Below are 144,179 nucleotides of genomic sequence, written 5' to 3'. Positions count from 1 at the left end.
GTAAGACAATCTGGAAAAGGAACAGATGTTTGTAGCTGAAGCTTTCCTGTGTCCCACCCAGTCTGCAGCTGCTCAGACCCAAGTAAACACACAGAGGCTTATATTAATTAAAACTGCTTGGCCATTAGCTCAGGCCTACCAATGACTAGCTCTTACATTTAAACTCAGCCCATTTCTGTTAATCTATATGTTGCCATGTGTTCCATGGCTTTACCTGTGTATCATTACATGGTGCTCCCTGGATGGCGAGATGGCATCTCCTGATTCAGCCTTCCTGTTCGAAAATTCACCTTGTCTGTTTACCCCGCCTATACTTCCTGCCTGGCTACTGGCCAATCAGCTTTTTATTTATCAATCAATCATAGCAACACATATTCACAGCATACAGAACATTCCACAGCAGGTGTTCATAGGAAGATGACAATTAGCTTTGCAAATGTTGAATTTTACATTCTATCAATATTTAGAACATTTAAGAACCAGCTGTATATTCTAAAGTTCAGTGGGGAGGTTGGAGCTGGGTTAGGCACTTTGGTGTAATGAAACTGACTAGTATATTCTAACAACTGAAGTGAGTTTTCCTAAGGAGGATTTTATGTAAGTGAGGAAAAGAGTCCAGACCAAAGCCTGAAAAACACTGAACGGTAAAAACAACTGTATTTCAGCGAAGGTGTTTCCATTATTCCCTTTCCAAACTGGGTCCCTTTTCTGATAAATATCTCCTGAGGAACTCAGACCTGAGCCCTGGACTCAAAATTCAACTTTTTGCCCTCATTCTGTGCTCATTGAAAACTACCATTAAGTCTTTTTGCAACAGATTTCTTACCTCTGCCCCCTGCTTTCTATTTCCCCTATCTTATCCCCCTGAGAAGAGCCTTCTAGACATGGAGGACTCTTATCTGGGCCATTGGACCAATAGTTCATCAGTTTTGTTTTTGTCTCTGTTTAAGCAAGCATTCTGCATGGCCCTTCTCTAAAAATCACTTCCATGATGCACAAAAAATAATAGTTTTAAAAACTATATGCAAATAATCTTTTATAAACTTTAACATTTTAACTATAATAGTTGCTACTGTATGAAATAGGTATTGTGAGGTATTTTAGTAATAAAATAAACCATAGGGCATAATATTTAAGCAACTTATCAAATACATATAAACAACAAATAATATATTTGAATTTGATTTACTGAGTCTTGCTCTGTTGGCTCTAACTCTCTGTTATACTTTGTTGCCTCCTCTGAAAATGCAAAATTTGCAAAGACCATGAAATCCTGTATGACTCTACTTTTTTCCCAGTCTTTTACATCTGTCTCACTCATTCTTAATTACTTGTTTAGTCCTTTCTAAGCAGAAAGTTTGGATTCCATAAAAACACTTACCCTTTTTTTTGTACTCACAACTTTTAAGCGTACTTAATTAAATTATGTATTACAGCTAAAGCTCAGAAACCACCATGAAAGCACGTGCTCTAACTCTTGCTAAGAAATTCCTCCTCTGGGAAGAGCAAGCATGTTGCAATGTGTCTTAATGTCTCAGCACCCAGTAGGCCCTGTGTACCAGTCTATGAATATTTTTTGAGACAGGATTTTACTGTTCTTGTGAGTGTGTGATCCCCCTGCCTCTAATTGTATGTGTATATCACCACACCTAATTTAGTCTGTGGATTTTGGAGACCACATTGAGAGCAAGGTTAAAAAGGCATTTAATCAAGAAGAGGTCAGTAAAGAGAAACTTGTACAAGTTTCTCTTTCCAGACTTGCCAGGCTGATTCATCTTGCTCAGGGCTTTCAGAAAGAGGCAATTTTCTAATGGTTATGTCATTCACTGATCAAAGACATGCATCCATTTCTCCATTGCCACAGAACAAAGTCCCGAGGCCAGCACAGACTCAAATTCTCAGCATGGCATTTAAAACCCTCAGTGATTTATCACAAACCACCACTCCAAAGACATTCATCACTTATCTCTTCTATGCTCCAGGAATATTAATCTAAACAGAGTTTTAACTTTGAGAATCCATTAATAAACCTTACAGATAATTTCCCGAAGCAAAGACCAATCATATTTAAATCTTCTGCTTCCATCTTCCTTCAAATAGTAAGAGGTATTAAGGGTGTAGGGAAAGGAAGAGAAGGGAAGAAACACAGTTTATTCTCTAGGGCCCTGTATCAGATTGCACTTTCCAAATTGCAATGTTTCTGATTGGCCTACTTCCACCATTATTTAAAAAAAAAGTTTATGTTTGTGTGTTTTTACATACTACATGATGCATATATAGAAGCCAGATGACAAGTTTTAAGAGTTGTTCTCTTCTTGCATCACGTGGGTCCCCGCATTGAATTCTGATCATCAGGCTTGACGCAGGTACCTTTACCTGCTAAGCCATCTCAACAATCCCTACTTTTACCATTCTTGGTGAGGTATTCTTACTCACCGTGAATCTGGGACCTATAAACACTTTCAGACAATGAATATGACAGAATTACTAGTACTGTCTGATTTACAAAGGTAGGTCACAGGACAAGAAGAAGCTACATTTCACTTGTCCCTTGGCCTTTGGCTTTTGAACTCTGCCCATGCGTTGTGATGAAGCCAAACTAGATTTTTTGCAAGAGGGCCTCATGGAGAAGCAGGAGTGAGAGGGAACTGGGTCTCCAGCTGTTATCCAGGGTTGAACTGTGAGACATGAGGTGGTACGTCCAGCCGTCAACTTCAAAACCTAGAAAGAGTAGGGCTAAGATAAGACAACCCCATTACCTTGTTCCAAATCCTGACTGCCAGTTTCCAAGCAAAATAAACCGTCTTACTCTTCTAGTTTTGGGGTGATTTGTTACAGTCACAGTAAGAATAAATTCTTTGAGCAAAGAAGCAGATAACCAGCATTTTAGTCAGAAATTTGAGCGAGAAGTGACTGAGAAGCTCCTCCGTTTGGGGATTATTTTACTCAGCATTTCTCACTGAAGTCTGAAGTGCTTCCTGGTGCCTACAGGTCTCCATTGACAGACTCTCACCTCAGTTTCCCCTTGTGCTTGCTCACTGTCTCTGTGCATAGGTTTGTCAGGTGGTTCCTTTGGGCACCATTATGTCCCCGGCGAACACTTGAAATGTTATCAATTACAATCCTCAGTTGTTTGGGTAATTCAAAGAAGTAAAATTATTTTGTAAGTGCTCTCTAGAAAAATCACATTGGGGGCTCTGAGTTGGATTAGCAGGGGAAAGGTGTTGCCACTAAGTCTGAAACTTGAGTTCCATTTCTGGGCCCCACACAGTGGAAGGAGAAAAGCAACTCTCACAAGTTGCCCTTCAACCACCATACCTGTAGGTTGGCACGTATGCATGTGCACATACACACACACACACACACACACACACACACACACACACACACACACACACACACAAATAAGTGTAATGTTTTTTTCTTGAGGCAGACCTTCTCCTGTCTGATTCCCCAGACCCAACCTCTCATATCTAGAGCTGCAATGGAACCCCAGCTGCAGGCTTCCTTCCCCCACTTACTACATCTCTTGGGGATCCCACAGACCATCCTTTCCTAACTGCCCCTCCCACTATATTCCAGACTGCAGCTCCAATAACCCTGATAACCTAAGGGCCACTCCTCCCAGGGCAACAAGTAGGGTGAAGGCAGACCCATATCTCTCCTATTGCTCCTGAGAGTCAAGCCTCCCAGTTTCATCCCCAACTCTGTAACTGCAAACCTGCTGTGGTCTCCCTTTCCTCTCAGATCCCTTCCCCAAAGGATTACAAAGACCTTCTCCTCCTACCTTCCTTCCCCCAACTCATGCCAATTACCCAGTCTCTAACTCCAGCAGACATTCTCTGTGAACACATCAGCTGAACAGGCCAGGGAAACAAGCAGTGAACAGACATCATACTCTCTGAAAATTCAGAGAGGAAACAGAAATCAAGGAACAGAACACCCCACCTAACAATGACAAATCCAGAAATCAGCACCTAGGCCGTTAATCATCTCAAACCCAGATGCTGAGATGCCAGCATAAAAATACAATCAACATCAGCCTGGGCAGTATGTCTCCATTAGAACCCAGCTATGCTACCACAGCAGGCCCTGAATATTCCAACATAGCTGAAGCACAAGGAAAGACCTTAAAACAACCTTTGTGAATATGATAGAGATCCTTAAAAAGGAAATTAATAAATCCCTTAAGGAAAACACACACACACACACACACACACACACACACACACACACACACACACACACGGACAAAAAAAAAGCAATGGAAGGACATAAATAAAACTGTTCAAGACCTGAAACTGAAAATACAATCAATAAAGAAAACCCAAACTGAGAGGAACACTGGATATGAAAAATTTAGGCATTCAAACTGGAATGACAGAGACAAGCTTCCCCAACAAAACATAAGAGATGGAAGAGAGAATATCAGGTGTTGAAGATACAACAGAAGAAATGGATATATCAGTCAAAGAAAACATTAAATCTAAAAAACTCATGACAAAACAAAAAGTATCCAGAAAGTCTAGGACATTATGAAACAACCAAAACTAAGAATAATAGGTATAGAGGAAGGAGAAGAAACTCATCTCAAAGGCCCAGAAAAGATTTTCAACAAAATCATAGACAAAAGCTTTCCTAACCTAAAGGACATACATACCTATAAAGGTACAAGAAGTATATATAATACCAATTAGATTGGACCCTCTACTTCTCACCTCATGGAACTTTTTCCAAAACTGATCATCTACTCATACAAAAAACAAGGATCAACAGACACACGAATATTGAAATAACTCCCAGAATGCTATCAGACCACCTCACATTAAAGCTTTTTATCAATAACAACAGAAACAACAAAAGTTTACAAATTCATGGAAACTGAATAACTCTCTACTGAATGAAAAAAATGGGTAGAGACAGAAAGAAAGACCTTACAGGCTTTCTAGAATTCAATGAAATGAATACATAAGATGCCCAAATTTATGGGGCACAATGGAAGCGGTGCTAAGAGGAAAGCTCAGAGCATTAAGTGCCTACATAAGAATACTGGAGAGATCTCACACTAGCAGCTTAACAGCACACCTGAAAGCTTTAGAACAAAAAGAAGTAATCACACCCAAGAGGAGGAGACAGCAAGAAATAATCAAACTCAGGGCTGAAATCACCAAAATAGAAAAAATAGATTTGGTTCTCTGAGAAAATCAACAAGATAGACAAACTCTTATCCAAACTAACTAAAAGACAGAAAGAATATCCAAATTAACAAAATCAGAAATGAAAATGGGGACATAACAACAGACACCGAGGAAATTGAAGAATCATTAGGTCATACTTTAAAAACCTGTACTCTACCAAATTGGAAAATCTAAAACAAATGGCTAATTTTCTAAATAACTGCTTACCAAAGATAAATCAAGATCAGATAAACAATTTAAATAGATCTATAACCCTGAAGGAAATAGAAGCAGTCATTAAAAGTCTCTCAACAATAACAACAACAACAAAAACAAAACAAAACAAAAACCCAGGGACAGATGGTTTTACTGTGGAATTCTACCAGACATTCAAAAAAGAGTTAACTCCAATACTTCTTAAATTATTTCATAAAATAGAAATAGAAGGAACATTCTGTGAGGCCACAGTTACCCTAATGGCAAAACCACATAAAGACACAACAAAGAAAGAGAATTACAGAGCCCTTATGAACATAAACAAAAAATACTCAATTAAATACTTAACAAACCAAATCCAAGAATACATCAAAAAGATCATTCATCCCTGATCTACAGGGATGGTTCAGTATACAAATACCAGTAAATGTAATCCACCATAAAATAAACTGAAAGAAAAAAAAAACCCACATGATCATCTCATTAGATGCTGAAAAATCCTTTGACAAAAATCCAGCACCCTTTCGTGATAAAAGTCCTGGAGATATTCAGGATATAAGTGACATCCTTAAACATAATAAAGGCAATTTGCAGCAAGCCTATAGCTAACATCAAATTAAATGGAGAAAAATTCAAAGCAATTCCATTAAAATCATGAACAAGTCAAAGTTGTCCATTCTCTCCATAAGTATCCAATACAGTATTTGAAGTTTTAGCTAGAGCAATAGGACAACTGAAAGAGATTAAGGGGATATAAATTGTAAAGGAAGAAGTCAAAGTAATTTTATTTGCAGATGATATGATAGTATACATAAGTGTCCCTAAAAATTCAACCAGGAAACTCCTACAGCTGATAAACAATTTCAACAAAGTGGCTGTATACGAGAATAACTTAAAAAATCAGTGGCCCTCCTATGTACAAATGGACTGTGAAAGAAATCACGCAAAAAAAAGTCTTTCACAAAAGCCTCGAATAATATAAAAATATCTTGGGGTAACTCTAACCAAGCAATGGAAAGACTTGTGTGATAAAAACTTCAAGTCTCTGAAGAAAGAAATTGAAGAGGATATCAGAAAATGAAAAGATCCCTCATGCTCATAGATTTGTATGATTAACAAAGTAAATATGGCATCCTACCAAAAGCAATCTGTATTCAATGCAATCCTTATCAAAATTCCAACACAATCCTTTAAAGACCCTGAAAGGACATTTCTCAACTTCATATGGAAACACAAAAAACCTAGGATAGCTAAAACAATCCTGACAAATAAAAGAACTTTTGGGGATATCACTAACCCTCATTTCACATTGTACTACAGAGCTATAGGAATAAAAACCACATGGTATTGGCATAAGAACAGACATGTTGATCAGTGGAATTGAACTGAAGACCCAGCCATACATCTAAACACATATGAAATTTGATTTTTGATAAAAAGCCAGAAATGCACACTGGAAAAATAGTCATCTTCAACAAATGGTGCTGCTCAAACTGGATGTCTCCAACGAGAAGAATTCACATAGATACATATTTATCACCCTGCACAAAACTCAAGTCCAAATGGATCAAAGACCTCAACATAAAATCAGACACACTGAACCTGTTAGAAGATAAAATGGAGAATAGCTTTGAACACATTGGCGCAGGAAAAGACTTTATGAACAGAATATTGATTGCTCAGGCACTAAGATCAACAATTAAGAAATGGGACTTCATGAAACTGAAAAGCTTCTGTAAGGCAAAGGACACTAGGACACTGTAAATTAGATAAAGTAGCAGCCTACAGGGTGGGAAAATAAATTTATCTCCACATCCAATAGAGGACTAATATCCAAAGTATATAATGAACTCAGGAAACTAAATATCAAAAAACCAAATAAGCCAATTAAATACTAGGGAACAGAGCTAAACAGAGAATTTTCTTTTTTTCTTAATTAGTTAATAAATAAAATAATTAAGTGATTGCCAAAGCTATGTGTATGCTCAGCATCCTTTTTTATTTTAATTATTTATTAATTAAATTTTTCACTTATTTTACATTTTCATTTATTGATCTCCCTCCTCTCCTCCTGTTCCCTTCCCCTGCCTCCCATCTGCTTCCCTCCCCATCCATTCCTCCTCCATCTCTGTTCAGAAAGAGGAAGGCCTTCCATGGGTGTCAACAAAGCATGGCACATCAAGTTGAGACAGGACCAAGTTCCTCCCCCTGCATCAAGGCTGGACAAGGCAACCCAGCATGGGGAACAGGTTCTCAAAAGTCAGCTCAAGCACCAGGGACAGGTCCTGATCCCACTGTTAGGAGCCCCACAAACAGACCAAGCTACACAACTGTCACACTCACACAGAGGGTCTATGTCTGTCTCATGCAGGGTCCCTACCTGTTGGTCCAGCATCCATGACTTCCACCAGCTCAAGTCAGCTCTCTCTAAACAGAGAATTTCCAATAGAGGAGTCCTACATAATTGAGAAACACTTAAAGAAATATTCAACATCCTTGGCCATCAACAACTTTGAGATTACATTTTATACCTGTCAGAAGAGCTAAGGTCAATAACATAAGTGACAACCAATGCTCATGAGGATGTAGAGCAAGAGGAACAGTCCTCCATTGCTCAAACATGTATAGCTGCTATGGAGATCAATATGGAACTAGAAAAAAATCATCCTGAGTGAGGTAACCCAGACTTAGAAAGTCACATATGGTATGTAATATCCACTTATAAGTGGATATTAGCCATTAAGTAAATGATGACCAAGTTACAGTCTGTAGACTCAGAAAGGCTAGGGAGAAGATACAGGGATCTTTCTGGGAGGGGGAAATAGAATATATTTCACAGTTGGACTGGGTGTGGGTGGGGATGGGAACAGGGCAATCAGGTGACAGGAGATGGGGTGGATCTAGAGATGCGGGGAGAAACAGCTGAAATTGGGAGGGATTTTGGGGAGTCATGTGGAAACTTAGTGCTTACTTCCTGGAATCTGTGAAGTTGATCTTAATAAAGACTCTTAGTAATGGGGGATACAGATGTCTCAACTGGCATCTCTTGTAGCCAGGCAAGACTTCCATTGGCAGGACTAGGTTACATTCATTTGAGTTGTTGGCCAAGAGTGTCCCATGGAAATCCCCAAACAACCCAGGTTGTATTGTATGCTAAGACAAAAGTTTGCTCTCTGCAAACTGACAGACAACACCCACACAACTCATTGAACATGAAAAAGTTGAGTTGGTTCCTGTATGGAGCCCTCACCCCTATATTCAAGCCCCTTTGGTGTGGGAAGGTACTTTGCAGAGTACCAAAAGAGAAACATGGATACCAACCCAGTCACAAAACCTTTGACCTACAATCTGTCCTACCTACAAAATGTACTAGGGCAATGGTGACACAGAACCTGTGTAAATAGCCAATCAATGTCTGATTTGACCTAAGACCCACTCCATGAGAAGGAACCAATTCCCAATACTGCTTGGGTAACCAAGAAGCAGAAACTAGGTAACCCAGAGACCTAGGGTAAAACTAAACACGACTGATCTTTAAAAAAATCAATAAAATTATTCCTAATGAAATTCTGCTATACTCATACCAGAGCCTTGTCCAGTCACCATCAGAGAGGCTTCCTCAGGAAGCAGACAGGAACAGATGCAGAGGTCCACAGCCAGACATTATGTTTAGAGGGAATCTAAATTGGAAGTCTCCATCAAATCTTTCTCTTCTGAGCTCAGGGACTTCCAAGAAAGAGGAGGTTTAGAGATTGTAAGACCCAGAGAGGATGGAGGACACAAGGACACCAAGGTCCTGTGAATCAACTAAGCAAGGTGCATATGAGCTCATAGAGACTGAAGCAGCAAGCACAGGACCTACATGTGTCTATACAAGGCCCTTTACATATACAATATAGCTATTAGCTTAGTATTTGTATGGGCTCCTGACTATGAAAATGAGTGGCTCTCTGACTCTAGAGCCAACTCTTGGGGCTCTTTTCCTCCTCTTGGGTTGCTGTGTTCAACTTTGATATCATAGACTTTGCTCTATCTCATTATATTTTATGTTATCAAGTTTGGTTGTCATCTCTTAGAAGCCTGTTCTTTTCTAATGAGAGACAGAAAGGGAGTGGATTTGGAGGGGAAGGGAGGTAGTGAAGAACTGAAAGAATCGAGGGAAGGGAAACTATAGTCAGGATATACTGCATGAGAAAAGAATGTAATTTCAATAAAAGAAAAAATTAAACAAATTATTATTTTTTTTCACTTTAAAAATTTTTTTTTTTAATTTATTTTGCAATACAATTCAGTTCTACATATCAGCCACGGATTCCCTTGTTCTCCCCCCTCCCGCCCCCCTCACCTTCCCCCCAACCCCCCTCCCCCATTCCCATCTCCTCCAGGGCAAAGCCTTCCCCACAGACTGAGGTCAACCTGGTAGACTCAGTCCAGGTAGGTCTAGTCCCCTCCTCCCAGGCCGAGCCAAACAATCCTGCATAGGCCCCAGGTTTCAAACAGCCAACTCATGCAATGAGCACAAGATCTGGTCCCACTGCCTGGATGCCTCCCAAACAGATCAAGCCAATCAACTGTCTCACCCATTCAGAGGGCCTGATCCAGTTGGTGACCCCTCAGCCATTGATTCATAGTTCATGTGTTTCCATTCATTTGGCTATTTGTCCCTGTGCTTTATCCAACCTTGGTCTCAACAATTCTCGCTCATATAAACCCTCCTCATTCTCGCTAATTGGACTCCCAGAGATCCACCCAGGGCCTAGTCATGGATCTCTGCATCCAGATCCCTCAGTAGTTGGATGAGGTTTCTAGCACAACAATTAGGGTGTTTGGCCATCCCATCACCAGAGTAGGTCAGTTCGGGCAGTCTCTCGACCATTTGCAGCAGTCTGTTGTGTGAGTATCTTTGTGGATTTCTGTGGGCCTCTCTAGCACTTTGCTTCTTCCTATTCTCATGTGGTCTTCATTTACCATGGTCTCCTATTCCTTGTTCTCCCTCTCTGTTGTTGATCCAGCTGGGATCTCCCGCTCCCCCAAGCTCTCTTTCCCTCAACCCTCGCCTTTCATTACCCCCACTCATGTCCAGGCTGTTCATGTAGATCTCATTCCATTTCTCTGTCATTGGGTGATCCCTGTGTCTTTCTTGGGGTCCTGTTTTCCAGGTAGCCTCCCTGGTGATGTGAGTAGCAGACAAGTCATCCTTGTTTCATGTCTAGTATAAACAAATTATTTTTAATGTCTACTTATTGGCATCTGACAAGTCAATAAAGGGAAAGTTTTCAATCTCAACAATATAATTAAATATTATGAAAACCCCACCCCACAAATTTTTTTCTTGAAAAAAGAAAATCACTTTCTGCTTTAGAAGCTTTCTCAGAGCAGTCTGTGCTCAAGAGCAATGTTTACACAGCGTCCATGAAAGGGAAGCAAAGTGACCACAGGGTTCTGTGAGTTGTAAATGGGCCTACACCCTTCATTTCCCTCATTCCTTTCTCATTACCAGTCCTAGAATGTTCCCTTCTGCTTTGTATGTCCATGCTGGCGCCTCTGTCTAGAAATCCCCAACACCACCGGTGGGGCCTAGTTTACCATAGCAGCTCCTTCAAGTAGCCTGGTCTTGTCCAGCCTTCTCATTCCATGGAACTTTGTTCATAGTTTTTAGACCTTCTTGTGATTATTTGAGCGTAGATAATGCCCTTACCTGGATAACAAGCTCCTTGATGATCTTTATTTCCTTTCAGGATTTATCTTGATGCTTTTCAAGTGATAGATCCTTGGAGCAAGTTGAGTTAAATTTCTAGTGAAAATAAATGATGAAAGAGAAGGTGTAGTACTGTAATTTTTATATAGCATACTATATAGAATATGATTTACGATTTTTGAATATCAATATGAGTCTAGGGTTGCCTGCATATGTATATATCTACATATGATATAAGTTGATGTGCCATTTCTTTCAATATGCCTAGAAACTATTTTTTTCTCTTTATATGGCCTTTATTTTGTGTGCAAATTCAGAAAAGTATCTAAGGACCTACATATTTCCAAAGAACTTTAGTGGGAAAAGCTTTGGCATTTACTTAGTGTTTAATCTGGGTAATTGGTGGAAGCTCAGAGTAATTACTTAGTTCAGTTTAAAAATTAACAAATCCCCCAATAGCAGCAAGGGTCTGGACTGATGTCCAGGGTTCCTGTTACCACAGGGGGTCATGGGAACCATTCTTGTTGAAATTCAAGGGCATGCTGAGCCAGCCCCATCCCTCACTGGCCCCGGGATAGCTGGTCCTGCTCCTAGCTAGACATTGAAGCAGGAGAGCTGGCCCCAACAGCATGGGCCTAGGAGAGCTGGCTCTGCCCCTCCCCTGAGGGAGTGGTCCCAGTGGCCCAGACCAACCAGCTTAGCTACCATCCAGATCCACATCCTGGGCCTTGGGCTGACCCACCCTAACAGCTGCCCCATCTGTGACTAGCTGGAGTGGGCAAAGGGACTGGTCCTGCAGAACAGTGACTGCAGGATCTCCACGACTCAGGGCAACAACAGGATATCTGGGAGGAGTTTCAGTGAGGGCCCAGTGCTGATGGTGTACCAGAAACCAGAGGCCTTGGACCAGATCAATGCATCATTGCAATGAACATTTTCTGGGTGGGGCTGATTGGACAAACAAGGTATTTATTGCGTGACATACCACAGCTCCTGAAGCTACTCGGATGAATGAAGAGGTCTTGGGAAGATGGAGGATTGAGGTGGGTTTTTTGTTTATTTTGTTTTTAATTAATTTGGGAGGGCATACTGCAGGAGTAAGGGGAGGATATGGAGGGATTGGGAGGTGAGCAGGATTGGGGTGCATGATGTGAAATTTCCAAAGAAACATGTAAAAAAAGAATTAGCAATCTTTCTAACATCTGAGGGTGAACATTTGAACATCATAAGTGATAGAAAATATAAGAAAAATAAATTTTAATACTTTTCACTCTTACCCTAAAATTTTTTTTAAAAAGCACTAGCATTTTGCTATTCCAAAGTATTTACTCCATATATTGAAGAGTTTTGACTTTGGGAGTTAAATAAACTATATAAAATAATTGTTTAGAACATGTGTGCATAAATGAATTATTCCTTACTAACAGTATAATATACATCATTCATTCAAAGATATTAATATCAATCCTTTCATTATGCAAAATTTCCCAGCTATAGCATTCCAATTAACATAATCATCTATTTTCGTAGGAACAGGGGTCTGTGCTAATTTTACACTAGTTCTTAAAATGAATAATTGAGATATTGGATGCAATGTGTCAAAAAGCCGCATCTTGCTTGGTGTCTGAGGTAACAAGTCCTGAGCTATGAGTAAATCAAGAAAACTATACGTAATTCTTCACAAATATACTAAGAATCAGCCCATCAATAACAGCATCACTGCACATCCACATTTAAGGATGAAAAATTTCATCACATGAAGCACAGTCTGAAAATATCAATGTCTTAATAATTCTTCCTTCTTACATGGACTAGAACCTTCCTGTGGGAAGGGCACAGGTCTTTTGCATATTTGCTTTGATTAGCCACATTTAAGAGCAGCTGTCATTATCCACACTTGACCAAGTATCAAAAGGGAGAAATAACTCAGCCAAGGTCACAATGCCAGAGAAAGATCTAAATCACTGCTAGACATTCTGCTGTAATTTGTATACTCCAAACCATATATTTCTATATCTGGACCCTTCCAGGCTATTGTGGAGTCTCAACAGTACTGTCACCAACCTTTGCTTTCCACCCAACAACACACGTAGTGAGTGAGAAAGGGTGGGGAGCAAACGATAAGGCACCCCACAGGAGTTTGGTGGCCCTACTTCAGAAAATAGTATAAATAGAAATCTGTCACACACTGTGTATCCAACTATTCTGAGTGATAATTTGATCATAAATACTCAATATTATGGCTTAAGGATTTGAGTCACTTGCCACTCATGATTGTGGAATCTGACACCAAGTGTCCTGTGGTAATACAGACCTCTCTTGAAAACTCGGAGGGCAGATATTGTTATTGACGCAATTCTGGGAAGCCCTCAAATACTTGGGTATAGGGAATTGAAGGTAAAATCAAAGTGCTGGAGTTGTCAGACAATTGGCATGAGCCTAATTTTGATGTGTGACTGGTACATGCAGCTAGGTAAAGAGTGGCAGACAATGAAGAGGAAAGAAAGTAATAATCTTTATAGATCATATAGTTAAGGTTGGTACTAGCTCTGGATTGAAAAATAAGAGGCATAGCTACCCATATTTCTCTGCCCTATGACACTAAAAGTAAAAATCATTTGCCATCTTGGACTACATGGGCTTCAGGAACCTTTCTACGTATATGATTGCTATTACCAAATTGGACAAAACACTTCTAAAAATTATTTAAAAATTCAGTGTATCCCCTAAATTCTGGTTACTTGCCTTTCTTGAATACATAGAAATGTGGTTAATTTTAAGTAAAGCACCATGAGGCCATATCAACAGCACCAAGAAAGAGAGCAAAATGTCCTCTGTTTATATATGTACACAGCAAAGTTTGCAGAGAACGTGACCTGACTGAATCAATGTGTTTCCGAAGGAGAAAAGTATATTAGATTCCTGAAGAAAACAGACTGAGGAAACTTTGGCCATAAATCAGCAATTACTGGTAGTTATTCAATATCATAGGTTTGATAAAGTGCCAGAGCTTACTAATGGTATGAGAACATTAAGACTTTGGTCACAAAGTCACAGCAAGTCCTTATGCAGATTTACTTCGAAGCTGTCTGGACTTGGAGCTGCTGTTCTGAATAACAAGTGTAATGTTTTTCCTTATACCCTTATTTCCAAGGCTTTGGGCTGCTCTCACACTTGCTGAAAACAAAAGCAGGCCAGAATGGACAGCAGGTGCAGAGGTGACCTTACTGCATCAGAGCTCTGACATGTAGAAGTCAAAGTGTCAAACTCCAGTATTCACAACATGAGTCAAAATTTTATCCCCTAAATTCTGCTGATGTTGGCTACTGGATTTCCGATTACTTGTGAGATTGGGCCAGTTGAAGTCTTCTGAGATTAAAAGAATACCTTCTCATGCCATCACCTCATGACTCTTATCTTACATCAGGTTTCATAATAAATGAACATAGAACATGGATTGACTTTTTCCAGTTCTTGAGACATCTAAAACAGTCTAAAGGGATGAAAATAAATGTTTAACATGAGCTGATTGATTTGCCTCAGTCCAGTCTCCAGCTGAAGTTCAAATATTGCTTTGGAATATTAGTGCCTGTTCATGGCAAGTCTTTACCATTTAGGCATAATATTCTATAAGTCAAATGACCTTAAGTTCTCTACTCAAGATGTAGTTGGGGGTTTTCTTGCATCCATGTCATCTGGGAGCTTGTTATAAATTCACAATGCAGAACCTGCCACACCCAAAATCAAATTATTCCTTTTAACATGATCTCTGAAAGATTCACAAACACATGAAGCTTGGGTAGTACTGGCCACTATTCATAAAAGAATACCTGGTCATATTCTTATCCATAGTTAAAGGCACAAAATATTGAAATAGACTATACTAATAATTTATATTTGAGATTCACCCCTCATTTGAAGTGAGCATAATTTCTTAAATTTTATTTTACTTTAATTAAAATAACTACATCATTTCTCCTCTTCATCTACTCCCTCCAACCCCTCTCATATTCCCCTACCACCTTGAGTTTATGTTCTCTTTTTTTATATTGTTATTGTTAATAAATATATGAATACAACCATGTCAAAATTCTATCTCTAAAATTCTGTGGATGTTGGCTACTAGATGTCTTGATTACTATAATATTGGGCCAGCTGAAGTCTTCTGAGATTCAAATGATACCTACTCCATCACCCCATGCTTTTATCTTATATCACCTTTCATGTTTTATATATGTATATGTCTTGAGGGTTGACCACTTACTATTGGATACCAAGGAGCTTATCCTTGGGGAAGACTAACTGTCCCTTTCTTAGCAGTCATTAATTGCATATACTCTTCATCTGGGGTTGGGCCTCTGTGAGATTTTCCCCATCTATGTTGCCATGTTAACTGGTGTTGTCATTGTTCAGGTCTTGGTCTGGTCTTAGATGGCCACATTTTGAAATTTCATGGATGTGTTGTCCCTATCACCTTTAGAAGACATAATCTTGAAGCAGACTTCCTAGTTCTGTAGCTCATAATCTTTCTGCCACCTCTTCTATGATATTCCCTGAACCTTAAGAATGAGGATCATGTTGTAAATGTATTATTTGTGGAAGGGCACCCCACAGTGATATAATCTCTTCATTTTGAATAGTTGTGGCTTTCTGTAATGATCCTTCTCTGCTGCAAAAAAGAAGTCTCTATTATGAGAAGTGAGAGCTACATTCTTCTATAGGTACAAGGATAAATATTTAGAATGCAGTTAGGAATTATATTGGTTGAAAAAATTGGCAGTTGTATGTTCTCTTCTAAGATCCAAGATCTCATTAGCTGTGAGTGGTTGGCTAAATACAGTATCAGACATGATTTCCCTCCTGCCAAGTGGACCTTATGTCCAATTAGATAGTTGTTGGTTACAAACAAGATACAAATGCCACTATTTCACCTTTAGGGATATCTTCTCATGCTGGACATTGTTGTAGTTCATAGGCAGCACATCTGGTTAGGATTACTGATTGATTTCCTCAGCAGCAGCTTGCATAGCACATTCCAGTTCTATGTAAAGTAGTCCTTGGGAAGGAGGATTTGGGGTAGTATCCAGTTTGACTCCTTCAAGTCCTATCTCTGAAGTGCATGGTATCTTTAATTATAGGAACTTAACCTCAACTTCTTAGACATAACCAAGAGCAATAGAAATAGCCTATATTATTTTGGTAGTCTCTTGGCTGGCTCTAACAGTTTGAAAGGAGGTTACTCATGCCTGGTACTGGTAGTTTTGTTAGCTAGTCTATGACTCTTTAGAGGAGAAATATTACCCCAAATGGTGTAACTTCACTTAAATTATTTAAATTCTCTCCCTCTTCTCTCTCTCTACACACACACACACACACACACACACACACACACACACACACACGCATACACATGCATACACACACGCGTGCACACACACACACATTCACATACTTTTTTTCCTTTCATTCATTTTTCTGTTGAGGAAGGTCTAGGTGGTTTCTAATCACCACCGTGATTAGAGCACCGTGGACATGGTTGGGCAAATGTCTCTGGTTTAGGATGAAGTATTCTTTGGGTATATGACCAAGAATAGTATAGCTGAATCTTGAAGTAGATCAATTACTATATTTCAAAGGAACCACTACACTGATTTCCATACTGAGCGTACCAGTTTGCACTTCCACCAGCAATGAATGAGTGTTCCCCTTACTCCACATCCTCACCAACATGAACTGTCATTTCTTTAATTGATCTTCTAACAGGTGTAAGATGAAATCTCAAAGTACTTTTGGTTTGCAATTCCCTAATGACTGAGGATGTTGAATAGTTTGCTTCTCAGCCATTTGAAATCAGGAATGGTGAGACCTCCTGCAGTTCTTTTATTGTTCAGGATTGTTTCAGCTATCCTGGGTTTTTTGTGTTTCCATATGACGTTGAGAATTGGCCTTTCAAGGTCTATAAAGAATTGTGTTGGAATTTTGTTGGAGATTGCATTGAATCTGTAGATTGCTTTTGGTAGGATGGCCATTTTTGCTGTGTTAATCTCACCAATCCATCACTATGGGAGATCTTTCCATCTTCTCATTTCTTCAATTTCTTTTTTCAAAGACAATGATTTTATATGAGTCTTTCACTTACTTGGTAAGAGTTACCCCCAAGCTATTTTATATCATTTGAGGCTATTGTAAAAGGTGCTGTTTCTCTGATTTCTTTCTCAGTCCCTTGTAGTGGTATTGTGTTCCCCAAAATATTGTACACACTAATAAACTAATCTGGGGTCACAGAACAGAACAGCCACAATATTAAACATAGAGGATAGGCAGTGGTAGCACATGCCTTTAATCCTAGCATTCTAGAGACAGAGATCTACCTGGATCTCTGTGTGTTCAAGGATACAACCAAGCATGGTGACTCACACCTTCAATCCCAAAAAGTGAGCCTTTAATCCCAGGGAGTGATGGCAGAAAGCAGAAAGGTATATAAGGTGCGAAGACCAGAAACTAGAAGCTTTTGGTTGGTTAAGCTTTCAGGCTTTGGAGCAGCAGTTCAGCTGAGATTCATTCTGGATGAGGACTCAGAGGTTTCCAGTCTGAGGAAACAGGATCAGCTGAGGAATTGGCAAGTTGAGGTGGCTGTGGCTTGTTCTGCTTCTCTGATCTTCCAGCGTTCACCCCAATAACTGGCCTCAGGTTTGATTTTATTAATAAAACCCTTTAAGATTCCTGCTACAGTCCCTTTGTCATTTGTATATGGGAGGGAGGGGGCTACTGATATTTATGAGTTAATTTTGTATCCAACTATTTTGTTGAAAGTATTTATCAGCTGTAGGAGTTTAATGGTGGTATTTTAAGGATCACTTATATATAATATCACATCATCTTCAAATAAAGATACTTTGACTTCTTCCTTTCCAATTTGTATCCCCTTGGTCACATTGAGAGAAAGGAGAGGCAAAGTAGATGCCAGACTCCACTGAAGGAACAACATGCCAGTAGACTGGTAAGCCACGGCTATGTGGCAACTTATAGATTAATAGAAATGGGTTAATTTAAGATATAAGAGCTAGCTAGAAAGAAGCTTGAGCCATAGGCCATGGCCATGCAATTTGTAATTGATATAAGCCTCTGTGTGTTTACTTGGGTCTGACTGGTTGCAGAACCAGGCAGGACACAGGAGTTTTATAAATGGCTCTTAGACCTTGGTGCCAGGCAAGACCAGGAAAACTTCTAGCTACAATTGCTCTACCTGAGACTTCAAGTACTGTAGTGAATAGCTATTGAGAGAGTGGACAGCCTTGTCATATTCCTGATTCTAGGGGAATTTCTTTGAGTTTCTCTCCATTTAAGTTGATATTGGCTATAGGCATGTTGTAAACTGCTTTTATTATGCTGAGTCATGTCCCTTGTGTCCCTAATATCTCTAGGACTTTTAACATGAAGGGGTTTTGAATTTTGTCAAAGGTTTTTCCTGCATCTAATGAGATGATCATGTCAATTTGTTTAAATGGTGGATTACTTTTATTAATTTACATATGTTGAACCATAACCCTCCTTGTATCTATGGTGAAATCTACTTGATCATAGTAGATGATCTTTTTGATAATATTTCTTGATTCATTTTGCAAGTATTTTATTGAGAAATTTTGCAACTATGTTCATAGGGTAAATTGGTCTGTAATTCTCTTTCTTTGTTTGGTCTTTATGAGATTTGAGTATGGGAGTAACTTTTACCTTATAAAACATATTGGGCAATGTTCCTTCTGCTTCTGTTTTGTAGAATAGTTTGAGGAGTATTGACATTAATTCTTCTTTGAAATTCTGGTAGACTTCTGCAGTAAAACCATGAGGCCCTGTGTGTTTTTTGATTGGGACATTTTTTAATGACTACTTCCATGTCTCTGGGGGCTATAGCTCTCTTTAATTTGTTTATCTGATCTTGGCCTAACCTTGGTAAGTGGTATGTATTAAGAAAATTGTCCATTTCTTTTAGATATTTCAATTTGATGCAGTACAGGTTTTTCAAGTATATCCTTGTGATTCTCTGGATTTCCTTGTCTGTTGCTATGTCCCTTTTTAATTTCTAATTTTATTAATTTGTGTATTCTCTCTCAGCCAGGAGTTAGTTTGGAAAAGGGTTTTGTAGCTGAAGTTTTCCTGTGTCCTGCCTGGCCAGCAGTCAAGACAAACCTCTCTCACCCACCAGTCCTGTAGCTGCTAGGACCTAAGTAAACACACAGAGGCTAATATTAATTATAACTACATGGCCATGGTTCAAGCCTTTTGCTAGCTAGCTCTTATATCTTAAATTAGTCTATAATTATTAATCTATATATTGTTATATGTTCCATGACTTTACCTGTGTCCCATTACATGTTGCTCCTTGGGCCATTCGCTGGCGTCTCTCCCCACCTTCTTCCTGGCTCTCTCTTTGAATTTCCCACTGCCTCTAAGCTGCCTTGCCATAGGCCAAACAACTTTATTAATCAACCAATCAGAGCAACATATATTTGCAGCATACAGAAAGACATTCCCCCATCAGGGTTTGTCAATCTTATTGATTTTCTCAAAATGCCAAGTATTGTTGCACAGATTCTTTATATTGTTTTTGTTAGTTTACTTGTTTGTTTGCTATTTTATTGATTTCAGCTCTGAGATTGATTATTTTTTGCCCTCATCCACTCCTTTTGGGTGTGATTTCTTCTTTTTGTTCTAGAGATTTCAGGTGTTCTGTTAAGTTACCTAGTATGAGATATTTCCAAGTTTTTTATGTAGGCTCTTAGTGCTGTGAAGTTGCTTCTTAGAACTACCTTTATTATGTCCCATCAGTTTGGGTATTTTGTGTATTAATTTTCATTGAATGAATTATAGAAGCTGTTTAATTTCTTTCTTGATTTCGGTCTTGACCCACTTTTCATTCAGTAGAGAGTTGTTTATTTTCTATGAGTTTGTAGTTTCTTTTGTTGTTGATATCCAGCTTTAGTCTGTGATGGTCAGGTAGGATGCAGGGAGTTATTTCAATTTTCTTGTATCTGTTAATACTTACTTTGTGTCTTTAGTATGTGAGGTCAATTTTGGAGGAAGTTCCATGAGGTGCTGAGAATAAAGTATATGTTTTCATGTTCGGGTGAAATGTTCAGTGAATATCTGTTAGGCCATTTTGGTTTATAATGTCAGTTAGTTCCATTATTTTTCTGTTTGATTTTTGTATTGATGACCTGTTCATTGATGAGAGTGGTATATTGAAGTCTCCCACTATCAGCGTGTGAGAGTCAATGTATGATTTGAAACAGAAACCCTGCGGTAGTGTTTCTTTTACAAACTTGGGTTCCCTTTTGTTTGGGGGCATAGATTTTAAGAACTGAAATGTCCTCTTGGTGGACTTTTTCCTTTGATGAGTATGTAGTGTCCTTCCCTATCTCCTCTAATTAGTTTTGATTTGAAGTCTGTTATGTCAGAAATTAAAATATCTACACCAACTTGCTTCTTAAGTACATTTGCTTGGAATATCTTTCCCATCCCTTTACCCAGAGGTTATATTCATCCTTGATGTTAAGGTGTGATTTTTGGATGCAGCAGAAGGATGGATCCTATTTTCACATCCATTCTACTAGTCTGTGCCATTTTATTGGAGAATTGAAACTAATGATGTTGAGAGATATCAAGGAGCAGTGTTTGTTGGTTCTTATTATTTTGTTGTTGTTGTTGTGGTGGTGGTGGTGGTGGTGGTGGTGGTGGTGGTGTGTGTATGTTTTCCATATTTGGATTTGCTGGTCTGGGATTTGTTATTCCCTACATTTTCTTGGGAGTGTTTAAGCTCTTTAGGTTGGACTTTACCTTCTAGTGCCTTTGGATTTATAGCTAGATATTTGGCTTTAATCATATAATGTCTTATTTTCTCTATTTATGGTGATTGAAGGTTTTGCTGGGTATAGTAGTCTTGGCTGGCATCTGTGGTCTGTTAGAGGTTGCAACACATCTTTTGGCTTTCAGAGTCTGCACTGAGAAGTCAGGTGTTATTTCTACTAGGTCTGGATTTATATGTTACTTTGTCTTTTTCCCTTGCAGCTTTTATTATTATTTTTGTTCTTGTACATTTAATGTTTTGGTTATTATGTGCCAAGGGAACTTTCTTTTATGTTCTAATCTACTTTGTTCTGTATGCTTCTTATTTCTTGGTAGGCATTCTTTTTTTTTTTTTTTTTTTTGCTTAGGGAAATTTTCTTCTGTGATTTTGTTGAAAATATTTTCTGTGTCTTTGTGTTTCTTCTTCTTCCTTTTTCTGATTATTCTTAGATTTGGTCTTTTCATAGTGTTCCAGATTTCCTGGATATCTTAGATTTAACATTTTCTTTGACCAAGTTATCCATTTCTTCTTTTATGTTTTGTTGGTAAGAATTGCCTCTAAGGTTCCTGTTCAAATTCTTAAATTTTTCATTTCCAGATTTCCTTAAATTTGGCTTTTTAAAAAAAAATGATTCTGTTTCTACTTTCATTTCTTTCCACTGTTTGTTTGTATTTTCATAGATTTTTTTAAAGGGATTTATTCATTTCCTTTTTGAGCACCTCTATTGTATTCATAAAAGCTATTTTAAGATATTTTTCCTGGGCTTCAGCTATCTTGGAGTATTCAGGGCCTGTTGTATCAGGGTTACTGGACTCAAGTGGAGACATATTGTTCTGGCTGTAGACATCTGGGTTTGGAAAGACTGTAATTCTAGGGGCTGATATCTAAATTTGTCTTTGTTGGGTGGTTGTTTTTTACCTTGGTTTCTATTGCCTTCTCTGGTTCTTAGGAGAATATGGTGGCTGTGTATTTCCTGGTAGGAAATTATTCTAGGATCCTGATAGGTGTGGCCACTGTTTCTGAGTATTGGTAGCTGATGCTTAGGAATGGGGATGAGATGGGGGAGGGGCTGATAGGGTCCACAAGAGGAAAGAAAACAGGCTGTTCCACCAGAATCTGCTTAGTCCTTTGGGAATGGCAGCAGAAGGGGGTGGGGAGGCTATACCACTTATTCTTCTACAGAGCTGGGGAATGACACTTAAGGGTTGGACTTGGAGGAGAGCAGAAAGAGGCAGTTAGCCTACCTCCTTCCCCAATCAGTGTTCCCTGTGGATTCCTAGGGAGTGCCTGCCTGAGAAGGGGTACAGAATAATGCACTTAGAAGGGGAGGGAGTTAGCAGGGGAAAGCCTGTGTGACCCTCTGGAGATGGGGGCAGAGGGAAAGGGATGCTATAGTAGGTGGTCTTCTTCAGTCATTGGATAAGACTGGCAGATTGGACTTGGAGGATCTGAGGAATATGTGATGATTTGCAGTCAGCCTACCTCATTCCCTGTGTATCACATTTTCTTTACTCATTCATCACTTGAAGGACATGTTGGCTGTTGGTATTTCCTAGCTATTGTGAATAGAGAGGCAATGAGCATTGCTTGGCAACTATCTATGGAATAGAATTTCAAGAATTTCAAGTCCTTTGAGCATATACACTGGCCCATATGATGGATTTATTTTTAGTTTATCATTATCATTATTATCTTAGATTTATTTATTTTATTTTATATGTATAAATGTTTTTTCTGCGTGTGTGTGTGTACACCACATTCATCCCTTGCACCTGAGGAGGCCATAAAAGGGCATCATCTCCTTGGAATTGGAGTTATGGATGGTTGTGAGACACTATGCAGGTGCTGGGAATGGAACCCAAGTCCTCTGCAAGAGCAACAGGTGCTCAAAACTGCTGGAATATCTCTCCAGTCTTATGTTTAGGTTTTCTCTACACCGATTTCCAGAGTGGCTGCACCAGTTTGCAATTCCACCAACAGTGAATGAGGATTTCTCACTCTCCAGTGTTTGTTGTCTGTCATTTTGTTGAGCTTAGTCACTCTGATGGGGTAAGAGGAAACCCCAAGGTGTTTTATTTCCATTTCTCTAATTGCTAAGGGTGGTGAACATTCTTTGATGTATATCTGAGCCATTTATTTATTTTCTCTTTCTTTCTTTCTATATTTTTTTTAAACTCTCTGTTCAGACCTATGGCCCATTTTTAATTTGGATTGTTTGTTTTGTTGATTTTAAGTTCTCTGTTCATTCTAGATATTATTCCTCTGTTAGATGTACAGCTGGCAAAGATGCTCGATCATTCTGGGGATGTCCTCTTCACTTGAGTGATTATTTCCTTAGCTGGACAGAAGCTTTTCTGTTTATTTTTAGATTCCATTTTTCAATTCTTGGGCAATTGGAGTCCTTTTCAGAAAACCCTTTCCTATGCTTCTATCATGTAGGATACTTACTGACTGTGTGTTCTAGAAGTTCCAGTGTTTCAGGTTTCTTGCTTATGTGTTTGATCCATTTGTAGTTAATGTTTATGCAGAGTGATAGATACAGCTCAAATTTTATTCTTTTTTTTTCCAAGATATGGTTGCTTTGTGCAGTTTTGGGTGCCTGCCCTGGATCTCGCTCTGTAGACCAGGCTGGCCTTGAACTCACAGAGATTCGGCTGGCTCTGCTTCCCCAGTGCTGAGATTAAAGGCATGTGCCACCACCACCCTGCCAAATTTTATTCTTCTACATCTGAACATGCAGTTTTTCCAGCACCATTTGCTAAAGATGTTCTTTTCTCTGATGTATGTTCTTGACATCTTTGTCAAATATCAAACATCTGTATTTAAAAGCACTCACGTTAGGTGGGTTGAGGGGGCAGTATCTTATGTACAATATTTTCTGCAAATAGGGATAATTTGACTTTTTTCTTTTCCTGTTTATATCCCTTTAATTTCCTTCTCTTGCCTTATTGCTTCAGTTAGCGCTTCCCGCACTATATTGAAAGGAGTGAGGAAGGTGGATAAGACCTGTTTTGCTCCTGATTTTAATAGGATTGCTTTGAGTTTTTCTCCATTTAAGATGATGCCGGCTGTGGGTTTGTATGTATCACCTTGACTATGTTGAGGTGTGTTCCCTACTCTCTCTTTATTATGTAGCTATGCTGGATTTTTCTGTTATCTATTGAGATGAATTAAGCTCATTATATGATTTATTACGTTTATTGACTTACATGTTGAATCATCACTGCATCTCCTGAGGAAAGCCAGCTCTTGATTGTTGCGGGTGATCATTTGGATGTATGACTGTACTCAGTTTGCAGGTATTTTATTGAGGACTTTTGCATCTATTCTCATCAGAGCTATTGGCCTGTGGGTTTTTGTTATTGTGTCATAACTTGGCTTGAATGTAAGTTTTTATTAGTGAATGAGTAGACTATTGATATTGTGATTTCCCCCAAACAACTCTGTTTGATTGTGAAATGTTCCCATAGCCTTGAGCACTGTCTCTGGTTGGTGGTGTTGTTTGGGAAGGCTGTGGAACCTTTGAAGTGGGTCACCAGGAGTGGACCTTGAACTTAGAGCTGCACCCTGCTTTCTGATTGTATGTGTGATGTAATCAAGGACCTCCTACTCCAGCCTACATATCTTCTCCAACATGATTTACTGTGTATTACCTCAAAGGGTGGCCAATACCAAACTGTTTTCTTTTTATCGGTTAAATTACTATTGCTGCAATAGAACACCCTGACAAAAAGCAACTTTGGGAAGAGCTTCTTTTGGCTTGTGATTCCAGAGAGATGGCATCTGTCCTGGTGGGAAGTCCACAGGCAAGGAAAGATGGCAGCAGGAGCAGGAAATGGGTTGAGGACATTTTTGTCTACACAGGAAATAAATAAAGGGAACAGGAAGTGAGGGGAGGTGGGAACCGTTCAAAGCCCTCCCATAATGTGGTCTTCCTGGGCCGAGGCTCTGCTGGCTGATGGTCTCATAGTCATCTCCAGTAACTCTGCCAACTGGTGATCAAGTGGTCAAGTCCAGGAGACTCTGGGGGACATTTCACATTTAAAACACGATAGTCCTTTAAGTTACTGGTCACATTTTGAGTCACAGCAACAAGAGAAGTAACTAGTAAAATTCCCATCATCAAGACCCGACTTCAAAGAAAGTAGCTCGAAGCTCTACCCTTAAATGTTTGTTGGTCTTCCAGGAAGGTACTTTACAGTGGCTGCTTTGAGGTTTTCTTTCATCTGCACCAAAAGCTATAGAAAAATAGTCATCATTAGGGAGAGAGGGTACATACATATGAAATTAGCTCACAATCTCTCCTCTTATGCAGTAGCCCAACACTGTACGAATGGCAATGTGCTTAGTACATAGTAAATAGAGTGCTGGGTTCCCTAGCAGACTGATCCCAACTGGTCGTCATTAATTTTTATCTGGCCCATCTCCAAGCTGTCTGTGCTGTCCTGGCTGCTACAAGCTTGGGGGGTTGGGGTGGGCAGGAGGCCACGAGCAGGCGGAAGGAGGAATGCAGCCTACATGTAGCAGATCCTGGCCCCTTGCCCTTTTTTGCTCAGTGGCCTCTGTGAGTCATTTAATTTGGAGGAAAAAAAGAAACCCTCCTACTCTAGAGCAACCAAGTCTTTTAGCATTAAGACTGAAATAATAAGCAAGGAAAGAAATAGTAAGAGAATACTGGGTTTTAAGGAAGCTTATTCTTGGTGATATTTTGGTGTTTATTAGAGAAGCAAGGATTCTGATAATTTTCTGCCCATTTTTAGCCAGAAGGGAAAATAAAAGCTTATTTAAATTATTAAAAATAGTTTTTGACATCTTTTAATGATTTTGAAATGGAGATTTTTTTTTTCCCCAAAAAAGGTACCAAAGCACTTAACAAAGAAACTCCATGCTGGACATGGTAGCACAGGCTGTTAAGTCCCGGCACCTGTGAAGTTGGGGTGTGAGGATAAAGCTGGACATGGTGGCGTAGACTGTAAGTCGCGGCACCTGTGAAGCTGAAGCGTGAGGAATTTTTGAAATAATGTTTTTTATTTGTTCTTGAAGGAATCTGTAGATGTATGCAATGTATTTTGATTTTATCCACCCTACTCCCTGCACTTCTCCCCTCTAACTCCTCCACAACTTCCTCCTCTCAAGGTCATGCCTCCTTTTTTAATCTGCTGAGTCCGTTCAGTGCTGCCCCCACATGTGCTCAGGAGTGGGGCCGTCCACTGGAGTGTGGTCAACCTACCAAGAGCTACACCCCTCAGAAGGAGTGCCTCTCCCTCCTCCAGCAGCCATCAAATGCAGTAGCCCCCAGCTAGGGGGTGGGCCTCCTGTGCTCCTCTGCTTCAACACTGGATGTTGACCATTTTGATCTTAGGCAACTCTTATGCATATAACCACAGTTGCTGTAAGTTCCTGGGTGCCTGGGTGCAATGGCCCTGTAATGCCCACAAGACACTGAGTTGCAGCAGTCCCCCTGATCTCTGACCCTTGCTTTCTGCCACGTCTTCACAACAGTCCCTTTGGGGCATAGGGTTATGTAGATGTCCATTTATGTCTGAGCACTCCATTAGATGACACAGCTAACTAATGCAGCTACAACTCTTTCAAAAGTGCCAGCACATAAAGAAAAGAGAATGTTGGAGTGAGGACTGTAGTCTGGATATCTGAGTTTCTGGCTTGAGTTTCCTGGCTTTGGGTTCCACCCATCCTAGCACTATAGAAGTGAAGTCACTAGAGTTTTTACTTAAATGTATAGGTTGTATCTTAGTTAGGGTTTCTCTTGCTGTGAAGAGACACCATGAGCATGGCAACTCTTATAATGGAAAACATTTAATTGGGGCTGGCTTATAGTTTCAGAGGCTTAGTCTATTATCATCATGGCAGGGCATGATGGCATGCAGGCAGACATGGTGCTGGAGAAGGAGCTGAGGATTCTACTACTTGATCCACAGGCAGCAGGAAGTGAATTGAACTAGGCGTAGCTTGCACATAGGAGATCTCAAAGCCTGTCCCCACAGTGACACACTTCCACCAACAAGGCCACACCTCCTAATAGTGCTACTATCTGTGAGCTTATGGGGATCAATTACATTCAAACTACTACAGGTTGTGTTACCACAGGGTAGGGATATTAATAATTGTTCAGAGGTACAAATAAATAGGTAAATATTGAAAGTTTATCACTTATTCTCTTTGAGTTCAAGACCAGACAGCCAAACAGCAAGACCTTGTCTAACAGAAAGAAAAGAAACTCTGCTCAGCACTTGTACCACAAACATTGATATTTAAAACTGTACTTAATATAGGTTTCCTAGATATTTTATCATTTTGTGTATGAATGTTTTGCTTGGATGGATATATGTGCACCACATACATTCTTGGTGACCATGGAGGTCAGAAGAAGGTGTCAGATCCACTGGAACTAAAGTTATAGATGGTTGTGAGCTGTCATGTGGGTGCTGAACTCAGATCCTCTGTAAGAGCAATAAGTGCTCTTAGGCACTGAGCCATCTCCAGCCCCTAAAGAAACACTTTTGAAGGAGATTCTTGTGAGATTATCATTTTCTTCTAACAAAGTATTCTTGAGAGACATCAAAGTCAAGCATTTATGATAAAGACTATACTGTCAAAAGGTACTGGGCTCAGGGGAAACTAATTCCAGAAATCCACTGGTGTCTGCTTAATGGGTAAAAGGACTTTATTAGGAAAGAAAATTCACTAAAACAGAATAGGAGAATCTTCTGGATGGTCCTGGATGGCTGAGGTACATCCCACGCTGTTGTGCCTCCTGAGTCAGTCCCCACCATCCAAGCCCACGTGGGAGAGCAGAGAGTGGCTTATGTGCATCTCAGGTCTTCAGGGTCGCCCTGAGGTCACGCCCCAGGGGCAAGTACTTCAAGGTTGTAGGTAGAACAGTTACCTGCTGTATCTCGAGGGATTGTACCTCAAGGTCATAGGTAAAACAGATATCCACTACAGGAAACTTTATAATAAAAGCTCACCCACTATTGTAAAGATAATTTTTAAGTTACACATAACCCATTTTGAATCATTTGTGTTAAGAACATAAATTGTATTATTTATTTTAAGAATATGAAGACATATTTATGATTCGATAACAAAAACAGGATATATGTCTCATACGTCAAGGGAGATGGGCAACCCAGAAAATCATGGTCTTTAGATTTTTTATTTAAATGTATAGGTTGTGTTAACACGGGAAAGGGATACTCATCGTTGTGCAGAGTACAAATAGATAAATATTGAAAGTTTATCAGCATAATCTGCTCTCTTCAAATCTTCTACTGATAGTCTGGGTAGAGAACTTGTCAGTCATGTGTGAGAACTTGGATTTGAGCCTCAGTGATGAAAAGGATCTTCCAATGAGGTACATAACAGTGGTGAGAAACAAGACCTTGATCTGGGTTGGCGTCTAAGCTGAAAGTGTGCACGGACCACCGATCATGGCTGCTTTAAAGGAGCGGAAAGTCTTTGTCTTTCTACCAAGTACCTTGTCATTCTGAATAAATGACATACCGAAAGCAGACACAACTCTTTGCAAAGTGGCACCACGTAAAGAAAAGAGAAAGTTGGAGGGAGCAACAGAGCCTGGGGACGCGAGAATCTGCCGTGAGTCTCCTGGCTTTGGGTTTTACCCCTCCTGGAACCACAGAAGTGAAGTTACCTTGGGAAAAAAAAAAAAGATCTAGGAAGTCTCATCTCCCATCTCCACGCTACTTCTCTCATATTATTCCCCAGTACTGACAACTGTTATAAATGCTAAGTTTTTAAACAAATGGAGGAAGTTTCATGAAAAGAAAGGCAGAAATGAAAACTCTACAATCAGAGTAGGTTTTTATTTCTTTAATGTATTTTAACACATTTCTTTTAGGCCTCTGCCAATTTGGCTTACAGCTTTATGAGGTTGTTTTAACCCATATTAGTGATTTGAGTTTAAGTTCACATATTAAATATATTTGAAATTGTTCACTGGAAGGTGCAAGGAGGCTGCATTTAGGTCCCAGCCTTATGGGCACCTGCTGTGACTCTAAATCTGGGTAAATCACTGAGTCAATTTAGGCTTTTCTCGTGCCTGATAACAATTTAAAAAGTTAAACTAGAATGATCTCGAAGGCTCTACGGTGACATTTTGCATTGGAGAGTCTCAATTACTGATCTTCAACATGTTTTAATAAATATTAATAATATTCATCCATTTGCATTCTACTTTATCACTCACAAGGTGCTTTCACGTATATGATCTCTTTTAAATTTCTCTAGTGTCTGTGAATTAGGCACATTTCACAGAAGTGCCAACAAGCTCGGGGAAGTTATAACTTATCTAGGATCACAGGTTCCCGAACATGACAATGCTGGACAGACAGGTCTTCCTGCTCCCGAGCACATTTCATTTTTCTCCCTATTGCACACAGTAACTTCAAGGTTATGGTAATATGGAAACATGATTAGTTGTTATTGAATTGTAAAGTAATTCATTATCGTTTTCAGAGAGCCCTTTTGATTTAGAGGTGGAGAACCAGGTATCATTGATAGCTCCAGCTCTGACACTATGATGTGGGCAGTTCTTCTAATTTCAGAGTCTGCTTCCAGGCCTGTAAAAAGGGGATTTGGACTATAGGAGCTTGGGACTTTTTCTTAATGGCTTTCTTCTTGTTTAAAATTTTCATATTAATTACTATGACGATTTTTAGATAACATCATGAAATATTAAAATGAAAAAGTTTTATCAGCAGTATGATGTTGAAAGCATAGATTAAAAGATTACTCCCAGTGGCTATGATTCATGCGCTTTGGCCATTAACATATTGAAAATCATAAACTACCATTACTGCCTGAATTCGACTTTTCAGCAGATTAGTTCACTTGAGATTTCACAGAGCCAAACTTGGAGGTAGTTCTGGCCTATAATCCAAACTACTCAGGAGTGTGAGGGTGAGGCAGGAAGGGTGCAAATTCAAGTCCTGACTAGGGTACAGAGTGAGTTCAAGGGTAGTTTGGGAAACTTAGGGAAACCTTGTCTCAAAATAAAAAGTGAAAAGAAGACTTGGTATCTTAGTTTTAAGAGGACTTGTCTAACATGTATGATGACATGGGTTCAATGGCTCAATCTCAGCAACACAGGCACACAGGCACATGCAGGCACACACAGACACACACAGGCACACACACACAGGCACACACAGGCACATGCAGGCACACACAGACAGACATACATAGGCACACACACAGGCACATGCAGGCACACACAGACACACACAGGCACACACACAGGCACATACAGGCACATACAGGCACATGCAGGCACACACAGACATACACAGGCACACACACAGGCACACACAGACATACAGGCACACACACAGGCACACACACAGGCACACACATGGGCACACACAGGCATGCACAGGCACACACATGGGCACATGCAGGCACACACAGGTATATATAGGCACATGCAGGCACATTCGGGCACTCACAGACACACACAGGGGCACACAGACACACGAGAGAGAGAGAGAGAGAGAGAGAGAGAGAGAGAGAGAGAGAGAGAGAGAGAGAGAGAGAGAGAGGCGGGGTGGTGGGGAGAGAGAGAGGAAAATGCTTGGAGTTGCATTTTCTAAGAAATCTTGGTAAGAGAGAAAGAACAACTACATGAAACTAAGGACAGAAAACTAAGAGGAGCTCATTGTGGGGACATTTTCATTTCGAATGATGTCTTTGCCTTCTCAATATAGGATTTTATGGTCATGCACCCTCATGATCCCCAAAGGTATCTAACTGATAGACATTTCATTTTAAGATGAAGAAAAGCCGCTTGAGAATAGTGGTGGGTAGGATGGTACTTCAAGAGGTCAGGACAAAGAGGAGTTTTGAACCTGCTGCTTCTGTGCCCGCCTCCCCCCTGCAGTAGAACATTGTAACTTTTGAGACTAACATAGATGGATCATAACCAACTTGCTGAGCTAGTGACTTTATGCACAATTAAGCCTTGTTGGGACTTTATTTTTAATAGTGCCGTTACAGCGTGGGATGCTTTTCAGCTCTGAAAAGCATTCCATTTAATAACTAGGCATCAGTTCACCCACTAAATCAGGCCACCACTAACTGATAGGCATCACTCTTTTCCTTTGGTCTCCCTTGTGCCCCTGCCCAGAAAACAAAGGATGTCCCTTGGGAAGGGAGATTTTCCTGAGCAAGGCTAATTCCACTTAGTTGCAGAGATGAAACTTTGCTCTGCGTGTTTCTTCTCCTTAAATACGAATCTGTGTACTTTGCAAGCAGTATTTTAAGGGACATTGAAAACAAAACTTTGGAGTCCCTGGTTTCAATCCCTATCACCCTGACCCCTACACATAGTCCAAAAGAAAGTACCCAATAGCATCAACTACATCTTTGAAACAGTAGAAAGTGAAGAAATTAAGATGTATGTAGAAGGACATGCCCCAGAATACATAAACACAAATGCTAAAAGCAGCAGTTTGTAATAATAAAAAGTAAAATCCCTCGATGTCTATGAAGGTAAACAGTGGTTTATTTACATAAGAGTAAATCAAGAAAATACCACTACACTCAACAACATGGACTGTTCTCACTAACCTGATGCTGAAAGAAATCAGATCAAACATAGCGGATAATGTGGATGATTCCATCTATCTCAAGGTCAAAAGTTGGCAACATTAATCTCTTGTGTTAGAAGTCAGGATAAGGCTGGAGAGATGGCTCAGCAATTAAGGGCACTTGCTGCTCTTGCCAAGGACCCAGGGTCAGTTTTTAGCACACACGGTGGCTAACCACCGTCTATAACTCCAGTTCTAGAATCTGATGACCTCTAACGACTTCCATTGGCACCAGGAATGCATGTGATGCACACACATTCATTCAGGCAAAACTCTCTTTTTTAAAAAAGTCAGGAGAACCTGGTAGTGGTGGTGCATGCATTTAATCCCAGCACTCAGGAGATAGGGGCAGGTGGATCTTGGTGCATTCAAGGCCAGTCTGGTCTTCAGAGTGAGTTCCAGGACAGCCAGAGCTGTTACACAGAGAAATCTTGTCTCCAATAAAACAAAACAAAACAAAACAAAATAAAACAAAACAAAGTGCAATTTGGAGGAGGGGTAATGAGAAGTCTCAGAAGGACATAGGGGGGGCTTCTTGCTAGTAATTATCTGGTTTTGATCTGAGTGCTAATTAAATGAATGTGTTCCCATTTTTATCCATCTATACAGTCACTTTTGGTGTCACTTTCTGATAAGTCTTTGCACCCTGAAGGCTTCTGTGCTGACACAGCAAACCAAATCAGACAGAATTGGGAAAAGCCCAGGTTTAATGGGTGGTTCTGGGGCCGGGAGGAAAGACCGGAAGAACCATGTGTCTGTTTTCTGGGATGCAGCTTATATACCCTGTGGGAGGGGTCTGGAGCCTCTCTAGGGGAGGAGCTGTGTTTGGTGGGCTTTGAAAAGGCAGGTTTAGGGAAAGAGATATGGGAGGTGAGTTGAGGTGGATCTTCCACTAGATTCCTTCCACACACTTTCTTTTTCATTTTCTCTTTCCTTTCTCTGTTTCCCTTCTTTGAAGACAGGGTCTCACTCACTTATCCCAGGAAGGCAATGAATTTGCTTTGTAGTTGAGACTTAGCTTGAACTCAGGATCCTTCTACCTCTGCCTCCCAAGTGCTGGGATTACAGGCACACAGCCACTACATCCTGCCTTTGTGCCCTTTTCTAGATGTATCTGTCTTAGTTAGGGCTTCTATTGCCATGAAGAGACACCATGATCATGGCAACTCTTATAAAGGAAAACATTTAATTGGGGTGGCTCACTTACAGTTTCAGAGGTTCAGTCCATTATCATCATGGTGTGGTGCATGGCAGCATGCAGGCAGACATGGTACTATAGAAGTAGCTGAGATTCCTACAACTTGCAGGCAACTGGAAATGGTCTCTGACACTGGGAGTAACTTAAACATAGGAGGCATCAAAACCCATCCCCACAGGGACACACTTCCACCAACAAGGCCACACCTACTCCAATAAAGCCACACCTCCTAACAGTGTTACTTCTTTTGGGGGCCGTTTTCTTTCAAACCACCATAGCATTTTATCTTTCAATTAGAAATCATACTTCACTTTAGAATGAGAAACTTCAGGAGTTTAAATAGGGTTTGAGTTATTTATAGGCATTAATTGAGATCTTATCAGGATGTACAAAAGGAGCAGGCTTTTATTTTTAGTTTTACTTTTTAATACATGAACGTAATTTTAATCCAAGTTTTATTTTAGAATAAATTCAGATTTACAAAAGCCTTGTGGTGAGTAGATTGAGAGGTACAGAAAAGTTGACTGTTTGGTCCCATCTTAATGCTAACAAGATGAAAAGCCCTTCCTGCTGGCCTGGAACTCACTGAGATCACTCTGACTCCCAATAGTTGGGACTAAAGGCATATTCCACGACTCCTGACTCCAGTACTCTCTTCTTAGGAAGCAGTTCACCAAGTACTAAATGCCACAGGTAAGTGTGGAAGATGGAAATTTAGTTTGAATTCCTTGATAAAAATCTCACTTTTGTATCGTTTACACTGTATGCTATAAATGGTTTCACTTCATGTCCTGGTTTGAATGAGATACCTCCTGTATTCCGGAGCATTTGGATACCTGGTTCCTAGTTGCTCTTTTTGGGGAGGTTTAGGAGGTATGGCTTTGCTAGAGGAAGTAAGTCACTGGGACCTGGCCCTGAGAGTTCAGAGACTCACAACACTTCCAGTTTGTTCTTCCTACTTCATGTCCGCAGTTGGAGATATGAGTTCTCCTCAGTTGTTCATGCCACCGTGCCTGATGCCTGCTCCAATGTTCCCTGCCTGTAATTGTGTTGGATTCTTAACTCTCTGGAACCCCAAGCCCCGAATAACCCTTCCTTTCATGAATTGCTTTGGTCATGATGCTTTGTCACGGGAATAGACAAGTAAGTAATACACTATGTACATAAAATTAACAAGCATCCTTTCTATTTTGCTTCCTCAAGAGAAATTTGGAAAGGATGAGAATGTTATTGAAAGTTTCCCACTAATGGGGCTCGGGAGATGGCTCTTTCAGAGAACCTGTTCGGTTCCGAGCACCCACATCTGGCAGCAGCTCACAACTGCGTGTCATTTCAGTTCAGGGTACTTGTGCTCTTCTGGCCTCCATTGGTACTTGAGTGCCCAAGGACACACATACACGCACGCACACGCTAATAAAAGTCAAAATAAATCTTTTAAACATACACGCACGCACATGCTAATAAAAAAATTAAAATAAATCTTTTAAAAAGTTTTTCAGTAATGGAAACCTTGTGGAAAGACAAATACAACGCCAACTAATTGAAAAGCTCATCTGAAAAGAAATGAAACGACTAAGGAAGACCCTTAACCGCATCTTCATCAGAGGTAGCAGTCATTGGCTTGTGGATGTTAGGGTGACTGTGAGCCTGCATGGAAGATTTGTTTCTGGGGCCGAAGAGTTTGTAAATCAATTGGTGGATTGTGCCTCCAGAGCACTTAAAGCACTCATTCCACTGCTCCTGTGCAGAAGTGCCCTTTGCATAATACCAGAGTTGAGTCATCAACTCCGAAGAAGCCCCAGAAGAACTACACTATACATGGAGGGCTGTCCTTGGAGGGACGAGTACTGTGAAGGTTCTTCAACTACCGCTAGCCCCGGAGCAAACAGGCCCTTTATAGACCACCACCTTGACTTTGCTAAGCAGCTCAGGCCGCCAGAGCCTTTCAGTAGCTGCCACCCGGGACCTAGCAGAAGGCCCCGCCCTTCACCAGGCCCCGCCCCTCCGCAAAGCTCGGCCCCGCCCCGTCCCGCGGCCTCGGTCTTCCTTCCGGGTCGCGCTGGGCCGGGCTCGCGGCGGCAGCAGCAGCGCGGGATCCTGGGAGCGGCCTCCGGCTGCCCACGCCGCCAGCTTGGGGCGAAGCCCTGCGCGCGCCCGTCCCGGACCCTGCAGGGTACGGCCCTTTCTTCCTTCCTCCCTCCTCAAGGGCTTGACGTCTCCGCGGCCGTGGGCGGGGCCGGGCGCGCGCCACCCCGGGGGCGCGCGAGGCGGAGGCCCTGGGCCCACGCACGTCCGCGGTGCTGCACGGCTGCGCTGGCTGGGACGGGACGGGAGTGCTGCCGCCTCTTCCCGCGGCTCTCCTGGGCCTGGCGCGCGCACCGCGAGCTGCGGACTCGGGCCTGCGGGGGCCGTGCTGCCCTGACTTTCCCTCCCTCGCAGGATGGTTTCTGTGCCCATGCCGCGAGATGCCAGGCTGCAGCCTTCTTGCCACCGTCAGGGGTGGGCCCAGCCACTTGCCACTGCATTTGGTCGTGGGGCTGGTTCTGCATTTCCCTGGGTTTTCCAAGTGCCTTTAGCCTCAGAGCTTTGGGGAAGCCGTTTTACCTGTAATCTGCAGAGGATTAGGAAGTTAGGTGGGTGAAGCCTGGGGTCACGTGCTCGTTGCAGGCTGTGGCTCACTAGTCTGCTCTGTTGGGAGCCACCTGCTCCCTCTGCTTCCCGCGACACTCCCAGGTCTAAGATCGGAAGACAGGCACATTGCTTATATTGCATGCTCTTTTCCTACACGACATTGAGTAGAGGGCCCGCCCCTCAAAGCCCCTTATCCTGGAGTAAGTTGGGTGGGAGCGCAGTCTCACTAGTGGCGTTGAGAGCCACTAGTTAGTATTAGTCTTATTATGCATTGAATTGCATTATTTCCACACCTGAGCATCAATTTTTGAAACTTCTGACCCACGTTTTGGCTCTTTTGAACCCCTGTTCTATCTTTGATTTGAAAGTCGGAGAGTTGAGCGCATAAGATGGTTAATTCTTGTACTTACACCCTGATGCTGGTTGTGTTCCTCGCTCACTGCTATCTTACAGTGTTGTTTATAGCTGATGTTTTGCTTCCGAATTCGGTCCTTGAACAGAAGCGTCCCTGTCTTTCTTTAGCTTGCCAGTCTCATTGCCCAGTCCTCTCAATTTTGATGGAGTTAATATTTGCCATCTTCACGGATCTAACTTTGGAGTCTTCTTTGGTCTTTCACCATATGAATTGTGTATAAAGTCCCTCACCCCCATGGTTCGAAGTCTTACTCAGTTTTGGTGTGAGATAAAAAAATGCTGTACCTTTTTGGTTATTACTAGCCAATGACTTCATCGTCATTTGTTGAATTCTGTTTTTTTGTTTTGTTTTTTCTTCCTGACCAGTCCTTACATATGGTAACACTTGTTCCTGTGTATTCATGAGACTTTCTGAACTGTTAGCAGTGACCTACTTCCTGTGGTCATGCCATGCTGCTCGATTTACTCCAGCTTTAAAATGTGTTCTAAAGTCTAGTGATCTGAACCTTGCCTGGCATGTTGTGACCGTTACTGAATACTTTTATAGTGAACTTAGTTGGGAGCAAGTTGGATTCCTTTCTTTTGTGTGTGTTTGTTTGTTGAGATGGAGCTCACCATGTAGCCTTGGCTGGCTCTCCTATACAGGTCTAGTTGCTTCTGGCTCCTGAGTGCAGGGGTGAAAGGTGTGCAGCACCACACCCAGTTAAATTCCTTTGTGCCTTGCTCCTTCCCCTAAAATGCCTTGCCAGTACTTGAAGACTTTTTTTTTAAGTTTGCCTTCCCCTTGGTCAGTTGAATTAAGGGCCATTATTAAATAAACCCTCCATTGCTGACTCAATTCACCCTGTAGAGTTGCTTCCCACAGTTGTACACAAAAGCTGATTCACAATCTGCACGTCTGTTGACTTGGGCATCTATCTTTGTGAGTACTAATATACAACGTTCTGTGCCTGCTTTCAGCTCTGCAAGCTCAATGCTCCTCTCACATGTCCCCTTGAGTGCCATCATTCCAATAGGGTATCCCAAATGGAATCAATTTCCTGTGCTGCTGTAGTAGATATATAAATAAGAAACACTGCTTAGTATATTTTTCTTTCCAGACATAAAAATACGTGTATAAGTGTGTTTCATATAGTTTGTGGTGTAGCGTTCTTCAGTTTCTAGTTAGTAATAATCATTGATGAGGGAGACTTTATATAGATATGTAAGACATCTTACCTTTTTTTTTGTTTTTGTTTGTTTGTTTGTTTTGTTTTTTTTCAAGACAGGGTTTCTCTGTGTAGTTTTGGAGCCTGTCCTGGACCTCACTCTGTAGACCAGGCTGGCCTTGAACTCACAGAGATTCGCCTGCCTTTGCCTCCCGAGTGCTGGTATTCTTACCTTTTAAAAGTCCTTTTGTTTCATTATTGTAGGAGCAACCTAACATTTTCAATCTTCTTTCGATATTTAGAATCCTACAGGTTTATTTCTGTTACAAGTGAAATTACAGGATCGTTTCCATGTGTGAGTAGCCCTTCCTTGTTTCCTGTTTCTCCTTACTTGGTTTCACAGTTAGTCTTAGTTTGAAAACATTAAGTGGAAAATTCCAAGGGTAAACAGTTTGAAATCATGCACTATTCTGAGTAGTGCGATGAAATTGTATGCCTTCCTGATCTGTGAACCATATCTTTATCTAGTCCATCTGCACACCATGTGCCTGTTCTGTATTCAGTGACACACCTGACTATCAGATCAGCTGTGTTCAAGTAACCCTTTTTTATTTCATGTTGCTCAGCTTGGCTCAAGAGTATTAATGTTCAAAATTCAAGTATGTCAAAGAGAAGCTAGCCAGTAAGTGCTCCTTAGATGATTATGTATGTATAGGAAGTATTGTATGTATTGGATTCTCTGCTACCCACCTGGACCACAATGGAATCTTAAAGCATCTCCTAGAGGTTGAGGGACATTATTGTATATATTTGCATATTTTTTTTTCTTGGTGCAAATGATTAAATTGCTGGGTGAAAGGCTATTTGTAGCTTTTAAAATTGCAGAGATTTTGCCATGGTGCTCTTTAAACAGATTGTTGATAAGGAGACTAGGGAGGTGGGTCTGTGGTTAAGAGTGTGTGTTGCTTTTGCAGGAGAGCTGGGATTTGGTTCCCAGCACCTACACCCACCTGCAACTCCAGTTCCAGGAGATAGGATGCCTTCTTCTACCTCAGCAGTCACCAGACACGTGCATGGTATACATGCATACATGCAGCCAAAATACTCATGCACATAAATAAGATCTATAAATCTAAAAAAATCAATTTTAAAAAAGATTACTAAGACCAAATGTCTACAGTTTATAATGCTGCCTTTGTCATATCATGGCTGAGAAGGGTTACAAGTTTGTGGTTATGTCCTACTTGGAAGTCAGACGTCTGTGGATGATTTTGGAAGGCGTGGGGCTCCTGGATCAGCGACAAAGCACTGTCCACAGGGTGATGTGACAAGGGCTGTATGACACTAGTACCTGTTGTCAACTGGGTTAAAAGGGAGGAATCCTGAGTCTTTCATAGTGAGCTGCAAGTAAACCGGCCTGAAGACGGAGACATGATGTTAATTTTCCTTGTAGTTAACAAACCTGTATACTGTTACTTCCTAGGGAGACTTCTTCATCTGTCAAGGCTGCTGGCTATAAAAACCAGTGCAGTTGTGTTTGAGACATGCAGAAACTTCTATACCTGATCAGTTACTGCTGAGATAATATCGTCACTTTTTGTATTTGCTAGTTTGGGGATGAAAAATGCTATCTTATTATTGTTCTAATATTGCATTTCTTTGCTTATTGATGAAGTTGAATATCTGTATTTGTTTACTGGTCATTTAAATTTTTGTAATGTACCATACTCTGTTTATTTTATGCTAAAGTGCTCCTCTTTTATTGACATGTTATGCCTCTTTATATATTGGACCATTAAGACTTGACAAACCATATATATTTTTCTCAGTCTTGTTTCCTTTAATTTTCATTTTTTTTATGTGTATGTGTGTTGCTCTGTGTATGCTACCTGTGTGTGAGTGCTTGCAGAAGCAAGAAGAGGATGTCATATTCTTCCTTTGAAACCAGAGTTACAGGCCGGTGAGAGCTGCCTTGTGTGGGTGCTGGGAACTGAACTCAGATCCTTTGGAAGAGCGCTAAGCATCTTAACCACTGAGCCATCTCATCAGTTCTTATTGCTCCCTTTAATTGTTTCTGAGTGAGAGCTCTTGCTATATAAATAAATATCTTGCTTGTATTTTTCTCAACTCATATTGTGCTTTAATATGATTTCTTGTCTATTTTCTTGGAATTATATATTTCTTGGAATACAAATTATGACTCAAAGTTAATTTAAAAGAGTTGTGTCATTTTAGTTAGTAGAAACCTATGATACTGAACTTGAATTTTTTTGCTAGGCAGGATATCTGTAAATATTCCTTTTTTAAAAAAAGTAATTTATTTATTGTTATTTTTGTATTTTGCCCATATGTATGTCTGTGTGAGGGTGCCAGATCCCTTGGAACTTGAGTTACAGACAGTTGTGAGCTGCCATGTCGGTGCTAGGAATTGAACCCAGGTCCCTGGAAGAGCATTTGGTGCTCTTAACTTCTGAGCCATCTCTCCAGCCCTTCCTTTCTTTCTTTTTGTTAATGAAGTAAATATGCTCTATTTTGCAATACAAAAATCGACAGCTAATATTCGGTTAAACTAAATTCATAGACTTAGTATGGTGTTAACAATTGGGGATGCTGGGTTTTTTGTTTATTTTTGTTTTTTTTTCAACCTCACATGCCTAGTTTTTACTATTTTAATTAAGTGTGTGTGTGTGTGTGTGTGTGTGTGTGTGTGTGTGTGTGTGTGTATGTATGTATGTTAAAAATTCAAGGTTCTTCTAAATCCTCAGTCTTTCCTACTTACTCTTTTTTTTTCCTTTTTTTTTTATTAAGAGATTTTTCTATTCATTTTACAATCCAACCACAGATTCCCCTGTCCTTCTTCCTCCCACCCCCCAGCCTTCCTCCCCAACCCACTCCTCATTCCCACCTCCTCCAAGCAAGGTCTCCCATGGGGGTCAGTGTAGGTGAGTTGAGGTAGGTCCAAGCCCCTCCCCCCTGCATCAAGGCTGCTCAAAGTGTCTCACCATAGGCACTAGGCTCCAAAAAGCCAGCTCATGTACTAGGGACAGGTCCCGATCCCACTGCCTGGGGGCCCCCTAAATAGTTCAAGCTTAACAACTATCTCACTTATCCAGAGGGCCTAGTCTAGTACCATGGGGACTCCTCGACTATTGGTCCATAGTTCATGTGTTTCCACTAGTTTGGCTAGTTGTCTCTGTACTTTTTCCAATCATAGTCTTGATATCTCTTGCTCATAGAACTACTTACTCTTTTTTATCCAGAAAAATGAAGAAAAAGGTCAAATGCAGATACTGTGTGTTAGTAAGATACTGTAAGATACTTTGTCTCATAGCCTGTGGCTACAAACACCTTCACTGTGCCAGACAGTGTGGCAGCCTGGAAGAGGCTTTCCACATCCATTCCTCAGAAAAGCATCACTCAACTCATCCTCCAGATCTGCTTTTTTTTTAATCTTGTTTTCTATTCATTTAACTAAACTAAACAAATGTGTGATGGTGAGATGTTTTAGAAGTTTAGATTTGCTTGTTAAAGAAGCCTAGAAAATCAGGGAATGATAGCAGATTCTGCAGAACTAACCGTTATTAATCCTTCATTTTAGCTGAGTGTGAGTCCAAGCTCATGCTTCACTTTCTCATGAGGCATGGCTTGTAGACAGCAGGGTTCTGAAGAGCCCACTGGAGTCCAGACTCTTTGTATCACCTCCTTACTGTTTTTAGGGATACCTTGGAAACTGGACGAGAGGCCCCCAACTCCTCTTAAGTTTCGCATCATGTAGATTTCCTGCCTTTTCCCCTTACTTCATTTGCCTGGATTTTCTAGAGGCTTCCAAACTGGTCAGGAGTTGTTTTTCTCCATCAGCCCATTTAAGAACTCCTCTTGTGTGTTCTATATTGGAGCTTTGTGATTGTCAGTTTTTTGTCACTGTAACAAAATACCTGAGATAATCAATTTAAGAAGAGGGAGGATTTATTCTGAATCAGGACTTTAGAGGTTCTAGTCATGGTCACTTGTCCCTGTTACTCTAGGCCGTGGTGGCATAGACCATCATGGCAGAGCATGTGGTAGAGACGGCCTGTTGATCTCATGGAAGCTGGGAAGCTTAGAAGGGTCTAGGTCCCCATGTTCTCTTCAGGACCTTGCCTCTGAGGACCACTTTTCAATTTACCTCACCTCTTAAAGGATTGAATATCTTCTATGGTACTTAGAGGCCAACAACTAAGCCTTCAACACATCAGCCTTGTTGTGGCAGGAGCAGGGGACACTGGGCCAAATCATAGCAGGCCCTGGTGGATTTTTTTTTAAGAAAATCTTTTTGTTTTTAAGACATTTAAAAAAATTCTATTTTAAATTATGTCCGTGTGTGTTTTCAGTATGTGGATTTGTGTACACAAGTGCAGTATTCTTGGGGGTCACAAGAGGGTGTTAGAGTCCCTGGAGCTGAAATTACAGGTCGTTGTGGGCCACCTGAGATGGGTGCTGGGAACTTAACTCCAGTCCAGTACAAGAGTGGTATGCACTCCTAATGGCTGGGCCGTGTCTCCCCCAATTCCCTGTACAAATAAACAAGCTAACAAACACTTAATAAAATGCTTAATTGGAGCATTTACTTAGAGGAAGAGAGGCACTGAAAGGTTTGAGAGGCCATCTTCATATCTTTTTACTGTGCTGTTTTTTCCATATGTTTTAAACATGGAGGATTGGAATGTAAATAATTGTGATGAAAGAAAAGAGAGGCTAACTCTTGAGCTTTGCTACTGAATAGCAAATCTAATTCCAGAGCAGCGTTAACCTTGCCTTTTACTCTTTCCCCTCTAGTCTTGCCTCTTGGGTTGTCTCTCATCTTAGGCTATTACTCCTAGGTTATTGCTCACTCTCTGTCTTTCTTTCTTTCTTTCTTTCTTTTTTTTTTTTTTTTTTGAGAACTTTTTTATTGTATTTTTTTCTAGTTCTCCATAACTATCTCAAGGCCTTGTCACAGATTTGGAGTGCTAAATCTATCTCATATTTGAGAAAATAGCTTTCTTTTTCTTTTTCTCCAATCATCTCTTTCATGAATCTTTCTTTAATTTCAATCAGAGTTCCTTTGTGGCCCGAGTCAAGTCTCTTTTATGTACTCAGGGGCTGCTTTTGTACTAACAGAAGTTACCGATTTTTTACATTCTCTTTGAACAGTAAAATTTCAATATGTATACTATGCCTTCTCAGATGGCTTCAGGGAAGTTCATGCATTTGATTCTTTCCTATTGTGTTTCAGTTTTTATTATCCATTTTCCTCCTTTTTCTTCATATCAAGATAGGGAAATTTTTTTCATATGAGCCTTGTCTTGAAGAATCACCAATTTTGTTTTTTTGTTTATTTTAAAGTTGTTTATTCTTCTTGTGGTAAATCTATGTAAAACAGGAAATGTTTATTGAACTCATATTGGCATATTCTAGATCAGACATGGTTAAAAGTAGGGTACATTCTCTGAATTTGAGGAACTTATAATCTGTTGGGAAAGAAACATCTTTGCAGATGAGAAACAGGGCTAAGAGAAGGTGAAGGAAACATGAATAGTACATACATTCTCAACCTGACCTTGCGTGAGAGGTGGGAGGCATGTCAGCCTCACCTCAGCTGAAGACTTGAAGATACCAGGCATGGATACGCAGTGCAGTTGTGGGCAGGATCATGGGTCTGCAGGAAGAAAGAGGGGCCTGTGGAAGAGAAGGGGATGGGTCTTCAGAAAGAGTAGGGGCCTGTAGAAAAAAGGATGGGGAAGACAGGAAGAAGAGTGGGGGCCAGAGGGTATTCCCATGGGTGCAGGGAAACATGTTGGGCAGATGCAGTGTTTCTTTCCCAACAGATTATAAGTTCCTCAAATTCAGAGAATGTACCCTACTTTTAACCATGCCTGATCTAGAATATGCCAATATGAGTTCAATAAACATTTCCTGTTTTACGTAGATTTACCACAAGAAGGGTCAGGGAAGACAGATGCCAAGGGAGTTGAACTTGGTGGTACCTGTCATATTCTAAACCCTTCCTTGAACATTTCCCCTTTCTGTACAGTTGAGAAGGCTGAAGAGCACCTGGGGGGAGACTGAAAAGAAGTTCCTAGAAAAGCAGAGAGGATATAAGGATGTGTGTTATTGTACATGTCTAGAGGGGACAATCTTACGTGTTGGAACTGATTCAGATACAACTAGTTGAGTGCTGTGTGAGCCACACTCAAGTATAATTACACTCTTGTGACCTTCCATCCGCATGTGGATTTCCAGGTTGAACCCCAAAGTTCTTTCCTTGAATAGCATTTCTTGACAAGTTTCAATCGGATTCAGAAATGATAGGCACCTTTCCTTCATTTGTCACTGCACTGTTCATGCTGCTGCTGTGGTACTGTGCTCGGGCTGCTCTCCGTCCCTTCTCCTGTCACTTACGGGCACATCTCTGGGTGGCGTTTTAAGTATTTTTGTGACCTGCCTGTGATTTTCTGCCTGCATCCTCTCTTTTCCCGGATCTTTTCACTTTCTTGTAAGTTGAGAATCCACTTTTGAGTTTTAAACTTGTTTTCCAGGTTCCTGCATTATTCTGGCGTGGATCATTGGGCCGCCACTGTTTGTTTATTTCTGTAAAGTCCCTTCTTTCTCTCTCCTGTGCCAGAGCATGACTGTCTGATCCAGCTTCTAGTGGCTCCTGCCATCCTGCTTCTCTCTGCTTCATCGACTTCATCTCACTTCAGGTCTCACTAGGAAACATGTGTCCTCCCTTGCCTATGTTATGAATTATTGCATGGCATTTTGGGGGGGGGCTGAGGGTATTCCCATGGGTGCAGGGAAACATGTTGGGCAGATGCAGTGGTGGGCTGGGCAGATGCAGCAGCAGCGATGGCAGCCAGTAATTCACAACCCAGATGCTGCATCCACGTGGAGAGTTTATTATAGTAGAGAGATAAAGAGAAAGATAGGAAAAAGAAAGATGAGAGAGAGAGAGAGAGAGAGAGAGAGAGAGAGAGAGAGAGCACCTTGTGGGAGAGAGAGAGGAAGGGGAGGAATTTTTCCTTAGAATGAGGCTTTTACGTCAGGATGCAGGATGGAGCCAAGGGGTGGGATTTCAAGGGACAGATCAGAATATTAACATTCCTCAATTTTGATTATTATAAAAAGAGGTGAGTTATGGGAGCAAGTGGGGGAACAGGGGCACTGAATTCTCGAGGCTACTTCAGGCTGACAAGGGGTGAAGTAGGGAGGGGGGAACCTGGAGTCACGCATGGCAGAAGATCTCAGGAATATTCCTTGAGGGAGCTGAGGAGGCAGGTTATAGCAGTGGTGTTCCAGGAGCTTGAGGGGAAATGGCATGCCAAATCAGGAGTATAGAAGCCATGGCATCTGCTGTTTCTCTGGAGGTCAGGCAGGAACAATGAATCTGCAAAATGTGCTCAAAAAATAGGTGGGGTCAGAAATGGGCTCTGGAGATTGTTAGTTTTCATCAGACCAGATTTCCTGATGCAGTAGCAAAACTTTTCCCAGGAGGCGTCTGTAAGACAGCTGGAATGGATTTACATCATGGCAAAAGGGCTAAAAATTCATTTAAGGACTCTTAAGAACTCTTTGTAGTCAGTGTTCTATCAGTTTATCAAAGCTGCATTTATCAGTATTAAAACTGTGAACCTCTGGAGTTATATCTGAAACTGGTCTATCCTGTACCATGAAGTCTGTGAATGAGGCATACATGTCTGTAATTGGAGTGAGTGTGTGTGTGTGTGTGTGTGTATAAAATCTTAGGATTGGGGCTCTTAAACTGATACCCTAGTCATCAAACATTGTCAGATCTGAGAAGGATAAAATTTAAGAATTAATTTTAATTTTAAAATTAAAAAAAATTCAGCTACCTAGGCAGCAATCTCAAGTCTCTCTGTGGGTGTTGGGGGAGACAGAAGCCCCAAAGGCAGCACTTGTTCAACTGCTAGGCCTACAAGATCTGACAGATTTTTTTCTGTGGAGTAGAAATTTGGGGAGACTGACCCACCTTGACTTTGCAGTATGGGGCACTCAGTCCTCCATTGTTCCACTTATTCACAGTCTGGACAGGATCTCAGCTTCTCACTGCATGGCCAGCCTTGCCATAAGCTTCTGGGTGGAAGTTCTTCTGTGGCCATCTATCTTCTTGGAGGAGTTATAGGATGCTGCCAGGAGCTGACATCTCTCTGTCATTAAAAGCTTTTATATTAAATGCCATATTCGCAGATCTCTACATATGTTTGAGGACTGGGGGAAAATCTGTTAGATGTATTTATAACTTTGAGAGCATATATATGACTTAAATCTGAATATACAGGTTTCCCAGTTAGTTACAGCGTAATGACATTAGCAAGGACAGGGAGGTTCACATTCTTAAGCCCAAATAGACCTTGCGTAAGGAGAGACATTCTTTAAGCTGTTGGCAATGACATCTGAATCTATTACCATTTTAAGTCCTGTATCTGTATTTTTGATCTTTGAGTGTAGCCAGATTATAATCCTGAATGATTTATATAGAAATAATTATTTCTTAAGCTGTCTCCTAAGAAGGCAAAGAAGAGTGACAGGGGAAAGACCCCAAGGCCAAATGAGAACAGAAGAAAGGGGCTTGTGAGTCAGGGTGCAGCCCAACTCTGAGAAAAGGACCCTCTGAGAAAAGGAAAAGGACCCTCTTGGTGGACTCTTTGCCAGGGTTTCCGTCACTAACCTAGCCCTCCAGCCTGTCCTGGGAACAGGGAGCACAGGATGATGTATTCTCCATAGCTACTTCAAGCTGAAATAGGGCGCAGTTGGTCAGGACTCCGGTTAGTTAAAGGTAAGGAGGGAACCCAGGCATGTGGTCATCTGACCTGGCTGTAGAGGCAGGGAACAATTGTGTTTGGCTGGGCTGGCCCACATCACGTAGAGAAGAATCTCTGCTGACATCCGTAGAGCAGGGAAAGTGCTGCAGGTTGTGGTCCACAACTGCTGCTCTGATGTTTCTGCCCTCCTGCTTAAATATAGACTAGAGCCAGGAGTTAAAATTTATGGATTTATTTGGAGCCTTTTGGCCCATGGTCTTAGTAATTGAGAAGAGCAGGAGTCGCACGACCAGGAGAGAGAGAAAAACAAAACAAAACAAAACAAAAAAACCATCCTTAGGAATAGACAAGTGAAGGAAAAAATAAAAGTTTTAGATAAATTAGTATTATCAATCAGTACTGAAATCCAAATCATGAAAAGCAGGTAATGAGTAGCCAAGAAAAATTTAAAATCCTGAGCTTGTGGCCCAAAGTGTATCAGAATTGTATTAATGTTAAAATCTGAAATTTAAAATCTTAATATAATGATACTGCCTGCATGTGGTTCCTCTGATGCCTTGGAGGGGAGCACATACGCCTCTAGGCCCCGTTCATACTAGAGGAATGAATGGCAGGCCTTGACTGGACTTCCTCCCCGCCCTGATGGCTGGTGCCTGAGAGAGGCCCCTGGGGAACACTAGGCCAAGGCCAGAGGACTTTTCCTTGGCCCTTAAAACAATGGTGAAACAATTCATGGTGAGAGGTGATTCCCTAACCTCCCTCTATACCATCAGCCTGAGTGACAGGTGCCCCGCCCATGTTGCCCTTAGTTAAGATGGCAATGAGGTCATATGACCTGCCTGTTTTGACCTTAGCCAAGATGGTGGCTAGCCCATGTGGTTGCCCTTATTTAAGATGGCACCACCTGATCATATGATCGCTCCTACCAGATATGGCACCTGACCCCATGTTCATGTGGGTTTTTTTTACCCCCCCCAAATAAACTGAGCAGATAAGGAACAGATAAATTGAAGCATTTAAAAGTCAGTCAGAAAGAAATACAGATGGCCATATCAGTTATACATTTCCATTTGCACATAGGGAATAGACTTTGTGAAAGAAATATAGAGAAGTAGCAGTGCAGCTAGGTGGGAGAGAGGCCCCCCTCCCCCGCCAGCTGTGGCATCGTGCCAGCAGCTGCAGGGGAACAAATCCAAGTCATGGGTCTGTGGCAGTGGTGGAGGCAGGGGGCCATAGGCGCATTTTTCCACAATGAGGTATAAGGCCCAGTGGACTGACCTCCGGCATCCTAGAGGGTCATCGAGGGCCAATGATACCAGCACAAGATAGCCAGTGGACCATCATCACAAAGGCTATGGGCCGTGGAATTGAGGGGGCACAGGTCGTCTCCACATGCTGTCACATAGGGATGGGGGCCAAAGGGCTATGAACCCAAGAGATACGTGGTACCAGCAAACGAAACAAGATGAATCCTCACTTGTAGGAAAATGGCCAGAAGGGAAGGGAGGAATCTGACTGATCCAGTAGGGTAAAGAGTCCCTGGTGGTGCTCCAGCCTGAAAAATGGTGGGTGGTACAGGATCCCAGAACTCCTCAGACTGCCAGCGGGCAGGAGAAAGCAGTGGGATTGCCTGGCGACTTTGGGTGCCAATGTTATGAATTATTGGGTGGGGGACCCAAGGATATATACATGTGGAGAGTATTATAATAAAGAGATGAAGAGAAAGATAGAAAAGAGAGAGAAGAAGAGAGAGAGAGGTCGGTGTACACCTCATGGGAGGAAAAGCAGGAGAGAGAAGGGGAGGAGTTTTTCCTTAGAATGAGGCTTTTATGTCAGGACACAGGGCAGCACCAGGGGCTGGGATTTCAGGGGGCAGATCGAATATTCACAGCCTATACCTCTTAATTTCTCTTTTTCCACTGTTAATGTTTTCTATGTAATTGTATTATTTAACTTGGTTAAGCACTTTTTTTTGGAAGATGTGATAGAAAATAAAGTTGCATTATATTAAAACCATGTTGTGTAACACAGGTTGTTTCCCAAGGGATATGAGAATCTCAAGATACAACTTAAAATGGCAGTTGCTTTGTGTTTCTTGATTGTACTTGTGGGACATTTGCTGTGTCCTGGGGAGTCTCTTGTAGAGGGTAAGCTCTAGGGAAACCAGGAATGTTAAGCACGAAGGCTTGTCTCTTCAACACAAGGCTGGGAGTAGATGTAGTTAATTGCCTGGTGATCTGTGCTGTCTGTAGAACCAGGCCACACCTGAATTCCCCAGACTATCATTTACCCCAGACCCTTCCTCCCTAGACCTTTATCTTTAGCTTTGTTTCTCAGTCAGTAGAACTCATCTTTAGGGGAGACATCACATGTACTTTACAGCCTGGTGACCTTTATGTATGACCAAGACCACACCAGATCATAGGCTCTTCAGCTATAGAACTCACCTTCATGGTAGAGGTTGCATCTACTTTGTGGAGAGTTTTGATGTAGTCATGCCGTAAGCTTTATTGTGCACATGGGATTGGGATAATTGTTACCAGGAAACCTTTTCCCAAAACTGTATTGTACTTAAATATGTCTAAAATAAACTGCCTGGTGTCAGACTGTAGAAGCTTGAAGCAGCTAAGTCATGTTGAGTCTGATTTCCTTCTTGCCTTATGAGAATTGTTCCTGTGCTGGCCATTTGTGGAGAACCCCACAGTTTCTCACCTCGTAATCACTGTTGATAAGAAACTGGATTAAGCAACAATAAAATGAAGGCCACTCCATTGCTAATTTTGGCTTATTAACTGCAAAGTCATATTTTTATATGCTATGAGAGTCTTTAGAATAGCTTTTTGTATGAACTTGAAAATTTCTCCCTAAAGGTACACTTTATAATCACTTTTTTGTAGTATTCCAGTATTCCATATCAATTTTAGCTTTGTTTTACAAAAATTAACTAAAGATTCTTTTTATCCAGAATTGAAGAAAACAAAATTTCCATTTTACATTTCTAATCTGATGAAACTTGACAGTGTAACATATATTTACAATTTATAACTCAGGTTTTACATATGTTGCTTCAATGCAAATTTTACTTAACTTTTACACAGCTTAAAAATAATATTGCCCATATGACAGTCTTGTTGATTTTTATATTATCCTGTAATCTGCAATGGTAAAAACTAGTTGAGAAACCGTCGTAAAGTTTGTGCCATGGTACATCAACCAAAATTTAACTTTTACGGTTTTGTTTGCCAAGAGTGGTTGTGAGGATTGACATAAATGAAGATACCTTGTTCTGTAGACGTTTCCTAGGTTTCATTAAACTGACTGCTTTCTGAGTGACAGTTTTGAGAAATGAAAGAAAAGGAGCTTCGTTTGGAGTGAGAGGCGATGGCGGTAGGCTGTGCTGACTGTCCACTTGACCAGAGTGCTGTCATGTGGCACATGGCTCTCCTTCCCTGAACGCCTTACCGCCTTTCCCCACAATGTCTTGCTCTGCTTGTCCAAAATTTCCTTGTCCCTGAGGGTGCAAATTCCTCTCTGCTGGCCTCACCAGCTGACCCCTTTGTAATTCTTTTTATAGTGATTGACTTTTCACTGGCATGCATCTTCAGTAAGGGTTCCTTCCGTTTTTTCCAGTGTGAAAACGATCTTACAAAGAGGCTTCATATTTGTGCCTTCCATGTCCAAAAATGTCCCCAGTTTGGAAATACTTGTGTTTTTCCAGTTTTTCTCACTCTGTTGGGAGGAATTCCAAACTATGAAGGTGGTTCAAGTTCAGGCCCTGTGCATGGCACATCCTGATTGAGTTGATACTGTGCCTGTGGACTTCTGGCAAGTGAGTCGGTTTTGATCCTGGTTCCATGGACAGGATTCCTCCTGAGTTGGGCTTCGTGAAGGTCCTTCCAAACATGACCTGGGTTTGTAGACATTAGTAATTTTCTCTCTGGTTAGTGTGTTCTGTTGTAACCATTCTGGCTGATAAAATAACCTGAGTCAGGTTAGCCCCAGTCAGTCTTCTGCTCTGTTTCTCACAACTGCAATTTCCACATGTGTTTTAAGATTAACCCTTTACTATTGCACTAGTTACCGTTTTATATAGCATCTCAGTGTGTTTAGACCAGGATGGTACTGAGATGCAGAAGATACTGCTGTGTATTTTTAGACTAGTTTATGCTCTTTTGGTTCTGTTCCACATCACCTTTCTATCCACGTGCTGAAATGCAGAGTACGCACCAAGCTATATATTAAGAAATGAAGAACTGCTGGGTTGCCTTGCCCAGCCTTAGCACAAGGAGAGGAGCTTAGCTCTACCTCAAGTTGATATGCCATGCTTTGTTGGCACCCATGGGAGGCCTGTCCTTCTCTTTCTGAACAGAGGTGAAGGAGGAGTGCATTTGGGGAGTGCAAAATGGAGGTGGGAGTAGCGGGGAGGGAAAACGGCTTTCAGGACATAAAATAAATGAAAACATTTAATTTTTTTTTTTTTTTTTGGTTTTTCAAGACAAGGTTTCTCTGTGTATCTTTGCGCCTTTCCTGGAACTCACTCTGTAGCCCAGGCTGGCCTCGAACTCACAGAGATCCGTGATGGAGAGATGGCTCAGCCATTAAAGGCTAGGCTCACACCGAAAAATTTAATTAATTAAAAAAAATGGAAAGAAATAAAGATCATTGCCTGGGTTCACTGCTTCAAAAAAAAAAAAAAAAGTATTCCTAAATATAAACCCTGCTAAAAGTCTTCTGGGAAAAATGTAGGACTATTTGGTACCAAAGAGTAAGCTTGCTACCACCAGGCCTCGTGGGAAAAGAAGCAAGTATTGAGATACACAGTAAAATACAAGGGTTAGAACTGGGTTTTCTACTTGGCAGAATGGCACACACCTTTTATCCCTGCTCTTGGGAGGCAGAGGAGGGTGGATCTCTGTGAGTTTGAGGCTAGCCTGGTCTACAGAGTGAGGACCACCAGGACAGACAGATAACACAGAGAAACCCTGCCTCAGAAAAAAAAAGAAAGAAAAAGGAAAAAAAAAAAAGAAAAGAACTGGATTTTCTAGGTTAGCAAAGAAGTGCCATCTGCCTTGAGGGAAGCCTTAATGTAAGGAATAGATGTAGATTGTATCTTGCATATGGAAAAGGGTCATTGGAGGGTCGAATGAATTAATACAGGTCATGTGATCTTAGTGCTAGTGCTCAAGTTTTGGAGGCCAGAGCATTGCCACACTAAAATAAAAGTATGTGTATCCTCCTTCTGTTTAGTTCTGTTTAGAGGAAGCTGGAGCCAGGACTTAACAAGTATAAAACCAGTGTTAGGTTTCCTTTTCCGTATTGACAGGGTGTTGGCTCCTTGGTGAGGCTGCCGTGCAAGTGAATAGAGGTGGCTTGGAACACGCGTGGCCTCCTGGGGTCTTCTTGACTAGTCTCGAAATTTAAAAAACGCTGTTCAGTTCTCCTAAGATATTGCTTCAGGCATAGTTTGAAACAAAACCATAGTTTAAAAACCTCCAGTTAGGTATGGTTTGTTATACTTTCAGCAAATTCTGATAAACAAATTATAAAAAAATATAGCTTAGTTGGAAGGTTTTATTTTTTAATTATTTCATGCTTTTTTTCCCCCACATCACTTTTCTGTCAACATGTTAATATTTTGTAAACATACTTCTCTAAGAATACTTCGTAACATAGAAATGAACATATTTGTGTAAACTCTGTTTCAGGCTGTCTCATTTCAGCATCTGCACCTGAAAGCAGCATGTGTGTTTCAGACCTGTGGATGGGTACCAGCTCCTGCACTTCCTGTGTGTGTTCCGTGACCATTCTGGCTAGGGTGAGTGATGCCTAAGAGAAGCTGGCAACAAACGAGATGCCCGGCAGCTGAGAACCGCCCTAACAAGTAACAATGTGGGTAGAAATGAAATACTGTCTACTGGCCTTTGATACATATTGCAGTTCATTTAGTTGGTCAGAATTAACTGTCATCTCAAAAAACTATTCCCATAATGTAGAATCTGAACATAGCATGTCTGGGAATGACGAATAATTAAAAACAGGGACATAGCACCAAGGGGTTGACCTAGCAGGTGAAGGTGCTTGCTGTGCCTAATAATAGGGGATTGTTCATTAAAATGTCAAAGTATATCAGGGCCGAAGATTATTTGGGGTAAAAGTAGTATCTTAATAGTTTACCATACATTTTAAATAATTTTAATTTTAAAAGTTCATGGATTTGGTATTTCTTGAGTGGTGATTATTTTATATAAAATATGGCTTTGGGATTCATATGTCTTCCATTGCCTTATATCAGCAGTTTGTTCCCCCTTTAGCATAAAGTATGTAAGTTTCTTACAAATTACATTTGGTAAATTGTTTATGCCAGAGATCATATTTATAGTTGGAAACTTGCATTTTCAAATTTCATTTTGGGAAGTGACACTGGGATAAGCCTCTTTGTTGCTGTATCCATGCATTTGGTTTTTGTTTTTGTTTTGTTTTGTTTCGTTTGCTTATTTAAATGATTTTACTTCACCAACCCATTCATTTTGTAGACCATCCCTCAGAGTTCATGCATCTCACTGAGGACACCTGACCTTTTGAAGCTTCATAGTTCACGACTAGATGTCACCAGTCTTTCCCATGTTAACAGTTCTGACCATGTTTTATTATATGTGCCTTCGGCGCCGAGCCAGGACAGCTACAAGAGGAGACATGATGAACGGCCATAGGACTGTAGTATCCAACAGCCGGACTTCCCCTCTCAATGCAGAGGTGGTCCAGTACGCCAAAAAAGTGGTGGATTTCAGTTCCCATTATGGCAGTGAGAATAGCATGTCCTACACTATGTGGAATTTGGCAGGTGTACCAAATGTCTTCCCAAGTTCTGGTGACTTTACTCAGACAGCTGTGTTTCGAACTTACGGAACCTGGTGGGACCAGTGTCCTAGTGCTTCCTTGCCATTCAGAAGAACACCGTCCAATTTTCAGAGCCAGGACTATGTGGAACTTACTTTTGAGGAACAAGTATATCCTACAGCTGTTCATGTGCTGGAGACCTACCACCCTGGAGCAGTCATCAGAATTCTGGCTTGTTCAGCAAATCCCTACTCCCCAAACCCCCCAGCCGAAGTAAGGTGAGACTCATTTTCTCATTGTTAATGAGCCAAGTCATGTGGATGGAAGGCTGGGGTTGTGTCAGCACCGAAGTGTTTTTTCTGTTTTCTTTTTGGCAACATCCTCTTAAATCACGTAAACACCTATGATTTTGAGATTTATCTTCTTAAGATCCTGATGAAGAAGAGTGGTCACTCACATGAAAATTTAATGCGTGTTTTCTACCTAAAACACCACACATTATAATTGTAGAGTGTGTCGTTTGCTTGTCACAGAATCTACCATAAGTGAAAAGGCACAGTTTAAGGTAATGGTACAGTCTGCTGTGTCAGTGAGTGGCAGGACTTCCAAACTTATTGTCAAGCCAGCATCGTGCTGATTGTTTTTAAGTACAACTCAAGATAGGCCTGTAGAGTGATGCCATAGAGGGGTCCTTAGGAGATTAGCCTTGATGTTAGGTGAATGCTTCCATAGTCAGCACATCCATTTAAAATAAATGCTAAGTTTTAAGGAATTGCTGAGTTTCCCCCAGAAGTCTGTTTCCATCATTAACCTGTCGAGCAACCCCTGTGATTTGTTTTTGTACAATTCCTTGAGGAGGTGATATACTCACATAGGCCAATTGTCTAAAGGTACACAATATAGCCATTAATACATATGCTCCCCGTGTGCCTGCAACCCACCTTATCTGCTAAAGAAACCATTTGCAAAGTTTTCTTTGTGTCATTTCATTTCTCTGTGCAGATATAAGGGAATCAAATGTATTTTGCATTTTTCTCTATCTATACAATAATTACTACTCAGGTCGTTTTGTATCTGATTTGTTTCACTGCTGAGCAGTAGCAGTGAAGCCAAATGCTCCTTTGTTTCTTTCCTATAGCTGCATGTAATGTGGCCCAGCTGTGTGCCCTGCTTATGAACTACTCCTTAACTGATAGGTGCTTACCTTTTGCCAGTCTCCTATTATAAACACTAATGTAGAGAATAAAGTTACCACACAGCACTTCAGTCTTCTGTAAGTCTTTGTGTGGGAGAAGCGTCTCAGAAGAATTGCTTGGCCAAGGAGGTACATATTTGTAATTTTGATGCATGGAACCAAATTTCCCTATAAAGGGTCTGTACCTGTTTATATTTCCACAAGAAGTATAAATATGGACATGCTTTGCCAAAGGATGCACAGTGTTAGTAAGTTTCACACTTTTGTAATTTATTAGGTGAAAATGTTATGTTTTATTTCTTTATTAAAATTATTTCATTGTCTCTGAGGTTGAATGTCCTTTCCTATATCTAAGAACAATTTATATAACCTTTTCCTTGGATTATCTGATCATTTTATTTGCCTATTCTTTGGTACTTGCCAATCTTTGGTTTTTAGATCTTTATGTCAATCTTAAGTTATTCATTCATTGACCACAGTGTCTGTCATGTTCTATGTTATTCTGAGTATTGAGGACACACCAACAACAATGCACAAAATTAAAACCTTTGCCCTGTGAGCTCATTCCAGCTGACAGTGGTTTGTAGGCACCTTTGAACAGGTACCAATGAACCTTTGCCCTGTGAGCTCATTCCAGCTGACAGTGGTTTGTAGGCACCTTTGAACAGGTACCAATGAACTGTGGGGTCCCAGATGCTAGTGGGGAAGTGGAGCAGAGGGCAGCTCCCAAGACACACTGCTGGCTTGTATCTCTGTCCTCAGTTCTAAGGGAATATATTCCCATCTTGCCAGGAAATAAATACAGAGGTCAGCTCAACTATTGCTGGAAACTGCATTGATAATTTATTGTGCACAGTGTTAGTGAAAACACAAAACGATCATCCTTTATATATATATATATATATATATGCTGTTTCCTGAAAGAAAAAAAAAGCAGGAATTTGGACAAGATCTTCTCATGAGAATTATTTATAATATTCTGTCATTCTTTGCTTTTCTTATAAAGTTATACACATAAAATTATATGCATTTTTAAAAAATGTGAACAGATTTGAGATCTATGAAACATGCACAGCCTTTTCTCTGATCCCAAACATTACTGCGCAACCGATTTGACTGTGTAATTTTAAAACTTAATTTGTAGATGCCTCTGATTTGCTTTGCTGATTATTAGCTTTATTCCTCAGAAAACTTGAATAAATATTAAGAGAAAGGGGGTCAGATCAATTTGTATTCCTGCAGCATAAGAAATTTTGTTTTGGTTAGGTTTTTAGAGACAGTTTCATTCTAGCCCCGAGCTGGCCTGGAACTCACAGCAGTCCTCCTTCCTCCATCTTCCAAGTGCTGAGCTTACAGACATGAACCTCCATATTTAGCTCAAAAACAGCATCCTTAAGTTTCACTGGTTGTGAGCTCAATAGATGCTTCGTTGTCTAAAAACAGAATGAGAAGAAAGGTACCTACAGTTCTGCTCAGGTTCATGACTGTTACTATTTTGGTGAGTTTCCTTAGACAGTGGGAAACATTCATTGAACGTCCTTTCTCTGCTGGGAACAAAACGGAGCCACACAAAGATGGCTTTTGTTCTGAGCTCACAGGCCATCCTGGAAGAGGACTGTGACATTTTAGGGGACATGTACTGGCCAGGGGAAAACCTAATGTGTGTGGGGCTCTAGAAAGTCTAATCTAGTAGTTTCTTCAAGGAAGTGAATTCACTCAGGGGTGAGGGTGGCTCCAGCAGGGCTAAGAAAAGTGGATAGCACCTTCAATGGTGTGAGATCATCATTTGAAGAAGTGAGAAAAGCCCAAGCTATTGGGGCCTGCAAACGTCGGAAGAACAATTTAAAATCTAAACTGGGTTTTCTGGAATTTGAGATCTTAGAGCTATCTTGGCTGTAGCTTTCTGGAAAGCTACAGGAAGATTCCTACTCCTGTGCAGTTATTTGCTGTGGAGGTGTTCTGGGAGATATCAGCAAGGATGGGGGAAGCTCAGGTACAATTCTGTGTAGGGAGGGGCTATAGGGATGGAAGGAGGACTGAAAAACACTGTTTTTTTGCTACTCAGGAGCACATGATAGTTTTGTGAACAGGGTCACAGATGAAGGTCCCAAAGAGCAAAGCAAGACTGTCTGGAGGATGGATGCAAGAAGAGACTAGAGGCTGAGTGGGAGAAAGGAGTCAGCTACTGCCAACTAGATTACATGATAATTGTCAGATCACTGACTTTGCTAAATATGCAGGCATTAGAAGACAAGTGAAATAACAATACCATTCATCATCAAATTGCTACCACTTATATCAAATTAGTATGACTCTTGAATAAAGAACAGTTTTACAATAATTTGTGTATCTTTGTATGCACATAACAAGGTAATTCCCTCTCTCTTGTTTTCAAGAGGGCTCTGTCATGTACTGGACTGTTGGCTCTTGTTTTAATTGACCAGTTTCATAACTTTAGGAATTGAAACAAACTCCTGGGTTAGAGTGTGTTGGAGTAGTCCAGGAATTCTATGCAGGAAATGAACTCCGTATAGTTTCAAACATTCCAAAATTTAAAAGCCATCCTTTCCTGTTTCTTGTGATTTTCATTGCTAGCCAGCAGCATAGGAAGTTATAGGCAGTTCTGCTGGATTTCGGTGTCTTTTTGGCTTTTTGCCTAGTGCCTTCTTAAAAGGAAAAGAGATTGTACAGGGTGACGTGTGGCTGAGGATCAGAAAATAGGCTAGCTCAGGTGGTGGTTGTTGTTTTCTGCTCCTTTTGGGGGTCCATCAACCAGCTCCCACATAAAGACACAGAGGCTTTTTACTACTAGGAGTGCCTTAGCTTGGCTTGTTCCTAGCCAGCTTTTCTTAACTTAGCCTGCCTACCTTTTGCCTCTGGGCTTTTCCCATTCTCTTACTTCTGTAAATCCTACTCTTACTCTGTGGCTTGCAGTGTAGCTGGGTGGCTGACCCCTGGAGTCCTCCTCCTTCTCTGGCTCCTTTTTTTTACTCAATCTCTTTTCTTCCTCCTCTCAGATTTTTCCTTCTATATATTCTCTCTCCTGCCAGCCCCACCTATCCTTTCTCCTGCCTTGCTATTGGCCAGCTCTTTATTAGACCATCAGGTGTTTTACACAGGCACAATAACACAGCTTCACAGAGTTAAACAAATGCAACATAAACAAAAGTAACACACCTTAAAATAATATTCTACCACACTCAGGGCTACAGTTTAGAAGAAAGAGAAAGAAGATGGAGGCAGAAAGAAAGGAAGAAGGCAGAAAATGACAAGTTGATGTCATACTACAGAAACTGGGATTGTGTTATTCAGAGGATAAAGTTTAAAGATTTATTTGTTTGGTTTGAGTGCCTCAAACACTTTTCTAATACAGTGAAGACAGGAGAGCGGAGCCGCCATGGGAGAATTTGCTGCCAAAAGAAGTTACTTAAGCAGCAGTTTCATGAACTGCCAAATCCCAGTTCCCTTGTCCTTGTAGCCCAAGGCCCGAAGTCAGAATTGGCCAGGCCTTTCACAGGGAATGGCAGCGTGTTACTTTCCAGTTAGCGATGAGCTGGACTGTTGTCTCTAAGTACAAATGCAAGGTCTTTTGTTTGATGTGTTTTGTTTTTAATATTCAGAAGAAAACCTCAAAAGATAACAGAGGGGTGATTATTGTTATTATTATTATCTATAGACTATAAAAGTTCCTGTTACTGTTCTTTGTTTTGTAGTTCATCATCCCCTTGGGGATAAGTTTCCTAGAATTCCCCATGGAACATTCCACTTCTGAATGTATCCAGAATCATCTTACCAAAGGCAGCTGTACTCCCCTGTCCACTGCAGCGCTGTTCATAATAGCTCAGCTATAGAATCAGTCTAAGTGCTCATCAACAGATGCATTGATAAGTAAATATGGCATACATGCTCAGTATTAGCTAACAATAAAGTATTAGGATATTAGCTAACAATAAAGAAGAATAAAATTTTGTCATCTGCAACAAAATGGGTGGAACTGGAGGACATTATGTGTTCTCCAGTTAAGTGGAGTAAGCCTGACGCAGAAAGACCAGTGCTCTGTGCTCTTCCTCAGATATGGAAGCTGTATAAATAAAGTCAGTGTAATAGGACAATAGTGACTGTTTGAGATTAGTAGTATGGGGGTCTGGGGTAAACTGGGGAACCTAAGTTTGATCACTGTATATTGCATGGTTATTTGAAATGTCATATTAGCTCCCATAAATGCATGCTAGAGAAAATTTTTTAAAAAGTAATTCTCATTTGAACTTATGCTTCAATTCTTGAAGTAGAAATGACCATATTTCCCATCTCTGTTCTCTCAGGGTTGGGGCCATATGTTCTTAGTTCCATTTTGGTCAACTAAAAACTATCAGGATACTTACACATCAGTGGCTTCCCTTGTATAGATTCCTTATTGAGTTTTATAAACTTTGTCTATTTCAGATTCTACATGCCTTACTCTAGTTTATTTTTCCTTTGGGTCAAGGAAATAAACAGTTTGTTATATAATACGAACAGTATTAGTAGATAATATATTTAAAATTTAATAAGTATTATTAATTACAGATCCCATCATAAGGAGAAATGACTCATGATGACATTAGAGATTACTGTAGACAATGTGTGATGCTTGCAGTGGTCATTCTTTTATACTGCCTGCCATAAGCTCTTTGGAAAGCAATTTTTATTGATTGATTGACTGATTTTTGGTTTTTTCGAGACAGGGTTTCTCTGTGTGGTTTTGGTGCCTGTCCTGGAACTCACTCTGTAGCCCAGGCTGACCTCCAACTCACAGAGATCTACCTGACTCTGTCTCCCAAGTGCTGGGATTAAAGGCGTGAGCCACCACTGCCCAGTGAAAGCAGTTTTTAAATAGTGTACATGGAGAGTTAAAGTATTCCTTATTTTTAATTATTGAAACATATATTCTTTTCTCACATAATATATTCTGATTACAGTTTCTCCTCCCTCTACTCCTCCCAGTTCCTCTTCACCTCCCTTCTAATCAGGATCCACTCTCTTTCTGTCTCTCATTAGAAAAGAACAGACTTCTAGGAGAAAACAACCAAGCACGATAGAACATATGAGCTCATATGTGGGTTCATATGCGCTTTGCTCATGTAAATCTAGAGGGCCTTATTTCGTTGGTGTCCTCCATCTCCTCTGGCCCTTGCACTCTTTCTACCTCCTCTTCTACATGGATCCCTGAGCTCTGAGGTCAGGGATTTGATGGAGACATCCATTTATGTCTGAGTGTTCCAAGATGTCTCTCTCTTTCTCTCTACTTCCTTCTTTCTCTCTTTCTTCCTCTCTCCCTCCCTTCCTTCCCCTTCCCCCTATAATGTGTGGCTGCGGGTCTCTGCATTTGTTCCTACCTGCTACAGGAGGAAGCTTCCCTGATGAACAAGGCACCGATCTATGAGAATAGCAGAATGTCACTGGAGTCATATTATCACTGCTTTTTTGACCTATAGTATATGGTTCCAACCTAGGTCCCTGGGCTGTCTTGGCTTAGGTTCTTGATCACCCAAGTAGTGTTGGGTATGGCTTCATTTCGTGGAGTGGGCCTGAAGTCAAATCATTTATTGGTTGTTTCTTCCAACAAACTTTGTTCCACTAGTGCCCTAGCATATCTTACAGGCAGGTCACCATTTTAGATCAAAGGGGTTATGGCAGGCTTGGTGTTTACCTTTCTCTTTTAGTAATGTGCAGAGTACCTTCCTCTACCAAAGATGTTAGAATGTAGGGATGAAGACTGTGTAGATACCAGCTACATGTGTAGGTGCCTTCTCTATGTTCATTAAGTTGTATAGGTGTTGTCTTCAGCAATGCATACACAAATGTCAGTTTGTGGAGAGCAGTGTATTGTCTTGGCAATAGTCTGGGTTGTTTGAGGATTCCCATGGGACCCCTTTTGACTAACAACTCAATTATATGTATTCTAATCCTACTTTGGTGAGAAAAGGTGGTCAGTTGGTATTCTGTCTCCTCTATTTAATGATATCATTTAGATTACCTTTATATATGTACATATCTTAGGAAGTTTCTACTATGTTAGGTTTCCTTACAACTCCTCAAATGCCACTTAATTTTAGTTATCTTTCCCTGTATTCTCTCCTTTGTCTCCCTCTTCTTTCACCCTCCCCCCTTAATCTGCTCCTTCAAGCCCTCCCATCCACTCATAATTATCTATTTCTCTTTCCTAATGAGATCTGTATACTCTAATCCCTAATACTATACCTACCCTCTGTGGTTCTATGGATATTAGTATCCACATGTGGTGATGTGAACTGGAATGGCCCCCATAGGCTCATGTATTCGAATGCTTACTCATTAGAGAGTAGCACTTGAGAGGGTTAGGAAGTGTGGCCATGTTAGAGTAGGTATGACCTTATATGTATATCACTGGAGATAGGCTTTAGGGTTTCAGAAGCCCAAGCCAGCCGTGTCCCCCCCTCCTCTGCTTGCTGTATGTGGATCAGGTGTGTAGTAGCTCTCACCTACTTTTTCAGCACCATGTCTTCCTGCCACTTGCCATACTCCCTACCATGATGATAATAAACTAGACCTCTGAAACTGTAAGCAAGCCCCAATTAAATGCTTTCCTTTACAAGAGTTGCCATGTACATGGTGTCTCTTCACAGAAATAGAATACTGACTAAGTCAGAAGTTGGTATCAGGGAGCAGGGTATTTGCTTTGACAGACTTGATCCTGCTTCTTGTTGTTAGAATGTGGACTTTGGGACTTTGGATTAGGAAAACACTTGGACATTGTAAGTGTTGTCTTAATGGGCCATACAAGTAGAAGCATGGAAGACAGTGGTGCTGAAAGCAATGTAGATTATGGCAGCCTGGCTCAAGAGATTGCAGAGGGGAAGAATATTAATAAGTGTCCTGGAGATCATTTCTTATAATTTGGTGAAGAATGTGGCTACTTTCTGCGCTTGTCCTAAAAGTCTGCCTGAAGCTAAATTGAAGAGTTGTGAATTAATGGCTTTGACAGAGGAGATTTCAAGACAGCCAATTTTGACTGTGGTTGTTAGTGGCTACTCTTATGCAGATTTATAATGAAAAGGAACAAGGAAAAATACAAAATGTACAGTTTGGGGAGAAAAGGGGTAGCAGGAAATGGAATGGAACAGAGTCCTGTGTTCAAGGAGATAAAAAGTTTAAAGAAAAGCCTGATCCTGAATGAAATAAAGCAAGCGGTAGCCTCAGGCAAGACCCTACCTAGCTAAGCCTCCAACTTGTAAAAAGGAATTAAAGAAAAGCTTAAGCAGAGAAGGAAATCATCAACAAAAGAAAGCTGATACAGATGTAATTGAACCAGGGGGCCAAGTTCCAGCTCCAGCAAGAGAAGAACTTTGTAGCTTCAGCCCTGCTGGTTTTCAGTCTTGCTTTGGTCCATCTCACTATGTTCCCTTGCCTCCCTTTTGGAATGATAATATATATTCTGTGCCATGAATGTTGGAAGTATGTGACTGGCTTTTTGATTTTTATCTTGTAGGGATTGTAGTTAAAAGATTGTCGTGAGTCTCAGAAGAGACTTTGAACTTTGAACTGTTAGACAGTGTTGAGACTGTTTTGGACTGTAGGAGCTTTTGAGGTTGGTCTGAATGCATGCTTACATTGTGATAGGGCTACAACCCTATGGGGACCAAGGAATGAAATGTGATAGTATAAATAGGAATGACCCCCATAGGTTCATATATTTGAATGCTTGATCATTAGGGATTGGCACTACTTGAAGGGGATTAGGAGGTATGGCCATGTTGGAGTAGGTGTGGCCTTGTTGGAGGAAGTGTGTCACTAGGGGTAGGCTTTTTTCAGAATCCCAAGCCAGGTCCAGTGGCACTCTCTGTGCTCCCTGCAAGTCCAGATGTAGAACTCTCAGCTCTTTCTCCAGCACCATGTCTGCCTGCATGCTACCATGCTTCCCACCATGCTGATAATGGACTAAATCTCTGAACTGTAAGCAAGCCCTAGTTAAATGCTTTCCTTCATAAGAGTTGCCATGGGAATGGTGTTTCTTCACAGCAGTAGAACAGTGACTAAGGCACCACATATAAATAAATACATACCATTTTGTTTTTCTAGGTCTGGGATAACTCACTCACTTTTTTTTTCTAGTTTCATCCATTTGCCTGAAAAATTCATGATTTCATTTTTTTTAAACTGGTAGAATAATCCATTTTGTAAATGTACCATATTTTCTTGATCAGTTCTTCTGTTGAGGGACATCTAGGTTGTTCCACTTTCTGGCTGTTATCAATAGAGCAGCAGTGAAATATAGTTGTGCAAGTATCTCTGTGGGTAGGATGAAACATTCTTTGGGTATATGCCCAAGAGTCATAGATTCCCATCTTCTTGAGGAACCACCACACTGATATTCATAGCAGCTCTACAAGTTTGTACTCCCACCAGCAATAGGGAATTGAGACCGTTGATGTTGAAACATATCAATGACCAATGACTGTTTATTCCTGTTATTTATTCCTGTTGTTGTAGGTGGTGGTGTTTGTGTGTGTATATATGGTGTACTTTGTTTTCTTTTGTGTAGTTAACCCCTTTTGGGTAGAATTTTCTTTTAGCATGGCTGGATTTGTATATAGATACTGCTTAAATTTGGTTTTATCATGTAATGTCTTATTTTCTCCATCTATGATGATTGAAAGTTTTGCTGGGTATAGTAGTCTGTGCTGGCAACTATGGTTTCTTAGAGTCTGCAGCACATCTGCCCCAGGCTCTTTTGGCTTTTAGAGTCTCCACTGAGAAACTGGTGTCATTCTTTTTTTTTTTTTTTTCTAGGTTTTGGGAGCTGACACATAGGAATGGGTATGGGCTAGGAGAAGGAAGCAATGGGGTCTGCTCAGTTATCTGGGAATGGGGCAGAGAGGAAGGAGGAGCTGCTGCAGGTGTTGTGCTACAGAACTGGGGATGAGATTTGTGGATTTTGAAGAATAGTTTTATAAGAAGACCCATGTGGACATGGGAGAGTAATAGTACATTGGACATTCTATTGGAGAAGACATCATGAGCTTAGACTCAAATTAGTTATAAATATACTGTGAAAAAAGTAAGGATAATTTGACTGAGAAGTAGGAGTCTTCTTGTAAGGACAGGAGAGATTATGTTATTCTTTTGTTGTTTGTTAGATACTTATTACATGTTAGGGATATAGGTGTGACTAAAAGAATAATGACATGACAATTCAGGATGAGGACATATAAGACAGTTCCTGACAAAATCTAGACAAAATTTAATGACTGAATTTCAAAACCAGGAAAACATTGCTTGAAGGTTAGGGAGATGACTCAGTCAATAAAATGCCTGAGGACCTGAGTTTCATTCCCAGAGCCCATGCGAAAACTGCTGGGCATGGTGGTGTACAATTGTAAGCTCAGTGTGGGCAGAGATGGAGGCAGTCTTTAAAAACAAAACAAGACAGGGTGGGCGGTGCTTGAGGAATGATGCTCATGGTTATCCTCTCTTCTCCACATACATACACCTGCACACATATACACTCCCATACCCAGAAAGAGCATGGAATTTTGAGTTTGTATGAGGCTAGTAACGAAAATAGAAATGCTGGAGAGGAGACCTTTGTGAAGTAAAAGGATCAGCTTTGCTTCTGACTTGGCTGAGAATGCGCACATGGGTGTCTTTGTCCTCTGTGTGTCTTCTTTCTCGGTGTTTATTATTCTGTAAAACTGAATTTGATTCTTCAGATACCTTTAACTATTGATTCTAGTCTTTAACCAATGTGAAATCTTGGGGGAAATACAAAGAAGTTTTGGAGGGCTTGTAAAAGTATTTTAAGTAGAGCATCTGACATTTAGTTCTTTTTGTTTTTTAAAATAATATTCTTGCAGTGACTCTTGTGTTTGATTTCACCCTTTTTGTTTCCTTTCTTTCACACTGTATTAGTTGGGTGGGGGATTGTACCCTAACAGTACCAGTAGATCTCATTCTAAACTGTAGGGACGTTTCTTTCTTTGGCAGATGGGAGATTCTTTGGTCAGAGAGACCTACGAAGGTGAATGCTTCCCAGGCTCGCCAGTTTAAACCTTGTATTAAGCAGATAAATTTCCCCACAAATCTTATACGGCTGGAAGTAAATAGTTCTCTTCTGGATTATTACACCGAATTAGATGCAGTTGTGCTACATGGTACGAAGGACAAGCCACTGCTCTCTCTCCAGACTTCACTTGTTGACATGAATGATTTAGAAGATGATGACTATGAAGAAAAGGATGACTGTGGAATGGATGGTCTTAACAAAAAGTTTAGCAGTGCTGCCCTTGGGGATGGGCCAAATAATGGGTATTTCGATAAACTACCATATGAGGTAAGCCACAAGTAATTGAATATAGCATATTCAATATATTGAATATAACACTACAGAGTTTTAATGCCGAAACTAATGCTTGCTTTGCTAGCTATCAGAAGAATAGTATTGGTGAGACACATAAAATCTCATGTGTTAGAGATCTGTGGTTTGGAAAAAAATAAAGAAACTTATTTTGAATAATTCTACTTTTGTTTTGGTTTGACTTCAGAGACTCTGGATAAACTCTTAAACATGTATTGTTCTGTCAGTACTTGGTAAGAACCCAGTACATACACCATAATAAACTGTACTTCCCTTTTCTTAATTGTATAGTATAGCAGTCTGTGCTTGACTTTATACCTGTTAGACTGAAGATTAGTAGGAGAATGCTTATCCCACTTAATAGCACAGTTATTATCCCTGAGGGTTGTCTTCTTTACCATCTCTAGTCTATGTTTGAACTATGAATTTTGGTCTTGGTTGGCCCAGTGTTCCTTTTATTAGAAATACCTGTTTGATATGTAGTTTGAAATTTTGTTTTCAGTATGTCTCTTTGGGAGTCTTTCTGTGGTTATTTAACCTCCCTAGCTCCAGACATCAAATGCCAGGAATATTCTGTAGCTGTGTGATGCCAAAATCTCCCCACCTGTTTCTAATGCCCTAGGGTCAAGTAGACTAAGCATTTTGTCTTCTTTTGAAAACTGTATGCTGCTAAAATACAGTATGATCCTTTTTTATATGAAAATTTTAGATCCAAAAACCCATCTAGATATCATTCTTATAAGTGGATGAGTATTTTACTTTTGATTATACTGATACAAGTAGCTAAACTTGCATGGAGATTAGGCAGCCTCTTGAATGCCAAGGAGGTATAGTAACTACCTCTGTGGAACAGTTTACAATTAAAATGCTGTGGTACATCTCTAGAGTGGCTAAAGTTGCTAGGTATAAAATTTAAGGGTCTAAATGTCAGGCACAGACCCAGGGTTTCACCCGGTCCTTTCTGGACAGGAATATCACAGATTATGGAAGGTCATCCATACCTCACAGGGGAGAGGGAGGCTACATGGGAATATTGAGTAGGGAGAGATGGGCTGAGATGGTGATATGCTGTTCCTTGGGGGCTCTGAGATCTGCTTGGAAGCAGTTCACCTCTAGAAAGTGAATCACTTTTCATTTTTACCTACTTCCAAAAATGGTTAAGATAGGAATTTAGATTTAATATATTTTAAATGATTTTGAGTTTTATCCAAACCTGATACTACCTAGCTTATAGCATTAAAAGGAGTGATGGAGGCAGAGAGAAGTGACTATTCAGAGGTGAGAAGAATGGCTGTAGCCTGATGGGAATACCAGAATTTCTGCATGCCTGCAGTTAGTTCTGACAAGGAGAGTGCAGGAGAGGCCACATTCACACAGACAGTACTACAGGACTGCTAGCATTGCAGAAGCACCTGTTCTACTGCATCAAAGAGCATCCTCAGAGTTTCCCAAGAGCTTTGCACTTTTATCCAGCTAGCCAGTGGGCTGTAGGTTGCTGAGATTCTCTAGTGCTTAGTAAAATTGGTCGGGATGGGGTTTTGGATACTTTGAATTAGTAAATAATTTGCTAAAAATCTAGAGAAGATACATGATTATAATTTCATGCTTTACATTTTTGAATGGAAAAGAAGGATATAGAATAATAGCTAATATTCTAGAAATTGCCCATAATATTCAGGCAATTTTACATATGTGTTTTATTCCACAATTAAGAGCATCTAAGTGAGCCAGGCAGTGGTGGGGCATGCCTTTAATCCCAGCACTTGGAAGGAAGAGTCAGGCGGATCTCTATGAGTTGGAAGCCAGCCTAGTCTACAGAGTGAGTTCCAGGATAGCCAAGGCTACACAGAGAAACCCTGTGTCGAAAAACAAAAACAAACAAACAAAAAGAGGTATAAATGAGAAGAGAGGGTGTGTATAGATTTATTGTAGGTGTAATCTGCCTCAGTGAAAGGAAGCAATGGGAGTAAAGTAGGAAGGTCTCCGTGGAATGGATTGTGAAATTTTAGCTTCTTATATGGTGAAAGGTAAGAGCTTGTAGAGAGTTTCAAATACATGATACAACATACTCTGTAGAAGAAACCAGGAGACAGAACCGGTATTCTTGAAGGGGCACTGATTGGGTGTGATAAAAAAGGGAGTCAGGTAAAGAATCAGTGTTGTAAAATGGGCTGAACAGTCTCATGGACTAGATTGAGGTTCAAGAGCCAGTTGATCAGCTGGGTTTCAGATCCTTTTAAATACATCACATCCTCTGTTCATTGTGTTCCTCTAAAGGTGCTTCATGCTAAGATGTCCCTATGAACACAACTTAAATGACAGTAGATACTATATTAGTGACGATTAGGAGCTGTGTCCATTTGGTCTAAAATTTATCATCTTTTATTTAATCAAACTCCAAAAGAGCTCCTTCACATGTTAGTGTCATAGTTTTAGTGACTTTTCATTCTTTTTATATTTTGATATTTTCTCAAAAGGTTATATTAAGTATCAGAATGTCATATATTAATATTTTATGTCTTCTCATAGTATATACCTTTTAATATGGAGGCTTTGGTTTGGACTATGCCAGAAGATGCTAAAGTTTGTTTAAGTATTGACTCACCAGGAAGAAATGAGCTATTCATCATCTGATCCAGAATGTCTTTTTACACTAACTGTTTAAAAGTTCTATGGAGCTAGCATGGTGGTACATACCCAGCACTCAGGAGACAGAGGCAAATGGAGCTCTGTGAGTTCTAGGCCAGCTAGTGCTACATAGTGAGACCCTGTCTCAGAAAAGGAATGAAAGAAAAAGAAAAGAATTCTATGAAAATTAATTTTAATATTTTTGTTAAAAAATACATTATTCTGTAAATTTTAAGGTACCTCATTTGCCAAGGTCAGACAATTCATATTTTCTTTCAAGCATTTAACAGTCTATCAATTAAACTTACATATAATAAAGAAGAATTAATTTTTATAAACCAGTGTATTACTATATAAGACTAAACAAGAATAGATAATTTCAGACCATTTTGTTAATATTTATTTATTGCTACATAAATAAAATAATGCAAAATAGAATTATTTTAAAGTAATACAAAGATCATCAAAGATTTATTCCTGGTATTTAAGCATATTTTTATATTAGAGAGTCAAGATGATAATACTACAGTACTAAGTCAAAAGGACAAAATCTCAGGGTCTACTCTAGAAGGTAGCAAAACTAGGAGCCAAAGCTGGAGGGGTATCTGTATTTTTACCTACTTTTTAAAGTAAGTACTTTGTTATTTGTTAACCTAGCTAATATATAGTTATGAAACACTAGAAATACCAGGTGCTGGATAGTAGCCACTAGCCATATGTACTCTTGAGACACTTGAAAAATATAGCTGAATTGAGATGTCTACAAAGTGAGTTCCAGGCCAGCCAGGCCTACAGAATGAGACTATGTCTTTAAAAAAAATATGTTTATTCAAGTTTTGAAACTACATATGTATCTCACCTTCATGGCTTATATTAAGTGAATTGAATTAAATTGAATCACAATGTTATTTAATACCATTCTAAAAGTTTTAGTTAGTACTATAGACATGAGACAGATATAAAAGGTGTAATTTTTGAAAAGTAGGCTATAAAATCATTTGCAGGCAAAATGATTATATATTAGAATATTCAGGAGAATTAGGAAATAAAAATCGATTGACAGATGTCAGAGTTATAGATAAATACCCATAGCTTTAGAAACTCCTGGGACATAAAAGATTATTAAATGTTAAGTCATACAGTGCCCTTGAGTAGAAGGACACAATAAGACAAAAGTGCCATGCATGTGTATCCACATACACATGGATCCTACAACACAGTGTCAGCTTTTCTTAAAGTTACAGTGTGTTTAATGAAGTCCCAACTGAAATATAAACAGATTTTTTTATTTGAAAAGTTCACCTAAGAAAATGAAAATAATGAAGAAAATTCTGGAAAAGCGGTCATGATTCTTACTTTCATTCTAACATATACACTTAAACTGTAGAAGAAAACTTGGTTCACATTGAAGGTTATTGAAATGAGAGAAATGATGGATAGATAGATAGTTGAGTCCTTGAATAGACCAAGAGGAAAGAAGAAAACATTTGGGATTAAATTTCTGTAATTAACAACAGTAGCAAAAATAAAAAAAAAAATATGAAGAGGAGGTGGTGGAGGATGAAGAATAGGGCTGGAGGAATAAAGACAACTCAGTGTGTTCCCCGCCCTTGTGCCTTACAGAATGGTAAAGTTTAATACCAGTATTGTCAAGTACGTAAGTGAATGGGTACTTGTATACACTATGAATATATGAATTGATGTGAACATTCAGAAGAGCAACTTTTAAATGTGTGTGACTTACTCTAAAGATATATTGCCAGTTTGCCAAGATGAACATGCATACATAATACATACACACAATGATATTGCAGTATTATTTGTAATAAGAAAACAGCAGGAAATACATCAATATACAACTGTTTTATTGTTATTGGGTCACATGTGTGAAATGGAATAAGGTAGGTCTGCTTGTACAGATAAAGATCTGCAGGATATGTCATTGAATAGGAAAAGCAAGATGCTAAGCAGTGAATATAGTCTCATTCTTTTAGTGCATAACCAAGAATAGATGGTCATTTATCTGGAAGAGATCAGAAAAGAGCTATTAGTAGTGCTTTCCTCTGGCGTTTGTGTTGGGGGAGTGCTCCCTCATTTTCCACATTTCTTCTGTGGTTGACTTTTCTAGTTTTTCACCTGCATGTTTTTGTTTGTATATGTCAACAAGGTTATCTGGATGATGGAAATTTGTTAAAGTGTTTGAGTATGATAGGGATTCCTCAGTGGTACTTTTCACTTGAGATTGGGCTCTTATTGAATGCATCAGGGGCACTTAAAGCTAGTGAGCAGGTTGAGAATCAGGGGATGGGAAACTGCTAAGAAGCACTATCAGGAGAAAGGACGATTTAAGCTGACCTGAAATAATGCGATTTGTACTTAGAGACAGATAGCCCAGCTATACCTACATCATCATGGAGGATGATGAGGATTCTTGCTAACTTAATGATTTTGTATTTTGTTTGTTTTGGTAAAATTGGATTTTATAAAGCAGCAAAAATAGGCCCAGGAGAAAGTCTAGAAAATGGACTAAGTATTGGTCAAAGAGAGAATCTTTTGAGCTTTTATGCAAATAATTTTTATTTCCGTTTTTCTAATAAGTATGTATGCAAACGTACAACATCTTCAAGTCATTTTTACAGCCAAGTTCAATGCTAAAAATAAATAGCAAGCCTTATTAGATACAATATGTTAATCAACAACTGCTCTTGTTTTATAAATACCCTTGAAACTTCAAAGACTATATTGTTCATCTGAATGTTAAAATATTTGGCACCAAACAATGAAATTCTGATCGGACATTAATACTGAATTTATATGATCAGTTGAAGAAGATCATTTATCCTAAAGGGTATAATTACTTATGGAGAAAATTCAGATAGATAGTTTGTGTTAAATGAAAAAACTTACCTTCTCTCATCTAAAGATTTTTTTATCATTAAGCAAATACACAATTTTTCGTTATGATTCTTGGTTCAGTTTAGTTTAGAAAGCCCCAACTGGAAAACAAATCTTAGACTAATTCAAAGAGATGATTGTAATTAAAGTTATCTTGTGTTTCCACTTCATTAATAATGTGTGTTGCCCCGTCATTGCTGCTAGCTGCCTTCAGTGGGATTCCTCTTTTCTCCTGTCCTGGAATCCTGTATCAGCTCCCAGCTGTCCCCTCCCAGCTTCCTGCAGCACGCCTGTGTTACTCTTTGTCTTTCACAAAGCTTGCTGTGCCACTGTAGTTGGAATCTTTTCCGCAGTCCTTATTCCTTTCGGGTAAATCCAGAGGAGCTCTGGGTAACCCCGTTCTCACCCTGGACTCTCTTCACCTGCTTTGCCCCACCTATAAATGGCACTTGTCTGGCAGGAGTGTACTTGCTCTCTGGAGTCAGGTCCTGGTAGGTCTTCAATGACACTGTGTGCTTAACTTTGTCAGTGTTAGGAAAGCATCCTGCTTACTGATTCCACCAGAACAGAGTGGACCTTCTTTTCTTTTGTTCTCACCAGTGACCAGCATGTAGATAATGTTGTCTCTGAACATTTTTATTATTCATCAATTACCAGTGTATGTATCTTTGTACAGTATGAAATGAGTTGTCAACATGAGTTGAGAATTTGAGCAGTTTTTAAATCTAGTAAAGTCTAATGTATGTGTAGTATGTTTCTATCGGATACTTTGGTGAATGTTGATTTATCTGTTTTGTGAAGATACTGTTTGAAACTGTGATACTGCTCTTCGTTAGACCACATCTGTGTTTGTAAAAGGTGACACTATCCTTCACTCTTGATCACCTTGGCTTTCTGTTTTATATAGCTCATTCAACTGATTCTGAGTCATCTTTCACTACCAGACCTGTGCAGATTAGCACAGACTTGCAGACTTCTCCACCAACATTGCTGCGACCCTCTGCAATATCTCCACCTCAACCTGCAGCCGTACTGGGCGAAGCTAGACGACGCCTCGCTGGAGTTCCTACAGGCTCGCTGTGCTCTCGTCCAGTGGCTTAATCTGTCTTGGACTGGCAACAGGGGCTTCATCTCCGTGTCAGGATTTAGCAGGTAGTTACAAAACCTTGCTGAAGCTTTTCATCAAGAGACTAGACTTGTATGTAAGTGCTTTCACAGTACAGTTTTTAAACTGTATGTCTATTTTATAAGACTCAAAAGAAATCAAGTTCATGGTTAGAATATTGATGTTTATAAAAATGAATGAGTGTGAACTATCCTCTTCAGCTAAACTTCATAATGATGTAAGGGCCAACTGTATCCTTTACTTCTTATTTAAATCTCAAGTGACTTTCAACTGAACTGCTTTTTTTCTTTCTTGTATTTTCAGCACAGATGATTAACACATTTAAAAAACTATTTCCAAATCAAAATCTACCTCTCTAATGTGATTTGTCAGAAATGGAAAACAATTTATTACAGAACATTTTTAATTAAATCTTAATTACATGTGCAATACATCACCCAAATTTAGAAGCTCATTTAAGCTAATTATGTTGAAAATGAAATTGCATGCTAAATAGAGGACGGCGCTTGCAGACCTGCCCAGGTGTTTCTGCTCCTTTCTATTTAAGCATTTAGTTTCCTTACTATTAAATGTCACCTGTTAAACATTCGAAAGCTTGCAGAAGTGCATATTCATTTAGTAATGCCATAGTAATTTTTCCTAGGATCCAAACAGGTGCTTTTCTCTTAACCTTGATGATTGTTCTTGTATGTGCCATATGATCCCATCATTTCCATAAAGTCAGACATGGAGGAGAAACTTTGGAGATGCTCTCTGTTATTTTAAATTAATAAATGTTCCTTTATCCTGTTGCTGGGGCTGAACCTAAAGTCTCATACATGCCAAGCAACTGCTCGTGCACTGATCTGTATATCCCTAGCTCTCCTTGTTACTGTTACTTTACTTTCTGTTTTGAGACAGTGTCTCGATAAGTTACCCAGGTGGCTTTGAACTTGCTTTGTAATCCAAGTAGATATCTGGCTTGGAATCTTCCTGCTTCAGCCCCCTAAGCAGCTGGGATTTTGGGGCTGTGCTGGTAGAGCCAGCCAGAGAGCTTCACTAAGGACAGGAAGGTAAGGAAAAGTTAGAGTAATAGGTTTAGGTTTTGTGGTGAGTTGGGAGGATGAAGTTAAATTTCTCTAACCTGTCTTGGGTAAGAGGAATGCTGCTTTCTGTGATTCAGTCTAAGAGGAAGAGACAAGCAGGCAGGGGAAGCCAGATAAACTTTGCTTCTGAGGCCACTTCTGAGACCTTCCACTGCCCTTCCATTGTACTTCGAAGGCCAAGTTTCTCTGTTGGGTCCTTGAATTCCAGCAGGGTCTTAGTCCAATGCTAGTTCTCTCTGTCTCAAACATTCCGTCTGCAAATTTTCCTTACTGCTAATAAGACTGATAAGAACGGAAACTAATTATGATTGTTTTGAGCATATGCTGTTGATCATAAACTTAAGGCAAACAATATGAGATGGAACAAGTGCTATCAGTAGAGATTGGTTTACATTATAAAGGCCCACCTCTTGCCTCAGTGATTTCCACTGGAGAAATTAATTTTCTATTTTTAAAATTACTTAGGAATTTAGGAGCTGGCAAGATGGCTTAGTGGATAAGGGCTCTTGCTGTCTAAACCGAAAACTTGAGTTGGATCTCTGGAACCGACAAGATAGAAGGGGAAAATGGAATCCTCAAATTGTCCTCTGATTTTCACTGACACTAAGGTGTGCATGCACCCAAACATATTGACACTTATGATAAATAGGTAATAAAAACAATTTAAAGTAGATCCTTAACTTAATAATACCTGCATGGTAGCAGGTATTATTGGCCATGTAAAAAGATATTTGCGACATCTAATATAGAACTTCCTTCTACAAATGAAGAAAAAGCTGTGAAGATAAACGTGTAAGCATAGTCTTTGCATACGTTCATAGAAAATGGCAGGGTACTGGACGGTGATGGCTCACGCCTTTAATACCAGAACTTGGGAGGCAGAGGCAGGTGGATCTCTTGCGTTAGAGGCCACCCTGGTCTACAGAATAGCCAGGGCTATACAGATAAATCCTGCCTTGAAAAACCAAATAAATTAATAAATAAATAATAAATAAATAACAGGGTGGCAGCTAGTGACTGTATATAGACATTAAGGAAAATGGTAGAAACTGAGGTATGACTTTGACACAGTGATGTGTATGATCATAACAACAGTGAGTGCACTGTAAAAGTTATATCAAACAAGTTTTAGAAACTGTAGTTTGAATAAGCAAGAGAAGAAGCCTCAGTCGTGAGGAGGAATCTCAACTATGCTGTTTATTTAGACTGGCAGTAAATAGGGTCTTGTTTACAGTTAGAGCTCCCGTCTGCTGTTTTATCAGCAGTTCTGCTTCTGGTTTTTAGTTCACCTAAATGTGTTGTTCTGGGGCTGTCTGCATGGTCACAGACTATGTATCCATTTAAGTTACCCATATCTTATTGCAGTATGTCATCCAGTCAAACCATACATTTGCTAGCATTTCTTTCAGCAAAGCCTCTGTTCACATTTAGAAATGTATTTAAATACAAAGAGAGAAAGGTAGGGGTAGGGCATGTTGCAACTTTGCTGATTGCTTTTGGCTCTTCGACTTGACTGAATTGACAGTCATTATGACTTGGAGGCAGCCTTCTCAGAATAAACAATAAATATGCATGGCTTGATTATTAATGAATCATCTATGAATAAGTAGTGCTCTATTTATATGCATTACTGTGAAGATTTATTTATATAATACGTCGAAGGAAAAAAAACACATTTTATGGTAGAGACCACTGGTGCTGTTCTGGATGAGTATTTGGGAAGAAACTTGCTGTCATTTGTGGTCTAAAAATCTTATTTGTGAAAGTTGTAGCTGGGTAGATTTTAAAGAACTTATAGGACATTTTATCATCAGAAGAACAAATAAAATGGTTAAATTGGAATAAAGAAAATTTTAATCAGTTATTAAAACCTGCTACCAGCCCCAGATTTATGAGTACTGCCCATGCATATCACTTTTACTAGTGAAAATCAATACTATTTAATTCTCCTTTGCTATACATCCCGTCTCTAGGGTCTTGTGTATTCACCGCTTGCCTCTCTGCCTGTTTGTGCTTTAAAGCTTAATCATAATTTTCTGCTTAAAAACCTAGGGTCCACTTTAGCAGTGCCGTTTAAATCAATAGGTGCCGAGTCTCTCTGATATCCCTCCCTCTATGTGGAATTTGATCCCTGGCCTCTATATCTGTTCTAAGTAATTCATACTCATTTCATCAGGAAACACTTTGGGATGCTTTTTGGGTTCAAGAGCTTTATTGGTTGTTATCTTATTTGCTTTCTTATTGCTAAGATAAAATGCTCTTGGGAGAGGGGTATTTTGTTTCACAGTTCTAGAGGAGTATGGCCCATGATGATGAGGAAGGTATGGCAGTAAATGGGGAGGGTGTGGGAGCACGAGGAGGAGGCTGACTGTACATTACACTGAGGAGGCAGAAAGAACAGGAATCAGATATATAAAGCCACCTTCCCCTGCTCCCCCAGCCCATGGCCAGTGGCCCACTACCTCCAGTGAAGCTCCACGTGCTAAAGGTTCTACAACCTTCCAAAAGAGCTAGGGATCAACTGTTCCCACATATGAGCCTAGGAGGGACGTCTCACATTCAAAGCACCACGGCTGTCTTGACAGAGTTTGAGTCTTATAGCATAAGGAGCATATTAAAACCTTTTGTGTACTTATCTTTTACCTGCCTGTGTTGTAAGTGGTTGTCTCTTAGCTTGTTGGCTTCTAGTAAACACATTTTTGAAACTTGTTTCTCTCCTATCTCTCTGTGCTGGCTAGTTTTATGTCCGCTTGGCTCAAGCTAGAGTCATTGGAGAGGAGAGAGTCTCATGAAAATTTTAACTAGTGATTGGGGAAGGCCCAACCCATTATGAGTGTCCCTGGGATGCTGGTCCTGGGTTCTATAAGAAAGCAGGCTAAGCAATCTATGAGGAGCAAGCTAGTAAGCAACACCCCTCCATGGCCTCTGCATCAGCTCCTGCTTCCAGGTTCTTGCCCTGACTTCCTTCAGTGATGGACTGTGATTTGGAATTGTAGGCTGAGTAAACCCTTTCTCCTCAACTTGCTTTTGATCATGGTGGTTCATCATAGCAATAGTTACCCTAACTAGGACAGCTACCATTGGTGGGTAGTACCATATAGAATAACTAAGAAGTTTTGGGCTTAATGGCTTTCTTTTTAGACCATATATATTAAATAATGTTCTGAATTATTTGGAATTAAAAATATCTTAAGTTTGCTGTATTATAACAGTTGTAGGCTCAGCTAGCAAAACATAGTATTAAAAATCAGAAACCATGGACATTTATATCTAATTCTCTCCTGATCTCTATGCATCAGGCAGATTTTGATCATCACCGCCTTTTACTTGGTGATGAATAAACTCACGTTAAAATACTCATTCATGTGATGTTAATTATTTTAGGGTACAAGTTATTTAGTAAAGTACTCCTTATGTATGTAGTCCTCTAGAGTAATGGTTCTCAAACTGTGGGTTGTGACCCCCTTTGGGAGTCACATACCAGATATTTACATTATGATTCATAACTGTAGCAAAATTACACTTATGAAGTATCAATGGAATAATTTATGGTTGGGGGGTCACCACAACCAGAGGAACTGTATTAAAGGGTCGCAGCATTAGGAAGGTTGAAAACCACTGCTCTATTCATTTAGCTTGTAAGAATAAGCAATTTATTTCTTTCCAGAGACCCCCTTTTTCATAGCAGCAGACCTAATCCAGGATTGTCTTTCGGAATGTAGGCTCATAAAACCCTTAAAGAGAGAAACCTTGGAACACACAGATGGGATGTCTCCATCAAATCCCACCCCTCAGAGCTCAGGGAGCCCCATGGAAGAGGAGGTGGAAAGAGTGTAAGGGCTAGAGAGGATGGAGGACACCAAGGAAACAAGGCCCTCTAAATCAGCGTGAGCAAGCTCATGAACTCACAGAGACAGGCAGCATGCACAAAACTCAGAAGGGTCTGCACCAGGTCCTCTGTGTATATATTATGGCTTTCAGTTTAGTGTGTAAGAGAGGGTCTCTGATTCTTGTGCTTTTTTTCTTTCCAGAGAGAGGGAGAGAGAAAAAGGGCATGGATTTGGGTGGATAGAGAGGGAGGGGCTCTGGGAGAAGTTGGGGGAGGGGAAACTGTGATCAGAATATATTGTATGAAAAATCTATTTTCAATAAAAAGAACAGATAAATTTATGAAGTGAATCTTTATAGTTGGAAGATTTACTCAACTGCTTTTTAAATGCCACATGTATCTCTTGTCTTGATGCTGTGACAGAATCCCCTGAGAAAAGCATCTGAAGGAAGAGCTTGTTTGGCTCACAGTTCTGGGTGCAGGGTGTCATGGCAACAGACGCTGGGAGCAGGTGGTCCCGTTGTGCCTGCAGTCAGGAAGCGCAGAGCAGAGAGCTGGTGTGCAGGAACTTTCTCCTTTCTATTGGGACCAGGACCCCAGCCCTTGGAATAGTGCTGTCCTTCGGGAAAGTTGGCTCTTCCCACCTCAGTCAATGTCACTAGATCACCCTCCACAGACCTGCCCAAAGGCTGATAGACTCAGTAATCCATCACAGATTCCCAAAGGCTGATAGAATCTCAGTAATCCATCACAGATTCCCAGAAGCTAATGGAATCTACATAATCTCTCATAGATGCCCAGAGGCTTGTCTTCTCAGTGATTTCTCATCTGTAAAGTTGACAGTACTAGCCATCATCCTATAGTAATGCTAAGGACTATATGTGCTGTGGATATTGCTCTGTATAAATAAAATGCTGATTGGCCAGTAGCCAGGCAGGAAGTATAGGAGGGACAAGCAGAGAAGAGAATTCTGGGAAGTAGAAGACTGAGTCAGATAGATGCTGCCAGCTGCAGTGATAAGAAGCAATGTGTTAAGATACCGGTAAGCCACGAGCCACGTGGCAACCTATAGATGAATAGAAATGGGTTAATTTAAGATGTAAGAACTAGATAACAAGAAGCCTGCCACGGTCATACAGTTTGTAAGCTATATAAGTCTCTGTGTGTTTACTCGGTTGGGTCTGAACTGCTGTGGGACTGGTGGGTAAGAGAGATTTGTCCTGACCATGGGCCAGGCAGGACTGAAGAAAACTCCAGCTACATATATGCACCAAGGATCTGTTTCAGTTGCTGAAGGACATGAAGAAGCTTATAGAACTCAGTGTAAAATGTTAGTAAATAAGTGAATTGTGCTTAGAAAAGCAATGGAAAACAGACTGTGCTGGGGTTGGATCTGGTGTGATGGAAGTCTGTCACCATTCAGCACTGCCACCTTGGAAGTAGATTCAGAACCTGGCTATCACCATGTTTGGTACTACCTTGTGGATCCAGTGGGCTGTCCTTTCTTCTGTAAGTGTTGGAGAGTGTCCTTATGGCACCCTGCTCTTGCCCTTGTTCCTCTTAGTTAAATTATACAGAAACCAGTACAATCTTGGTAGAACCCGGGCGTGACATCACTTCTCTGCTCAAAGATTCTCTCCCCAAATGAAAGCCAGGGCCTTTATAGTGACACAGGAAAGTGTTTCATGTCCTCTGATGTCCTCATTGCTCCTCACCCCAGGCCTTCTGCATCAGTTTTTGCCCCATCCAGTATACTTGCCCTTCCCTTTTTCTGGAATATTCTTTCTCTGGATGCCTGCTTTGGTTACCTCCTCTTGCTTCAGACCTACCTTGCCCACTTGCTGAGACTGCTCTGACCATGCTTCTATTGCACTTTTTTGCTTTTATTTTCCCCTTGACATTTTTCACTCCTTAATATATTGTCTATTTTACTTATTTCTTTGTTTCTAGTCTCCTCTCACTAAAATGTAAGTCAGCTTTATGAAAGTGGGAACTATGTTTTATCCATGATGTCTCCCAGCATACACTGCATGTCATAGTGGAACTTCAATAAATATTTACTGATTGAATGAAAGTGCTGGATGAAGACTGCAGTTTAGGTAATATAATTAGCAGAGGAAATAGAGCTGTAGGAGATCCAGGTAATGGAGTCACAGGGGAAGCATCAGAGTGTTAAGGAAGGGGTGAGCAGTTGTGTGAAATGTCACAGATAATCACACTAATAAGACAGGCTGTTTGAATTTAGAGTTTGAAAGGAAAAGGTGAATTAGGAAGAGCTGAATACAGATTGCAGAAGATTAACAAGGAATGGGTATTTCACATGTAAATATGTGGGCTACTGGGGCTTTTATGCTATTTAAAGATAATCAGGAACAACCAAATTTTTTTGTTTAAAAGTGAGGTCCGGAGTGGCAACATGGCTCAGTCCAGTAAAAGTCCTTGCACAAGCCTGATGACTTGAGTTTCATCCCCAGACCAGCAGGAAGATAGAGAGAATTGGCTTCACAAAGTCATCTTCTGACTACACTCATGTACACACAAAGTGTTCAAAGTTAAAACTTTGCTAGCCATGGTTTGTCTTAGATTTTTAATGTTTGTGGGGTGCTTTGCTTTGCGAACTGCTTTCATATGCTATTTAATGTTCAAAACCGTGAAGCAATATGGTAAGTACTCTTCAAGTCTGCCTTTGATAACAGAGAAAATGATGAGATGTGGGTGTGGTGGTTTGAATAAAAATGTTCCCATAGGCTCATGTATTTGAATGCTTGGTTATCAGGGAGTGGCGCTACTTGACAGGGATTATGAGATATGGCCATGTTGGAGGAAGTGTGTCATTAGCAGGTGAGCTTTGGGGTTTCAGAAGCCCAAGTCAGGCCTAGTAGCTTGCTCTCTTCTCTTCCTGTTGCCTGCCAGTTTAGATGCAGAGCTCTCAGTTACCTTTTCAACACCATGTATGCCAGCATGCCACCATGCTTCCCACCATGACGGTAATGGATTAAACCTCTGAAACTGTAAGCCACCCCCAACTCAATGTTTTCCTGTATGAGTTGCCATGGTCATGGTTTCTCTTCATAGCAATAGTACCCGAATAAGACAGTGGGTGAATCCCCCTGCCTCGCACCTTGGTAGTTGATAGAAAAAGAGTACAGCAGGACAAAAGAAAAACTATCCATAATTGATATCTAGCCCCATGTCATTTTTTAAAAGTGTGAGTTATTTGATTTAGTTGGATTTTATTTTTTTTTTCTTTTTTTTTTTTTTTTTTTTTTTTTTTTGGTTTTTCGAGACAGGGTTTCTCTGTGTAGCTTTGCACCTTTCCTGGGACTCACTTGGTAGCCCAGGCTGGCCTCGAACTCACAGAGATCCGCCTGGCTCTGCCTCCCGAGTGCTGGGATTAAAGGCGTGCGCCACCACCGCCCGGCTGGATTTTATTTTGAATGTACATTTTGTTGGTTCTTAAATCGCCTAGAAAAAGTTGTGATGGAAGTTCAGAGTGCTAATGCTGTTTGTGTGGCACTGAAGTAGTGCTGGCCAGGGATAGTGGGTGCATGTGTGAGGGTGCAGCTTGCTCAGTTGATAATCTTCATAGATTTGCACACTTTCACATTCACGCTGAATTTTACATTGTTTTCTGTGACAGCTCCGAACAAACATTTCAACACCAATTTTCATGCTGTCAAGATAAATAATGCAATTTCTGATGAAACATTTTCTATTCTTTTATCTTTTCTTATTTCTATGTATTTGTGGGAAGTTACAATTGGATATTTTATATTAATTCTGAAATCAAGTAGTTCAGTTACTAAATGGCAGCAACTAGGGGAACATAGTCTAGTTAAGCCAATCTAGATATTTTCTGAATTAAAAGGAAGCCAGTCTGACTGATTTCAAAGTCATTTAATTAAACCTGTCATTTTGTATGCTTTATTCAAAAGATATTACCCCATTCTGAATGGGCATTGTTAAGAGAGTGATATATCCCAAGAGCCTAGGGTTTTATACTTTTGATTTTATGACTCAGATGTGAATTACAGGTAAGTAGAGCTATCTTCTCTGCCATCTTAATTTCCACTTAATAGTAGCTGACTTTGTACCATGTGAATCCATTACCTTCTCAACTTGATTTATCGTAGCCATGAACATTTCAGCATGCAGTAAGAACTTCAGTGAATCAAGTTATGTATTTTATTTAGTAGAATCTATTCTCCTAAGCATGTCTGTTAAGGGGTAATATAATTTCAAAGTTCTTGCAAAAATATTTTACAAATTTTATATAATTTCCATGGAATATTGTTTTCACAGGTTTCTAAAGGTGTGCGGATCTGAATTAGTACGCCTTGAGTTATCTTGCAGCCATTTCCTTAATGAAACTTGCTTGGAGGTTATTTCCGAAATGTGCCCAAATCTACAAGACTTAAATCTCTCATCCTGTGATAAACTGCCACCTCAGGCTTTTGGTCACATTGCCAAATTATGCAGCCTCAAGCGGCTCATTCTCTATCGGACGAAAGTAGAGGTAAGAGTAACTCATCTGTGTTTTTCTTAATGAAACATCCAGCTGAATATTTAATTGCCTTCAGTTATTCATGTGATTTCTCATGTATAAGCTAAGGTTATGATATCATCTGTATACTCTAGAATCATTAGAACTTGGTTAGTTGCTGCAAAATTATAATATATTGTGGTTTTAAATGATAAACTTTTAAATGTTACTGATGGGATGGTCCCCATGATCCCAGGGAAAGAAATGAGCAGGGGTTAGGGAGTGAGCCAAGGAAATGACTTAGAGGAAGGGGCCAGCAGGTGCCATGCAGGAGGACTTGTACACTTTGGTTGGGAGGGAGCAAAATGTACCGTGTTAGAAGTAGCCATAGCGGTAAAATTAATGGCACCGTGGTTCCAAATTCTCATGTTAGTAAAGCAGAATCATGTCATATATATGCTTGCTTTCTTCACATACGTCTGTAGGACATCTTTCCAGGCCAGTATGTGCTAGTTTCTGACTTTGCATTAATTGTATATTGTGTATTACACTGCAGTTTGCTAACCATTCTCTAAATGATCAAGATTTTATTGTTCTAGGCATGTCCATTTTATAAAATGTCTAACTAGTAGCAGTCTTCTGTATATGGTTTCCATTTGCTTACTATCGTCACTACGGGACAGTGATACTTCTGGATTAAAGGAGAGATGCAAAGGTCCCATAAGAAACAGTGACTTTCTGTTTTTTTACTCCTTCTCCTCCAGACATGGAGGGCTGCTTTTGGTTCTTTCGGCATTCTTACTTAATCCCATCTCAGGCCTTTGTTCTTCTCTTTATCCACAATGTATCCTGGCATATTACATTTTTTAATAATTAGCCAAGTTTTAGCTCATTTAAATTTTTAAAAGATGGCTTCTTGAATACTGATTAGAAGGAAGCCTCTTTTCTGGTTCACATCTCTTATATTACCTAGTTTTACTTTTTTCAACATCCCTACAATGCTCTAGCATGATCATTATTTTCCTTCTTGTATTCTGTCTGTTCACATTAGGACATATAAATTTATATATGGCGTTGAATAATGCCCTTCTTTTTCATCATGCTGTTTCCAGATTCTAGAATAGAATTTGGTCAAGATTGGCCATCAGCAAATACTTACTAAGTGAATGAATAAAATTATATTTCTTGAAATAGTATTACCCACTATAATGGACCTTTACATGTCTTGAATGTTACTTGGTCCAAGTTATTCAGCATCTTTGGTATTTCAGTTTTCTCTCTCTAAGATAAAAATACAGAGTTCATTGGGTCATTATGAATACTAAATTATATGTAATGTATATTAGGCAGTTCCTAGAGAGTATAAGCAACTATTAAAGGTCATGTAACATTATCACAGGAGTTTTGTAGTATAATGTTTTACTGTGAAGGGAAAGTCTTTCCTCACTATTCTATTCAAAAACTTTTAGTGTATCTATGTACTTATTCTACCTGGTGTATCTTTCATCAGGAATTTCATTTAGAAGTCATTAAATTTCATTTTTCTGTCTGTGATAAAGCTTCTCATCTGCTCATGTAGGTCTTGTTTTACATCTAAAGACACATTGTAGTTTTCTTCACTTAGATGCTAAGTAATTCTGGCTCCACTTAAGTGTTGCATGTTACACTTTCAGCTGCTATTTTTCCCTTTCATTTAATTTTCACTGGCTATTATTAATATATAGGGAAATTTGGATCTTTAAATGTATTTTTCTCTTATCTGTCCCCCTTACTGATGCTTATAATCTAGTCATTTTTCATTTATAACTTTTGGATTTTCTTATAGTTACATAATCTGAAAATTAATATTTTTTCCAGGACTTGAAGTATTACTTATTAGGTAGAATTTTGTAAATGATATAGAATCATAGAATTTTGAGATATTTGTCAGTGTTTTTCCTAATGCAGTGGGAACCCCTAATATTTCTTTTATTAGTCACATAACAAATATTTGACTACCTATTAGGTTTAAGGTGCTTGGAACTCTTAGTGAATTAAACAGACAACATCTCATACAGCTTACTGTTTTTATACTTTTTAGTATTACTTTTTTTTTTTTGTTTGTTTGTTTTTTGTTTTTTTTGTTTTTTTGTTTTTCGAGACAGGGTTTCTCTGTGTAGCTTTGCGCCTTTCCTGGGACTCACTTGGTAGCCCAGGCTGGCCTCGAACTCACAGAGATCCGCCTGGCTCTGCCTCCCGAGTGCTGGGATTAAAGGCGTGCGCCACCACCGCCCGGCTAGTATTACTTTTTAATAAGTGGTTTGTTATCCTTTTTTAATTAAGAATTTATATAAAGTATATTAAAATTTGGGGCCTCAGTTAACACAGTCCTTATATTGCTGGGTAATTCCTTTGTGGTTTGTTGTTGATGTTTGGGAGCTGGGGATTGAACCCAGAGCCATGAATATGCAAAACACATCCTCTACCACAAAGCTGTACTCCACACTGCCTCTATGTGTTTTAAAGTTAGTGCCTAGCTATGTTGGTTTCTGAGTATTTTGGAACCATATTACTTGGTTATGGGTGCTGATGGTCACTTCCTAATTGTGTACCTTGAGGTCATTACCTCCCTGTACTTCCCTTTTATAAACTGGAGACATACATCGTGTGGAAAGGCTGTAAGCATTCAATGTTTTAGTTCATGGAAAGCATTTTCTGCAGAGCTTGATTCACAGTAAGGCCTCTGCTTATACATGTTGGTTACATCTGCTGTCTTCGGTGAGATTAGTTGTGATGTTTTCATTCTTAATCAGGCTTGGGCTATCACAGTTTAGTAAAGTATTTAGGAAATTGTCTCTTTGATTGGAAGTAACTTGAATAAATGTGAATAGACAGAATGCACTTTAAAAGACATGTAGGCTTACAGCATTTTTAGCAGTAGATCAGAGTAGACGCTTGGTTTCATGAGAGATGCTATCGTTTCCCCCTGTAATTTATAGAAGCTTGAAATTGTGTATGGGAGCTTTGATCAAATGCAGTTGGGAACAGTTAGGTGCAGACTGTTGAATTGGAATTTAAGAGGTGATCTGGGATCATAGGAAGAAGAGTATTCCAGTTATGATCCTGCCAGTGGTAACCTTTGTGATCTAGGCTAAGGCATTCTCCCATTCTTACACTTTTTTATTTGTAAAATGAGAAGATTTCCTAGTACCACTTTAAATAAAGATAGCCCATGTTTCAGTGGTCTGTGGAAAGGTGAGCCATCATTTATGTGAGTGTAAAATTTTCAACTGTCCAAAAAATTTTTTCAACTGTCTTTTCTTAAATAGGTCATCCATTCTGAAATGCCATGGTTTTATTGTTATACTTACTATATATAATATTCACATACAATTTGTTGATGTATATGCTTTATGCTATTGTGCTTGATAGTTATAATTTATGTGACTATATAATTTAGATTAATAAACTAGTTATTTTAAGACTTAAGCAAATCTATACTTTATTGGTCAGTGTGCTATGTAGTTTAAAACCTACTGAATAAGATAATGCCTAATTTATTTATCTATATTTTCAATGCATTGCTTTTAAAAAAAACTTTTTACTTAGAATTTTTGCATGTAAAATCTTTGTAATTCATTCACATTGAACTTGGAAAGATTATCTACCTTTATGATATAAGGAAAGCAATAAGTAATACTAATTGCATAGTTATAGTGTTATTTTACTACACAGTTCATTTATTATGAGCTCCCATGCTGCTTTTATAATACTCAGATTTTATTATCCCTACTCTGACTTCCTTAACTTTATAATTCATTCCTGTAATTGTTTTAAAGGACAAAACAGTTATCAGTTACCAGGCTTTCTTTTACAGTTTGTGAATTTTTTTTATTTATTTGCCCACCTTTCAAACTTTGTAACAAGACTGGCTTTTTACTGAACAAAATTATAGCCCCTGATATCCATTCCTTTCATTCATTCATTCATTCATGCATGCATGCATTCATTCATTCATTTATTCTTCTCTCATATATTATATCCCAATCACAGTTTCCCTCCTGCCTCTCCTCCCAGTCTTCTCCCCCATCTCCCCCCCCCCCCCCCGCCGCCATACACTCTTCCTTCCCCTTCAGAAAAGGGCAGGCCTCCTGGGGATCTCAACCAAACAGGTTATATCAAGTTACAATAAGACTAAGCACATATCTTCATATCAAGGCTGCATGAGGCAACCCAATAGGAGGAAAAGGGTTCCAAAAGCAGGCAAAAGAGTCAGAGACACCCCCACTCTTACTGTTATGAGTCCCACAGGAATACCAAGCTACACAACCATAGCATATGTGCAGAGGTTGTCCATTTGCCCCATACATGATCTTTCGGTTCAGTCTCTGTGAGGTCCTATGGGCCCTGGTTAGTTGATTCTGTGGACCAATATCTTGTAGTGTCTTGGTCCCACTAATACCGCCTTTTTCAATTCTTTGGTTATTTGACTTTAAGAAGAAATGCAATATACTTAACTATTAAAGATGTCTTTGAGGGGCTGGAGAGATGGCTCAGAGGTTAAGAGCACCGACTGCTCTTCCAGAGGTCTTGAGTTCAATTCCCAGCACCCACATGGTAGCTCACAACCATATGTAATGAGATCTGGCACCCTCTTCTTTGTATATAATAAATAAATAAATAAATCTTTAAAAAAAAGATGTCTTTGAAAAGAAAATAAGGTAAAACAAAACTTACAGGGCAATCCTACATTGGTGATAATTTGTGAAAATAAACTTTTGAAATGTTATAAATTCATATGACCTAATTGTCAATGAATTATTAGTCTATGGTTTTCTTAAATTCACTTCAAGAGACCCATAGACTGTGTCTATGTTTTGTAAAGTGTGACTTGAGGGGTTGAGATCTCCTATCATAAGAGTAGACATTTATATATACGTACTGAAGTCTAAATAGACCAGTGCTAGCTTCCTCCACTTACTTAAATATTGATGTAAACCCATTCATTGTATAGATATATAAATTTTAGGTTGTACCTTATCTTACCTCTTACCTACTTTTGGTGAGCCATCTGCTAAATTAACAATTTTTAATGTTTTACATATATATATATATATGGGTTTTCTTTTTTAAAGATTTATTTATTTATTATGTATACAATGTTCTGTCTGCAGGTTTGCATGCAGGCCAGAAGAGAGCATCAGATCTCATTATAGATGGTTATGAGCCACCATGTGGTTGCTGGGAATTGCATTCAGGACATCTGGAAGAGCAATCAATGCTCTTAACCATCTCTGTAGCCCCTAAATTAGTTTTCATTTATCTGAAGTTCATGTAAAATAAAATTTGAAAATGATGTTATTTTAGTGATATAAGTGGTAGATTCAAAACTGAGAAAAGCTTGCCCAGGCAATGTTTACTTTTAATTGCCTCTCCCATATTTAAGCTCTATCCATGCTTTACTCAATTTTTGTTACTTCCTCCTTTGGGGCTCTCTGCCAGAGTCCTGCATGGACACTAGGTCATGCCTTGTGAAGAAGAGGAGGAGTTCTGTCAGCTGGTTTCTTTCTAGTCAGTCTGCAAACATGTGCCTTATTTCTTAGTAATGCATTTGTCACCTCTGCCCTTCTACGCCCACCTCCCGTGAATGGCCTAGTGGATGGAAATAAAGGAGAATAAGAAAACAATAAGGGGACTGGCCTCTCTCTTTCCGCACAATCTTCAGCAACATGTTCTAACATTAGGATCTGATTTCAAATGCACTTCATTGCCCTGGAGATGTATATGAGGAGAAAAGGATGAAATTGAGCTTTCTGGGAGGGACTGTTTTGTTTTTAAAGGGCCGTAAATTTCACAGTGCCATGTTTAATTGCTTAAGATGACATGTTCACTATGAAGTCCATGCTGTTCTCCAACTCCTGGGCTCTAGCTGTCTCTTTGTCCCCATCTCCTGAGTGACTAGGAATACAGGTATGTACCACTGTGCCACCTCAACCTTTACCCTACAAAATAAAAAATAAGAAAATATCAATATTGCAGAATATTGAATCTGATATAGACTATTGATGCTAGATGTCAAATTATGATCCAGTAAAAGTTATATTTTATGTTCCTATATAATTCATATTAGTTAGTATAGTATGCTGTGCAATTTTGTCAAACTTAAGTCTATGTGTATAATAAACAGAGACTTAGAGGGGTTTGAAGACATGTTTTATTTTTAAAGATTGATAAATTGGGGGTGTATTCTGCTTGCTTTGCCAGACACTCTGTATTGATATTTAGCTCTGACCATTCCAGTGAGAGTAGGCAGTGTTTCCATTTCATAGATGCTGAAATTGAAGTTTCAGAAGATAAGGCCCAGAACAATATGTACAGTCAGATTTGAATCTAGGTCTGCTATCCACGGTGATATAGTTAAATTTATAAAAGTACATAAGATCATAGAAAATGTACTCTAAAAACTTGGCAGCTTCTGTTGAAAACAATGAAATCTCTTTACCACTTACTCCTGTTCTGATTCATGCATTAGAAGTGTCTTACAGATAAGTCCCGTGCATTTCCTAGAACCGTCTGGGTTATTGTTAAGAGTTTGAACCTGTTTACACTTTTTTTTGAGGGAAAAAAAATATGTGGAGTGGGAAATGAGAATGGAATGACAGATATCTCAGTAAGGATGCCATCCTGTTGCTTAGCAGCAGGCAAGAAAACCAAGAGTGTTTTTAAAAGTTGGAGTTATAAATGGAACACCTGCATCCAGTTTTGATTGCCTCACTTCAAGAATGATAGAGCATAAATTGAAAGAATCTGAGGAAGTGAAAAAACTGATTATAGGTTTTGTGGGGGACTGGTACATGTCACTAATCCACAAGTATAGTTCAGCAGCTGTTTACCGGCCTCGTAGGCTGTGTCAACAGTTTCAAGGACCCCTTTGCTTACATCTTGATGAACCAGCATGCAACAAAAGTAGTTGATCTTCACTTCTTTTGGGGAACAGCGTACCTCTTTTCTTTTTCATATGCCACTTTAATCTGTGAAGTAAAACTTCATACCAACCTATTGGTGAAAGTGCCTTGATTTTTTTCACAAAAGACATGAATTGTCTATCAAAAGCAGGATGATTTGATTTGGTACCATGAATTCACTTTCTGACATGCAGATACCATAGTTTCTTTACTGCTTTTTTTTTTTTTAACCTGATTTAAAAACATATTATATGCTGGTAGGCACAGTGCAGCTAGCAAACAGACACAGTAAGGGAATGGCCTCACACTTAGCAGAGCCAATGCTGATGGCTCAGATCAAGAGTTGAAATTGGTAGGAAGAAACAACTTTGGCTGCCCATGGTATCTAATGCAGACTGTCCTTAGCTCTCATTTAAAATTCTGTTTCAGATAGGTTGATTTAGCTAGTGAACATGAGACAAAGGGATATTTGTAATGTGTTTCTAAAAGAATCAAGTTTATTAACTATAACATTATTGTAACAGTTTAAATGAGGAAATGCCCCCCATAGGCTCCAGTATTTAAACATTTGACCCCATTTGCTGGCATTCTTTGGGGAGATTAGGGGTGGGATGTGAGAACTTAAATCCTCCTCCTACTTCTAGTTTACTCTCTGTTGCTGTGATAAAACACCATGACCAAAAGTAGCTTGGGTAGGAAAGGGTTTGTTTGGCATACACATCCCATTCAAGTCCATCACTGAGAGGAGTCAGGGCAGGAACTCAGTCAGAAACCCAGAAGCAGGAGCTGACACAGAAGCCATGGAATAAAGTTGCTTACTGGTTTACTGCCCCAGCTCACTCAGCTTGCTTCTTACAACCCATGACCACACACACTGGACTTGGCCCTCCCACATCAATCATCAGTCAAGAAAATGTCCCAGAGACTTGTCCACAGGCTAGTCTTTTAGGGGCAATTCCTCAACTGAGGTCCCTGTTCCCAGGTGACTCTAGTTGGTGTCAAATTGACAAAAACCTAATGAATACATAAAAAAGCTAATGGCCATTCTTGTAGTCCTTGATATATGTCTGCAGGCTAAAATCTATCTGTGCTCTACTCTCCTGCTTGGCTATATAGAAGTCTTGAAGGAAACACTGAGGCTTTTGGTGGCATTAGTTTTGTGTTACTTAAGGGAGTAGGTTGTTGTGGTCAGAGTAACAGGATCTGATTAGTCACTACAGTGAAAAAGGAGGTTATCCCTCAGATACTGACTCATTGACCATAGTCATGACAGTGACCAAAGCCAAGTATAAGAAATTTCCAAAAATTTGGCCAGGAAAAGGCACTACTGATAAGCTCATTGTGGTGGTTGATTGTGAACTTGACAGAATCTAGATTGAACTGGAAGATGGGACTCTGGACAAAGCTGTGGGGGATTATCTTGGTGGCATTAATTGAGGTGGGAAGACCTACTCACTGCGGGTGGTGCCATTCCCTGCTGGGATCCTGCACTAAATAAGTGGAGAAAAGTAACTGAGCAGAACAGCATTCATCCTTCTCTGCTTCCTGATTGTGAATTTGTTGTTGTTGTTCTTGACCAGCTGTTTCCACTTCCTGCTGCCTTGACTACCTGCTGTCTTGGGGTTTCTGCTGCTGTGATAAAACACAATGACTGAGAGCACTTGGGGAGAAGGAGTTTATTTCTGCTTACACTTTCAGGGAACAGTCCATCACTGAGGGAAGTTAGGACCTGAATTCAAGCAGGGCAGGCATCTGGAAGCAAGAACTGCAGCAGAAACCATAGAGGAACTCTGCTTGCTGCCTTGCCCTTTGTGGCTGCTAAGCCTGCTTTCTTACACAGCTCAGGACCACCTGCCCACGGACGGGTGGTACCACCTACAGTGATCTGGTCCCTCCCACATCAATCATGAATCATGAAAATGCCCCACAACTTTGTTCACAGGCCAGTCTAGTGGGGGCATTTTCTCAATGGTGATTCCCTCTTCTCAAATGACTCTGACTTGTGTCAAGTTAACAAAAAATTAACCAGGACACCTGCCATGAAAGACTACATCCTTGAACTGAGAGTAAGAATAAACCCTTTCTCCCTTAAGTTGCTTTTATCACAGTAACAGAAAAAGGAATTAAGGTACCCATTCTCTCATTGGTATGTCTTAAGGACAAACACATGATAAGACTTGTTTGATGAGGATGGAAGGACACTAAGAGTTATGTGAATTAAAGTTCTTAAAACATCAACATAAAAGAGGTTGGTGTCTTTTTTTATTGGTGCATATCGGTTGTATAAAACAGTGGATTATAACATTTTATACATACCTATTATGTACTTTGATAAACACCATTGCTCCATTACCCTCTCCCTACTGGTCCCCTTTCTCATAGTTCATCTTCTATTTTAATGTGTACTTTTAAAAATCTGGATTTGTGGATATGAGAGAACAGGTCTTTCTGAGTCTGTCTAATTTATAACCATGATTTCCAGTTCCATCCATTTACCTGTAAATGACTTAATCCCACTATTCTTTATGGCTGAATAATACTATTTTGTAAGTGTATACCACATTGCCTTTTTCCTTTCACTTGTGATGATTATCCTGGCTGATTTCATAACCTGGCTCTTGTGGCATATTATCTGTCTCTCAGCACCCAATAATTGCCTTACTTGAGCTCCCCATATATGTGGGGGCCTTATGAGACTCCTCCCTAATCTAGTTGGCATGTCAACGAGTAGTGTCACTATGTAGGTCTTATTTAGGTGACCATATTGTTGAGATTTAATGGATGAAGCTTTCTTACCATATATCGAAGGCACTATGTCAGAGCAGACATTGTGGGTCTCTGGCTCTACAATCTTTCTGTCCCCCTTCCATGATATTCACTAAGCCTTAGTTGTAGGAGTTGTGTTATAGATGTATCAGTTGGAGTTGAGTACCCACAGTCAGTCTTTCTCTGAATTTTGACCAGTTGTTGATTTCTGTAATAGTCTCCATCTGCTGCAAAAAAGAAACTTCTTTGATGAGAGATGAGAGTTACTTTTTTTGTGAGTATAGGGATAAGTATTTTAATTGCAGTGAGAAGGTGTATTGGTTTAAGAAGGTGGCAATACTGGGTTCTTCTCCAGAGTCCATGATTTCACCAGCCACAGGTAGTTGGCTGGATTCACAATACCATTTTGTGACATCTTAACAAAGAGGAAAGAAGTGCTTTTGGAAGAAGATAAGGTCTTTAGACCAGAGTGTCTTAGCTGGGCATCAAATTCAAGTATTTATGGTGTGTATATGGTATAAAGATACCATGGTAGAATAAGTTCTGATGGGAGAGGGTTGAGCTAGACCGAGGTGTAAATATGTAGTCCTAGATTGCATTCCTTTATACATGGAGATTATTGGAATGTGGCAAGCATCTGAACTTTGTACTGAACTTGGAACTTAAAGCTAAAGTTCTGAGGCTCTGGTTTTGAGTGGCTGTGCTTGTCTGTAGTTAGGTTTAGAGAACATTCCTTTTCCCCATCAAACGTCTGGGTAAGATTTGTTTATATCATTTATGATCTTTGACCTTTTTAAGCAGAAGTCTAACTTTTTCACCACAGTATTATTGATCTTAAAATTCAGTTTGTAAAAAACAATATTTTCAAGTTGCAACTATGTTACATATTTGAAGTCTATAAAGAGAATAATTTGTAGTAGATAGCTTATAGGAAATCTGTTAAATTTAAATAATCTAGAATAATGATTATATCTGTGTATAGATAGTTTGAAATACTCAAAATAGTTCTTAAGAGACTTCAAGTTTTCCCTTCTTCAAATTTACTGAGTTTGGCACTCAAAGATAAAAAATATTCAGAGAAATTCACATGTATGCATGTATTTTAAGCTGAGTGACTGTGTTTTTAGAATTTCATCAAAGTTATCTACTTGTACATTTATGAATTTTCATTTGGTGAATATACTTTAATAAAATCCAAATTTATTACTTGGAGATATTGCCTTGAAGTATTTGGAAGATATTATCATCAGTGAAATGACATTTTTTTGTGATCATGAGTGTCATTAGTCCATATTTTAGGTTCTCTGTCTGTAATATATAAACTTGTTTATTAATATGCTTTCTAAGAATCATATTTTAGAGTAGAGAATACTGATTTAGAATCCTGTCTTTCAATATTGAGTGTGTAATTGGAGGTTGCATTCTTTTATTATAAATAAGTAACAATTAATTTTTAACACCAAGCTAAAAAAAAAAAAAGTACCAACTAGTTGTAACAATTGTAAGCCTGCATTACCATACAATAAAAAACAAAGTCTACCAACCATATTGTGAACTGTGCATGATAGTCTTAGGTAACTCTACTAAGCCATAAATATAGACTTTCTGAAAGTTATGTAAGCATAAATGTCATCATTTTAAGTGTTTTTGCTTAGCACTTTTGAAGTCTAGAGGATGAGAAGTGATGAAGCTTATAGGTGGCATTTCTTAAAAAACTGTCAGTGAAGATTTGAATTTATGCCTTCTTTTACCTATTAATAAATTTCCTTGTAACAGAAAGGCATTAGTAATAATTCTCTATAACCACATGAGACTTCATATTAGCTTAAACCAAAATTTCTTGTCTATTAACTGTTCTTTGACCTGTCAATGTTTTCCTTGAAGTTGTATGGGTTTTGTTTTGTTTTGTTTATTATTAAGAAATAGAAATTTTCTATTCATTTTACATACCAACCACAGATCCCCCACTCCTCCCTCCTCCCACCCCCTAGCCTTCCCTCTTAAGCCACTCCCCATTTCCACCTCCTCCAAGGCAAGGCCTCCCCTGGGGAGTCAGCAGAACCTGGTACATTCAGTTGAGGCAGGTCCAAGCCCCTCTCCCTGCACCAAGGCTGCACAAGGTGGCCCACTAATAGACACTGGGCTCTAAAAAGCCCTCTCATGCACCAGGAACGGATCCCAATCCCACTGCCACGGGGCTCCTTAAACAGTTCAAGCTACTTGGACTTGAGTTTTGTGCATGTCTATAGATACAGATCTATTTGTATTCTTCTACATGTTGACATCCAGTTATACCAGCACCATTTGTTGAAGATGCTTTCTTTTTTTTCCATTGTACAGTTTTGGCTTCTTTGTCAAAAATCAGGTGTTCATAGGTGTGGGGATTAATGTCAGGGTCTTCAATTCGATTCTACTGGTCCACATGTCAGTTTTTATGTCAGTACCAAGCTGTTTTTATTACTATCATATATATGAGGGCCACTGATTTTTTTTTTTTTTTTAGTTAATCTTGTATCCTGCCACATTATTCAAGGAGTTTATCAGATGTAGGAGTTCCCTGGTAGAATTTTTGAGGTTACTTATGTATACTATCATATTGTCTGCAAATAGTGAAAGTTTGACTTCTTCCTTTCCAATTTTTATCCCTTGATCTCCTCTTATCTTATTGCTCTAGCTAGAACTTCAAGTACTGTATTGAATAAATATGTGGAGAGTGGACAGTCTTGTCTTACTCCTGATTTTAGTGGAATTGCTTTGAGATCAGGATCCGTTCCTGGTGCATGAGCAGGCTTTTTGGAGCCCAGTGCCTATGGTGGGGCACCTTGAGCAGCCTTGGTGCAGCGGGGAGGGGCTTGGACCTGCCTCAACTGAATGTACCAGGCACTGCTGACTCCCCATGGGAGACCTTGCCTTGAAGGAGATGGGAATGGAGGATGGGTTGGAGGGGAAGGCTGGGGCAGGAGGAGGGAGGATCTGTGGTTGGTATGTAAAATGAATAGAAAATTTCTTAATAGTAAAAGTAAAAAAATAAAAATAGTTCAAGCTAAACAACTGTCTCACCTATGCAGAGGGCCTAGTCTAGTCCCATGGGGAACTCATGAACTGTGGACCAATAGCTGTGAAGTTCTATGTTTCATAAGTGTCTGTTACAGCATCTGACGATTTGGAGGCCTTCCTGAGAACACTGTTAGTAACACTGCTAAAGAAACAGAGGGGCAGCTGGGAACAGAGGCTGGAGAAGGAGGCTTCACCATATTGTGATAACTGGAATGTGGTCGGACACCTCAGTCCTGTGAGCATGCATTCTATCGTTTTTGCCTGATTGCTTTTTGCTTTTCTCTCTACTCACAACCTTTTACAGTACATTGTCATTTACTCCTTTACTTTGTATCTTACTAATAGTCATGTGATCTACCTGAATATTTGATTACATATTTATTCTTATAATATAGAAATGAGTTATGAAGCTTTATCGACTAACTTGTTGATTTATTATCAATACTAGTCCATTGAGTTCTAAAGCTGCTGAATAGGTTAGGTAGATTTTAGGGAGAGTGGAGAAGAATTCTTTCTTTTCTGAACATATATTCTACTAGATGACATCCTTTTCCTAGAGTATGGTTTGATCATTATGCGGAAAACATGGTTCCAATCACTCCTTAGTATATTCCTTCTCATAGCAATTTGACTAAAGCTTGAAAATTATAAACTCATTTAAAAGTGAATATGCTGCCTTGCATTCTTAAAGCTACTATTTAAATTATTTAAAGTTGTATGTGCTTCTATTGAGTAAATTTTGCAGAAGTAGCCAGTAGAATTTGTGGACTTAGAGTCTTAAAAGGGTACTTAGAGCCTTAAAAAGAGTCTTGAAAAACTTTTTACTTCGACTGTTGAACATTTTTGTTTTTGTTTTGGTTTGGGTTTTTGGTTTTTTCAAGACAGGGTTTCACTGTGTAGCTCTGACTGTCCTAGATCTCACTCTGTAGACCAGGCTGGCCTCAAACTCACAGAGATCTACCTTCCTTTGCCTCCCAAGTAGTGGGATTAAAGGAATGCAACACCATCACCTGGCAAATGTACACTTTATACAGTTTTGATTCACCTGTTGGTATGCTGTAGATGTATAGAAATGTTGCAAATACTTACTATGGTAGAATTGTATTGAATGAGTAGATATTTTAGATTCTGTAGGTCTTACATTTTTCATCACAGACAACTATATTGCTAAATGAGATAACAGCTATAGACAATGCTGAAACGATTCCTATAGAACTTTATTTACAAGAACAAGTAGCAAAGTGTATTTCTCCTGTGAGTTGTAGCTTGCCAGCTCTTACCCTAAACTGTTGATACTCCCAAATCTGACCGTCTTCTATAAGAAGAGTTAGTTTCTTCTCATTGCTTTGACATGAGTTGCACTTCCTTCATTCTAAATCTGAATGCGTAGACAAAGACTGTTGTGTAACTGTTTTGTGAGGAAGCAGGTTTACTAGATGGAGAGAGATTGCAAACTGATGCTACAGATAGTCTCTTAACCTGGAGCTGGCTTACCACTCCTTAGTCCTGCTGGAGAGAACCTTGAAAGGAGGGTCATTTATATTTGCTCACTTCACTCTTACATCCCAGCCTTCGGATTCTCTTTCTTTAGCTTCTTATTAAGTCTCTCACAGCAGCCCTTCCTTTGTCATTATTCTTATCCTTCTGCATTGCAGTCTTCCTTTGATCTCTTTTTCAGCAAAGATGAATGAGATCCTTAAACAGGAAGCTTCTTTTGTTCTATGATAGTTCTTTTGTAAAGTGAGAATAAAAATGATAGTTTTCTTTACTATTCAAAACTTTTGTGATTTCCAATTTAATATGAAGACTGATTAAATTTGTGTAAAATATTTGCCCAAATATTCAGACTAAACTTCCTTTTCTGTATGTTAAAGTCAGTGCAGACACTCAGCCCTAAATAGGATGTCTCCATCAAATCCCTCCCCTCAGAGCTCAGGGAACCTCTAGAAAGAGGAGGTGGAAAGAGTGTAAAGGCCAGAGGGAATGGAAGACACCAAGAAAACAAGACCCTCTAAATCAACATGAGCAAAGCTCGTATGAACTCACAGAGACTGAGGCAGCATGCACAGGGCCTGCACGGGTCTGCCTCAGGTCCTCTGTATTATGGCTTCCAGTTTAGTGTGTTTATGGGATCCCTGAGTGTGTGGATGTCTCTAATTCGTGTGCCTTCTCTTGAGCTCTTTTCCTTCTGTTGCTTTGTCTTGTTCATCTTCGATGTGGTAGTTTTTGTTTTTTCTTATATTTGTTATATTTTTTTAAATGAATCAGTGAATGAAAACCTCGCTTCGGGGGTAAAGGTTAACAGCTGCACTGTCATTTATACCTGCTGGGAAAGAGAAAGTCAGGTTTCTTCAATAGAATGACACTGGGGGTATCAGTCACTCCAGGGTAGGCCTCATGTTCAGGAGTAGTTGGCCAACATAAAGTGGACTCCACAGATTTTTGTGTGTATGCTTTTATTTGGTTACAGTTTGGTGTTTTTTGTTTTGTTTTGGTGTGTGGTTTTATTTTGGTACCGGCATCTTCACATGCTGTTTCTCATCATGGCGGCTGGCAGTGTCTCTCTGACTCAGCCTTCCACTTCCCAGCTTTATTCTCCTCCTTGTCCCGCCTACACTTCCTGCCTAGCCAATGGCCAATCAGTGTTTTATTTATTGATTAATTAGCAACACATTTGCCATACAGAACATCCCACAGCACTTTCCCTTTTTTTTTTTTTTTTAAAAAAAGGAAGGTTTTAACCTTAACAAAGTAAAATTACATATAATTTGGGAATTTGGGCATAGCTTCTCTTACTACTTCCTGCTGGAGGGGGGCACTGTATCTTATGGGGACACAAAGAAAATTTTAGGATCATGGAATAGTCCGTGAGGCTGTATCGTCTGAGCCAGATGCCTTCAAACCATTCTGGATGTTGGATCATCTGGGCCTTGGTGTCATCGGAGACTTTTCAGGGGGTCTTGGCTGGTCAAATCTGATGTATCTTAATCTGGAACAAATCCATAGCCTCTGGCTTTCTGTGGGAACAAAAGCAGAGTCTCCTTTCCAAAGTAACACATCCTTACATCCAAATTTTGAAGTCAAGGTACCTTTAAAATATACATTTTGGCATAACTCAACAGCTTTTACAATCAAATGTTTTTCTGCAGTTAAAAATCCCAAAGACAACACAATCCAGATTCTCTGTGTAATATTCATCTTTACGTGACTTTCTTTTTTATATTAATTTTACTGTCTCTTTAAAGACTTTATTTTTTTAAACTATGTATTTGTTTATATAACTGTATATATCACCTTTTTGTCTCTTTCAAGCCTACGTATATTTTACACACATTTTAAACTATTACATCTGAATCTGTCTTATTGTGAATCTATTGCCTTAAACTGCAGCAGCTGTAGCTGCTGGCTCCACCCACCTCAGCTTCCCAACATGGCGATGGTACGGTACGTTTACCGCCAGCTCTGGGAGCTATCGTGGGTCTATGCTTTCATCCAAGCAGCGTGTAGCCCAGAAACCTCTTTTTTTTTTTTTTTTTTTTTTTGTTTTGTACTAGCAAAGTCTAAATCCACCATGCAGCTTAATGTGTCACTTGCTGAGGCCTCATTCCCGCCATTCTGCAGGTCGAGCACGCACGCTAGGAACCCGCCAGTAGCTCAAACCGGCAGCTGCCGCTCATTTGAGAGAGACAATTAGGAACTGTTTTTAGCTCTGTTTTAGAATCTTTTTTTCTCAGTTTTTAGGTGGAAACTCTTGCCACCACGTTGGACGCCATTTGTTGCTTGAGTTTTCCTGCCTGGCCCACAGTCAGTACAAATCTCTCTCACCTGCCAGTCCCACAGCCGTCAGACCCAACCAAGTAAACACAGAGACTTATATTGCTTACAAACTGTATGGCCGTGGCAGGCTTCTTGTTAACTGTTCTTACAGCTTAAATTAATCCATTTTCATTAATCTATACCTTGCCACATGGCTTGTGGCTTACCGGCATCTTCACATGCTGTTTCTCATCGTGGCGGCTGGCAGTGTCTCTCTGACTCAGCCTTCCACTTCCCAGTTTTATTCTCCTCCTTGTCCCGCCTACACTTCCTGCCTAGCCAATGGCCAATCAGTGTTTTATTTATTGACCAATCAGCAACACATTTGACATACAGAACATCCCACAGCATTGTGGTTTGTATAGTTTGTTGTTTTTTGAGAAAGAACTTAAAATTATATGAGTAAGAAGTAGGAGACAATAGAGAAGGACTTGAGGAGGCAAAGAATATGATCAAATATAGTTAGATTTAAAAATTGTTTTAAATAATAAAAATACAATTAAAAAGGAAATTAAATTTGTTCAGAGGAAAGAATGCATCAAGATGTTTTCTAGACTAGACTCTTAGTTCAAAAGTGAGTTGGGCAGGAAGAAGAGATGTCAAGAGCACTTGCTACTCTGGAGAGGGCCTGGGATTTGATGGCTCACAATCCTCTGTAAAGCCAGTTCTAGGAGATCCAATGCCCTCTTCTGGCTTGCATAAACACAAAGCACACATGTAATGAATATACACACATGCAAGTATGTCAAATACATAAAATAAAAACAAATAATAAATTGTTCTTTAAATGAGTTGGGAAGATGTGCTATTGGGTCTATGCCTTGAAGTTACAGTCTTTTCATGGAACATGACCACTAAACAGAGGGTGGAAAGATTGTAAGAGCCAGAAGTTGTGGAAGACTGCTGTGAAAGTATCTCCTGGTCAGGACAGAACCTTTGTATTCATGACCTCAGTCATTATGGTTCCTGCACAAAACCTGTACAGAGCAAGAAGACACTTAATCAGTGTAGACAGGGAAGGGACTCACAAAGTCTCACCCCTAACTGAGGTGCTATTGGCAATTGATAGCCCCTGTGAAAGGGTCAGTTTTCTTTGAGGATTTGGCCCTGATATGTGGCCCATGTTCCAGTGGATGGCCCTGCACATGTGCACATCATATAGGCAGCTAATTTGATTTAATAGATTAAAAATGACCTAAAGTTGGGAGTGGAAGATGAAGTGGGGGAGGTCTGGGAGAAGTAGGGAAGGGGAGAAGGGGTAGGAATGATCGAGATATATTGTGTACATGTATGAAGTTTTCATAAAATAAAACCATACTTTAAAAAAATTATAGTCTTTAAGGTAGATACCCAGTGATGGATATGCTTCCTCTAAGGATAGCCTATACAAGTTAAAATGCTTTATCTCAAACTATTCCAAGAGAACATTACTGTTCCAGCCTGGGGCTGGAGAGCAGATCTGAGTGATGTGGCTTTCCAGGCTATTCTGGGCTAGGCTGTTGATTGAGAATCTTAGAGAAAGGAAGGATTTGCCCCTGTGCAGATAGACCAAGAAGGACCTTGCATCTTGATCATGTGTTACGGTCAGAACTAAGCTAAGCTTCTTGCTGGTTCTGCAGTGTCCCCGTGTCTCCTGCAGAGTGGGACCTCATTAGAAGTCCTGGTCCTAGAAGGGAGTTATCAAGGTGCACTAAAAAATACCAAGTGGGGATTGGGAGTGAGGTTCCAAGAAGTAAATGAAAATAGTTCTTCAAAACAAGCTAAAGCTGTATGTAATGGTGCACAGTCCTAGCACTCAGGAGGCAGAGGCAGGCAGATCTCTCTTTGAGGCCAGCCTGGTCTGCATAGCAAGTTCCAGAAGAGCCAGTGCTATGAAATGAGATCCTGTCTCAAACAAAACCTAGAAATTAACAGAATATAAGTAGACTAAACATGTATTTGTAAGAAGGAACTGATTTGAAGTCTAGGAGATAAATGATGCTTATTGGAATTTTAAAGTCAGTAAAGGAGATGAATTCCAATTGGATGCAAAGAATAAATTGCTGAATTAGCACAGTTTGAGGTATCTGTTCATTTAGAGACACAGTGAACGTTAGGCACTGCTATAAATTTATGTATTTTTAATCCTCAAAGGGAACCCTGTTCATTCATTTAATAAATGTTATACTCACCCTGTATCAATCACTGTATTATGTACCTCATTATATATCAGTTATTCCAAAACAACCTACATTTATCATCTCACGCAGTTCTGTGACTGGGGAATCTGGAGAGTTCCCACTGCTGGTAGTTTGGGCTCTAAGGAAACTCAAGGAAGAGAGATTGCAGCTGGGTTACCTGCTGGGGTTCTGTGCATCTCAAAGCTGACTGTGGCTTCTGGGTTCACTCCCCGGGAACTGGCAGAACTCTTCTTAGACCGGTGGCTCTCTCCTCTGTTTGGTGGAAGGGTTAGCCCTTTTGTTCTTTTTTAGGCTTAAACTGATTAGATGATATGTTAGGGAGGGCAGTCTGCTTTACTCAGCCCACTGGTTTAAATGTTAATCTTGTCCAAAAGCCCCTCATAGAAACACCCAGCATCATATTTGATCAAATATATGTGAACTCTGTGCATTCATGTCCAGTCACCAGTCCTATCTGCTGCACACTATTTGTTAAAAGGGAGACCCTCTGAAGAGAGGAGGTTTGCCCTGTACCTGGAAGGTAGGAGTCTGGATAACATGTGGACTTATGTGTGAACTACTGCAAACACTAGTAGAGTCAACTAGTAGCACTAGTAGAGTACTGTAAACTATGGCCCTGTAGAATGTCTGGCAGTTTCTTCTGCAAAGCAGGAACCTGAAGGACCATTTTTGCCTTGCAAAGTTCAGTGGTCAGCTTCCTGTGGGTCCTACATGTCCAGTTGATACAACATTTTGTCAAGCAGTCCAGGCAAGAACAGTTTCTCTGGGAAGCAGTGGGTCTATGTTTCCATCTAACAGCGTATAGCTTTTTTTTTTTTTTAGTAGCGAAAGCTATATCCGTCACGCACCATATTGAGCGCCTTGTAGAAACCTCTGTGTAACTCGGCGGGAATCCTCCATGCTGCAGTTCCAGCCCAAATGCGGTGAACCTGCCATAGCCAGGGGACACATCATTGTACCTAGGCCCACCATGAGTGGCATGAACTAGGAAGGTGCTCTTAGCTACATTTATAATCTCTTTTTAAGCTCTCAGGTTTTAGGTGAAAACTCTTGCCGCATGTTGGACACCATTTCTAACTGAAGTTTTCTCTGTGTCCCGCCTGGCCCACGGTCAGGACAAATCTCTCTCAACTGCCAGTTCCACAGCTGCTCAGATCCAAATAAACACACACAGGCTAATGTTATTTTTAAACTATGGCCATGGCAGGCTTCTTGTTATCTAGTTCTTATATCTTAAATTAACCCATTTCTATAAATCTATACTTTGCCACATGACTCATGGCCTACCGTTACTTTACATTTTGCTTCTTCTGGCAGCGGCTAGCAGTATCTCCCCTGCTCTGTCTTCCTTCCTCTCTCTTTAGAATGTCCCACCTAACCTTATTCTGCCTCACCGTTGGCCAAACAGCTTTATTTATCAGCCAGTCAGACTAACACATTTTCACAGCATACAGAAAGATCTCACCCATCAATTTGTTAATATCTTAAATTTGTCACACAAAAAAAATTTAGTTTAAATGTTTAGAAAGAAAGTTTGCCTTGCACATTTGAATAGTTTTCTTCTAATAAAAGAGAAACTAGAATGTTTTTTGCCTTTTTGTTGTCATTGTTTGTTTTTTTTAATTTTTCATGACAGAGGTGTTCTGAAATGAGTTGGCACCTTAGATATATTTTTAGGACTGGCAGTATGGCTGAGTGGGTAAGAGTACTTGGCGTGTACGTGTGAGGACTTAAGTTTAAACCTCTGTACCCATGTGAAAAGTACAGCATGAGTGCATGTGCCTGGAACCCGGCAATGGGGTAGAGAAAGGAGAGCCAGGCAGATGGAAGCTCCTGGCCAGCCAGTCTAGCTGAAACGGTGAGCTTCCATTCAGTGACAGATCCTGTGTCAAAGGAATAAGGCAGAGAGCCGGGATAGAAGAAGAAAGCAGACATCCTTCTCTGGCCACAGAATGTACGTTTGTGGGCACGAGCACACACAACATACACACACACACACACACACACACACACACACACACACACACACACACTAAAATTGAAAATACATTTGACTTACGACTGTACAGCAGTCTAGCATACCTGTGGAGGTTTAATGGTCAGACATTTTCATGGCAGAGGATAGATGGGATTAAATGGCAGAAACATGACTAGAAAGTACATGTTAGATATGTTTCCGTCAGCATCTGCTACTGACAGGTGCTCGATGGTTGTTGGTATCCTTGTCAGCAAAGAGAATCCTTTGACATTAACGTCACCAGCTCGGTCTTGATTTGGGGTGACTCTATTGGCAGTTCCATCAGACTGCAGCTGATCAGTGAATGTCAGAACTGCAGCTGCTCTTCAGGAGTGTCACCAGCCCCTGTGGGGCTGCTTCCTCTCCCTCTCCTCCTCCCTCCCTCCTTCCCTCCCTCCTTTCCTCCCTCCCTCCCTCCCTCCCTTCCTCCTTCCCCCTCTCCCTCTCCCCCTCTGTCACTCTCTTGCCTTTGCTCTGTTGCTTTCTCACTCTACCTCTAGCTCTCTCTCATTGTTCTTAAGCAGACTCCAAATGCTTACCTGAGAAATAAACTGATAGGCCATGGGGAATATAGATGTCTTTAGAGTATGTAAAACCATACTAAGTGATGACTTACATGGAGACTGCTAATGATTACCTCGAAACCAGGCCAGTCAATGGTGGGAGCACCTGGGGACTCATTAAATGGCATCTGTGGACTCTGTAACCTAGGTTTTCAGCTGTGTTTCAAGAAAAGCAGTGACAGCCTTTAATGTCTAATTGACCTCTTCTCTTTGTTTCCCGTTCATTCACTTTCTGCCTTTGCCTCTGATGTGGTCCCCAATGGCAGCAAACAGCACTGCTGAGCATTTTGAACTTCTGTGCAGAGCTTCAGCACCTCAGCTTGGGCAGCTGTGTGATGGTAAGTGCTTGAAAATTCTTAATACTCAATGGCTTGTTCTCTTTTTGTTCCCATGGGTGGGGTTTACTTGACCCACCCCACCGTGTACATATCCACATACTGTGTACCCCACATTCAAACATTTTCCCCCCTTACATTGGAGGGTGTGTCTTTGAAGCACTTTCTTTTACCACAAAAACAGGGGAGTTCAGTGTGTGGAAGGAGTGCTGGCTCGGGCTGTTGACCTGTCTGGATCCTCTTCAAAGTGTTGGGCAGGTATCACACCCAGACCTCAGTGGTTTAGTTAGATTTTCACAAAATTCAATTTGAATCCTGAGATTAAAATTCTTAGAAATATAATAGAAGATAAGTGTGTTGTTTCTGTGGGTTTTTTTTTTCTTCTTTACCAAGCACAGTAAAAAGATTGAAGCCCTGTATTAGGATTCAGTTGTGTTTTGTTTGTTTGTTTGTTTTTTTAATTTTACTAGTCTGAAATTCAGATTCCTGATTCTTAGAGTAGAAAACTTCTAAAGGCCTTCAGCGTTTGTGTGTCCTGGAAGAGGTAATGAGAAAACTTAAAATTTGTTAATCCAAACTGTATAGTTAACTGGCTTATAAGTTATTCTGAGACTTAAGGGACAGTTGAACTATTGGGATCTGTGTATGCACACCTACATATGCAAAGAGGTGAGTCTTCCTGTGGAGCAGCCCATTACTGTATGCTCCAGTACCTGTCCAAAGCAGACGTGATTTCCAGACTTGTCCAGCACTGCATACACTTGTTGCAGGCCCTAACTAAGCTGACAGTCAGGGAAATCTGGTATCCTGGGTTTGGATACTAATTGGACATCTTTGTAGTTTAGCAATTCCTTCAAAGATGTCAAAAAATTTGACAGTGTAGTCTAAACAAACCTTTTATAATGATGTATTTTACATATCACATTCTGTAACCTCAGTGCCTAGGTCTTATCAAAGTGCAAGTATGGACCCAAACAGTCCTAGTTCCCGGAAACAGTCTTGGGAACCCACTGGGTTTTCATACTTCAAGTCAAATTCTTACTTTTGTAAGCCATTTCATAGACTTCTTTGGATCTCTGTAGTAGCTAATCCAGAGGAACCCAGTGGCCCTTGATGGCAGTTTCTGTGACAAGAGATCACCTTCTTTGTTCTCTACATATTGCTAGCCTACCCCACTAATATAAGGGCTCTATTTCGTTTTATTCCAAGTATTCTGTTCTGTTTGCTATTTTCACCCCTTTCTTAAATTGGAGCACCATTCTCTGGGAAAGCAGGCCTCTGGCCACAGCTTGAGTCAGATTTTTTTTTTTTGCATGTGTATGTACATAAATATTTATAGTTAAAATTACATGTATTTTAATTCAGTGTTTCCCAGAAATTGATCTGTGGAAAATTAGCCCCGAAGAATATTCAATTATAAAAGAGTTTACATGTAAGTGAGAGCAGAGCAGGGATTCCTAATCAAAATTAGGAAATGACACTGGTGTGTTTTCCTTTGGGGTATTACCACAGTGTTATTCCCTACAAAGAAACAGTTTGCCTTTCCTTAACCCTTGCTTCCCAACCTTCCTCAATACTGAGCTCACTTGCCCATATTACATATATTAAAATGTAGCATGCTGTAGGAAATGGAGCCCGTTGGTAAACAGGCTGTGTTTAAAATGAAGTATGTGGTTACCACTGAGATGCTGCTATACTGATCCATCTACTAACATGCCTAGATCCTCTTCTAGTTGCTAGCACTCTTTGGAAACTCTAGGTTTTCCTGTAATTTGTGAAGAGAGCAAAACTATTATTTTGAATAGACGATTGGCTCTTTAAAGTTTTGGGGTTTGTTTTATTTTTAGAGTACAAGTCTAGTTTGTTTATTTCTTTTCCATTAGTTAAATCCCCAGGGAGCACAGTATCATATGAACTTGTGTCCAGCAGCTTTGTCAGGAAGGCTGTTTCCGTGTTTAGCAGGACTGTATCTTTGTTTCCACATTACTCTGGTTTTTCTTGAATGGCACCAGGCTTTTCTGCTGTTTTGGTCTGGTATGCTCAAGCACACCTCATTCCCAAGGAGAGCTCAGCTCTGTTTCAAACATAAACAGCATCAGCTCTAGGAATAGTTGTCTGCCTCCTTTCCCTTTGGAAATGCACTCATAGCCAGCAGGACATAGAAGCCACATTCCCAGCATACCTCCAGAGACTCTGGGACACCATCCATATACAGCCAACTTTTTATTATCTATCGTAATAAAAAAGTAATGGCCATGGAGGTAATAAAGCCTCATAGTAATCTGAAGCTTGCTTTAATAATTCATTTCAGTCTTTTATCTTGAAAATCTTTTGGCAAGTTTGCAAGCATACTGATTAAAATTGGGTAAAATCTATCAATGACTGCTTCTACAAGACTGTTTATTTCTCTTACCTGTAAATGGAGTGCAGGAAGTGAACAACTCAGGCTGATTTGCCAGCTTGACTCCTCACTCCTCTGAGAGATCTAAACTCTGCTCTTGAAGACTATATGTTCACACATTTGACCTCAAGGTCGGGACTGGAGCTCTGTCCATCTCATTCCCATGTCATACTATGAGGAAGGGACAAAGGCACAGTACTCTCCCGTAAGGACTCTTTCTAGAAATTTCCTGCCTTTTGAGATTACTTCATACTATCCAGAACTCAGTCATATGGCATACTTTGTAGCAGGAGAAGCTAAGAAATGTGTTCTGAGTAGTCATGAGAGCAGGCAAAATTCAGAAGAAAAGTAAAAACTTCAGTGGATGCATTTCTGCCTCTACTTTCTACCCAGTAGGTCCTAGGAAGAGGAACAAGTGTGTAGAAAGAGAACACATGTAATACCTCGAGTACTCTACATTCATCCGTAGCTTCTGCTGCTGTACTGTCCAGGCTGATAGCTGATGGCCAGTTGGAAATACACTAGTTTCGATTTTTGTGTGATGCAAATGTAAGATACATGCCAAAATTTGAAGGCTTAGTATCAAAAAATGTAAAACATTGCAATATCTTAATGTTGATAACATGTTGAAATGGTAGTGTTATGACTAGAGAAAATGTATTGTTGAAATTAATTTTGTTTCTTTTTGCTATTTAAAGAGTGATTAAAAACAGTCTATGTACTCTTTGCATTATTTGGTATTTCTTGAAGTAATTTAAAATTGCCTGGAACCGGCTTGCATTTCCTTAGGTTTCCTGTTAATTGTTTGCCTCTAGTCAAGTTAGCTGTCTTCGTTCTGGTAGTTCCTTGGAGACATCAGTCATATTTTTTTAAAATTAGATAATGAAAGCCAGGTATGGTGATACATGCCTATAATCCCAGCACTTGAGAGACTGAGATAAGATGATGGGGAGTTCAAAGCCAGCCTGGGGTAGACAATGAGCCCCTCTATCTCAATAAATAACTAAATAAAAAAAGGTGTGGCTAAACACTTCTCAATTATTTCTGTAATTTAGAATAAGCTATAATTATTAAGAAAATAATAGGTTGCTTTCAATTTAGCAAAAATGGGCAGTTAGATTCGTTTTTCAGCTTTAAATTTTGTTGTCCTTGTTTGGTTCATGATGCTGTGAAAAACTTAGAACTAGGACTGTTGAAGGAATTTCACGTTTGTGGTGTGCTGGCAGAGACTCATTCTGCATGTGAGTGAGTTTCCCAAAGGCAGAATCAGTACTATCATAATCGTGGCTGTCAGAAAGATCGGTTGCTCCTTTTAGAGATACTGATTGGATGTACTAATTCCCAGCTGTGTGTTATGCAGGTGAGCTCACTTGTAGAGGTGGTTCTGTTCCCCCGACCTGTTTGTTGTGGACTTTGCATGAGTCCACCGGATCCACTTGCTTTGTTATCCCAGAACTTAGAAGTCACCTGCTGTGTCAAGCTTTAGTTCCTACTCAGAAATAGCCCCAGATCTAGTCAGTGTCTTCCTCATTGAGGACCCTGTAGTCTCACCTGAACATTCTCAGTCCACTCAGGTACCTTTCCTCCTCCATTCCCACCTACCACAGGCCATCCATCCTCCAAACAAAGGCCAGAAAGGGATTTGCTTGAGTGTCACTTATAGCCATTCTGTTACTTGAAATACTCCTTTTCTTCCTCAGTGTGTGAAATAAAAATTGAGCTCCTTCATAGCTAAATCCCCAGGCCCTGCTTAGCTCTGTTTCATAGCCTGTCATCTCTCCCACTGTTCTCAGCTGCACCAATCTCATTGCTGTTCCTTGAATGCACCTACCCATACCTGGAGACCCATCCCCACCCTCACACCCTCAACTGCTGACTCTGAGGGTTCCTACATCCATCTGCTTTGTTATTTCACACTTGTTACCACTGAACTGTTTTCCCTCATTTATTTCTCTCTGTGTCTTCCTAAAACTGTAAGCAAAATGTCTTGGGGATGAGGGTAGTTACTCTTGTTCCTAGCATCTGGGGTGGTCTGTTAGATAGTGATTGCATATACATTTCTTTAAAATGAATAAAGAAATGAACAAAAAGAAAAAAGTCATTTGTTTCCTTCTGACTTCTGGTAGTAACTTTGATTGATACCTGATTGTAATGAAATCACATGACCTCCTAAAGAGAACCTCCTTAAAGAAACATTAGAGTATAGAAATTACAAGGGTAGGAATGTTGAACCCTTGGATAGTAGATGCTTATTCTTTATTATGAGTTACTCCTGGAGACTTCTAGCCCCTGACAGTGATTAGCATATTATAGTCTGAAGTTCTTTTCTATTGCATGTTCAGTCTATAAATCCTTACTTAACCCCAAAATGTTATCCTAATTAGTACTTTCAGCATTTCCACGCAGTTTAGAGACTACTAAAGTGTGCACTTTTGTCAGGGAGAGATGAAGTACCTATGTACATTAATCATGTATAGAGTAGAAGAAACTGGGCCCTGTCAACAGAAAGCTGTGGCAATGTTAAAATTGTAGGCACAAAGAATACCAATATTCCTCGGATTGGTCATGAGAGACTGAGAACTGCTTTGGAATTTAATTCATTAATATTCTATCTAGTTCTGGTAAATGGATTTTTAAGTGATTATTTTTGCTTTGTGTATGTGAGTGTACATGTGTCTGTGAAGATGTGTATGCACATGCATGTGTAGATCAGAGGCCATTGTTAACCAGAGGTTAATGTGGGCATCTTACTCAATAGCACTCCACTTTATTTTTGAGACTCAGTCTCTCACTGAACCTAGAGCTCACCTATTTGGCTAAATTATCTGGATGCCAAGCCCAGGTATCCCCTGTTTCTTCTTTCTCCAGTGTTGTGATTATAGGTGTATACTACCACACCTAGGTTTTGCATGGGTGCTAGAGATCACAGTCAAGTCCTCATGTTCACATGACAAGCACTTTATCAAATGAGCCATCTGCCCAGCTCATTACTCATGCTTTTTGATGCACTGGAAGATGTGGGATGAGTAAACAAATGGGGATTAACAAGGACATGGGTGTGTTTACTTGAAAACAACAATAAGAGATGATTAAGAATGTTCTAAACAGCTGGGCAGTGGTGGCACATGTCTCTAATCTCAGGACTTTTGAGGCAGAGGCAGGCAAATCTCTGTGAGTTCAAGGTCAGCCTGATCTACAGAGTAAGTTCCAGGACAGTCAAGGCTACACAAAGAAACTCTGTCTTGAAAAACCAGAAGAAAAGAAAAATGTTGTAAGCTGTTTGTATTCCTGCATATGATGTGTAAAAGATTGGAATTGTGTGACTTCCAGATTGAAGATTATGATGTGATAGCCAGCATGATAGGAGCCAAGTGTAAAAACCTCCGGACCCTGGATCTGTGGAGATGCAAGAATATTACAGAGAATGGGATAGCAGAGTTGGCTTCTGGGTGTGTGCTTCTTGAGGAACTGGACCTCGGCTGGTGCCCCACCCTTCAGAGCAGCACTGGGTGCTTCGCCAGACTGGCACGCCAGCTCCCAAACTTGCAGAAACTCTTTCTTACAGCTAACAGGTCTGTGTGTGACACAGACATAGAAGAACTGGCATCTAATTGTACCAGACTACAGCAACTGGACATATTAGGTAAGGGTACATAGAATATATAAATATTTTTAAGTTTGCATACAAGATGATGGGTTTTGTTCTGGAATTTTCATACCTATACACTAATTTACTTTATTCTTACTCATTTCCCTCTCGCCAAAACCCTTCATTATACCATAGTCCCCTTCCTGGTCCTTATCTTCCCCCAGGGAGTACCTACTTTTGCCTTCATAGCAAATGTATTCCACTACTCTTGTTTTCCTTCCTGTCTCTCTTAAAATCTCTTATTCTCCTCTCGCAGTCTCCTTTCTACTGTCATAAGAATTCCTACTTAAACATAGACAAGTATGTATGAATGTAAATCTAGTGTACACATATGAGAGAGAACCTGGGGTACTTATCTATTATTTTGCTTGACATAATTATCTTCAAAGGCTTTCATTTCATGCAAATGTCATGATTTCATTTTTCTTCATATTACGTATATTTACCATTATTTCTTCATTCCTTTGTCCACTGATGGACATCTAGGCTGGTTGGAGTCACTGCTGTGAACAGTGCAGCAATAAACATAGCTGTGAAGGTATTTCTCTGTGGTATGTTGACTTGAGTCCTTCAGATATATACATAGGAATAGTGTAGTTGGATCATATGTTAGTTCTGTTTTTAGCTTTTTGCGGAACCTCAGCACTGACTTTCAGAGTGGCTGTACCAGTTACATTCTCACCCACAGACTATAAGGACTACTCTTTCCCCACATCTTCATTAACAGTTACTATCATGTGTTGTCATTTGTTTGCTTGATATTAGCCATTCTTTAGGAGTTGGGGATGGGGATGGATAGACTCTCAAAGAAGTTCCCTCTGCATTTCCATGATGGTTAAAGATGTTGAGTACTTTTTTCAGGTATATAGTAGATAATTGTATTTCTTCTTTTGAGACTGGCTGCTCATTTCATTAGCAGACTGACTGATTAGATGGCTTCCCCTTTTGGTGTTCTTTGGGTGTTTCTTTATATAGGTTCCAATCTCCTTTCCAGTGTACCATGGACAAGGATTTTGTTCCCATTCTGTAAGCCGTCTCTTAGTGATTATTTCCTCTGTTGTGCTGAAGTTTTTAAATTTCATGTAATCCTGTCAATCTTGGAATAATTTTCTGTGTTTGAAATCTTTTTCAGAAAGTCCTTGCCTATCCCTGTATATTGGAGGGTTTTCTCTGTATTTTCCCCTAGCACTTTCAGAGGTCTTTCATTAAAGTCTTTGAGCCATTCTGAATTAATTTTTGCAGAGGATAAGAGATAGGGATCTAGTTTCATTCTTCTAGAAGTGTGGAGCTAGATTTCCTAGAACTATTTATTGAAGGGTGTTCTTTCTAATGTATGCTTTTGACATCTGTGGCTAAAAATATGTGGATTTATTTAATAAGTATTCTACCACATTGGTCATTGTCCTCGATTGCTTTCTATTGCTGTCATAAATACTACAACCAGAAGCAACTTGGGAGGAAAGGGTGTATTTCATCTTACAGCTCTTAGTTCACAGTCCATTGCTGAGGGAAGTCAGGATAGGAATTCAAGCAGGAACATGGAGGCCCACACTGGAGCAGAGACTATTGAGTCACGATGCTTACTTGCCCTTTCCTTGTGGTTTTCTTATAAAACCCAAGACCACCTTCCCAGAAAGTGGCACTGCCCACAGTGGGCTGGGCCCTTCCACATCAGTTATCTTTTAATACAGAAAGTGCCCCTAGAGACTTTCCTACCAGTCAGTCAGATGGAGGCAGTCCCTTGGTTGACATTTCTGCCTTCCAGATATGTCTAGGTTTGTGTCACATTGCCAACAACAACAGTCTGGGTATCTGTTTTTGTAGTAGTGCCAGGCCACTTGGTTACTGTGGTTCTTAGTATACAGTTTACCATTAGGTATTAGGATACCCAAAACATTGTTCTTCTCCTTGGGATTGTTTTTTGGTCTTTTTTTGTAGAGACCCACAGAGGTTTCCTCATGAGTACTTACTCGGAGTCGAGAATCTGAGCTTGCTTTACCCAGCAGGACGTGGTTACCATGTGTTTGGAAGGATCTACACTTGGCTGTGTGGTGTGCTTTGATCTAGCAAGGGGGAGATCTTTGTTGTAAAAAGTCCTTTTGAAAAGGCAGAAGGGGCTGTTGCATTTTGATCCAGTTCCTCCCGAAGCTATCCTGTGTTTCTATCTTTCTCCTCTATCTTCCTATCTAAAAGTTTCTTATCCCTCTCTCATCCTCATAGGACTCTTTTCAAAGGTAGGACCTGGCCTCCTACATTTTTTAAATTCTATATGAACTTCAAGATACTTTTTTCTATTTCTTTCAAGAATGTGATTGGGATTTGGATGGGAATTGCATTGCATTGTATAGCCATTTTTGCAATATTGAAGGCTTATGATTTCCTTATATGACTATGTAACTTGCTACTTTCTGGAATGTGTTTGTCAGACATATCTAGGAGAATTTTTGTGGAATCATTGGGTCTTTTAAGTCTAAGACACTGTCTTCTGTAAATAAGGGTACTTTGATGTCTTTCCTATTTGTATTCCTTTGGTTTCTTATCTTAGCTCTACTGAGACTTCAAATGTTGTATTGAATAAGAGTAGTGAGAATGAATACCATTACCTCATTTATGTTGTTGAGTTTTTCCTCGTTTACTGTATTTTGGCCTTAGGTTTATTATATGTAGCCTTTATTATGTTGACATATTTCTCTGTTTCTATTTTCTTTAAGACTCTGATCATGAAGGGATGTTGAACTTTATCAAAGATTTATTTTATGTTTATTGTGGGGATCATGTTATTTCTTTCCTTTGGTCTTTTGTCTTTTATATTTGCTGATTGTTATATTTTGGACTATCCTTGAATCCCTGAGATAAAACCAACTAAGTATGGTGTATGATCTTTTACATATACCTTTAAATGTAATTTGAAAGTATACATATAAATGTATATGTAAGGAGGGTTTGTTTTGGAGTTGCACACCCTTGCATGTGGAGACCAGAGGCCATTGTTGAATAATTTCCTCAATCACTTCTCCATCTTACCTTTTGAGATAGGATGTCTAAACCCAGAGATCATTGATTTGGCTAAACTGGCTGGCCAGTGAGCTCTAGGGATCTATCTGCACCCCAAGCTCAACTGCTATCACTATCAGTAACCACAATCCACTCCCTTCCCTGGTGTTGGAGTGACAGATGGGTACTGTTATGCCTGCTTTTTGTGGTTAGGAGAGGTCCAAATTTAGATCTTCATGCTTGTGTGGAAATCTCTTTACCAACTGATCCATCTCATTAGCCCCATGATTTGGAGGTATCTTATTGGCAATTGTTGCATCTATGTTCATCAGGAAGAAAAAATGGTTCTGTAGTGTTTTTGTTGTTGTGGGCTTATCCAGTTTTAATAGCAGGGTAATAGTGGCTCTATATAGTGAATCTGGTAGCTTTCCTTTCTTTTCCATGCTGTAGAATGATTGGAGGAGTGTTCATCTTTAGCTCTTCCCTCAGGGTTTGGTAGAATTTGGTGTAAATCCATCTGGTCTTTGGCCTGCCTTTCTGGAAAGACTTTTTTCTTATTAATGTTTCAGTCTTCTTGTTATGGATTTAAGTTGCTTATGTGTTCTTGATTTAATTTTGGTATATCATGCATGTCTAGGAATTTGTCAGTTTCTTCTAGATCTTCCTTTTCTTATACATTTTCTAAGCATTCTCTGGTGTTCCTGGTTTTCACTGGAATCTATTTTAACCTCTCTTTCTGTCTTTGACTCTATGTACTGTTATTTTAGTTTCCATTAATTTCTATCTTGATCGCTACTATTTATTGCTACCTTGTTCTTTTAAGTGTAGCATATTCTTGTTCTTTTAACAAGGCATTGAAGTATCAATAGGTCATTTTTTTTAATGTTAAAAAAGGGGGATATTTAAACTTTCCTCTTAGAATTGCTTGAGCTGTTTTCCAAGGTTCTGGAATGTTGTGCTTTAATTCTTGTTTGGTTATAGGAATTAAAAAAAAAATATTCCTTGAGTTCTTTGGTGACTCTGGTCATCACTCACAATCCCCAAGAATTTCTTTACTTTCTCTTGCTTTTGACTTTAGTTTTATTCCACTGTGATGAGGTGGGAAATTATTTTCAAGTCATGGGTATTAATTAACACTTGCTTTGTGGCCTAGAATGTGTCTTCCTCTAGATGGTTCCATGGACTAATGAGAAGACTGTGTATTCCATTGTTTCTGGTTGGAAGAGTCTGTAGACATTTGCTAAATCTAATTGATCTGCTAGATAGTTTAACTCTAAAATTTCTTTGTTGATTTTTAATTTGGCCTAACTAAAGATGAGAGAGGGATATTGAAGTCATACAATATTATTTTATGGGTACCTACCATATTTTTTATGCCCATTAGTGCTTATTTTATGAAATCATGAATTCTAACATTTGGTGCAAATATTTTTGCATATATATTTTATTGATATGATATATTTTTGTAGTTATTATTATGCAGTGGCCTTTATCTACTCTGGCTAGTTTTGATTTAAAGTCTACTTTATTAGATATCAGAAGTTATACCAGCTTGATCTTGGCTTTTGTTTGCTTGATGGATTGACTTCTGTCCTTTGACTCTCAGTCTGTGGATATCTTTACCAGTGAGGTGTGTTTCTTGAACACAACAGTTAGTTAGATCTAGTGTTTTAGTCTAGTCAGCCAGTAGTCTGTGTCTCTTCATTGGTGAGATAAGACTAGTTACCTTTAAGGTTATTAGTAGAAGGTGTTTACTAATTCCTGTCATTTGATTGGTTGTCTTCTGGTTGATTGGGTTATTATCTGTTCTTTTCTTTCTCCTCTATTAGTATTAGGGGATTTTTATTGTTATTGGACTTGATGAATTCCTTCCATAAATTTGTTATAAAGCCCGCCTCTTTGACCTAAAACTTAATTGTTGACCTTTTGCAAGGAAGCCAAATCAACTTACAGTAAACATTTGTCCTGATAAGACTGCTTGGTAGAAAGTGTAAGGTGGATGGATACTTTAGCCTAGAGACAGAGACAGAAATAGAGAGAGAATATTATGGTGAATAGAGCAACATAATCTTATAGTTGAACTTTCCAAAAGCTTTACATGCTCTAAATAATTAGCAAGTTTGGGTCCAATCAGAAGTGTAAGATTTACATGAGTTATATTCTCCATTTTTACTAAAGACAGAAAATGAATCCATTTGTAAAATGAATTCAGGTTAGATTTTTTTTTTTTTCTTTTTGGTTTTTCGAGACAGGGTTTCTCTGTGTAGCTTTGCGCCTTTCCTGGAACTCACTTGGTAGCCCAGGCTGGCCTCGAACTCACAGAGATCCGCCTGGCTCTGCCTCCCGAGTGCTGGGATTAAAGGCGTGCGCCACCACCGCCCGGCTCAGGTTAGATTTTTAAAGTTTTTAATGTTAAACTCTCGATTTTAAAAAGGGTCTGAAACCTCTGCCCCTGGCAATTCTAGTTTTTAGGAATTGTCCTACCACGAGATAGATCTGTTGATAATTCTTCAGAATCCTGGAATTCCATGTGTCTTCACTGCATTCATTGGCAGGGAACCCATGCCAGCGGTGTCAGCAGTTTCACCATTACTGGCCACACATCATCACAGATTATATGTTTATGATCCATTCATAGATGATGCTTATATTGTTGCATATGACTGATTCCAAGTATTAAGCAGGGAGTCATACATAATTTGCACACTTTGGACAAAATGCTTCATTTGTGTTGTTATATGTTATCTGATCTAAACAGCTACAGGAGTTGTGTCATTGTCTTCCATAGCTGAAGCCCAGCATTTAACTAAGACATAGAACAAAGGCTCGGGCTGGGATGTTGGTTCTGTACTCAGTACTCTGTGCTTCAGTGCAGGAGGCTCATGCCCACTCATTTTCTTGTTCCCTTTCCTTCTGACCTAGCTTCCTGGGACTGTCTGTCTGTCTGTCTGTCTGTTTCTCTCTCTTTCTCTTTCAAAAGCCAAAGAACAAAACAAAAAATCCCCACAAAAACAAAAATCAAAACAAATAAGCAAAATACCAATAAAACAAACAAACAAAAAAAAAAATGAAACAAAAAGTCCACAAAAACAACATGGAGTCTGTTTTGTGTTGACCAACTGCTCCTGGGCATGGGGCCTGCTCTGGACTGTGGTTGATATACCCAGTGGACACTGCATTAGAGAAAACTGTTTTCCCTTTGCCAGTAGGTATCAATTATAAATAACTTCATGGTTAAGGGTGGGGAGCTGGACTCCATCTGGCTTGAACCTGTGAAGGTCTTTTGTGTGCTGCCACAGTCTTTCCCTTTCCTGTCCTACATGCTCCTCCCACCCCTGCCCCTGCACTGCCCTAGACCTGTATGTATCCACAAAGACTTCAGTATGCTTCCCTCCTGGTTATGCTTGTTCTTGTCTCATAAAAGCCATCTCTGCTTCTCCGTGCACACAACCAAACATCACAATGCCAGCCCAGCTTTCTGTGTCCTTGGGAATTGGTATTTATGGACAGTAAAACTTTGCTGAATCCCAGTTCAGGATGAATCTGTGCAGGTTTAGCTTGGGACCAAGTACAAACAGGTGGCAGGAAATACCTTATAATTACAGCTTGGGAGCCCATGCGAGTAAGGAGTGTGGAAAGGAGTTACATGGAATGAGGTTTATGTTATCCTGGCCTGGATTGTAGATTAGTATAGAGCACTTGCTTAGTGTACACAAGGCTCTGGGTTTGATCACCAGCATTACAGAAAACAGACAAACAAACAAATAAATAACCCAGATCCTAATACCTCTGTCAGTAAATGTGTATATGTATTATGATAGTGATTGTTTCTCCCAGAAAAGCTGTAATTAAAACAGGGTGTGTTTTAGAAGAGCATCTCTTAGACTCATGTAATATTTGATATTTATTAAGTACCTATCATGTATTAGATGCTTTTCATAATTTATTAAATTTAGCTTCCAACTGGATATACTATAATCACTTCAAATTTAACACAGGCAGAAATCAGTTGTCATCCTTCATCTGTCTTCCAGCCCCCCACTCTAAGACAGTGAGTTTTATAGTGTTGTTTATTGTAGGTCTTGGTCAGTAGCTCCCTAAGGCTGATGTGGCACACTCATCTTTTCATTCCCAGGCCTAAAATAGATGCTCAAGGCTGTCAGGATAGTTGCTTAACTGTAATTGGAGGGTGAATTTTCAGCTTTGCTGCCTAATGGGCAGCATATGGGTAGCCCGTGGGTTAAGAAAGGTGAGGTAGGAATAACCCTTGCACTGGTGACGATGGAGGGAGGTGAGGGACAATCAGAAGGGGTTAAAGTAGGAATGGACGTGGCAGATGGTAGAGAATTGACAAGGTTCAGCTTCTCATTGCCAAATTGTCGGAGAATATTCAGTTTTTCTTTTAAGCAAAACCATTTAATATAAAGCATTTTGTTTTAAAAATGCTTTGCTTTAAAAGTTTACTTTACATAAGCTTAAAACTAAAAATAAAGGCACTTTTTATTAGCGCATTTTTATAGGTGCTTTGTTTTCTTAAACAGGAACAAGAATGGTAAGTCCAGCATCCTTGAGAAAACTCCTGGAATCTTGCAAAGATCTTTCCCTCCTTGATGTATCCTTTTGTTCCCAGATTGATAACAGGGCTGTGTTAGAACTCAATGCCAGCTTTCCAAAAGTCTTCATAAAACAGAGCTTTACTCAGTGACTTCACACCTGTTCTGTCATTAAGATCAACATGCTTTGCTGGGGTTTGATTTGAGAGATGGCTTTGGTTTTGTTTTGCTTAATTTTTATAATATTGAGAATTAAGACCTTTATAGAATTTAAAGGATATGTACAATTACCCATTAAATCAAGTGAAAAAAAGAATGTTCTTTAAAATATTGCAGGCACTTTTCTTTAGGAATGTGTGAATTGCTGATGTTATTTCCCATTATGTTGGTTAGTGATATGCTTTAATCAATAATTGTATGTTAAAGGAATAATATGGAAATGCTCTAATTTATTTTAAAGGAATACTTTGGACAATAAAATAATCATAATATTTATGAAAAATAAAGTTGATTTTGCACATCTCCTCTTGTAAAGAATCTTTATTAAGCTTTTTTACCTGGCAAGTATTTTGTTTGCTGTATACAAAATTGGGAGAGCCAGTTGAAAGTAGAGGCACCAAGAATATAGCTCAGAGTCACAGTGCTCACCTAGCACCAAAGCACCAAAAAAGTAAGTGAAAAAATTCAATTGGAGAGACTTGGTTTTTTCCAGGACTATTGCTTTTAGATATAATTGGGTTTTTGTTGTTGTTGTTTGGCTGTTTATTTTGAGACAAGGCTTGCTGTTTAACCCAGGCTAGCCTCAAATCCAATATCATCAGGTTTCTTCAGCTCCCAAATGAGATTTTTTTAAAGCTGATATATTAATTGTTCCGCTGGAAAATTAGTGCTTTTCCCATTTCTCTGCATCTTTCTTTGACTGCTAGATATATAAAAACACAGGTATATCCAAATACAAGTGGTAAACTGCTAACTGAAGTCATTCCCCAGCTGCCGAGCAGATGAGATGCCCTACAGACTTAGCTTGGAGGCTTAAGGCTGCTCAGTTACATGTATAACAGCATATATGTGACTTCACTTAAGGCTGCTCAGTTACATGTATGACAGCATATATGTGACTTCACTTAAGGCTGCTCAGTTACATGTATGACAGCATATATGTCACTTCACTTAAGGCTGCTCAGTTACATGTATGACAGCATATATGTGACTTCACTTAAGGCTGCTCAGTTACATGTATGACAGCATATATGTGACTTCACTTAAGGCTGCTCAGTTACATGTATGACAGCATATATGTGACTTCACTTAAGGCTGCTCAGTTACATGTATGACAGCATATATGTCACTTCACTTAAGGCTGCTCGGTTACATGTATAACAGCATATATGTGGATTTCACTTAAGGCTGCTCAGTTACATGTATGACATTATATATGTGGATTTCACTTAAGGCTGCTCAGTTACATGTATAACAGCATATAAATGGACTTTACTTAAGGCTGCTCAGTTACATGTATAACAACGTGTGTGGATTTCATTTATACTTTTTCTATGATTCAAAACTTTGTAATTAGAATTAGTAGTAGCTGTTATTCAGGGTCAGGAGGAGAGGGAAAATTTGTTACATAATGAATTGGTTGAATTTTCCTCTTTAGAAAGTAGACAAAAATGCTTCATGGCATTCAGAGGTGGGGACCTATTAACTCTGGAGTATAACAGAGTTTTCTACTCAAGGCAAAAATGTGATATGCCAACATCCATGTGTCCTGCAGTAATCCTGTAGGTCTGTGCTGTCTGATGATCTGTTTAACTGTATTTCAATTTAGGATGGGTGTCTCTTAGTTTGCACTGTCTGCATCTCAGTTGCTCATTAGGTGAATGTGACCAGCTAGTAGCTACCATGTTGGACATGTGGGTGTAGAACATTCTCATCATTGCAGAAAGCTTTTGGATAGCAATAACCGAAATTTTCTCATAGTATAATTCATTTAAAACTCTCGCTAGTACATATTATAAGGGCTCTTTTTCCTTCAAAGGTGTTAAGTTAGTAAATTTATACATAAGTAAATGGCAGGCATTCAGCATATATTTATTTAACGAGTAATGTACGTATTTTGAGTTGTCATATTTTAAAAGTGTGAATATCATGCATTATTATTACTGTGTTTATTCTTGTTTAGACTATAAAGAATGTAATATGAAATTTAAAGTAGTAAGAGATCTCTCCACACTCTCTACACTGAAAAGAGGGGTCTGAGAATCACCATCTTGATGAGACTGCAGTGTGCCTTGCCTGGTCCCCTATTTGATGGAAACAAGAATGGTGGGAAGTCTTGCTTAGCTCCCATCTTCATGCACTGAGGCTTTATTTTTGTCTCTGAATGGACATAAACATTTCTGATGTTTTACCCAATGAGTAGGAAATGTAGAATTGATTACAAGCTTCTGTCTTGAGCTAGCAGTTTACCTTCCCTGAATATTTACTTACTTTGTGCCAAGCACTGTTACCAGGTTTGTGTTTGCTGACTCACGTCACTCTTTCACTAACCTGTAAATTGCTGCCATCACTTACCCGTGTCTACAGATGAGGAAATCATTGCAGAAAAGGCTTGATGAGTGCTGGTGATTAGCAGCTGACAAAGGCAGCATGGAAACCCAGGGCATTTAACCTGTGCTTTGAAAGTGTTCAGTGTGGCTTCTGTTCTAGAGCAGAGGCCAGAAAACCTGTTGCAGGGCTACATAGTGACTATGGGTCTTTGGTAGCTAAGAGGCAAAATTGAAAACCTTTTTGCCACATTACTCTACTAATGAGAAGAATTAAATACATTATGGGAAGATTTCACTTAATTGTGTCCTAGCATCAAAATTAATTACAGGAACTAAGGATGGTAGTTAGTGGTAAAGAGCTTGCCTAGCGGTGTGAGTTCCAATATTCAATCCCCAGCACACATACAAACCCCTTATGTGTTTATCTGCTGACACTGGTCTAAAATAAGAATTTGCATGTATATGTATCTATTCAGATATATAGATACATAGATATATAGAAGTGTGTATATATATAATATCTAGAGAGAGAGAGAGAAAGAGAGGGAGAGAGAAATTTTACAGATATATATTGCCAAATATTTACACAGGTAAGTGAAAAATGGTTTTTATGAAACATATTCATCACCTGGAAGGCACTGATGGAATTTTTGGTTATTTTTTTTCTCTTGATATGTTTCTTTTAGCATGTGATAGATTAATCACTTCCAATTGAAGGTTGGATAGAAGCCCCTCTATCACATACTTGAATGGATTTGGAAATTGCCTTTGCATTTGTATCAAGGCTCCTAACATGTTGCTCAAACTAGTTTGAACTACAGCTTTATGTGAGAGTACAGGTCTTGTCTACCTGTTGATAGTACATGAAGTTATGAGGAAAACTAGATGTTTAAATGTGTTTCATATATATTTGCCCTAGAGTTTTTGGTCGAATTTATTACAAAACACTATCAGGTCTGCAGCAAAGGCTAAAATCAAAAGCCATTCACTATGATACTGAATACCACATTCATTATTAGAGTATTTGAGGACATATCAGCCTTGAGTGCAAAACAGTCATAAAATTCAGTCCATTAACTGTTCTGTGGGAGGGTAAATCAGGATATTCAATGTTTAAACCTGTGAGAGCAGACAAAGGTTACTATTGACATTGTTGGTTCAATAGCACAAGACTGAGTGAAATACATTCCACAAAGTAACTGCTAATGAATGACTCTGCAAACAATCACAGGTTATAAACACCTTACATTTTCATAAGGTTTATAAGTTTAATCAACACTTTTTTGTACCAAACATAATTTTATTACCCCCAGTGACAGCTGTTACCAGATTCTTCTGTAGGCTGTGTGGAATTCCTGTTTCTTAGAAAATACTCTTGCCTGTAACGTTGTTCCATAGAAAAATTTGGAGACCACTACTTCAGCCATTTCGTCCCTGGCAATAATTCCTCAAATGCACTATAATCCTTGATTCATCAATACCCAAAGGAAACCATTTCCCTCGTTTTTAATTACTGTTATTGACTATTGATGTTCCTTAGTGTTCTCCATTCTTCAACTGTTCTTGCCAAAAAATTAATAGTCTTAAGCAAGTTTACTCTGCATACATTTCTTCATCCAATAAAATCAAACAAAAGTAGGTTACCATTGGTAAAAAGGCATTTATTGCTTTGCTAACATTTGAGTCGCTTGGGTGAAATTTTCATCTTTTTATTATGGTATATTCTGCTATGATGAATTACATTGTTTCAAATTTTTATAACCACTAAATCCTATGGATTAAAAAATATCCCGATGAGTCTTTGTTGATTCTAATGCATAAAATATCCTTTTAGCACATCCATTGTGTCATTGCATGTTAAATATCAAACTTTGCCATCTAATTTTATAACAAGATAATCTTTACTCTTCTGTGCCTTAAATACATGGTACTTAAAGTTTACTGATTTCTTTTTTTGACATTATTGATACTGGTACTGAAAGTAAAATATATATATTGTGGTCTGATGATCTGTGAAGCACCCACAGTGCTGAAGGTTGCAACTTTGTCCTTACAGTTTATACTGTGCCAAACATCTGGGCAAAAATGGCAAGAGCATGCCATGAGAGCATTATCTAAGTCTCTTTGGCATCTCGTCAACTGTGCCATTTCAACGTGAAAGCTATCCATGGATAGCATGTAGGTGAGGGATATAGCCATGTTACAGTAAATTTTTTTGTAGTGTGAAACCAATACAGGAACAATACACCTTGCAAGTTCATGGCAGATCAAAACAGGAAAAATGTGCCTCACAGGTTAAGGATTCTTTTTGGAGTTAAGACAGTTAAGAATAAGTTCCTGACTTCCAGTGGCATTACCATCCCTAACTTCAAGCTGTACTATAGAGCTATAGTAATAAAAACAGCTTGGTATTGGCATAAAAACAGACACGTGGATCAGTGGACTCAAAGTCTCTGACATAAATCCACACACCTATGAACACCTGATTTTTTGGCAAAGAAACCAAAATTATACAATGGAAAAAAAGAAAGCATCTTCAACAAATGGTGCTGGCATAACTGGATGTCAGCATGTAGAAGATTGCAAATAGATCTATATCTATCATCCTGCACAAAACTCAAGATCAGGACCCCAAAATAAATCTAGTTACACTGAACCTGATTGAAGAGAAAGTGGGAAGTAGCTTTGAATGCATTGGAACAGGAGACCACTTCCTAAATATAACACCAGTAGCACAGACACTGAAATCGACAATTAATAAATGGGTCCTCCTGAAACTGAAAAGCTTCTGTAAAGCTAAGGACACAGTAAATAAGACAAAACAAGGCCTACAGAATGGGAAAAGATTTTCACCAACCCCGCATCTGACAGAGGACTGATCTCCAAAGTAGATGAAGAACTCAAGAAACTAGAAATCAAAATACCAAATAATCCAATGAAAAAATGGGTACAGATCTAAATGGAGAATTCTCAACAGAAGAATCTCAAATGGCCAAAAGACATTTAAGATGGTATCTCAGAGTCATTTTGATTTATATTTCCCTGATGACTAAGGATGTTGAACAATTCCTTAAATGTCTTTCAGCCATTTGAGATTCTTCTGTTGAGAATTCTCTGTTTAGCTCTGTAGCCCATATTTTAATTGGACTGTTAGGTATTTGATGTCTAATTTCTTGAGTTCTTTATATATTCTGGAGATCAGTCCTCTGTCAGATGTGGGGTTGGTGAATATCTTTTCCCATTCTGTAGGCTGTCGTTTTGTCTTATCGACTGTGTCTTTTGCCCTACAAAAGCTTCTCAGTTTCAAGAGGTCCCATTTATTAATTATTGCTCTCAGTGTCTGTGCTACTGGTGTTATAGTTAGGAAGTGATCTCTGGTGCCAATGTGTTCAAGATTGAAGTTTGCAGGCAAATGGGTGGAACTAGAAAATACCATCCTGAGTGAGGAAACCCAAACTCAGAAGGACAAACATGGTATGTATTCACTCATAAGTGGATACTAGATATAAAGCAAAGGATAACCAGACTGCCACCCACACCTGCAGGGAGGCTAGCCAGTAAGGAGGACCCTAGGAAGCATGCATGGATTGCCCAGTGATGGAGAAATAGATGAGATCTACATGAGCAAACTGGGGTTGGGGGTGGGGTAATAGAGGACAAGGGACGGGGGATGAGAGCTTAGGGGAGCGGGAGGTTCAAGCTGGAATGGGAACAGAGTGGGAGAGCAAAGGAAGAGATACCATGATGAATGAAGGCACCATGGGAATAGGGAGAAACAGAGTGCTAGGAAGGTCCCCAGGAATCCACAAGGATGACTCCACCTTAGAATACTGGCAATAGTCAAGAGGGTGCCTGAGCTGGCCTACTCTGGTGATCGGATGGCTGAATACCCTAACTGTCATCATAGAACCCTCATCCAGTGACTGATGGAAGCAGATGCAGAGCTCCATGGCCAGGTCCCAGGTGGAGCTCCAGGAGTCCAATCGATGTGAGAGAGGAGGGATTCTATGAGCAAGGGACATTGAGACCATGACTGGAAAAAGTACAGAGACAAGTAGCCAAACTAGTGGAAACACATGAACTGTGGACCAGTAGCTGAGGAACCCCCATAGTACTGGACTAGGCCCTCTGGATAAGCGAAACAGTTGCTTAGCTTGAACTGTATAGGGGGGCCCCAGGCAGTGGGATCGGGACCTGTCCCTAGTGCATGAGCCAGCTTTTTGGAGCCTAGTGCCTATGGTGAGACACTTTGAGCAGCCTTGATGCAGGGGGGAGGGGCTTGGACCTGCCTCAACTGAATGTACCAGGCTCTGCTGACTCCCCAGGGGAGACCTTACCTTGGAGGAGGTAGGAATGGGAGGTGATTTGGGGGAGAAGGCTGGGGGCGGGAAGAGGGAGGACAGGGGACTCTGTGGTTGGTATGTAAAAGGAATAGAAAAATCTCTTTAAAAAAAAAAGACATTTAAGGAATTGCTCAACACCCTTAGTCATCAGTGAAATGCAAATCAAAACAACTCTGAAAGACACCTGTCAGAATGGCTAAGATTAAAAGCATTGATGATGACTTATGTTGGAGAGGATGTGGAGTAAGGGCAACACTCCTCCATTGCTGGTAGGAGTACAAACTTGTACAGACACTTTGGAAATCAGTATGGCAGTTTCTCAGAAAATTGGGAATCAATCTACCTCAAGACCCAATGATACCACTCTTGGGCATATACCCAAAGGATGCTCAATCATACCACAAGGACACTTGCTCAACTATATTCATAGCAGCATTATTCATAATAGTCAGAACCTGGAAATAACCTAGATGCTTCTCAACCAAAGAATGGATAAAGAAAGTGTGGTACATTTACACAATGGAATATATTACTCAGTGTTAAAAAACAATGACATAAAATTTGCAGGCAAATGAAACTAGAAAAAAATCATCCTGAATGAGGAAACTCAGACCCAGAGAAACAAATATAGTATATAGAGTATTATTTTAAGATGTGTTACATTTGTTTATGCTGTGGAACATTTATTTAATGATGCAAAGATGTGTTGCATTCTTTTATGTTACATTTGTTTAACTCTGTGAAGCTGTGTTACTTTGCCTGTCTAAAACACCTAATGGTCAAATAAAGAGCTGAATGGCCAGTTGCAAGGAAGGAGAAAGAATAGGGAGGACTGACAGGCAGAGAGGAAAAATCTGGCAGAAAAAAAGAAATAGCAGGAGCAAGGGGAGGAGGACACTAGAGGCCAGTCACCCAGCCACACAGCCAGCCATGGAGTAAGAGTGAAAGTAAGATATATAAAAGTTACAAAAGGAAAAAGGCAAGAGGCAAAAGGTTGATGGGATAATTTAAAGTTAAGAAAAGCTGGCAAGAAACAGGCCAAGCTAAGACCAGGCATTTATAATTAAGAACAAGCCTCCATGTGTGATTTATTTGGGAGCTGGGTGGTGGGCCCCCAAAGAGCCAAAAGATAAAAAGAATAAAAAACAACTAACTACATGTTAACTCATAAGTGGATATTAGATGTAAAGCAAAGGATAACCAGGCTACAATCCATAGCCCTAAAGAAACTAGGTGACAAGGAGGGCCCGAAGAGGGATGAATGGATCACCCTGAGAAGGGGAAATAGATGAGATCTACTGGGTAAACTGGAGGCATTGGGAGGACTAGAGGGGCAGGAATGTGGGATGGGAACATGAAAGATCAGATGGTTGAGTTGAGGGAAGGAAAGAGTGGGAGAGCAACAAAAGAGATACCTTGATAGAGCAGTCCCTTATGGGGTTAAGGAGAAATCTGGTGCCAGGGAAAATCCCAGGAATCCACAAGGAGGACCCTAGCTAAGACTCCTAGCAATAGTGAAGAGGGTGCCTGAATTGGCCTTCTCCTCTAATCAGATTGGTGACTACTCTAATTGTCATCATAGAACTTTCATCCAGTAACTGATGGAAGCAGATGAAGAGATCCACAGCCAAGCACTGGGCTGAGCTCTGGGAGTCCAGTTGAAGAGATAGAGGAGTGATTATTTAAGCAAGGGGGTCAAGATCGTGATAGAGAAACCCCCAGAGACAGCTGACTCGAGCTCATGGGAGCTCATGGACTCTAGACTGACAGTCAGCGAGCCTGCATGGGACCAACCTAGCCCTCTGTGTGTGGATGACCATTGTGTAGCTTGGTCCTTGGGGCACGAGCTGGCCTTTTTGAAACTATTCCCCAAGGTAAGATGCCTCGCTCAGCCTTGATGCAGGGGAGAGGAGCTCGTTCCTGCCCAAACTTAATATGCCATGCTTTGTTGACTCCCATAGGAGGCCTTATCGTTTCTGAGGAGTGGATGGGATTGGGTGTAGAAGGAAGGTGGGGGAGGGAATGTGAGGAGAGGAGGGAAGGGAAACTGTTATGTAAAATAAATTTAATAATAATAAGAAATAAGTTTCTGTTTGTCCTGTGCAGGTTAGGGTTTCTGTTTGTAGTTAAAGAATAAGTTCCTGTTTGTCTTGTATTAAGTTCTTGCAAGCTAAGGTTTCTATTTGTAATTAAGAATAAGTTCCTGCACGGCTCACAGAATCAACTAACCAGGACTCGTGGGGACTTGCAGAGATCAGCGAACCTGTAGGGCTCTTACCTATGTCCTCTACACATATGTTATGGTTGAGTGGCTTGGTGTTCTTGTGGCGTTCCTAACAGTGGGGACAGGGGCTGTCTTTGACCCTTTTGCCTACTTGTGGGACCCTTCTCCTCCCACTGGGTTGCTTTGTTCAGCCTTGATGTGATAGTATGTGTCTGGTCTTACTGTGGCTTGATTATGCAGTATTTGGTTGGTGTCCCCGGGAGGCTTGCTCTTTTTTTGGGAGTGGGGAAGGGGAGACCCTGGAGAAGGGAGGCTATGGTCTGGATGTAATGTTTGAGAGAAGAATAAAGGGGGAAAGAATATAAAAATTGTAACTTCTGTTAATATTTATAAAAGAAAAAAATAAGTTCCTGTTTCTAAGATCTGATGTGAACTGCAAAACATTTTTCAACCTACATTAGATTTGCGACCTCATTCACATGATGTACATCCTTACCCTTGTTCCTTCCCTTTCACTGTATCTTTCAAACAATGTGTAACAGTCAATTCGCTGGCGCCTGTGAATACCTTATCTCTCCTATAAAAGGGACCTCAAGAGTCCAGCAGGGGATGCTCTCTAAAATCTCAACTTAGAGAGAGACAGCTGACCAGTCCTGAGTGCACCCCAAAATACAGCTTGCTTTAACTGGACAATTTTGGGCTTGGTCTTTTCTCCTCACTATTTTCAGATTTAACAGTAGCCAGAAGAACTTGAATTTCTTACTTTTCATGTGTTACAAATTAACAATTCTTTTAATTTGCAGATATTGTAGTTATTTAACTTATGAGCCAGTATTATAACTCTCTCCGTAGGATATTCTTGTCTTTTGTTTTTATGTTTTGTTTTATTTGAGACAGGGGTCTCATTATATACTCTAGGCTGGCTTCATATTCAAAGTAATACTTCTGCTTTAGCCGAGATTAAAGATGCTAGCCACGGTGCCTTGCCTTTTGCTAGGATATTCTTTGTCTAGCTCTCATTTTATAAACTAAATTCAAACCTGTTCTCAGTTCTTATCTTTCTTACTTTATCATGTGCAATTTAAAACGTAAAAATCACAACTTATTGTATTAGAGATAACTAATGTATTTACAATAATAAATAATTATTGTAGCTTCTGGTCATTAAAATTTGAAGACAATTGACTAGTCAGCTTTTATGTAACTGATAAAGTTTTGTGTTATTATTAGTGTTTGAGCCAGAAAAGGAAAATTGATTGTGAAGGTATTTTTATTTCTTTAGTGTTTGCCACAAATAACCTGAACCTTAAAACTTTTATTTGCTGGTCCTCCATGTACTTCATAGATGTCAGAGCTGGGTAGGACTGTCGGCTGCCTCCCTCCTTTGGAAGCTTTCATGGTGTGTTCTGCTACCATGAAAGCTAGTCCTTAGGAAAAGGACATTCAGGTCAGTGCCAGCTCAAGTGCCTCTGGGCCCTGTGTCTAAAGTGCATGGTGTCTTCAGCCACAGGGACTTACCTTCCATCTCTGGGAGGAGCAGGGCAACCCAGGTCAATAGCAATAGGACAGCTTTGACCAACAACTGAAAAGAGGGCTTCTTCATGTTTGGTACTGGGGTTTTTTATTAGATAGTCTTTGGCTCTTGGTCATATATGATAACCCTAAGGGTACAGTAGTGGCACACATACTTTTAACCAACAGCACTCTAATCCAACTTAAGACCCATTCAACAAGAGGGAAAGCGTGCCTGGTACTGGAAACCTAGTTAACCATTCGGTGCTAATGAAGTCATGGATATTGGAGGAAAATCTACAACCACTAGTTTGCTAAGCATAATCCCTAACAACAATCAAAGCATTTGTTCTTATATCTACACATAAGTGTAGTCCTCACCTCTTATCAAAGAAACTTGTCTTTGCAACAGAAGGAGTTCATAACAGAAAACCACAACTGATCAAAATGTAGAGTTGTGGAACCTAGTCCTATCTACAAAGCACTCCCATTCCTAGGGTTCAGGGAGCATCAAATAAGAGGGGAAAGAAAAATGGTAAAGGCCAGATCAGAGAGTTTGTTATGAGATTGTGTCTCCTAGTAATGTCAGGAGCTATACCCATAAAGTCTCACCAATATGATTGTCTAAACACGAGCTAAATAAGGATGACACCAGTATACATGCCAAAGTGGATGGGGAAAAGCCCATAAGGTCACAACCTTGCACAAAGAATTATGAACAACTAAGAAATGCTGAGAGCAGGAGAAATTGCCTTCCAAAAGGAAGAGCACGCCAACTAGGTAAGCCTTTAGAACATCATAAAAGCAGCATTATACAGACTGAGCAGGCTGTATTTAGGAATACATATTATGCATATATATATATATTCATATATACATGTAAAAATTAATGAAAAAGAAAGAGGTCATGAATTTGAAAGATCAATGAAGGGAGAAAGGCAAAGGAGAAATGTAATTATATAATCTCAGAAAAAAATTTTGAGAAACCCTATGGCTGTCAAAAGTCCAGGTAAGTTTCCCTCATGTCAACCCCACCACCACTCTATCACTATCTCAATATCTGCCCAGCCTATGCTCAGTCTCATGCCCTCCTAATCACCATACCTCAGTCGCTAACTAGGGCAGAGACTCTCTGCTTTACCAGAGACCACATCAGCTACCAGAAGTCCAGGTAGGCTGCTGGCCCACCAAACTCCCCTATCTCTCACATTCTCAGTGCCTGACCATGCTATACCTAGTCCTGCACCCTCCTAATTGCCATATCCCAGCCCCAAACTCTACTAGAGACCACACTGGCTACTAGAAGTCCAGCCTCCAACTCAAGTGCGATCCACATGCTTAACCACAAGACACACCAACCAAGAAGACCAGAGAGGAAACAGAAACAAAGGAATAAAGCACTCACCTAACAAAGACAAACATAGAAATAAGTGTCTAGACCTATAATCACCCCAAGCCCAGAAGCCTAGATGCCAGCATAAGAGCACAATTAACAATAGCCAGGACACCACCAGAAACAGCAAGCCCTGAAAATTCCAACATAGCTGAAGCACAAGAAAATGATCTTAAAACCAAGTTATGTAGATGGTTGAGGTCCTTAAAGAGGAAATGAATAAATCTCTTAAAGAAATCCAGGAAAACACAAACAATTGGAGGAAATGAGTAAAACTGTTCAAGACCTGAAGATGAAAATTGAAACGATTAAAAAAAAAAAAACACAAACAGAGGGAATTCTGGAAATGAAAAATCTAGGTAAGCAAATGGGAGCTACAGATGCAAACATCACCAGCAGAATACAAGAAATGGAAGAGATAATCTCAGGCATTGAAGATATAATAGGAGAAATAGATACATTGGTCAAAGTAGACGTTAAATCTAAAAAATTCCTGACACAAAATATCTAGGAAATCTGGAACAGTACGAAAAGATCAAACCTAAGAATAATAAGAATAGAAGAAGAACATTCCTAGTTCAAAGATCCAGAAAATATTTCAACAAAATTATAGAAGAAAATTTTCCTAACCTAAAGAAAGAGGTGCCTATAAAGGTATAAGAAGCTTACAGAACACCAAATAGATTAGACCACAAAAGAAATTCCTTTCACCACATAATATTCAAAACACTAAACATACAGAATAAAGAAAGCATATATAAAAGCTGCAAGGGAAAAAGAGCAAGTAACATATAAAGGCAGACTTATTAGATTACACCTGACGTCTTGATGCAGACTCTAAAAGCCAAAAGGGCCTGAAGAGATGTCTTACAGACTCCAAGAGACCCCCAGATGCCAGCACAGACTACTATACTCAGCAAAACTTTCAATCACCATAGAAGAAAAAAACAAGATATTCTATGATAAAGTCAGATTTAAATAATATCTACCCAAAAGGTCAGTGCTACCTAAGGTCCTAGAAGGAAAACTCCAACCCAAGGAGATCCAAGGAGATTAACTTCACCCAAGAAATCACAATAAATACATAATTTCACACAAGAAAAACCAAAAGAAAGGAAAAACACACAAACACATATTCACACATAGAGAGACACATGCCACCATTACCACCACCACTAACAACAACAATGACAAAATAACACTTAGCAACAAACATTGGTTATTGATACCTCTCAATGCCAATGAACTCAATTCCCTAATAAAAAAAGCAGAGACTAACAGAATGGATGTGAAAACATCTACCATTCTGCTGCTTACAAAAAACACACCTCAATATTAAAGATAGATATTACCTCAGAATAAAGGGCTAGAAAAAGTTTTTTCAGGTAAATGGAACTAAGAAGCAAGCTGGTATAACCATTTTAATATTTAACAAAATAGACTTTAAGCCAAAAGTAATCAAATGAGAGGTAAGGATACTACATACTCATCAAAGGAAAAATCCACCAAGATGATATTTCAATTCTTAACATCTATGCCCCAAATGCAAGGGTGCCCACAATTATAAAAGAAATATTGCTAAAGTTTAAATCACACATTGATAGTGGGAAACTTCAATATCACAGGTCATCCAGGCAAAAACTAACACAGAAATACTAGAGCTAACAGACATTATAAAACAAATGGACCTAACAGATATCTACAGAACATTTCACCAAACACAACAGAATATATCTTCTTACTACCTCATGGAACATTCTCCAAAACTGATCATATACTTGGTTGCAAAGCAAGTCTCAACAGGTACAAGAAAATCAAAATGACCCCCTGCATCCTATCAGACCACCACAGATTAAAGCTGGATTTCAACAACAGAAACAACAGAAAGCCTACAAACTCATGGAAACTGAACAAGTATTGACTGAATGATTATCGGGTCCAGGCAGAAATAGAAAAAAGAAATTAGACTTCCTAGAATTCAATGAAAATGCATGTACAGCATACCCAAACTCATGGGACACAATGAACGTAGCTTAAGAGGAAAGTTCATATCACTAAGTGCCTACATAAAGACAATGGAGAAATCTCATACTAGCAACTTAGCACATCTGAAAGCTTTATAACAAAATGAGACAAACACATCCAAGAGGAGTAGATGGCAGGAAATAATAAAACTGAGGGCTGAAGTCAATAAAATAGAAATAAACAGAGTAATACGAAGAGTCAATGAAACAGAGTTCACCCTTTGAGACAATCAACAAGACAGACAAACCCTTATCAAAACTAACTATACTACATAGGAAAAAATATCCAAATTAACAAAATCAGAAATGAAAAAGACAAAACAACAGACACAAAGGAAATTCAAAGAATTATCAGGTCATACTTTAAAAACTTGTACTCCAAAAAACTGGGAAATTTAAAAGAAATGGATAATTTTCTCAGTAGATACAATTTACTAAAGTTAAATCAAAATTAGGTAAATTATAGATTTATAACCCCTAAGGAAATAGAAATACTGAATAGAAGTCTCTCAACCAGAGCGGGCCCTGCACCTTCCCAGGCAGCATATTAGAGCTGACTCTGTTGATTTGGGGGGGGGGGATGTGAGGAGGGGGTACTGCCCTTGTGAACCTGCGTGGGAGACTTAGCCGGACCTCTCATCTGCCACATAGTGGCCTTGGCAAGGGAGAAAAGGCTTTCCTCCCTCCCTTGCCCTTTGATACCTGTGACAGGTGGGAGAGCTGGCCCTGAAATCATGAGAGTGGGAGAGATGGAACTGTCCCTCACCAGCTGCAGCAAATGACAGAGTGGCCCTGCACCTCACCTGGGCAGCACAATAGAGCTGACCTTGTTGGCAGGAGTGCGGGTGATCCTGCCTGGAGCATGAGAACAGGAGAGCTAACCCTGCTCCCCACCCCTTTTAGTCCCCCTACAACAATTAGGGGAGTGGCGCCTGCACCTTTGCCTGGGCAAAATGGTAGAGCTGGCTCTGTTGGGATGAATGTGGGTGAGCCAGACCCAAAGGCATGAGAGCAGGAAAACTGGCCCACTCCTTACTGCCTTCTGCATTGTGTGAGCTAGCCAGGGCAGTACTGGAGAGATCATCTGGGTGGGATGCTGACCAACCCAGCTATTACCCAGGCCAGAACCAGGGCTATGAGTTGGCCTACCCAACATCCACCTCATCTATAAACTGCAGGAGCATGTGAAGGGGCTGGACCTGTAGATCTAAAACCTCAGGGATTTTTATGACACAGGATGACAACAGGATATCCAAGAGGAGTCCCAGTGAGGGCTAATTATCATTAGAGCAGCAGAAGCCAGAGGCCTTGAGCCAGAGCAATGACTTATTGCATTGAACACTCACAAGTAAAAATATATGGACTGAAGGGTGTACACTGTGACTTACTGGGCCACACTACAGCTTACACATCAAGACATTTTTTGTGCATGTGTGTGTGGTTGGTGGGGTTTTGGTTGTTCTTTTAAATTTTGTTTTGTTTTGTGGAGGAGGTTGCAAGGGCAGATGAAGGATGTGAGGAGACAGGGTGATGGGTGAGATCAGGATAAATAATATGAAATCCACAAATAATCAATAAAAAGTTTTTTAGTGTTTATGGCAAAATGTAAAGAAAAATTCTTTCAAAATACTATTTCAAAATTTTGCATAATATGAAAAATAAGCATTATACAGACATCTACTTTGTAGCATAATAGCTTACCTTTGTTAGTATAAAATACATGCTTACAAAGAAAAATAAATAAATAAATAAATAAATAAATAAATAAATAAATAAATAAATAAATAAAAGAGTCTCCCAACCAAAAAAAGCCCAGGGTGAGATGGCTGTAGTGCAGAATTCTACTGATTTCAAAGAAGAACTAATTCCAATACTTCTCAAGTAATTCCACAAAATAGGAACAATAGGAACATTGCCAAATTCATTTTATCAAGCCATAGTCATGCTGATAACCAAACCACACAGAGATTCAGCAAAGAAAGAAATTGCAGACCAATTTCCCTTATGAACATAGATGCAAAAAATACTCAACAAGAGTACATCAAAAAGATTATCTACCATGACCAAGTAGGCTTCATCCCAGAGATGCAGGGATGGTCCAACAGGAAGTCAATCAAGGTAATCCACCATATAAACAAAGAAAACACACACCCCTTCATTATAAAAGCCTTGGAGATTAAAGACTGAGTGTCTCTAGCAGACCCACAGGCAGACCTTCCCTGAGGAGGAAGTATGGCACTGCTCAGCGCCATTACGGACTGAGTGGAACAAGGAGATCCACATGCAGACCTAGGGCACTCCACCCAGACACCAAGGAGGAAACTCTAGGCAGTCGGGTACTATTATGATGCACAAATATATGATGTGGTATGGGAGTGGGGAGGGAGAGAAGAGGGGAAGGGAGGGGAGGAGGGAGGGAGGGAAAGAGAGAGAGACATAAAGGTTCATGTTCAGTGGACAGAGGCACATGTGAAGAGGTGGAAGCAATGAGGAGTAGGCTGAGTTGGGTGGACCGATTGCCACCCAGGGCCATGGTGATGTCTGCGCCTAGTCTGTTACCAGGGACCATGTCTAGGTTCATGGCCCTGTCGCAGCCATGATCTGTGTTGATGTCTGTTGCTCCTGATACTGCCGAAGGCAAGAGGAAAGTGCTGAACAGAATTTGCCCTGCCCCTCACTGGCTACAAAACTGGGGAGAATTCTTCCTGCCTCTCACCAACTGCAGCACTCTGGATAATGGCTCCTGCACCTCAACTGGGCAGTGCAATAGAGCTGATCCTGTTTGCGGAGGGATGGGTGAGCTGGCCCTGAGGGCATGAGAATGGGAGAGCGGGTCCTGCCCCCGCCCCCCCCCCTCTGCCATGAAGTGGCATGGGTGAGGGTAAGATGCCCTCCTCCCCCTCATCCCACCCCCCACTGCTGCCTGTGACAGGTGGAAGAGCTGACCCTTCCCCTTACCAGCTGCAGCATTTGGGAAAGGGGGCCCAGCACCTCAAGCAGCACACTAGAGCTGACCCTGTTGACTGGGATGGGGGTGAACTGGCCCTGAGAACATGAGCTTGGAAGATCTAGCCTCACCCTCATCTAGCCACATCAGATGGTGATGTGGCTGAGGGAGTCCCCCACCCCTTGCCTGTGGCAGTTAGGAGAGCTGGCCCTGAGGTCATAAGAACAGAAAATTTGTCCCTGCCCCTCTCCAGGAAAGCAGGAGAACCGGCCCCGCCCCCTGCTCATCACTGCAAGGGGTGAGCAAGCCGGCAATTCCCGAGAGCTCATCCTGCTGGTGAAGACAGGGGAGAACTGGTGAGCTGACTAACCCTGCAACTACCCAGACCCAGACCCAGGTTTATGAGATGCAGAGCTGCAGGATCTCTGTGACACAGAGCAACAACAGAATATCCAAGAGGAGTCCCAGTGAGGGCCCAGTATCAATGGTGAAGCGGAAACCAGAGGCCTGGATCAGACCAATGACACTTTGCAATGAACACTTGCAAGTGAAGATGTATGGACAAAAGGATATACTGTGTGACTCATTGTATCACACTACAGCTTCCATAATGAGATTTTTCTTTCTTTTTTTTCTTTTCTCTTTTTTCTTCTCTTAAGTTTATTTCATTGTATTTTGTTGGGGAGCGTGCAAGGGCAGAGGATAAATATGAAGGGATGGGGAGATGAATGAGATTGAGATGCATGATGTAAAAGATACAATGAATAAATAAAAAGAAAGTTAAAAAATAAAAATAAATAAAAATTTTGAAGAGATCAGAGACACAAAGGGCATACCTAAGCATAATAAAGGCAATTTTCAGCAAGCCTAAAGACAACATCAAATTAAATGGAGAGAAACTCAAAGCAAATCATCTAAAATCAAGAACAAGACAAGGTTGCCCACTCTCCCCATATCTATTCAATATAGTACTTGAAGTTCTAGCCATAACAATAAGACAACAAAAGGAGATCAAAAGGCTAAAATTGGAAAAGAATGTCAAAGTATTGTTATTTGCAGATATGATAGTATACATAAGTGACTCCAAAAATTCTAATAGGGAATCCCTACAGCGTATACACACCTGTGAAGTGGCTTGATACAAGATTAACTAAAAAAAAAAAAAATCAGTAGCCCTCCTATATACAAATGACAAACAGACTGAGAAAGAAACCAGGGAAACAGCACCCTTCACAATAGCCACAAATAACATAAAATGTCTTGGGGTAGCTCTAACCAAGCAAGTGAAAGACATGTATTATGAAAACTTCAAGTTTTTTGAAGAAAAAAATGAAGAAGATATCAGAGAATGGAAAGATCTCCCATGCTCATTGATTGGTAGAATTAATATAGTAAAAATGACCATCCTACCAAAAGCATGCAATCCACATAAAAATTCCAACACAATTCTTTACAGATCTTGGAAGAACAACACTCAACTTCATGTAGGAAAACAAAAAAACCAGGATAGCTAAAACAATAAAAGCACTTCCAGTGGTATTATCATCCTTGGTTTCAAGCTGTGCTACAGAAATATAGTAGTAAAAACTGAATGGTATTGGCATAAAAACAGACACATCGATCAATGAAATAAAATTGAACACCCAAACACAATTCCACACACTTGTGGACACCTAATTTTTGATAAAGGAGCCAGAAATACAAAATAGAGAAAGAAAGCGTCTTCAAAAAATGGTGCTGGTCTAATTGGATATCAGCATGTAGAAGATCCACCCTGTACTTCACTCAAGTCCAAGTGGATCAAAGACTTCAACATAAAACCAGATACACTGAACCCAATAGAAGAGAAAGTGGGGAATAGCCTTGAATGCATTGGCACAGGAGACACTTCCTGAATGGAACACCAATAGTAGGGAGACTAAGATTAACAATTATTAAATGGGACCTCATGAAACTGAAAGGCTTATGAAAGACAAAGGGTACCATCAATAGGACAAAAGGAGAGACTACAGAATGGGAAAAGATCTTCACCAGCTTCACATCAGATAGAGGGCTAATATCCAAAATATATAAAGAGCTCAGGAAACTAGATATTAAGAAAACAAATAATCCAATTTTAAAACTGAGGTAGGATCATAAAAGCGAGTTCTCAATAAAGGAAAACAAAATGGTTGAGAAACACTTAAATGTTCAACATTCTTAGGCACCAGGGAAATGCAAATCAAAACTTTTTGAGATTCCATCTTACACCTGTCAGAATGGCTAAGATCAATAACACAAATGACAGCTCATGCTTGCAAGGATGTAGAGCAAAGGGAATACACCTTCATTGCTAATGGGAGTGCAAACTAGTACAACCACTATGGAAATCAATATTGTGGTTCCTCAGATAACTGGGGCCTCAATGGACACTTCATACTACCACAAAAATACTTGTTCAACTGTGTTAGTCATAGCAGCTTTATTCATAATAGCCAGAAACTGGAAAGTACCTAGATGTCCCTCAACTGAAGAATGGATAAAGAAGATGTGGTATCTTTACACAATGGAGTGTTACTCAGCTGTTTTAAAAATTGACATCATGAAATTTGCAGACAAATGGATGAAACTGGGAAAAATCATCCTGAGTGATGTAACCCAGACCCAGAAAAACAAACATGATATGTACTCACTTATAAGTGGACATTAGTTGTTAGATTGATAATTATGCTATAATCCACAGACTCAGAAAGACTAAGTAACAAGGAGGGCTCTAAGGTGGACACATGGATCTCCCTGGGAAGTGGAAATAGAATAGATTTTGGGGGTGGACTTGGAGTGGTTGGGGATGGCAGCGGGTGGGATCCGGTGGGCTGAGGGGGATGGAAGGAGAGAGTACTGAGAGACAACTGGAATTGGAGGCTATTTGGGCAGGTAGGGGATGATCTGGTTCAATAGAAACTCTCAGGATTCTATGAAGATGACTCTTAACAAGGACTCCTAGTAATGGAGAACCGGCCATCCTCTGTAACCAAGCAAGATTTCCAGAGGTAGGACTGGAACACCAACTCAGTCACAAAACCTTCAACCTATACTCTATCCCACTTGCAAGGTGTACTGGAAAAATGGAGAAGCATAACTTATGGAAATGGACAACCAATGACCAGTATAATTAAGGCCCACACCATGGGAGGGAGCCCATGCCCTACACTGCCTAGATGACCAGGAATTGGAGGCTGGATAGCTCAGAGATATATGATAGAAAACAAAAATCAATAAAATGATTCCTGATGATATCCTTACATACTCATAGATCAGAGCCTAGTCAACTGTCATCAAGGAGGCTACTACCAGCAGTTGATGGGAGCAGATGCAGGGACCCACAGCCAAATATTATGCAAAGAGAGAGCCCAAACTGGAGGCTCTCCATCAGGTCCCTCCCCTTGGAGCTTGGAGAACACACTGGAAGAGAGGAGGAAAAAATATAGGAGCCAGAGAGGTTGAGGATACCAGGAGAACACAGCCCACAGACTTCAACTAAGCAGTGCTCATAGGGGCTCACAGAGACTGAAACGACAGTCATGGAGCCTGTATGGGACTGTGCTTAGTCCTCTGAATTTGTTAAGTTTGTTAGCTTGGTGTTTTTGTGGGAACCTTAACAGTGGGAGTGGGAGTGTCTCTTTTTGCCTACACTTGGGACCCTTTTCTTCCTACTGGGTTACCTCGTCCAGCCTTAATATGAGGGTTTGTGCCTAGTCTCGTTCTAAATTGTTTCATGTATTTGGTGGATATCCTTGGAGGTCTGCTCTTTTCTGAAGGGAAATGGAGGAGGACTGGATCTGGGCAATAGGGGAGGTAGGGTGGAAGAGAGCAGAAGCTGAAGTCAGGATGTATGGAAAACAAACAAAATATTTTTTTAAAGTCTTCTATTTGTGAGATAATGAAACAAAGTAAGTAGAGTCAGTAAAAATTACATGTGGCTGCTGAATCTATTAGTAATGAATGTTTGCCTTTTAGTTTACTTGAAATTGTAGAGAGTGTTACTGCTGGCAGACTTTTTAAAACTGTTAAGCCATTTATCAGCATTATATTTAGTTTCTTTTCTTTTGGCACATTTGATGTGATATGTCATAACTTGGTAACTGCTCTGAAAATCTTGTCAGTGATCCTTAAATGCCAATCACTGCCTTATTTGCATACTGACTATATATTGCTATATTTCTAGGCTTCAACTATGACACAGTTGGGAGAGCTAGCCTTCTGGCAAAGGTCATTATTTTAATCACAAATCATAATAGCTATATATCTTATAAAAATTGCAAGGGCCAGGTTTTTCCCTTGGAACAGCAGAGAGTATATCCAAGACACTTGCTTATAAATGTGAATTTTGGACATAAGGTTTTTGTATTTGACAGTTTTTAAACAAAAAGGGTGTTTCTGTCAGAAATGACACTTTCAAGGGGAGTTTTTCAACGTGTTTTGTAAAGTGATATAAAGACTGACGACGTCACTATGAAAACAATGAGAACTATTACAGCATTATCATCTTATGATATGGTAGACTGTAGAATATACAAAACCCATTTCTTCTGCTGCAGGGAAGGCTCTGTGCAGGTAACTAAAAGACGTCCTGGATTTGTTTGCATAAAATGTTCATGTCTAGTGGCTCCAATTGTGAGGTGTGTTTTAGAATAATGTGTATCAATGTCTCCCTGGCTCACTTTTGAAGCTGATCAATTCAGGACACTGCAGAATATAATGGAAGGTTTGGGCTAAGAGATTTGTATCACATCCCTTATAATCAAGACCTCAGCTTCTTCAACCATGGGTCATGAGATGAAACTAAATGGGAGGTAGCATAATTAGGCTACTGTCAAAAATTTCCGAATGTATGTGCAAATGGCAAATATTAATTCAAAATCAAATGTACTTTGAATCTGCAGTGTTTCTAGCAATACTTAACCATGCTGCAGTGTGTGCTCTCTGCAGATTTACTTCTGAACACACATGTGCACTTTGCACTGTGGGTGCCGTCAATTAACCATAGTGAACAGCAACTGCCTGGAACACCTTGGTTCAGATTCCAGACTCTTGTATATTGTGAATTACAGTGTTTTTACTGTGCATAGGTATTCTCTGCCTTTAAAGAAACAATGATGTAATTATGGAGAATAAGGGTTTTCAATATGGTCCTGTCATTTCTTAGTATATAAGTACCAAACTAGTAATCTTTGAATTGTATTGTGTCAGAATGAATGTTTGATTTTAACAATTGTTGTTTGAGTTGCTGACCAGTTTCATTCAATATCATTAAACAAATTTTAGCCTGGGAGTAGAAAAGAATTTCCAACTATGTCTGAAATGACCTGAAACATACCCCTGCTATTTTGTACTACACATTTACATGAAGCAGTGTTTTCAATATTGACAATTATAAAGTAAAATATCGATCATCTCTTAGAAATGTGGAAGATGCTGCAGAATCAAATATTCAGATAAATTTTAATTCTTTGTGTAAAAATAAGTCATACCCATCTTATTGATACCCAGCATTTGTTTCCATCTTAATAGTAAAATTTTTGTTTATAGAATAATTTTAAAATAAGTTTATTTATGATTTATTATCAATAAGCACTTGACTGGTATACCTACTTTATACACCAGTATATACTCAGATTAATGTAGCACAGTGGTTCTCAACCTTCCTAATGCTGTTATCCTTAATACAGTTCCTCATGCTGTGGTGACCCCCAAACATAAAATTATTTTTGTTGCAACTTCATAACTAATTTTGCTACTGTTATGAATCATAATGTAAATATTTTGGAGATAAATGTTTGATAAAGGGATTGTGTCCCACAGGTTGGGAACTCCTGATGTAGACATTTATGAGGTGCAAAGGAGTCAGTAGTGGAAATTTTTTTAGAAATGCTGATCTAGAAGAGGATAACCTCAGACCATGAAGTGGCGTCATTTGCATGCATGTATTTTAAACTCTCATTATCCGTGTTTGCCATTAATTAAACTTTAAACTAGTTTTCAGGGCACTTCTTTGCACCTTCTTTGTGACTAAAATCTTGTGTGGTTTGTTAACCTTAACTAAAGTTTGATACAATATTGTCCTCATTCCCTTAAAAAATGTATCATGATGGGGCTTGGAGAGATGACGCAGCTGTTAAGAGTACTTGCTGCTTCTACAGAGGAGTTGAATTCAGTTCCCAGCACTCACACAAGAGCTCAAAAACCTTTGTTAGCCGGGCGGTGGTGGCGCACGCCTTTAATCCCAGCACTCGGGAGGCAGAGCCAGGCGGATCTCTGTGAGTTCAAGGCCAGCCTGGACTACCAAGTGAGTTCCAGGAAAGGCGCAAAGCTACACAGAGAAACCCTGTCTCGAAAAACCAAAAAAAAAAAAACCTTTGTAACTCCAGTTTCAGAAAATGTGATACCTTCTTTTGGCCTCCAGGGGCACCAGAAAGTGGTGAACACACATACATGTAGGTGAACACTTATGCACGTAAAATAAAAAAATAATATTTTTAAGGTATCATGAATTTGGTTTTTGTAGAAACAGATCTCATTATTAGTTATGTTGTTATTCCAAAATTCTTATTCATCTTATTCGTGTGCAATCTATGGTGAGCTAGGATGAAATGAATGTTATGAACTAAACCAATTGTACATCTATTTGGTCTTCATATTGATAGTTTTGTGCCAGGCACAGCTTGGGGGAGCCGAACATGGTATAGATAACTGTCCACTGAGAATTTTTCAGAATCAGTGTGTGCCAAAGAAAAACTCTAGGTAAATAAGTATTGGTTGAAGTTAAGTTGGTGTCTTGATAACTGAACTTTAGGGCCTTGAGAAGCCAGTGGAGACTCTGGTGGTGAGCTGCTGTAAAGTTTCTAATGTTTCCCAGGATCCCGTAGACTATCTCCTAATATCTGGAGACGTTAGTGTTTCAGAACAGAGTTTGGAAAATGTCACTGAGTAGTACTAAATAGTAATAGGTATTTACCAAAGTAACTTTTAAACAAATCTGCCAAAGACTATGCTTTGATATTACCAATAAAAATATTTCGAGCCGGGTGGTGGTGGCGCATGCCTTTAATCCCAGCACTTGGGAGGCAGAGCCAGGCGGATCTCTGTGAGTTCAAGGCCAGCCTGGTCTCCAAAGCGAGTTCCAGGAAAGGTGCAAAGCTACACAGAGAAACCCTTTCTCGAAAAAAAAAAAAAATTCGCATATCACTTAAGACCTAAAAGTAGATTAAAACTTTAGTGACATTATTCTTGTAATGTATCTCTAGCCTGTGGGTTCCTGGGTCTACAGCAAAAACAAACAAAACAAACCAGTCAGCATGATGCTTTTCACTTTGACTCGGTAACTAAATTTAATTTTTTATCCACGTATTAGATTTTACTTTTGATATCTTAGACCAAATGATAGTTGGGAATGTCTAAAGGGACTTCTGTATTATCTGTCAGTTTCTTCCCAAACAGACACATTTATGTGTAGTCACAAATGTTTATGCGTATGCAACTATTTCAAGTCTCTCTAGTAAAGGAGTGTTTATTTTGCTAGATCTTTTTGCATGGGAGGTTGTTTCTGCGGCACTTTCTCTAGAATACTTACAAGTCCCAGATCCAATTACAACACAGGCCCAAGAGCTGGTATAATATTCTTCTTACTTGAGACATTTTAGCTGACAGATACTGTAAGCAAAGTTCATGTGTCTTGAAATTCTGGTAACATGAAAAGTTCTAAAAACTAATCCTGCCCAGTCAAGCCCCAAAGAAATATCCCTAAGTACTTATAGCTGACAAAATTGGAAAGCTTCACAGTATGTTTACCTAGCATGTATTCTCACCGTCAGTAGTATTTGTATGACCACCTGTAATTACACAGCAAAGAGAAAATGTTTAGAATGCTTTCTCTTGAACATCTTCCGCTTCTGACTTGCACAGTTTGCCAACACCAGGGGCTCCGTTTTCTCCTCTGGGTGCATCGGTTTTCCCAGGGTCTAGACTGTGAGAAAATGCTTCTGGAACCTCATCAGACCACATTATTTGGTGCTTTGAGTTCTTCTGTATTTTTAGCAGCCACTAGCGCTAGTTGTCAATTCCCAGCTGGAAACCCCATTCATAAACCACATTCTGCTGCTTTAATAACGATTTTAAACATTTAAATATCAAATGTTAAAGAAGCTGTGAGGGTTAGTCTTGGACCTAGGATCCACGGAGAGACACAACTCTGACTGGGTCTGTGAGGGTATTTTCTGTGAAGGAGAAGACTCTGCCCCTACGTGGGCAGTTCCTGCTGGCACTAGATACTAAGGGGTCAGAAAAGCAGTACTGCAGCTGCCTGTTCACGGATACCAGAACCAGTCTCCAGCAGCTCTCTTGGAATCCTCAAGGCCTTCTATTGGGAGAACAGATGTCCACAGATCACTGGGAAAAACAGGAATATTAAGCATCTGGGGGGTTATCTTTTCATAGGAAAGATGTATAACCTGTATTTTCACCCAGAAAGTTAGGAATGGGAGGTAATTAAGAACCTGGTCATCTGCATTATCTAAAGGGCCAGGCTATATCAAGCTCCCACAACCATAACCAGCGATACTTGATTATCTAGATGACCCTTACATTATTTGTATAGCCAGGGGCTGCCCCAAGCTCCCACACAAGAACTAGAGGTGGCTAATAGCCCAAATGACCTCCATGCTATCTATATGACCAAGACCATGCCAGATCCTTCTCTAGGTGTTTAAACTTATATGTGTAGTCTGTCTCTAAAACCCATCTTCTTGGAAAAAATGGCATGCACTTTGAGTTGAATTTCAATGTAATTATGCCTTCTTGCACACAGGGGATTGATTGTGTTACACCAGGAAACTATTCTTCAAATTGTACCATGCTTATGCTTACAAGAAGCCTCCTGGCATCAGACTCCAGACATTTGATCCAACCTAGCTGACTAAGTTGGACTGAACCATTTTCCTTCTTACCTCTTCACTGATCATTTTGCTGCAAGCTGATGCTTGCAGGGACAACCTTCATCATCATATTGGAATTGCTGAGGCATCTAGCCTTGTGAGCTGAGCAGATACCAGGTTCTCTGTCTCTCAAGCGTGCAGATGGCTATTATTGGAATACCCAGTGCACATCATGTAACTAACCTAACAAATCCTCTGTTTAATATTCCCTTTGCAGCAATTCTATTGGTTCTGTTCTTCTAGAGAATCATGACAAATACAGATTGTGCTTCTGGACATGGGACCAGTGCCATAATAAGTCTTACTATGTGGATTTTAGGCCTTTGACTTGTGGGACAGCACAGCTATGAACTAGAAAAGCACTAGAGACTTGCAAGCAGAGTTTAATGGGCCATCCTGGTGGGAGTTTGGAGGATAGGAGTGCTGAGAGAAAGATGGACCATGGAGACTCAGCTCTTAAGGTTTCAGAAGTGAGCAGAGCTCATTGAAGAACTAGGCTAGAGTTGTGGTGGTTAATAGAATTAGCTTGGTGGACTCTAAACTCACTCAGGATACTTCTGGGTATGCTTGTCACTAGGTTAATTGAAGTGAGAAAATTCATTCTGAATGGGAGAGGTACCACATCCAGGGGACCTAGACTCCATAAAAAGGGGAAGCAAAGTGGTTATGGTGGTGCAGTTTTTTAATCTCAGGATCTAGAAAGCAGAGGCACATGGGCCTTTGTGAGTTTGAGGCAAGCCTGGGCCACATAGTGTGACAATGTCTTAAACAAACACACACACAAACAAACAAACGAAAGAGAAGGATAAAGTCAAAGTGGACTGATTGCAGGCATCTTTCACCCTCTGCTTCCTGACTAGAAGTATTGTGACTGTCTTCCTCCCATTCCTGTCACTATGACACCCCCATTATGATGAACTTACCTTCAAAATCTGAGCCAAAAGAAACTCTTTTCTTTAACTGCTTTTGCTAGTGTATTTCATCACAGCAACAGGAAAAGTAGATAATACAGACAGCGAATTTCTCAAGCCAGGATTCTCACCAATGAATGTTAACCAACACTTTACAGTAGAAAAGAAGCCCGGACATGTAGGCTTGCCAATTTTTATTATGCAAACACTCTCATGGCTGATTGGAAGCTGTCTTTGATGAAGTCACTTAATGCTGAGGCATGATGAGATCACAGCTTTGCTCTCCTGAGCTGATGTTAACTGGCTCCAGGTCACCACAGCTGATGAAGTTCTTAAACATTCATCTCATAATTTCTGGGTAAAGTCATAATAAGACAGGCAGCTTTGCTCAAGTGGTGGAATGATTGGTAGTCAAGTGGCCCTTCAAAACCTACGGAATCCTTTACCATTGGATATATTGAAGAAAAAAGAAAAAGAAAACTTTCTCAAACATGTTCAGTGATTATCTGAAGCAAATGGAGACTCTCGAAGAGATGCTTTGAAAACTGTAAGGAAAGGCAAATTATTTTTGCTGATGTAAATCTAACATAAATCATGTAAATTGGCAAAGCAGTGTATGTTTGTGGACTTGTAACTTTTTGTAAAAGCCCCCATATTTTCATTGTTTGAAAATCTTCATTGACTTTGAAAATTATATCCCTAGATAAATTGTGACATTTCCTTTCTACATGTTGGTATGATTTTACATTATGGAATTGTCATATAGATTCATTACTCCTATTTCTAAACACAAATGACCATAATTCAAGTATGTATCATGTACGAGGTTCTACGCTACATAAAAAAACATTCTATCACTACTGCATTTGTGGGCACATTGTTATTTACACATTTTTATAAGAAAGATTCCTGGTCTTGGATTTCATCATTTTTACTTTGATAGCTTTCAACAATGACACTAGGTCTTTGGTTCAGAGTTAGACTTAGTCCCATTTACACATAGGTTTCATTGGACACATTGAGTAGCAAATCTAAAATTCCAGTGGTCTTAAACAGAATGTCTTTTTCACAGGTGTACCATGCCTGTCCTGTGTTGCTGTAGCTACTGTGCAGAGAGGAGTCCAAGTTCGCATTCATATCACCTGGGACCTAGTCTGAATCAAAGATTCTACCAAAAATTTGACCCTGTAGTGGCAGAGCACTGGGGACAACAGGAATGAATCAGAAAAGCCTCTAAATGGATACACTGGTTATCAAGTCTGTTTGCATTCTATTAGCCCAAGATAATGTGGTCAAACCAGTCATTAGATAGTAAGCTCCTTTTTCTGTAGGGAATCAGTATAAATGACATTCAAAACCTTTGGGAGCCTGTACTTCTGAACAAGAATAAGCAGGTAACACAATGTTGGCGGAATTTCTCTGCACTTTGGCAGCTACTCTCAAATAACCATTCAGAGACTTCTTATTAATTATAAGTGCTTGGCCAATATCCCAGGCTTGTTACTAGCTAACACTTAGATTTTAAATTAACCCATATTTCTTATCTATGCTCTGGCATGTGGCTTGATACCTTTTCTCAGTACAGCAAATTATCACCTTCTCCTCACCTCTCCTTGCAATTCTCCCAGACTTCTGCTCTTCTTCCTCACACTTTCTTTTTCTGCAAGTCCTGCCTAACCTCTCCCTGTCCAGCTATTGGCCAGTCAGCTTCTTTATTAACCCAATCACAGTGACACACATTCACACAGTGTAAAGGAATATTCCACAGCACGGTACACTGTGAATACTGCATCTCACTCCAAGTTGCTGTGGGATGGTCTGTTTGTCAAG

General features: G+C 39.8%; 1 protein-coding gene and 1 long non-coding RNA gene across 5 annotated transcripts; both read left to right on the top strand.

Moving 5' to 3' along the window:
• Positions 1 to 34,800: 34,800 nt before the first annotated feature.
• Fbxl4 (F-box and leucine rich repeat protein 4) lies at positions 34,801 to 115,999 on the top strand. 4 transcript variants are annotated; one of them, XM_052716033.1, is made up of 9 exons: positions 34,801 to 34,931; positions 51,458 to 51,567; positions 52,427 to 52,867; positions 63,787 to 64,132; positions 70,587 to 70,831; positions 80,022 to 80,235; positions 101,812 to 101,883; positions 107,612 to 107,924; positions 115,466 to 115,999. In XM_052716033.1, exons 3-9 carry the CDS (start codon positions 52,446 to 52,448, stop codon positions 115,627 to 115,629), a joined length of 1,776 nt encoding a protein of 591 aa, XP_052571993.1. In that variant the 5' UTR covers positions 34,801 to 34,931; positions 51,458 to 51,567; positions 52,427 to 52,445; the 3' UTR covers positions 115,630 to 115,999. The 4 variants fall into 4 exon arrangements, with proteins under 4 accessions (XP_052571993.1, XP_052571991.1, XP_052571992.1 ...); XM_052716031.1 differs by having other exon boundaries at positions 52,286 to 52,867; XM_052716032.1 differs by having other exon boundaries at positions 51,458 to 51,641.
• LOC128096449 (uncharacterized) lies at positions 107,931 to 113,991 on the top strand. The gene is made up of 2 exons (XR_008213645.1): positions 107,931 to 113,136; positions 113,313 to 113,991. It is a non-coding gene; the product is annotated as an uncharacterized LOC128096449 (long non-coding RNA).
• Positions 116,000 to 144,179: the final 28,180 nt, after the last annotated feature.

The sequence above is a fragment of the Peromyscus californicus genome, unplaced genomic scaffold (genome assembly GCF_007827085.1).
Source record: "Peromyscus californicus insignis strain IS unplaced genomic scaffold, ASM782708v3 Scaffold_5__1_contigs__length_169319896, whole genome shotgun sequence".
In the NCBI taxonomy this organism is placed as follows: Eukaryota; Metazoa; Chordata; class Mammalia; order Rodentia; family Cricetidae; genus Peromyscus; species Peromyscus californicus.
The sequence above is the reverse complement of the archived record's forward strand: the minus strand, read 5'-3'. Positions and strand labels throughout refer to the sequence as shown.

Excerpts from the sequence above, each read along its gene's own strand:
- Fbxl4 (XM_052716031.1), top strand. The coding sequence starts at position 52,356 with ATGTCACCAGTCTTTCCCATGTTAACAGTTCTGACCATGTTTTATTAT. Across the intron at positions 101,884-107,611 it reads GCTTGGGCAGCTGTGTGATG|ATTGAAGATTATGATGTGAT; the intron begins GTAAGTGCTTGA and ends TGTGACTTCCAG. Across the intron at positions 107,925-115,465 it reads ACAGCAACTGGACATATTAG|GAACAAGAATGGTAAGTCCA; the intron begins GTAAGGGTACAT and ends TTTCTTAAACAG.